This window comes from Macrotis lagotis, chromosome 1 (genome assembly GCF_037893015.1).
Source record: "Macrotis lagotis isolate mMagLag1 chromosome 1, bilby.v1.9.chrom.fasta, whole genome shotgun sequence".
In the NCBI taxonomy this organism is placed as follows: domain Eukaryota; kingdom Metazoa; phylum Chordata; class Mammalia; order Peramelemorphia; family Peramelidae; genus Macrotis; species Macrotis lagotis.
The window spans coordinates 557,499,906-557,621,990 of NC_133658.1; the positions used below are offsets into that span (position 1 = coordinate 557,499,906).

At 35.1% G+C, this 122,085-nt stretch overlaps 1 protein-coding gene, 1 long non-coding RNA gene and 1 pseudogene across 3 annotated transcripts; all 3 read left to right on the plus strand.

The window, feature by feature from the left end:
• Positions 1 to 39,146: 39,146 nt before the first annotated feature.
• HHLA2 (HHLA2 member of B7 family) lies at positions 39,147 to 121,161 on the plus strand. 2 transcript variants are annotated; one of them, XM_074233806.1, is made up of 8 exons: positions 39,147 to 39,179; positions 95,064 to 95,172; positions 100,282 to 100,641; positions 107,071 to 107,337; positions 113,272 to 113,556; positions 115,568 to 115,651; positions 119,855 to 119,925; positions 120,737 to 121,161. In XM_074233806.1, the coding sequence occupies exons 2-8, from the start codon at positions 95,103 to 95,105 to the stop codon at positions 120,776 to 120,778; spliced, it is 1,179 nt and encodes a 392-aa protein (XP_074089907.1). In that variant the 5' UTR covers positions 39,147 to 39,179; positions 95,064 to 95,102; the 3' UTR covers positions 120,779 to 121,161. The 2 variants fall into 2 exon arrangements, with proteins under 2 accessions (XP_074089907.1, XP_074089897.1); XM_074233796.1 differs by having other exon boundaries at positions 119,855 to 121,161.
• Positions 57,480 to 93,245, plus strand: LOC141521324 (uncharacterized). The gene is made up of 3 exons (XR_012477899.1): positions 57,480 to 57,683; positions 59,214 to 59,293; positions 92,843 to 93,245. It is a non-coding gene; the product is annotated as an uncharacterized LOC141521324 (long non-coding RNA).
• LOC141507689 (protein FAM32A-like) lies at positions 90,307 to 90,741 on the plus strand (annotated as a pseudogene).
• Positions 121,162 to 122,085: the final 924 nt, after the last annotated feature.

Genomic DNA, 122,085 nt, shown 5'->3' on the forward strand with positions numbered 1-122,085 from the left:
TGCAATTATTACAAGTGACACAAAATATCACTTATGATTTTCATTGTTTTGAAATTATCATAATTATTAGGTTTGCTACTAGAAACAGATTAAAAATACTTTGATAGCCATATTGAAATATAATTGGTCACTATTGTAATCTTATATGTTTTATTGCATACCTTAAAAACATTATTCTGGGAATGAGTTCATAGGTCTCACTAGACTGCCAGAGGGGCCCATGTTACAAAGAAAGGTTAAGGACCCCTAGGTTAGTATGGTTTTTCTATTTCCTCAGATCCTTTTTCTTTTGTAGTGTCTGGCACAGAATACGTGAATAATAAATGTCTTTTGAATGGACTTGAATTCCTAGCTTTCTCTTTGAAGCACTCCATGGGGAATAAGATACTCCCTGCTATCTTGGAAACTGAAGAGGCATTTTCTCAGCCCTTTCAGATTGCTTGGAAGGAGGGGAACTGCACTTTGGACATCCGTGGTTGTTCCTTGACTCTGGCAGAAACAAAAACGTGGGGCACTCTGCAGGTTGCTGCAGAATTCTCTTTGGCCTCCCTACTTGCTGTTAGCAAGATCCTAAATTCTCTGTTGTTGTTGTTGTTGTTTCTCCATGCCAATTCTTGTGGTGAACTGTCTGCTTGCTCCATCTGTTCTCTTTGCTTGGATCTCCTGAGGGAGGTTTTATTTATAGTGGGCCTCTTGACTTTTCTTATGATATGACATTAATTTGCTCAGCTGTCTTTGGTTGGCTCTTATCAGATTCCTGCCAAGTCCTTATGCAAATAGTTGCTACCCTCCCCTATCTTCCATTAGAGGTTTCAATAAATCCTTGCCAGTAGATGTATTTCCTGTAACACACATCTTTCACCCCTATAATCCATTATCCAAAACAACTGCCAAAGGCCAGGTTTGATCAGGTCACTCCCCTGCTCAAAAACCTCTAATGACTCCCTAAAATACAGATTTCTTTGGCTTTTAAAACCTTTCATCATGTGGCTTCATTATGTATCTCTCCCCTTCATATCCTCTGAGTTCCTGCCAAATGAGCCTATGATGCTTGCTGTCCCTCATACACATCATTACATTGCCATCTCCGTAGCTTTGTACAGCCTGTCTCCCATGACTAGAATGTACTCCCTTCTCACCTCCACCTCTCAGAATACCCAGATTCCTTCAAAGTTCAATTCAATGGGTCATCTTCTACCACTTTATGCAGAAAACTTTTGATATTCCTTCTAAATGGAGTGCTGCATTCTCAGAAATCATGTAGTATTTACTTTGAATAGAGTTTATGTTTACTTATATATATTTATATATATTTTATTTTTTCAATAAAATGTAAATGCTTTGAGACTTGCAACTACTTCTTATTTATCTTTGTATTCCAAGAGTCTAGCATAATTCTGGTCCTGGGACCTTGGTTTCATGTTTTCTAAATGACTCTGTAATATCCACTGAAGGAGGGCCCATGCTGTAGTTATTGAAGTCAGTGGGCCTCCACTCACCAAGAATTATATCCTTGATGGTAGGAATGTAAGGTATTGTAGAGCTCATTTTCCTCTAGGCAGCTAGGTTGTATAGTAGATAGAGCATTATATTGTAGTCAGTTAGAATAGAGTTCAAATCCTGCCACAGATTTTCATTAGCTATGTGACCTTTGGCAAGTCTCTTAATTTTTCTCAGTCTGTTTCCCTACTTGTAAAAAAACACCTATTCACAGAATTATTGGGAGAATCATATGAGCTGTGTTAAATGCTTTACAAACCTTGAAGTACTATGAAAATACTATTTATTATTATGTTATTACTTGTTTATTTTAATTACATTAAACATAATTACATATAATATACATAATAAGAGTGGTGAAGCAAGTCATTTAATTAGAGAGGAAAAAAGGTAGTAGTAGTTGCCTATTGAAGCCTTGAAACCTTCACTGGGTTCCCTTTTGATTGTTCAAAACTTTTCTCTTTCTTTATGGCTTCAAGGTAGTTCTTGAATACTGAACTTGGAACATGTTAAATCATCCCTGTAGAGGACCATATTCCCCTGAACAAACTTTCACGGTCTAGGAAATACAAGATGGCAAAATCCAAAATGTCTTGAATGAGGATGCAAGCTTCTGCTAGGGGGATTTCCACCTTGGATAGGGGAATTGGTTATCAAAGGTTGCCGTCAGAAGGTCTTGCATCCATCATTTCTATATACCTTGCCACTGAAAGGAGTCTCCCTATGGTAACCTCCTCTATTATTTAACTGGCAAATGGTCTAGAGTTGACGATATTCTCTTAACACTTTTGAGTATTAGGAATAAAGTGGGTCATGGTTTAAAGATTGTAGCAAATTATCTTTTTTTGTAGCTTTAGCCACTGGGATCAGCTGGGATCTGATGTGGACAAACCATATCTATTGTTGAAATAGAATTCCAAGATCTTTGGATTAAAATTAGAAAGCCCATTGGCTTCCAGTCCTCTCATTTTACAGATGAGAAAACAGAAATCCAGAAAACTTAAGTGACTTGCCTAGATATTTCATTAGAATCAGGATTTGAACTCAAGTGTCTGGCTCCAGAACAAGTGATCTTTCCCCTGAACTGTTCTAATGTTGAAATGAATTTTTAGCAACATATTAGCAATGAGTTGGATTTGTTAGAATCAGGTGACTGAAAATTTATCATGTTTCATGTCCCCTTTGCTGATGATTTGGGGATTTGGGACAGAGAGAGATTCTCCAAAAGCTGGCCAAGACATGAAACTATTTCTCAGCATAGAAGTTATTGGGTTAATGGGGCTGGACCCTTTGGGAGAGGAAATTTTTTTTGCTATCTATAATGCTGTTTTGGGTAGAATTGAACCTTTCTATATATGTACTTCATAGTGATGGTAATATTAGGAAAGGAAAGTATTAATTACAATGTGAACTCTTTATGGGTCAATTTTTATAGTGCTACATTGGGTCATCAGACCCACTGACCTTTTCCACCAGGACTCATGCTCACTTGAGACAGAGGATGCTAATGAAGTATATACACATCCTTGTAGGAAACTCTTCCACTACAGAGGGGCTAGATCAGTAACTAGGCAAGGAAAGCTGGGAAAAAGATGGAGGGAGACAAAGAAGAAAAGATAGTAATATATCAGGATGTTTTTCAAGTAAGCTGTCATATGAAGCTCCTCCCAGAAAAGGAACGAAGATAAAAATATCTATCTTGACTACTGGTTGCATAAAAATGATAAATAGCAATGACAAATAGCACTGACACCCTGCTTCGTGTTCCTTGGTGACACAGCAGATAGAGTGCTAGGACTTGGAGTCATGAAGCCCTGAAACAGTGGTTCAAACTCAGCCACAGACACCACATGTATGATCTTGGGCAAGTCATAACTCCAGTCTGCCTCAGTTTCCTTATCTGTAAAATAGGGATAATCATAGCACCCACCTCCCAGGGTTGTTGTGAGCATCAAATGATATAATATTTGTAAAATACTTTGTGAATCTTAAAGCCATATATAAGTGTTTGATATTATTATTAATAGGTTCACCCATGACGTTAACACTAATATTATGTTTATGAGAAGCAGCATGGAATAATGGATAAAGAGCTTCCAGTGAGATACTTAGATATTTTTGTCACATACTGACTGTAGGATTCTGGGTAAGTCATTTTTCCTTTTGGTATGTTAGGTAATACTCTAAGACTCTAAACCACAGAGAAGGTTTCTACCTGCATTGATAGGAATTTCATTGTCTGGCCATTCATTCCCTTTATTAATGAAATGACACATCTAGGCCTTTAGAAGAAATGTTCCTATATGTCATTTCATTCTCAAGTTTTTTGGACTCACAACCCTTTTATATTCCTAAAAATTATTGAGGACTCTCCCGTCCAAGTTCTTTTATTTATGTGGACACTATCTCAATATTTATTGTATTGGATATCAAAATGTTTTAACATGATTATGACTCCAAGATAGCATCTTGGGTGCCCTTAGGGAGTACTTGGACCACACTATAAGAATTGTTGCTGTATTTTAAGCAAGAAAATGCTTTAATTCAGTAGTTTCAGAGACCTTATCTATGGTTTCATTCTTGAATTTTCTACTTTATTTGTGAAGAAGGTGTATCTTGTGTCCCTTTTTCAGCTGGTAAATACTGATTCTGTAGCTAGCCTTATATGCCCTTGAGAATTAGCCAGTATATACCGTAATTCCAATATTAGACAGATATGTCTAAAATCTTTGAAAGTAGAAAGTAGTACATAGATACAATTATAATATATAGCAATATGTGACAAATTAATTTGAGTGTTATAGACCAGAGGTGTCACAGCTTTCATTATGGTTAATTGCTGCCTGAACCAGATTAAAATATAATTTGAAAAAACTTAAACAAAATAAAAACTATAAGAAGACACAGATAATGTTAATATGTGGTTTTCTAAGACAATATATACCTGTATAATTCATATGTGAAGTTCAATAACCCTTATTTGTAATTGACTTTGGCATCACTCTTATAGACAAAAGGGCCATGGAAATTCAGAGAAGGAGGAAAATACATTTCCAACTGGTATTGGAAAACTTCATGACGAAGTGGGCATTTGACTTATGACTAGATATGATGTGATAGAATTTTATCTGCAAGGACAGTTGACATTAGAGAACAAGTATATTCATATAGCGGTAATGACATGAGTCAAGTCATGCACATGGGAAATATGTGACTGATTGTTATAGGGCCTTGTAAGGCATGAGAGCCTTAAGGCATTTGATGGTTTCTGATTTGAGTCTGCTATGACCATTGTAACACTGTATAGTCAATCCTTAGCTTTTTTTTTTTAGGTTTCTTTTTTGCAAGGCAAACGGGGTTAAGTGGCTTGCCCAAGGCCACACGGCTAGGTAATTATTAAGTGTCTGCGACTGGATTTGAACCCAGGTACTCCTGACTTCAGGGCCGGTGCTTTATCCACTATGCCACCTAGCTTCCCCAAGCCTTAGCTTTTTTGCAAGCAGCTAAATAGTACAGTGGAAAGAGCACCAGACTTGGAGTTAGGAAGACCTGAATTCAATTTTGACCTCAGATACTAATTGTTCTGGGCAAATCACTTAACCCTGTTTGTCTCTGTTTCCTCATCTGTAAAATGAGCTGGAGAAGGAAATAGTAACCTGCTCCAATACCTTTGCCAAGAAAATCTTAAATGTTTTATAAAGAGTTGGACATAACTGAAATAACTTATTACCAACAACATTGAAACATTAGTTCCTTGAAAATGGCACAAAAATAAAAAAGTGCAAATATATGGGAAATAGGGGATTAGTTTCCCACGACCACCAAAAATTGTAATCTTTTACTAAAAATTGTTTTAAAATACACTTTTATATGTAATTCTTCATAACAAAATATTAATTCTTGAAATATATACTTTTCCTAACATACTAACCATGAAATAACCCATAAAATGCAGTATACAAAATAAAATTAGTGACATGCAAAGCATTTTTCTCATTAGTAATTCCCTAGAATTGTGTGAATATTCTCAGAAGATCTCAATTTTTAAAAAAAACACTGATTTTAGATAATTTTCATTTTTTATAGCACATGAAATCTGCAGTATCATAAATGTGGTAAAGAAAATAAAATTTTTAAAACTGAAACTTTTTTTTCAACCTCAATCTTATCTTCCACTGTGTCAGATGGCAGTATGAGGACATGATACTATATAATGAATTGTTGATTGATTAACACCAAGCTCACAGCCACGACATTCCAAGAGGCTGCAAATATTCCAGCACAAAATTTACCTAAAATCTTTATTTTCTTGTAAGCTGCATCACTGTTTTGGAACTTGGGCTTAGAACCCTAAGGACTTGCACTATGGTTTGGGGGCATAACTGCACCACAAAGCCTGAGTTTTAAGAGTAAACAATGAAAATATTCAATGAATACCCAGGGAGTTCCTTACTCTACAATGGTAGAATAATCTAGACTAGTGAAGCACTGAGTAAGATACTAGTCACTCCAAAAATGTGCACATTATTATGCCTCACATTTTTTTTCCTCTAATGACCAGAAATGTTTGTGGTTGCCAATACAAAAGAGAAGATGAGATTACTAATAAAATTATCTGAATGCTTGAAGTCATGAAATGTGAGTGTTGAGGATTGATTGTATATAAGAGTATGTTGCTTAGAATTTTTGTACCATTAGTGCTTACTAGAAAAAATATATGCACATAAATACATGATAAGAGCTGTATTAAAAATATAGTTTCATTTGAGTATCTTTGTGTATTGGAATTTTATTCCTCCTTTTCCCAAAACAGCTGTTTACTTTTAGAAACAAAATTAGAAGGGAAAGGCTGTACATACCCTTATCAAAGAGCATTTCATATCTTACTTGATAAAGGCAATCCAAGGCCATCCTCTGGGCAAAAAGCCAGACATCTGAGAGCCAACACTCCCTGAAAATACTCATCCCCAAAAGAACTGGTTTCTATCCTAGTTTTGTAGTTTTGATTATTTTTAAGCTCTTACCAAAAAGGGAATTGAGGGGAAGAGGAAGAAAGGGATTATGCAATATTTGCATTTTAAATATTAGGAAGAATTGGCACAGATAAGAAAAATTAGGCTCATATGGGATTTTTTCAGAGGGCAAGAGTATCTATTTTTGGTTTGATAGATTAAAACTATTTAAAATCAGAACTAGCTTTATGAAACAACTCATTTAGTTGTAGGATCAAAGGGCAGACACAATAATCTCACAACTGAAAACAAAAAAATAAAACCATTTTTTCCATGAGGCAAACTTTTCTGAGATGTTCATTTAGATGCATTTAAAATTATTCATTAAAAGCTTGGTTTATTTGGTTTTCAACCTGCAATTAGAAACTTTTCCATCCCCATTGCTTCAAATGCATTACTTACTATTTAGTTTCTCTACTGCTAATAGTAGTTGTCCTTCATAATTGAAGAGGAACATGTCATCATAAATATGATGGCCTAATTTGTACATTGTTATTATAGTGAAGGGTATGTTGTTCAAAGACATCCTTCTAACTGTTATTTCCAGAACTGATTTGCCTCAAGGTCTGATTTGATAGGAAATAGAATTTCTGGTTAAGGTCTGGATGTTGGCTTATGGATATGGTTTCCCTCTAGTATTAGTAGTTGCTGGCATCCCAGCAACACTGGGCAAAAGCAACAGTATGTGATTTTTTGACCACAAATTGGTGGCCACATGGCCTATCCAAACCTGTCTCTCTATGGTCTAATCGTCAGTCTAGCCTTTTCCTCTGAAGACTGTAATCATATTTCCCCATCCCCCAACCCAAAGACTTTGGTTTCCTAGAAGTTGCCCAGCAGGTTATGGTAATAATGGACCTCTGACTTCAATTCCTGATTAATGAAAACATTTTTGGCTAATGCTTTCACTCTGATCAGTCTTACACCAGTTCAAGAAATTCACCTGTAGCAGTGCAATAGCAGTGCAAGAGGCTATCCCTCTTAATCATGGTCCCAGTTCTGAAAAAAATCAACAAAATAAAACTGAGATCCTATTCTGTGATTCTTAACTGGAGTATTCAGGCAACTTGAGTCTGTTTTGAACACATCTCCAGAGGCAGGGGCTGGCACTGGTGGTGACTTGTCTTGTGGCAGACTGACAGCATGATTTTTAACAGCTTTTTAACTGCAATAACTTTAATATATACTGTTGGAACTGGAATTACTACAGCTGCTGGCACCAGACTTGCCCCCCAGTGGATCCTCAATAAAGGATTTAAAATGTACTCGTTCCAATTACAGGGTCTGGAAAGAGTCCTGTATTGTTATTTTTGTCACTACTAAAGGCTATTAAATGACCATTTTTTGAGTTAGACACACACCAGAAAAGTTGACCCAAGAACTCAAAGTATAATCATGTTTTGTGAATGCTTGCATCATGCTATTGTGAATATTATTTTTCAGTGCAATCAATGGCAGACAGTTCTACTCTCAGTTCTCCTCCGAGGGGAACACTGATTTATAGCATACTATAACAATTCATCATAAAAGTGTTCCTGGATCATCAGGATAATATTTAATTTCTTATTTTTATTGACACATTTTTGTTTTGACGTCCAGATAAACGTAAGCAGATCATCAAACCCCCATCAATTGAATATATTCCCTGAAAACATTTAAACAAGACCCATGAGCGAAAGTATAGAAATCCAAGCTTGCCCTTTTATAGTTTCTTGATGTGTACTTTATTCCTTTCTTTTTAAAATTAACTAATTTATTTTCCAATTATGTTCAAAGGTAGTTTTTCAAGATTCATCCTTTTATAAGCTTTACAAAGTTCCACATTTTTCTTCCACCTCCCTTCTGTCTCCCCCCTCCCCAATGGCAGCAAACAATCTAATATAGGTTGTATGTATACAATCATGTTTAACATATTTAACATGTTTTCTATATTAGTCATGTTGTGAAAGAATTAGAATTAAAGGGAAAAACATGAGAAAGAAAGAAAACAAAAGAAAATTTTAAAAAATCAACATATCTTTATTCTGCATTCAGAATCCACAGTTTTTTCTCTGGATGTGGATGGCATTTTCCTTGATACCTCTCAGAATTGACTTTGATCAGTGAACTGCTGAGAGGAGCTTCGTTCATCATAGTTGATCATAATTGATTTAGTTTTAGCATCACCTCTGGGTCCACTTCCTTAGTCTTTATTTATATTTGTTATTTGAAGTCTTATTCTTAGAGACTTACTTATTCTTAGGGTTTTAAGGGTAAACTTTGGAGAAGTACATTGTCTCCTGGTTCTGCTCACTTCACTCAGCATTAATTCAAACAAATCTTTCCATGCTTTTCTGAAGTTTGGCCTCATTATTTCTTACAGAACAATAACAATACTCCCAGACTTTCGCAATCCATAGCTAGCTCAGCATCCCCTCAATTTCCATTTCTTTGCCACTACAAAAAAGACCTGATATAAATATTTTTGTACATATGGGTCTTTTTCCTATTCCTTTCTTTAAACCTGACTTTGAGTGTTACTGCTGCTTATGATTGTCTTTGGGTTATAGCATAGCCTCAATTCCCTTCTGTTTTATTATCTTAAAATATAAACAAGTGATAAAATTTTGCCAAAGGTTTTTTCAGCAACTATTGATATCATATTGTTTTTATATGGTTGTTTTTAATATGATTTATTATGCTAATCCTATCTTAAAAGTTATTATTCTTCAATTTCTGGTATAATTCCAACTTAGACCTAATTAATTTTTTAAAATATATTTTTAATTGCCAGATTCTATCTAATATTGTAGCATTGATATTCATTTGCAATATGTTTGTTTATATTTCTCTGGTTTGGGAATTAGCACTATACTTATCTGAGAGAATTATTTTATTTATTTATTTATTTTTTGGTTTTTGCAAGGCAAACGGGGTTAAGTGGCTTGCCCAAGGCCACACAGCTAGGTAATTATTATGTGTCTGAGGCCAGATTTGAACTCAGGTACTCCTGACTCCAGGGCCAGTGCTCTATCCACTGCACCACCTAGTTGCCCCTGAGAGAATTATTTTTGACAATAATTTATTTAGTTTTAGCATCACCTCTGGGTCTACTTCTGTAGTCTCTATTTATATTAGTGATTTGGAGTCTTATTCTTAGAGACTTACTTATTCTTATTGAGGAACTAGATTTCAGTATTGTTGTTTATAAGTCTCCAGCTCTATAAACTGAACTGAGAAGGAAATGACAAACCACTCTAGTATCTTAGCCAAGAAAACCCCCAAAAGGGGTTGGACATGCCTGAAAAAGGAATGAACAAACTAGTATCCTTACTTCCTTACTGGCAATCATCTAGTAAACCCAATCACATTTTAGGAAAAGCATTTACTAAAGTGGAATAGTAAGAACAATAGAAACAGCATGTACCCCACTTCATATGCCTGGAGCATACTACCTCCATGGGAAAAGAAGGCTTTGATTTGGAATCCAGTGATAATGAGGCACATGAAATATATGCATGTGGCAATGAATTAACTTTCAATTCGTGGCCCTTTTTGACCATAAAGCACTTTCTAGAGCCCACCACTGTCATTCTTCTCCAGTAGAAGGCTTCCTGTTTCTGGAAGTTGCCTGCCTTCTCTGGTGATTGTCTTTCATTAGTTCACAGTGCATCTCTCACCTCTGTCTTTAAAGTATCATCTCCTGGTGGCCCAGATTCTTCAGTCTTATGCCCATGGAGAAGGGAAACAGGATCTCAGTGAATGCTTCTCTCATAAAGGTTGGACTCCATGTCTGGAATTATTCCTTTGCTCTCAATCTTGGAATGCTCCACCACTAGATTGGTTTGCTATTTCAGTGATTGCTAAAATTACTGTAGCTACTAAAAGACCCTCCAAACATACTGAACTTCTTTATTTATCAGTTGTTCTCTTTGTGTGGGGGATTTACATCATGTTTGATATGTCACTTTTCTACTTATTATTTCTCTTGACCCAATAACATCTTCCTAAAACAAAAATAAAACAAACCTGTTAAGCAAAGCCATCTAATGTAATGATTTCCTTGACCATATCTGTTCCTTTTGATTTTTGTATTTTGTGAATAAACAAAAAGGAAAGTTGCGTACTTCAACTTTACCAATTAGGATTTAAGGGTCCTTTGTACTTTATCTGAGTATTGTTGCCTTTTGGAAGCAGTGAATAGAATGCTTGGCATTTAGTTTGGAAGACCACTGTTCAAAACCTTGCCTCCCCTTCTCTTTTACTACTGTTTTTCATTTACGTAATTTTAGTAATGTAAACACTAAAATGAAATGGCAAACCACTCCAGTATCTTAGCCAAGAAAGTCCTGTAGACAGTAAGGTCCGAGGAGTCACAAAGAGTTGGACATGACTGAATGACTGAATGACAAGTCATATAAAAATTAGATAAAAAAATAGAGAAATTTTTTCTTATTGACTCCTGGTATTATCAACTCAATAGTGTTATTTTTAATAAAAATGACATGATAGTAACACTTCTGACATAGTTCCCAATTGTGTTCCAGAGTAGATTCACAACTCAGCTAGAAATGAAATATCCTATGTCTTCAATAGTCCTTTCAACAATGACTTTTTCCAATTTTTACCATCTTTGTCAGTTTCATGCATGTGAAATTGTACTTCAGAATTGTTTTAGTTTGTATTTATTTTCTCTTTCTTTTTTCCAATTATACATAAAAAAATTTTTAAGGTTCATTTAAAAAAATTTTAGTACCAAATTCCCTCCCTCATTCCCTTTCCTCCCCTCTCCTTGAGAAGACAAACAATTTGATAGATTATACATGTTCAGTCACGAAAAATATATGTAAAAGAAATGATATAAAAGAAAACAGACCAAGAAAAATAAAATTTAAAAAGTATGCTTTGATCTGCATTCAGACTCTTATCAGTTCTCTTTCCAGAGGTGGATAGCATTTTTCAACATAAGTTAGAATTGTCTTGGATGATTCTATTGCTGAAAATAGTTGTCTTTCAGAATTCATCATTAAATAATATTGCTTTTACTATATGTAATGTTGTTCAGCTACTGTTAACTTCATTCAACATCAATTCATATAAGTCTTTCCAGGTTTTTCTGAAAGCATCCTGCTCAGCATTTCTTAGAGTACAATAGTATTCCATCACAATCATAAACTACAACTTGTTTAGCCATTCCCCATTTGATGAACATCTTTCAATTTACAATTCTTTGCCATGACAAAAACAATGGTTATAAATATTTTTTTGCATATATAAGCCCTTTTCCTTTTTTAAAGAAAGATTTCATTTACTTTGAGTTTTACAATTATTCCCCCATTCTTCCTTCCCTCCCCCCACCCCCCACAGAAGTCAGTCTGTTAGTCTTTACGTTGTTTCCATGGTATGCATTGATCTCATTTGAATGTAAGGAGAGAGAAAAATCACATCCTTAAGGAAGAAACATAAAGTATAAGAGATAGAAAAATTACATAATAAAATAACTTTTTTTTTTAAATGGAAGGTAATAAACAGTCTTTGGTCTTTGTTCAAACTCCACAATTCTCTCTCTGGATACAGATGGTATTCTCCATTGCAGATAGCCCCCAATTTTTCCTGATTGTTGCACTGATGGAATGAGCAAGTCCTTCAAAGTTGAACATCACCTCTATGTTGCTGTTAGGGTATAGAATGTTTTTCTAGTTCTGCTCATCTCCTTCAGCATCAGTTCATGCAAATCCTTCCAGGCTTCCCTGAATTCCCATCCCTCCTGGTTTCTAATAGAACAATAGTGTTCCATCACATACATATACCACAGTTTGTTAAGCCATTCCCCAGTTGAAAGACATTCACTTAATTTCCAATTCTTTTCCACTACAAACAGGGCTGCTATGAATATTTTTGTACAAGTAATGTTTTTACCTTTTTTGTTAATCTTTTCACAGTATAGACCCAGTAGTGGTATTGCTGGATCAAAAAGTTTTCACATTTTTGTTGCCTTTTGAGCATAATTCCAAAAATGCTCTCCAGAAAGGTTGGATGAGTTCACAGCTACACCAACAATGTATTAGTATCCCAGATTTCCCATATCCCTTCCAACATTGATCATTGTTCTTTCTGGTCATATTGGCCATTCTGAGAGGTGTGAAGTGGTATACCAGAGCTGCTTTAATTTGCATTTCTCTGTCAGAACATTAGTTGTAAAGATTGTTTTCCAGTTTACTATGTTTCTTTTGATCTTGGTTACAGTGTTGTCTGTGCAAAAGTTTTTTAATTTAATGTAATCAAAATTATCTAGTTTGTTTTTAATGATATTCTCTGTCTCTTCCTTTGTCATAAACTGCTTCCCTTTCCATAGATCTGACAGGTAAACTACTCCTTGATCTTTTAGTTTGTTTATAATATTGTTTTTTATGTCTAAATCCTATATCCATTTTGATCTTATCTTGATATGGGGTATGAGGTGTTGGTCTAATCTAAGTTTATTCCACACCAACTTCCAATTTTCCCAACAGTTTTTATCCCAATAGCAGGACTCTTTGGGTTTATCAAACAGCAGATTACTATAATCATTTACTGCTATTGCACCTAGTCTATTCCACTGATCCACCACTCTATTTCTTAGCCAATACCAGACAGTTTTGATGACTAATGATTTATAATATAATTTTAGATCTGGTAAGGCTAAGCCACCTTCTTTTTGTACCTTTTTCCATCAAATCCCTGGAAATTCTTGACTTTTCATTACTCCATATAAATTTACTTACAACTTTTTCTAACTCATTAAAGTAATTTTTTGGAATTTTGATTGGTATGGTACTAAACTAGTAGTTTAGTTTTAGAAGAACTGTCATTTTTATTATATTAGCTTGACTTATCCATGAGCAATTGATATTGGCCAGTTATTTAAATCTGATTTTATTTGTGTGAGAAGTATTTTATAATTGTTTTTAAAAAGTTTTTGAGTCTGCCTTGGCAGGTAGACCCCCAGGTATTTTATATTGTCTGAGGTTACTCTGAATGGGATTCCTCTTTCTAGCTCTTTCTGCTGTATCTTGCTAGTCATATATAGAAATGTTGAGGATTTATGAGGGTTTATTTTATATCCTGCAACTTTGCTAAAGTTGCTAATTATTTCTAGTAGTCCTTTAGATGATTTTTTTGGAATTCTCTAGGTATACCATCATGTCATCTGCAAAGAGTGAAAATTTTGTCTCTTCCTATCCAATTATAATTCCTTCAATTTCTTTTTCTTCTGTTATTACTTGAAGCTAACATTTCTAATACAATATTGAATAATACTGGTGATAATGGGCACCCTTGTTTCACCCCTGATCTTACTGGGAATGCCTCTAACCTCTCCCCATTGAATATAATGCTTGTTGATGGTTTCAGATAGATACTGCTAATTATTCTAAGGAACAGTCCATTTATTCCATTTAGTGTTTTTAGTAGGAATGGGTGTCATATTTTGTCAAAAGCTTTTTCAGCATCTATTGATATGATCATATGATTTTTGATAGGTTTGTTATTGATATAATTAATTATACTAACAGTTTTCCTAATATTGAGCCAACCCTGCATTCCTGCAATAAATCCTATTTGATCATAATGTATTATCCTAGTGATCACTTTTTTTTTCTTTAACTGAACTTTTAAATATTAGTTGGTTTTTTGGATTTGTTAAGATAACATATAGAATGAATGGGAACATAATAAATGTGTATCCCTTAAGTGTTTTAAAAATGTAAGATTAAAACAATATATTTTCTGGACACCACAATACTCTGATATCAAAGTATGGTTGCTCAAGATTTTTCATTTATATAAGAAACTTTAGGATAGAGTCAGGAGATTATCAGTCATCAAACATTCATTGAGCATCAACTATTCAAGTGACAATTCTATTAAGAATTAAAATCCCATAATTTTGTTCATAATATACAATTACATGGAAAGGGACAAGAAAGGGGCCCCCTTTTTCTTTCACATTTATAACATTTTAATACTAGCATTTCACTAGATTCAAAGACAGTTAAGGGGCACAGTTGAGAGAACACTGGAAATGAAGTTAGGAAAAGCCTAAATTCAAATCCAAACTCAGCCACTTAATAGCTGTGTGTATCTAACCAAGGCATTTCCCCTCTGTCATAGTTTTGTCATCAACAAAATGTAACAACAATATACAATAATAGCACCCATCTCCCAGGATTGTGGTGAGCAACAAATCAGGTGAAATATGTAAAAGTACTTCACAAATCTTAAATCTCATTTTTATTTTTTCTTTAGAACTAATTCATGTTTCTTTTCTCCATAGTTTAATCCATTTCAAGAAGTGTTTATTAAACACCCACTGTCTCAGCACAGAGAAGAATTAACTGTTAATACAATCAATTCCTATCACTAGGAATTTATAATCTAATAAGAGTATTAAAGTATTCAAATAGCTATGATATAAAGCAGAATGTTTTAAATACTGTAGGAGTGTAACCTGAATTCCACCCAAGTTGGTCATAATTTTTGTTTATTTTGTTGTTGTTACTGTTGTTGTTTTGCTTCAGGGACAGTCAACTCTGAAAACTAAAGTAGTTAGTTGCCTATTTTCATTTGGAGAGAAGGAACTTTTTCAGAGATATTTGGAAAACTTTGAGACATATGTGTTAGAGAAAGCAAGGTACAAAATTCTGAATGGCTGCTGTGCTCTTGGAGCCATAGTCACATGGGGAAAGCTCACCTCCACCACTTTCTTTTTATTTTTTTAATTTTTAAAATTTTTATTAAAGATATTATTTGAGATTTACAATTTTCCCCCATCTTGCTTCCCTTCCCCCAACCCCACCCCGCAGATAGCACTCCATTAGTCTTTACTTTGTTTCCATGTTGTACCTTGATCCAAATTGTGTGTGATGAGAGAGAAATCATATCCTTAAAGAGAACAGAATTCTAAGAGGTAACCAGATCAGACAATAAGATATCCCGGGTTTTTTTTTTTTCGAATTAAAGGGAATAGTACTTGTACTTTGTTCAAACTCCACAGCTCCTTATCTGGATACAGATGGTACTCTCCTTTGCTTGCAGACAGCCGAAAATTGTTCCCAATTGTTGCGCTGATGGAATGAGCAAGTCCTTCAAGGTTGAACATCACTCCCATGTTGCTGTTAGGGTGTACAGTGTTTTTCTGGTTCTGCTCATCTCACTCAGCATCAGTTCATGCAAATCCCTCCAGGTTTCCCTGAAATCCCTTCCCTCCTGGTTTCTAATAGAACAATAGTATTCCATGACATACATATACCACAGTTTGCTAAACCATCCCCCAATTAAAGGACATTTACTGAATTTCCAATTCTTTGCCACCACAAACGGGGCTGCTATAAATATTTTTGTACAAGTAATGTTTTTACCCTTTTTCTTCATCTCTTCAGGGTATAGACCCAGTAGTGGTATTGCTGGGTCAAAGGGTATGCACATTTTTGTTGCCCTTTGGGCATAGTTCCAAATAGCTCTCCAGAAGGGTTGGATGAGTTCACAGCTCCACCAACAGTGTAATAGTGTCCCAGATTTCCCACATCCCTTCCAACAATGATCATTATCATTCCTGGTCATACTGGCCAATCTCAGAGGTGTGAGGTGGTACCTCAGAGAAGCTTTAATTTGCATTTCTCTAATAATTAATGATTTAGAACATTTTTTCATATGGCTATGGATTGCTTTGATCTCCTCATCTGTAAATTGCCTTTGCATATCCTTTGACCATTTGTCAATTGGGGAATGGCTTTTTCTTTTAAAAATATGACTCAGTTCTCTGTATATTTTAGAAATGAGTCCTTTGTCAGAATCATTAGTTGTAAAGATTGTTTCCCAATTTACTACTTTTCTTTTGATCTTGATTACATTGGTTTTTATCTGTGCAAAAGCTTTTTAATTTAATGTAATCGAAATCATCTAATTGGTTTTTAGTGATGTTCTCCAACTCTTCCCTAGTCATAAACTGTTCTCCTTTCCATAGATCTGACAGGTAGACTAGTCCTTGATCTTCTAATTTGGTTATAGTATTGTTTTTTATGTCTATGTCCTGTAACCATTTGGATCTTATCTCGGTAAAGGGTGTGAGGTGTTGGTCTAATCTAAGTTTCTTCCATACTAACTTCCAATTATCCCAGCAGTTTTTATCAAAGAGGGAGTTTTTATCCCAGTGGCCGGATGGACTCTTTGGGTTTATCAAACAGCAGATTACTATAATCCTCTCCTGCTTTTACACCTAGTCTATTCCACTGGTCCACCACTCTATTTCTTAGCCAATACCAAACAGTTTTGATGACTGATGCTTTATAATATAATTTTAGATCAGGTAGTGTTAAGCCACCTTCGTTTGCATTTTTTTTTTCATTAAGCTCCTGGCAATTCTTGACTTTTTATTTCTCCATATGAATTTACTTACAATTTTTTCTAACTCATTAAAGTAATTTTTTGGAATTTTGATTGGTAGGTCACTAAACAGATAGTTTAGTTTTGGTAGAATTGTCTTTTTTTTTTTTTATTATATTAGCTCTCCCTATCCATGAGCTGTTGATATTTGCCCAGTTATTTAAATCTGATTTAATTTGTGTGAGAAGTGTTTTATAATTGTTTTCATAAAGATTCTGAGTATGTCTTGGCATATAGACTCCCAAGTATTTTACACTGTCTGAGGTTACTTTGAATGGAATTTCTCTTTCTAGCTCTTCCTGCTGTTTCTTGCTAGACATATATAGGAAAGTTGAGGATTTATGGGGGTTTATTTTATAACCTGCAATTTTGCTAAAATTGCTAATTGTTTCCAGTAGTTTTTTAGATGATTTTTTGGGATTCTCTAGGTAGACCATCATGTCATCTTCGAATAGTGAGAGTTTTGTCTCTTCCTTCCCAATTCTAATTCTTTTAATTTCTTTTTCTTCTTTAATTGCTGATGCTAACAGTTCTAATACAATATTGAATAGTAGTGGTGATAATGGGCACCCTTGTTTGACCCCTGATCTTATTGGGAATGCCTCTAGCCTCTCCCCATTGAGTATAATGCTTGTTGATGGTTTCAGATAGATACTGCTAATTATTTTAAGGAACAGTCCATTTATTCCTACACTCTCTAGTGTTTTTAATAGGAATGCATGCTGTATTTTGTCAAAAGCTTTTTCAGCATCTATTGATATGATCATATGGTTTCTGATAGGTTTGTTATTGATATAATTGAGTATACTAACAGTTTTCCTAATATTGAACCAACCCTGCATTCCTGGAATAAATCCTACTTAATCATAATGCATTATCCTAGTGCTGACTTGTAGTTGTTTTGCTAAGATTTTATTTAGGATTTTTGCATCTATATTCATCAGGGAAATAGGTCTATAATTTTCTTTCTCTGTTTTAACTCTTCCTGGTTTAGGTAACAGTACCATATTGGTTTCATAGAAAGAGTTAGGCAGAGTTCCATCTTTCCCTATTTTTCCAAAGAGTTTATATAGGATTGGAACCAATTGTTCCTTAAATGTTTGGTAGAATTCACTTGTAAATCCATCAGGCCTTGAAGATTTTTTTTTAGGGAGTTCAATAATGGCTTGTTGAATTTCTTTTTCTGAGATAGGGTTGTTCAGGTATTTAATCTCTTCTTCATTTAACCTAGACAATTTATATTTTTGTAAATATTCATCCATTTCACTTAGATTATCAAATTTATTGGCATAGAGTTGGGTAAAATAATTTCAAATTATTACTTTAATTTCCTCCTCATTTGCGGTGAGTTCACCTTTTTCATTTATGATACTAGCAATTTGGTTTTCTTTTCTTTTTTTAACCAAATTGATCAGAGGTTTATCAATTTTATTGGTTTTTTCATAATGCCAACTTTTGGTTTTATTTATTAATTCAATAGTTTTTTTGCTTTTGCTTTTATTAATTTCTTCTTTAAATTTTAGAATTTCTAATTTTGTATTTGATTGGGGATTTTTGAATTGTTCTTTCTCTAATTTTTTTAGTTGCATGTTTAGTTCATTGATTTTCTCTTTCTCCAATTTATTTATGTAAGCATTTAAAGCTATAATATATCCCCTGAGAGTCACTTTGAATGAATCCTATAGGTTTTGGCATGTTGTTTCATTATTATTATTATCTAGGATAAAATGGTTAATTCTTTCTACAATTTGTTTTTTGTTCCACTCATCTTTTAAAATGAGGTTATTCAGTTTCCAATTTGTTCTGGGTCTATATCTCCTTGGCCCAATATTGCATATGACTTTTATTGCATTGTGATCTGAGAAAGACATACTTACCATTTCTGCCTTTCTGCAGTTGATCATTAGGTTTTTATGTCCTAGTACATGGTCAATTTTTGTAGAAGTTCCATGTACTGCAAAGAAAAAGGTATATTCCTTTCTATTCCCATTCAGCTTCCTCCATAAGTCAACCATATCTAATTTTTCTAACAATCTATTTACCTCCTTAACTTCTTTCTTGTTTATTTTATGATTTGATTTATCTAGATCTGATAGCAGGAGGTTGAGGTCTCCCACTCGTAGAGTTTTGCTGTCTATGTCTTCCTGTAGTTCTTTCAGCTTTTCCTCTAAGGATTTGGATGCTGTCCCACTGGGTGCATATATATTCAGTATTATAATAACTTTATTGTCTATGGTACCTTTTAGGAGGATAAAGTTACCTTCCTTATCTCTTTTGATGCTATCTATTTTTGCTGTTGCTTTGTCTGAGATGAGGATTGCTACCCCTGCTTTTTTTTACTTCAGCTGAAGCAAAATATATTTTGCTCCAACCTTTTACCTTTATTCTATATGTATCTCTCTGCTTCAAATGAATTTCTTGTAAGCAGCATATTGTAGGATTCTGGTTTTTAATCCACGCTGCTATTTGCTTACATTTTAAGGAAGAGTTCACCCCATTCACATTCAAAGTTATAATTACCAATTCTTTATTGCCCTCTGTGCTATCTTCTCTCTGTGTTTATTTTTCCCCCTTTCCCCCTTTATCCATATTCCCCAGTATTTTGTTTCTGAATACCACCCTTCAGTGTGTTTGCCCTCCTATATCACCCCCTCCCCTTTCTTTCCACTTTCCCTTTTTCCCTTTCCCCTTTTCCTTCCTTTTGTTAGTTCCCCCTTTTTTCCCCCCTCCCCTTCTTTTTCTCAGTCCCCCTCCCCTTTTAATACTTGAAAGGTTAGATGCTTTATAAGTTAACTGAGTATGTGTAGGTTGTCTTTAAGCCAAGTCTGATGAGAAGAAGATTCAGGTGTTTCTCATCTGCCCTTCTTCCCCTCTATTACCATAGGTATTTTGTACCTCTTAGTGTAATGAGATTTACCCCATTCAATCCCCTCTCTCCTCCCATCTCTTTCCTGTCCCACTTTTTAAGGAGGTCGTGTTTTTTTAGATCATTCTATCTGAGTCATAGAAAATTCTGAGTGTCTGTCCCTTCTACTTCAGTATATTCTATCTAATAGAGTTAAAATTCTTGAGAGTTATTAGAGTCTTTTTCCCAAGTGGGATTAAAGCCAGTTACATCCCATTAGAGAGCAGTCTCATGGATAGATCATGAATGTCCATCATTTCTGACTAGGTATATTGTTTCTGTTAGTGTTACAATTCTCAAGACTTATGAGAATCTTTTTTCCCCATGCTGGGATATAGCCAGTTTCAATTTACTGGATAGCAGTTTTTTCTCTTTTACTGTTCCCCCCCTTTTTTTAACCTTTTCATGTGTCTCTTGAACCTCCTGTTTGATGTCCAAATTTTCTATTTAGCTCTGGTCTTTTCATCAGGAATTTTTGGAATTCTTCCATTTTGTTAAATGTCCATCTTTTTCCCTGGAAGAGAAGGCTCAGCTTTTCATGATAGTAGACTCTTGGCTGCATTCCAAGGTCTCTTGGTCTTCGAAATATCTTGTTCCAGGCCCTTTGATCCCTTAATGCTGATGCAGGCAGGTCCTGCGTGATCCTTACTGTGGCTCCTTGATATTTAAATTGTTTCTTTCTGACTTCTTGCAGGATTTTCTCTTTTATCTGATAGTTCTGGAATTTGGCCACAACATTCCTTGGTGTTTTCGTTTTAGGATCTTTTTCTGGAGGGGATCGATGAATTTTTCAATAACTACTTTGCCCTCTGGTTCTATGATATCAGGGCAGTTTTCCATCACTAGATCCTATAATATTAAGTCCAGGCTTTTTTCCTCTTCAATGTTTCCAGGAAGTTCTATAATTCTCAGGTTGCCCCTTCTTGATCTATTCTTGAGGTCATTGATTTTGTTGATGAGGTATTTTACATTTTCTTCTATTTTTTCTATTTTTTGGTTTTGTTTAACTGGCTCTTGCTGTCTCATCGAGTCATTAGTTTCTGCAGACTCCATTCTCTTTTTTAGGGAAGAGTTTTCTTCATTAACCTTTGCAATTCCTTTTCCAATTGGTCAATTCTACTTTTGAAAGAGGTTTCCATTTGACAAATTGAGGTTTTGAGAGAATTATTTTTGTTTTGCATTTGCCCAATTGAGGAGCTGAAAGAATTATTCTCATTTTGTATTTGTTCAGTTGATGATGTGAGAGATTTATTCTCATTTTGTAATTGCCCAATTGATGATCTGAGAGAGATTTATTCTCCTTTTGTATTTGTCTAATTGTATTTTCTAAGGATTTGTTTTCTTGTTGCAAGGTATTAATTGTCTCTCCCAAATTTTCCAGTTGATTTTTAGCCTCCTTCCTTATTTCTTCAAGGAAGTCTTTCTGTGCTGAAGACCAGATTGTATTCTCCTCAGAGATTCTAGGTCTTTCTGAGTTAGGATCTTTCCCTTCCAAGAATTTTTCTATGGATCTACCTTTCCACTGACCCTTCTTCATTTTTGTTAAGACATTGAATTGGGGTGGGGCTTGGGATAGCTAAAGGCTTTGCTCACTGAATGCAATTTCTCTGGCTGGCCAGTAGGAGGTGCTGGTTGCTTTCTCTGGAATGTCTGTGACTTTGATTGAGGCCTTCTCCCTTTGCTTGAAGGGAGGAGTTGGAGCTATTGAATGCTTTTGGCTTCAATCAATGGTGGGCTTTACTCTGGCCTGAGGTCATTCCTCTCTCAATTGTCAGAGGGGCTGGTTCTTCTGCTCACCCATCTGGGCCTGAGGCAGAAGTAGTCTGCAGCTTTTTGTTCAGGGAAGAGGCCTCAGCTGTAATGGAGGCGTGGACTCTGAGTTCCTCAGACCAGAGGAGCCCAGGGATGGTGTCTGCAGCTCTCTTGCACTGGAACTCTCCCCAGAGCCCTGTTGGCAAGCTCCAGAGGGACAGCACTAACACCAGTGCCTCTGCTCCCTATTTGACTCAAGCCCCTGCTGTCTAGCCCCACTGCTGATCCAGCAGGTCCAGCTCTCAGACTCCGGGCTCCAACTCAGCTGCTAATTTGGCTGATCCAGAGCTGATCCTCCCTCTTAACCCAGACTCACTTGCCCAAATTTGTCCAGTGCTGCTGCTGGAGACAAATCCTGAGGTAGATGTTCTTTCTCCTGGCTTTTCTTTCTGAGTTTTGTGGGTCAGATTTCTGTTAATAGGTTTATTTCATATGATAGATGGGGAAAGATCAGGAGAGTTTAGAACTGTGCCTGTCTTCTCTCTGCCATCTTGGCCGGAAGCTCAACACTATTTATTTTTGAGCTGCTTTGTCTGAGATAAGGATTGCTACCCCTGCTTTTTGCACTTCAGCTGAAACAAAATGTATTTTGCTCCAACCTTTTACCTTTACTCTATTTGTATCTCTCTCTGCTTCAAATGAGTTTCTTGTAAGTGGCTCTGGTTTTTAATCCACTCTGCTATTCATTTATGTTTTAATGGAGAGTTCATCCCATTCACCTTCAAAGTTAAAATTACTAACTCTTTATTGCCCTCCATGCTATCTTCCTTCTGATTGTATTTCTCCCATTTTTCCCTTTATCCATATTCCCCATTGTTTTGTTTCTGAATTCCACCTCCTTCAGTGTGTGTTTTCCCTCCTATATCAATCCCCCTCCCCTTTCTTTGCTCTTTCCCTTTTCCCCTTCTTCCCTTCCTTCTGTTAGTTCCCTTTTTTCTCCCTCTCCCTGTCCCCCCTCCCCTTTTCCCCTCTTAATACTTGAAAGGTATGATAAGTTTCTTAACTTAACTGAATGTGTGTGAGTTAATTTTAAGTCAAGTCTGATGAGATGAAGATTCAGGTGGTTCTCGGCTCCTCCCTTCTTCTCTTCTATTATAATAGGTCTTTTGTACCTCATGATGTAACATGATTTACCCCATTCAATCTCTTCCATCCTCCCATCTCCTTACTGACCCCTTTTTAAGGAGGTATTGTTTTTAAATCATTCTATCTGAGTCACAGAAAAGTTTTGAGTGTCCATCATTTATGGCTAAGTATATTCTCTCTAATATAGTTACAGTTCTCTAGAGTTATTAGAGCCTTTCTCCCAAGTGGGTATATAGCCATTTTCATCTTATTGGATAGCAGTTTTTTTTTCCTTTACCCCCCTTTATTTTTTACCTTTTCATGTGTCTCTTGAGCCTCCTGTTTGATATCCAAATTTTCTATGTAGCTCTGATCTTTCCATCAGGAAATGTTGGAAGTCTCCCGTTTCAGCAAATGTCCATCTTTTCCCCTGGAAGAGAAGGCTCAGCTTTGTCAGATAGCGGATTCTTGGCTGTATTCCAAGCTCCCTTGCTCTTCAGAATATCTCATTCCAGGCCCTTTGATCTTTTAATGTTGATGCATCCAGGTCTTGTGTAATCCTTGGTACTTAAATTGTTTCTTTCTGGCTTCTTGCAGGATTTTCTCTTTTATCTGATAGTTCTGGCATTTATCCACAACATTTTTGGTGTTTTCATTTTAGGATCTCTTTCTGGAGGGGATCTATGTATTCTTTCAATAACTATTTTACCTTCTGGTTCCATGATATCAGGGCAATTTTCCATCACTAAATCCTTTAATAATAAGTCCAGGCTTTTTTTATTTTCAATGTTTTCATGAAGGCCTATAATTCTCAGGTTGTCTCTTCTTGATCTGTTCTCGAGAGCAGTGGTTTTGCTGATGAGGTATTTTACATTTTCTTCTATTTTTCGATCTTTTGGTTTTGTTTAACAGAATCTTGTTGCCTCATGAAGTCATTAGTTTCCACAGATTCCATTCTTTTTTTTAAGAGAAGAATTTTCTTCATTTACCTTTTGCAACTAGTTTTCCAGGTAGTCAGTTCTATTTTTGAAGTTTTCCATTTGCCCAAGTGTAGTTTTGAGAGAATCATTTTCTTTTTGCATTTGTCCAATTGAAGATTTGAGAGAGTTATTCTCATTTTGTATTTGTCCAATTATATTTTCCAAGATTTGTTTTTTTGTTGCAAGGTGTTAATTTTCTCTCGAGTTTCTTTTCCCAATTTTTCCAATTGATGTTTAAACTCCTTCCTGATTTCTTCAAGGAAGTCTTTCTGGGCTGGAGACCAATTCATATTCTCCTCAGAAGTGCTAGATCTCTCTGTGTTAGAATCTATTTCTTCTAAGTATTTCTCCATGGGCCCCCCCTTTTTTGCTGGCCTTTCTTCATCTTTCTAGGATCTTGTCTTGGGGGGGTACGGCTGGCTCTCAGAGTTTTGCTTTTGAAGATACTAGAGGCTTTGTTCACTTGGCTTAGAAATTCCAAGGGCCGGCCAATAGGGGGCATTGGTTGCTTTCTCTGGAGAGTTTGAGGCCCTCAACAGCAGGGTCTGAGTTGACTTTGAAGAATGTGCTGAGCCCTGGGGGGGAGGGATTTTAATTTCTCTTTCTGTTGAGTGAACTCTGTTGCCCACACCTGAGCCTGAGGGGGTGGGGAGTTCTTTATTGTTTGTTTTGGGAAAAGGGCTCTGTTGAAAGTATGGAGCTTAGGTCCCTGGCCAAACTGGTTGTTCTCCAGGTGTGCTCTGAAACTCTCTGTGCTGGAACTCACCCTCCTGTAGTTCTTCTCCCCTGACCAAAGATTCCTCTGTTAAAATTGGATCTCGCACCCACCACTCACCAAAGTCTCTGTGGCTGAGGCTAGTCCTCTGGCTTCCCCCAGTTGCTGTCCTTGTGCTGACCCTCTGCTCCCTTGAGATGGACCTTGTTGGTAGATGTTCTTCTCCTAGCTTCTCTTTCTGGGTTTTGTCAAACAAATTTCTGTTAAGAGGTTTCTTTCATGTTATTTTTGAGGGGAAAGAGGAGTACTTAACACAGTGCCTGTCTTCTCTCCACCATCTTGGCCAGAAATCCTATATGCCTTTTCCTTTTCAAAAAAATCTTTTTTTGTGATATAGATCTAATAGTGGTATTACTAGTTCAAAGAGTATGCACAATCATTTTGCTCTTTGGACATAGTTCCAAATTGCTCCCCAGAATGGGTGAATGAGTTCACAATTCCACCAAAGGTACATTATCATCCCACTTTCCCCACATTCTTTCCAATATTGACCATTTTCTTTTATTGTCATCTTAGTCAATCTGATAGATGTGAGGGGAGTACCTCAGAGTTTTAAAATTTGCATTTCTCTAATCATTAATGATTTGGAGCATTTTTTTCATTCTACTATAGTTATTTTTAATTTCTTCAACTTAATTTTGTATTCATATCCTTTGATCATTTATCAGTTTGAGAATGACGTAAATTCTTATACATTTCAATCAGTTCTCTACATATTTTAGAAATGAGTCCTTTATGAGAAACACTAATTGTGAAAATTGTTTCCCAGTTTTCTGCATTCTTTCTAATCTTGGCTATGTTGGTTTCATTTCTGCAAAAACTTTTTAATTTAATTTAGTCAAAACCATCCATTTTGCAATTTATAATATTCTCTATCTCTGGTCATAAACTTCTCCCCTCTCCATAGATCCAACAGAAAGACTATTTCCTGTCCTTTTAATTGGGGACCTATGGTATCACTCTTTAGGTTTAAATCCTGTACCCATTTCCACCTTATTTTGGTTTAAGGAGAGAGATGTGGGTCTCTATAGAAACTCTTTTTCTAAAGGTTTCTGATTTTTTTTTTATTTGGCTACTCATCTATTAGGCAATGGCATTTAGTCTTACAGATTTTTGTTACTTCTTTAAAGGTTTTGGATGTTTAGCTTGTATCAGAAAGTCTATTATTTGATCAGTCCACTGACCTTTTGTCTGTTCTCATCTTTTTTGACTTCTCTGCAGAATATAATTGTAGGTACTCCTTCCTTTGGGATATTCTTTTGTATTTTGATTTTATACTGCCATTCAATTACCTAGAGGTTCAAGACTTTGGTAAGCCAAGCTGAGGTATGGACTTATCCATTCAGTGATCATCTTTTCCTCTGAGAATCCTATATGCAGCTTCAGCTTCAGAATCCTGGAAGTCCCCATGTCATGAGGTGAAAGGGTCACTTCTAGAAAGTTCATTTGTAATGATTACTATTATGCTCAAGGGAAAAGCACAAATCAGAAGAGGGGGCCTAGGCTGAAGCTTAGGATTATGTTCAACTATGTAAGTAATTATCTAGTTCCCATGTATGAACACTACCTGAGGTATAAGGGAGGAGGAGGGGAGGAGACAAAATTCTTCCCCCTCACAGGAAGCTCAAGAGCAAAATTGGGAGGGAAAAGAGAACCCAGATTCAAGAGTCACAGCTCATATAGGGACCACAGAGTGAAGACCTCTTGTTTGCATTTAAAATTTTATTTTATGTGACTATATTCTGTGGTTCCAGTAGATGACTTGTGGGGAAAGACTCATAGTGCTCTCTCATGCCCACATATACTAGCATAAGATGATCTGTTTCTGAAGTTGAATTGACATATAAGTCATTTTAATCCTTAAATTAGTTTTAAGTTTTTGAAAGGAGTTATTTTAAGATTATTCAATATTTTTCCTAAGATTGGGTGCTTGGGGTTATCTATTTTCTGTTTTGTTATTTTATATATTTGTAGACATTGACTCATTTTTGAAGTTTTCAACTTTGGTGGAATGTAATTAGTAATGGTAGTTTTCTTTATTTCTGCTAATCTATTGTGCATTTCAAATTTTCATTTTTATTTTGATAATTGTTTTTATTTTAAGTTTTCATAAGTTAATTGTTTATCAACTTTCTTTTTCTAAAAAATAAGAACTATTAATTTGTTCACTTGTTTTAAAATGTTCAATTTTGTTATTATGCCTTTGATTTTCAAAATTTTGGGGGCTTTTTAAAGATAATTAATTTGTTGTTTTTTTCTCATTTTAACTAGATTCACTTTATTAATTTTGTTTGTTAATATGAGTGTTCAGAGACATATTCATCTCTAAGAAAGGCTTTATTTGCAACTATAAATTTTGGTACATAGCATTACCATTATTATTACTAATGTAACTTTCATTGTTTTTATTATGTTTTTTGACAATATGTAGGATATCATTTTTAGTTACTATTTAGGTACATATCTTTTGTTCACATTTCCCAAAGTACTATATATATATATATATATATATATATATATATATATATATATATATATATATATATATATATTTTTTTTTTTTTTTTTTTTTTTTTTTTTTTTAGGTTTGTTTGTTTGTTTTGCAAGGCAATGGGGTTAGGTTAAATGGCTTGCCCAAGGCCACATGGCTAGGTAAATCATTAAGTGTCTGAGGCCAGCTTTGAACTCAGGTATTCCTGCTCCAGGGCCAGTGCTCTATCCACTGCACCACCTAGCTGCCCACTACTTTATATTAATAATTGTAAAGGTTGTTTTTGAGATCTCTCTTCCTATATTTATTTATGTTTCCTTTGTATGCTAAAGTAGTGGTTGCCATCGATAAAAGTTTTTTGAGCAAATATCCCCAATATATGGATATCTATTGGTAAATAGTCTATATGAATATATGTAAGGGCACTGCTCCTGGAGCCAGGAGGACCTGAGTTCAAATCTGACCTTATACACTTGATACTACTAACTGTGTGACTGTGGGCAAAACACAACCCAGATTACCTCACATGCAGGGTCATGTCTAATCATCCTAATTCATATCTGGCCACTGGACCCAGATGACTCTGGAGGAGAAAGTGAAGCTGGTGACTTAGCATAGCACCCCCCTCATTTAAATTCAATTCACATGCATGTCATGAAATCACCTTCCTGATTTCTTGGTATTTTTCAAGAATGAAGGAGAAACAACAACAACAACAATAATACTGGAGTAAATATGGTGTATTTTATAAAAGATATATGAAATAGACATTATTAAATTAAGTTTAAATTTAAATCAAATCGGGCGGCTAAGTGGCGCAGTGGATGGAGCACCGGCCCTGGAGTCAGGAGTGCTTGGGTTTGGGTCCGGTCTCAGACACTTAGTGATTGCCTGGCTGTGTGGCCTTGGGTGGGCCACTTGGCCCCATTTGCCTTGCAAAAACCTAAAACAAACAAAAAAAATTAAATCAAATTTAAAAATGTAGTAAATTTTTGAAATTTCTAATGCAAAAAAACTTTTTTGATCTTAAGAGCAATTATGGAATGAGCCTTATTATTAAAAAATATAGCTGCATATGTATCCATACAATTGTTAATAGTTAATTATTGAGCTATTTTGATGAATTAAACCAATTGAGCAGATGATTTTTTTCAGTGCTCTTAAGATTTTGCTACCTTTGCCAATTAATGAAAGAGGGCACATATTTTAAAACATTGCATCAAGGATGTTGAGTACGTGATGTGCTTTGTTTCAAAGCCTATCTTTTAAAAGAAATACAAAAAAAAAGTACATATTCAAGAAGCACAACTGAACTTAAAGTAGTAGAAAGCTGTGAACATCGCTGAAGCTAAACTCCTTTAAAGATACCCATGGAACAGCTTCAAACGCTGCTTAGAACAGTTTTTAGGAAGCAGAGTAAAGCCCTGTGTAGCTTTCAGCAAGAGATAGGGAAGAGGTAGAGAGTCAAGGGATAGGGGAGGCCTACCCAGGGAAATAGGGGATTCCCAAATGGAAGGGGCTGTCGCTGATTTATCTGGTTTTGTATCAAACTTCATCATGCTCTGACTCATGGTCCTAAATACTTCTATGACGAAGTCTTTATAAAGGATGTTAATACCTTTGACCCCTGGTCCTTACACAACTCTTGTAGTTTTTTTCTTTTTGTCACTAATGAATCTGGAAATTATTTTATTGAGCAAAGATAAGAACTCATTCAAATTGAGGTCTCCAGATGCATCCAGGGTCACTTCCAAATGTGCTGATCCATATCCAGTCACTGGATACAGATGGCTCCTGAGGAGAAAGTGAGGCTGGTGACTTTGCACAGCCCTTCCTCCCTTAAATCCAGTGTCATGACAACACCTTTCTGATGTCATGGTCTTTTTTGAGAATGAAGTACAAACAACATTGGTGATTCTGGAAATGATTTCACTGAGCAGAGATAAAAGGTATTTTTCTGAGCCCTATCTTTTGGGTTTCTGATTCTAAATGAACTGTGACTTTTTTTGAAAGCTTAATCATTTTACTTGTCAAAGGAATGTCTGTAGGTGGTTTCTTATTTAAATATTTGACTTTTTAAATTCTCTCCAACACTGGTAACTAGCATTATTCCTCACTCTCCCCTTCTTTCTTTTCAAAGACTTAGGTAATAAATTTTTTCAAAATAAAATTTATTTATAAGTTTCACTTTTCTATCACCTTCTCTAGTCTCCTGATTTATGTCTTGCCATTGGACTTTGATGATTCTTGAGGAGTCATCTCTGCTTCATTTAAATATAAGTCACTCACAAGTCAAGACATTCCTATCATGATATCATTGGTTTTCAAAAAAGAAGGTCTAACACACCTTGTCCCAGGTCCTGTGTTAATTGGTAGAGACTTAAGATCCTTTCCCACAAGGAGCTTATAGCCTAATTGAGGAGATAACATGCAAACAGTTTTTTTCACTTTATTTTTTATTTTTATTAAAGATATTATTTGAGTTTTACAATTTTCCCCCAATCTTGCTTCCCTCCCCCACCCCACTCCACAGATAGCACTCTTTCAGTCTTTATTTTGTTTCCATGTTTTACCTTGATCCAATTTGGGTGTGATGAGAGAGAAATCATATCCTTAAAGAGAACAGAATTCTCAGAGGTTACAAGATCAGACAATAAGATATCTGTTTTTTTTTTTTTCAAAATTGAAGGGAATAGTCCTTGTACTTTGTTCAAACTCCACAGCTCCTTATCTGGATACAGATGGTACTCTCCTTTGCTTGCAGACAGCCAAAAATTGTTCCCAATTGTTGCGCTGATGGAATGAGCAAGTCCTTCAAGGTTGAACATCACTCCCATGTTGCTGTTAGGGTGTACAGTGTTTTTCTGGTTCTGCTCATCTCACTCAGCATCAGTTCATGCAAATCCTTCCAGGTTTCCCTGAAATCCCTTCCCTCCTGGTTTCTAATAGAACAATAGTATTCCATGACATACATATACCACAGTTTGCTAAACCATTCCCCAATTGAAGGACATTTACTGAATTTCCAATTCTTTGCCACCACAAACAGGGCTGCTATAAATATTTTTGTACAAGTAATGTTTTTACCCTTTTTCCTCATCTCTTCAGGGTATAGACCCAGTAGTGGTATTGCTGGGTCAAAGGGTATGCACATTTTTGTTGCCCTTTGGGCATAGTTCCAAATAGCTCTCCAGAAGGGTTGGATGAGTTCACAGCTCCACCAACAGTGTAATAGTGTCCCAGATTTCCCACATCCCTTCCAACAATGATCATTATCCTTCCTGGTCATACTGGCCAATCTCAGAGGTGTGAGGTGGTACCTCAGAGAAGCTTTAATATGCATTTCTCTAATAATTAATTATTTAGAGCATTTTTTCATATGGCTATGGATTACTTTGATCTCATCTGTAAATTGCCTTTGCATATCCTTTGACCATTTGTCAATTGGGGAATGGCTTTTTGTTTTAAAAATATGACTCAGTTCTCTATATATTTTAGAAATGAATCCTTTGTCAGAATCATTAGTTGTAAAGATTGTTTCCCAATTTACTACTTTTCTTTTGATCTTGATTACATTGGTTTTATCTGTGCAAAAGCTTTTTAATTTAATGTAATTGAAATCATCTAATTGGTTTTTAGTGATGTTCTCCAACACTTCCCTAGTCATAAACTGTTCTCCTTTCCATAGATCTGACAGGTAGACTAGTCCTTGAGCTTCTAATTTGCTTATAGTATTGTTTTTTTTATGTCTATGTCCTGTAACCATGGATCTTATCTTGGTAAAGGGTGTGAGGTGTTGGTCTAATCTAAGTTTCTTCCATACTAACTTCCAATTACCCCAGTAGTTTTTACCAAAGAAGGAGTTTTTATCCCAATGGCCAGACTCTTTGGGTTTATCAAACAGCAGATTACTATAATCCTCTCCTGCTTTTGCACCTAGTCTATTTCATTGGTCCACCACTCTATTTCTTAGCCAATACCAAGCAGTTTTGATGAGTGATACTTTATAATACAATTTTAGATCGGGTAGTGCTAAGCCACCTTTGTTTGCATTTTTTTTCATTAAGCTCCTGGCAATTCTTGACTTTTTATTTCTCCATATGAATTTACTTACAATTTTTTTTAACTCATTAAAGTAATTTTTTGGAATTTTGATTGGTAGGGTACTAAACAGATAGTTTAGTTTTGGTAGAATTGTCATTTTTATTATATTAGCTCTCCCTATCCATCAGCTGTTGATATTTGCCCAGTTATTTAAATCTGATTTAATTTGTGTGAGAAGTATTTTATAATTGTTTTCAAAAAGATTCTGAGTCTGTCTTGGCATATAGACTCCCAAATATTTTACACTGTCTGAGGTTACTTTGAATGGGATTTCTCTTTCTAGCTCTTCCTGCTGTTTCTTGCTAGACATATATAGAAAAGTTGAGGATTTATGAGGGTTTATTTTATAACCTGCAACTTTGCTAAAATTGCTAATTGTTTCCAGTAGTTTTTTAGATGATTTCTTGGGATTCTCTAGGTAGACCATCATGTCATCTGGGAAGAGTGAGAGTTTTGTCTCTTCCTTCCTAATTCTAATTCCTTCAATTTCTTTTTCTTCTCTAATTGCTGATGCTAACATTTCTAATACAATATTGAATAGTAGTGGTGATAATGGGCACCCTTGTTTGACCCCTGATCTTATTGGGAATGCCTCTAGCCTCTCCCCATTGAATATAATGCTTGCTGATGGTTTCAGATGGATACTGCTAATTATTTTAAGGAACAGTCCATTTGTTCCTACACTCTCTAGTGTTTTTAATAGGAATGGATGCTGTATTTTGTCAAAAGCTTTTCCAGCATCTATTGATATGATTATATGACTTCTGATAGGTTTGCTGTTGATATAATTGAGTATACTAACAGTTTTCCTAATATTGAACCATCCCTGCATTCCTGGAATAAATCCTACTTGTGATGACTTGTTGTAGTCGTTTTGCTAAAATTTTATTTAGGATTTTTGCATCTATATTCATCAGGGAAATAGGTCTATAATTTTCTTTCTCTGTTTTAACTCTTCCTGGTTTAGGTAACAGTACCATGTTGATCTCATAGAAAGAGTTAGGCAGAGTTCCATCTTTCCCTATTTTTCCAAAGAGTTTATATAGGATTGGAACCAATTGTTCCTTAAATGTTTGGTAGAATTCACTTGTGAATCCATCTGGCCCTGGAGATTTTTTTTTAGGGAGTTCAATAATGACTTATTGAATTTCTTTTTCTGAGATAGGGTTGTTTAGGTATTTAATCTCTTCTTCATTTAACCTGGGAAACTTGTATTTTTGTAAATATTCATCCATTTCACTTAGATTATCAAATTTATTGGCATAGAGTTCGACAAAATAATTTTGAATTATTACTTTAATTTCCTCCTCATTGGTGGTGAGTTCACCTTTTTCATTTATGATACTAGCAATTTGGTTTTCTTCTTTCTTTTTTTAAATCAAATTGCCTGGAGGTTTATCAATTTTATTGGTTTTTTCATAATACCAACTTTTGGTTTTATTTATTAATTCAACAGTTTTTTTGCTTTTGATTTTATTAATTTCTCCTTTAATTTTTAGAATTTCTAATTTGGTATTTGATTGGGGATTTTCGATTTGTTCTTTCTTTAATTTTTTTAGTTGCATGTTTAGTTCATTGATTTCCTCTTTCTCCAATTTATTCATATAAGCATTTAGAGCTATAATATATCCCCTGAGAGTTGCTTTGAATGAATCCCATAGGTTTTGGTATGTTGTTTCATCATTATCATCATCTAGGATAAAATGGTTAATTCTTTCTATAATTTGTTTTTTGGTCCACTCATTTTTTAAAATGAGGTTATTCAGTTTCCAATTTGTTCTGGGTCTATATCTCCTTGGCCCAGTATTGCATATGATTTTTATTGCATTGTGATCTGAGAAAGATGTATTCACTATTTCTGCCTTTCTGCAGTTGATCATTAGGTTTTTATGTCCTAGTACATGGTCAATTTTTGTATAAGTTCCATGTTCTGCTGAGAAAAAGGTATATTCCTTTCTATCCCAATTCAGTTTCCTCCATAAGTGTACCATATCTAATTTTTCTAACAATCTATTTACCTCCCTAATTTCTTTCTTGTTTGTTTTATGCTTTGATTTATCTAGATCTGATAGCAGGAGGTTGAGGTCTCCCACTAGTAGAGTTTTGCTGTCTATGTCTTCCTGTAATTCTTTCAGCTTCTCCTCTAAGAATTTGGGTGCTGTCCCACTGGGTGCATATATATTCAATATTGAAATGACTTTATTGTCTATGGTACCTTTTAGGAGGATAAAATTACCTTCCTTATCTCTTTTAATGCTATCTATTTTTGCTGTTGCTTTGTCTGAGATAAGGGTTGCTACCCCTGCTTTTTTTTACTTCAGCTGAAGCAAAATATATTTTGCTCCAACCTTTTACCTTTATTCTATATGTATCTCTCTGCTTCAAATGAATTTCTTGTAAGCAGCATATTGTAGGATTCTGTTTTTTAATCCACTCTGCTATTTGCTTACGTTTTAAGGGAGATTTCATCCCATTCACATTCAAGGTTATGATTACTTATTCTTTATTGCCCTCTGTGCTATCTTCCCTCTGTTTGTATTTTCCCCCTTCTCCCCCTTTTATCCATTTTCCCCAGTATTTTGTTTCTGAATACCACTCCCTTCTGTATGTTTGCCCTCCTATATCACCCCCTCCCCTTTCTTTCCCCTTTCCCTTTCTCCCTTTTCCTTTACCTTCCTTTTGTTAGTTCCTCCTTTTTTCCCCACTCCCCTTCTTTTTCTCAGTCCCCCTCCCCTTTTAATACTTGAAAGGTTAGATGTTTTATAAGTTAACTAAGTATGTGTAGGTTGACTTTTAGCCAAGTCTGATGAGAAGAAGATTCAGGTGTTTCTCCTCTGCTCCCTTCTTCCCCTCTATTACCATAGGTTTTTTTGTACCTCTTAGTGTAATGAGATTTGTCCCATTCAATCCCCTCCCTCCTCCCGTCTCTTTCCTGTACCCCTTTTTAGGGAGGTAGTATATTTTTTTAGATCATTCTATCTAGGTCATAGAAAATTCTGAGTGTTTGTCCCTTCTAGTTCAGTATATTCTATTGAATAGAGTCAAAATTCCTGAGAGTTATTAGAGTCTTTCTCCCAAGTGGGGTTAAAGCCAGTTACATCCCATTAGATAGATGTCTCATGGATAGGTCATGGATGTCCATCATTTCTGGCTAGGTATATTCTCTCTGTTAGAGTTACATTTCTCAGGATTTATGAGAGTCTGCTGGGTTATAGCCAGTTTCAACTTACTGGATTGCATTTTTTGCCTTTTACTGCCCCCCCCCCTTTTTTTAACCTTTTCATGTGTCTCTTGAACCTCCTGTTTGATGTCCAAATTTTCTGTTTAGCTCTGGTCTTTTCTTTAGAAATTTTTGGAATTCTTCCATTTCGTTAAATGTCCATCTTTTTCACTGGAAGAGAAGGCTCAGCTTTGCAGGGAAGTAGATTCTTGGCTGCATTGCAAGCTCCCCTGCTCTTCGAAATATCTCTTTCCAGGCCCTTCGATCCCTTAAAGTTGATGCAGCCAGGTCCTGCGTGATCCTTACTGTGGCTCCTTGATATTTAAATTGTTTCTTTCTGGCTGCTTGCAGGATTTTCTCTTTTATCTGACAATTCTGGAGTTTTGCCACAACATTCCTTGGTGTTTTCATTTTAGAATCTTTTTCTGGTGGAGATCGATATACTCTTTCTATAACTACTTTGCCCTCCGATTCCATGATATTAGGGCAGTTTTCCATCACTAGGTCCTGTAATATTAAATCCAGGTTTTTTTTCTCTTCAATGTTTTTCAGGAAGTCCTATAATTTTCAGGTTTCCCCTCCTAGATCTATTCTCGAGGTCAGTGGTTTTGTTGATGAGGTATTTTATATTTGCTTCAATTTTTTCTATTTTTTGATTTTGTTTAACTGACTCTTGCTGTCTCATGGAGTCATTAGTTTCTGTAGACTCCATTATTTTTTGGGGGGGAGGAGTTTTCTTCATTAACCTTTTGCAACTCCTTTTCCAATTGGTCAATTCTACTTTTGAAAGAGCTTTCCATTTGACCAATTGAGGTTTTGAGAGAATTAATTTTTTTTTTTTGCATTTGCTCATTTGAGTATCTGAGAGAATTATTCTCATTTTGTAATTGTCCAATTGATGATCAGAGAGATTTATTCTCCTTTTGTGTTTGTCCAATTGTACTTTCTAAGGTATTGTCTCTCCCAAATTTTTAAGCTCCTTCCTTATTTCTTCAAGGAAGTCTTTCTGTGATGGAGACCAGATTGTATTCTCCTCAGATGTTACAGGTCTCTCTGAGTTGGGGTCTTTCCCTTCCAGGAATTTTTCTATGGATCCACCTCTCTGCTGACCCTTCTTCATTTTGCTAAGACCTTGAGTTGGCAGGGGCTGGGTCACCTGGGCTGGAGATCGCTTAAGGCTTTACTGAGTGCAGTTTGTCTGGCTGGCCAGTAGGAGGTGCTGGTTGCCCTCTCTGGGGTGTCTGTGACCTTGGTTGGGAAGCCTTCTCCCTTTGCTTGAGGGAGGGAATTGGAGCTATTGAATTCTTTTGCCTTCAATCAATGGTGGGCTTTACCCTGGCCTGAGGTCATTCCTCAGCTGGGCTGGTTCTTCTGCTCACACACCTGGGCCTGAGGCAGAAGTAATTTGCAATTTGCTTTTGTTTGAGGAGAGGCCTCTGTGCAATGGAGGGGTGCCCACAGAGTTTCTCAGACTGTAGAAGCCTAGGGATGGTGTCTGCCATTCTCCTGCACCAGAACTCTTCCCTCAGCTTGGTCCCGAGCTCCAGGGGGACAGCACCAACATCAGCGCCTCTGCTTCCCCGTGGACCCAAGCCCCCTTAATCCAGCCCCACTGCTGATCCAGCAGGTCCTGCTCTCGTGCCCTCAGACTCCCGGTTCCGATTCAGCTGTTAATCTGGCTGAACCCAGGCTGCGTCTCCCTCGGAGCCCAGACTCACCCACCAGTACTCAGCCAAGGCTGCTGCGGGAGACAAATCCTGAGGTAGATTTTCCTCTCCTGGCTTTTCTTTCTGGGTTTCCTGGTTCGGATTTCTTTTAAGAGGTTTGTTTCATATGATAGATGGGGAAGAGATCAGGAGACTTTAGAACTGTGCCTGTCTTCTCTCTGCCATCTTGGCTGGAAGTCCCGCAAACAGTTTTTAGAAACAGAATAAATATAAGATAAATTGGATATAATTAATAGAGAGAAGACACTACCCCTAAAGGAGATTGGGAAATTCTTTTTGAAGGTGGAATTTTAACTAGAATTTGAGCCTGAAGAGAGGAGCATCTTGTTCAAAGAATGACAAGAAGGTTAGTATGTTGCTGGATTGCAGAGGTGTTTATATTTTTTGGGATTGTACAACCTTTGGATATATAGTGATTCTGTGTGTGTGTGTGTGCACCCGTGTGTGTGTGTGAAATATTTGTTGTCATTTTTCTCATAATCTTTCAATAAATACCATTGATTGTATTAATCAGATTATCTGATTGATTAGACAACACAATTGATAAGAGTTTATGAGTGTGACAATTTTAAGTGGTTATAAACACATAGAATGCCTTGAATTGGGGTTTCCCTTAGATGAAGTTTGATTTTCATTTGTCATATAATTTTATTGTGCTTTGTTTACTTTAAAATCAGTACAAAGGGCACTTTAATGATTTTCTTTGTCTACCTGCCCACCTCATCCCTCAATCATTTTTACAGATAAAATCTTTTTGATTAGTTCATGTAGGACTGTGGTATATAAAACATTTTCTCTTCCTCACATCCTACCTCTCAATTAGTTTGATCTTCATTTGTATTATCTGAATTAAAGTTATAATATAAAAATTTACTACTGTCTCCTCCTCTCTTCACTCCTTACTTTTTTCTTTTCTTTGGATTACTTACTTCAGCAAAGTAATGTAGAATTAGACAGCACTAGACCTAGAATCAAGAAGACCTGAATTCAAATGTGGTCTCAACCACTTATTGGCTGTATGACCCTGAGCAAGACACATAATCTCTGCCTTCCTCAGTTTCCTCAATTGTAGGATGGTGGTAATACCAGTAAATATCCACCAGAATTGTTTGTAAGCTCAAATGAGGTAATAATTGTAAAGTGCTTGGAACATTGCCAGTTACTTAACCATTCTATGGATTTACTAGTCTCTGTTTCTTCTTAAAACCCTTTTCTATTCCATATGAAGATGGGTGAATTGCTCAGAGGAGGGGGTTTACAAGGATTGGTGGGAGTTCATTTATCAGTGAAGGAATCACAAGGCTCTTTGACTCAGAAGGGTAAGAAAAAGCCATAAATTTTAATTCACAGGTTGCTGCAAAAAGTTACAAGTTAATTCATAGAGTTCTTTAGGGATGCAAAAAGGCAAAGAAAGCAAGTATTTAAGAAGATAGTAATGTTAAGAAAAGAAGGGGAAAAGGGGAAGGGGAAAGAAGAAAAGATTGGAACAATCACAAGATGGTAGCTGGGCTAAGATTAGTAGAAGTCCAGTTGAGGTTAGCTTAAAGGAGAGGGTGAGCAGAACTTTTAAAGGGACTCTAACCTACCTCCTGTGCAGGGAGGAGTCAGAGGGAGTGGTCTAAGAGTGACTCACCTGGATGTGGCTAGAGCCAGGCATATACCTAGACAGGTTATGTGCCAAAATGATGAAGGGGGGGGGGATGCTGAGGTTGCTCCTATTGTCTTAGTGAATTTTCATTTCAGAAGAGGGTTAGACTGAATAATGGGGAGAAACTCAGAGGCCCACAGAAAAATTCCAGACAAGTAAAGATAATATTTCCTTAACATTACAGGAAAGGCCAGACAATTATTTCTGTAATATTTCTCCTTCAACAATAATAGCATGTAAATATTGAGATATCATTCATTTCTTACTTTAAAGTCTTATTTACTTTCTTAAATTTCAGCTTCATATTTGATTTGCCTGTTAGACCCTATCTGTTTCTCATTTTTTTTCTTTTAAAGAAAGGAATGTATGACTCTGGATATGACTTTTCTTGAAAAAATGGGTCTTTAATACATTTTTTTTTCAGCAAAGGTAATCTGGGGGGACCACATGCAATTTCAGATTTTACTATTTATCTTTCCTGTCTTTTTAATGTTTCTATTCTTTATTGAATACCATACTGTACTACTTTGGTTGGTGTTTTATGTGATCTTTTTTTTCCTGGATACTTGTAAGTTTCTTTTTAATAATGATGCTCTGAACTTTTAGGTCTATATTTCTGGGCACATTAAATTTGGTGGTCATCACTAGCTTCCTGTGAATACAGTCATCTGCCATTTGACCATTATTAATTATTTGCAGGCAAATTCCTTGTATAATTTCTTGTTACATAGTATTTAAACCTATATCTTCATATTTTTTTAAGAGACCAATGGTATTCAAACTTATTTCTTCCTATTTTTTGGAAGACCAATAATTCTCACACCATCTCAATGAGCTGTGTTTTATAGTTTGATTGCTTTGTTTTGTGAGGAGCAAGCCTTCTTGAAATTAATTTATTTTTTAAATTTTATTTTGTCACTTGTTCTATCTCAGCATTTTTGCTCTCCTTCAGGTTGTTTATTATTATTATTATTATTATTATTATTATTATTATTTTCATCATCAATATCAGAGGGATGATGGATGAGATTTTCAGTATGAGATAGACATTTTCAGATATGAGCAATGCTTAGATTTGTTTTTCTTGGCTGTTCATTTGTTAGAAAAGAAACTGGAGAGAGGGACATTTGTGCCCATCCAGGATCCAAAAATGTTGCTGGAGAGCCTAGGGTAGGGAGATACAGTTCTGGTTTGTTTTGGGGGGAGAAGAACTCACCAATCTTGGATTTAGGAGATTAAGAAAGGTCAGAACTGGTCCTTTTGAGTCACCTTTCAAGTTAAAACTAGACCATTCCAAAAACATTTTTCAAAAACACTTTTAAACCTCATTTTAAAATTTCTTCAGTTGGTTCCCTCTTCATCTAAAGAAAACACACATTTTGTTTATTTCTTCAGAAAAGGTGCGGTTAGGAAAAAAAAACAACTGTCAGTAAAGGTGAGTGATTATGAATCAGAGAGCAAAGTCTCTTGAGTCATCCAGGTTGAAAACCTGGAAGTTTATTTCCTCGTAAGCCAGTTAGATACTTCTCTCCAGTCAAGGTAAGAAATATTTTGCTGAATTTCTATTATAATGATGCCTTAAAATCTGGGACTTGGAGCGAGTAGAACATATTTCATTTGTTTTGAATTTGGCATGCTTTTCTTATCACAAGAATAGTGGGGGAAAGTAGGTACCTTCTTAAGTACTGCTTTCATATACAATACTATATGTAAGGTAAATATAATTAAAGATTGGAAAATTCTGAGAGAGTTGTTTCTTTTATACAAGTAACAGGGGTTTTTTTTGCTAATAACTTTTAGAATTTGCAAAGATATATATGAAATATATATATATATATATATATATATTTTGTGAAATCTCATATCCAAGGTGACAAGTATTTTTGTGTTGAAAGATACATTTTTTTAGATTTTTTTTCAAGGCAATGGGTTTAAGTGGCTTGCCCAAGGCCACACGGCTAGGTAATTATTAAGTGTCTGAGGTCGGATTTGAACCCAGGTTCTCCTGACTCCAAGGCCAGTGCTTTATCCACTACACCACCTAGCTGCCCCTGATACATTGTTAAATAGTTAAAAATTATATTATAAAAATCCATTTAGTAAAGTAGTGTCACTTGCTAAGTTGTATTTGAATTGATACAGGGGAAATACACATAAAAATCTATATTATATATTTGCAAATATATATATATATATATATATATACAGACATATATTTAATATATGTGAATGAATGCATACCTCTTTTGGGTCACTGCTTTGTCATGGTAGAAAGGCAGAAATAGCTCAATGAAACAATGAGCTCTTTCATTCAGGGTTACCCAAAATGAGCAAGATTATAGTAGAGAGTTCTGATAAAACAGGATCCATTAGAGAAGGAAACAGTAAACCACTCCAATATTTTTTGCAGAGAAAAATCCCACAGACAGTATTAAAATGAGAAGAGTTGACATTAGAAGATAAGCCCCTATAGAATTCAGAAGATAGTGAAGGACAGAAGTGGTCTAGGGTACTATGATTCCTAGGGACACAAAAAGTCAGACATAACTGAACAGCAACAATAATGTCATGTACATACACATTATATGCAATACATGCACACACATGCATGTGTGTAGATATGCACACATGAACATATATATGATCAGATGATGTGTACTTACATGTGCATATATGTTTGTGTGAGTGTGTTTGTCCTAGTATCTTCTCTGGTCCCATTTTATCCCACCTTCATGGTTCTCTGATATCTTTAAGGATTTTGAGGGTAACTAGTCTTTACCATTGACTCATTTCTATTAATTATACACCCCTTATTTTAAGGGTTCCCCTCCACACTAGTTTCAATTAACCACTTAATCACTCTTGCTTTTATAAATGAATATTTACTTCAAAGGCATAGCAAGAACAAATATACAAACATGCTCCCCTCAATAGTTGGGGGAACATAATTTTTCCTTACACTCACTTCCTTAGATCCCAGGAAAGAGAGGAGAGAATGATGAGGTTCATAGATTAATTCAGTAATATTGTCTTACTCAATTTCAAGTCCAAAAACCTTCTGGACTCATATGTCATTACTTTAGTTTCTTGGAGTTTCCCTGCTAGACTGGCAGCAACACCTGACCTGGTGTATAATGCCAGATCGTGATTTTGTGGACTCCACTTTTTGCATCTAGAACTGCAAAATAAAAATGAAACAGACCAAAACCCTAATCCTGATTTTTCTAAGCCACAGTGCCTAAGAGGGAGAAGAGAAAGATGGCTGTTCCCCATTTCATTTCCATTAGCTGTATCTATATTATGGATGAATAGAATCTTTATCTTCCAGGTATGACGATCATTTGGATTTTAGGCTATTTTCCTTATGAGAGACCATTCCTCAATTAATGAGTGGATAGAGAGCTGTTCTAGATCAGTGTTTTCTGACACTGCCACAACTCTAGGACTGATCCTTATCACCTCACTTGGACTATCATCACAGCCTTCTGGGTGGGTCTGCCTGCTTCAAGACATTCAGATCACCAGAGTGATTTGCCTCAGATGAACTGAGACTTGGGAAAGACCTTAACTTAAAAAGACCAAGGTCTTCTACTACATCCAGGGCCATCTCTAGTTGCCCTAAGCCATATCAGGTCACTGGACCCAGATGGCTCTAGAGGAGATAGTGAAGTTGACGACTCTATGCAGCTCCTACCTCACTTAAATCCAATTCACTTGCAAGTCATGGCATCACCTTCTTAATATCATGATCCTCCTCAAGAAGGAAAGACAAGCAACAAGCCTCCTTTTGCATCCCTAATGCTAGCCTGGCACATAATAGACATTTAAGAAATGTTCGTTGGTTGATTGACAGACACCAGAAAGAGTGGTTTCAAGTCCTATTTCTTACACATATAGATTCTATGATCCTGGGCAAAATATTTAAAACTCCCTGGTTGTCTTGATAACTATCTGATTCAATTAATAGAAGTTTAAGAGTGTCACATAACTTGGAAATTACAAATCTTGTCCATGTGTGTGTATGCTATGCTAAGTGGATCAGATACAATTCATTAAGAATTTGGCACTCATTTTCAGTTTGAGAATTGACTTCCTTGCTGTTTCCAAGGTCATTTTCAAAGGCTTCAGTTTTGGTCTCCATAGTACAAAATTCATTCCTTGTGGGGAAGAGAAAGAAAAGTCTCCCTCTATTAAATTCCTTGAAGACAGGAATCAGATCTGTACCCAAATGCTGGAAAGGAAAATAAATATGCATAAGAGAGCACTTACCATTCAATATTATTACTTTTCTTCCATCTTTGTGTCTTTTCCTTTTTTTTCTGAAAAATCAGAGATTTAGAGCTACAGGTATTTTAGAGATCATTGACTCCAACATCCTTGATTTACAGATAGGGAAACTGAAACCCAGAGAGGTTTAAATGACTTGTCCAGGGTCATAGAGATAGTAAGTATCAGGTACAGGAATTGAACCCACATCTTCTGACAATAAATTCAACATGTTTTTTCCATGGGTTACTCTGTCATATTTGTTGTTTTCGTGTATCCTTTATGTATCTTAGGTACTCATTCCTTTTCTATTTTGTCCCCAAAATGGTGCAACTACATAAGCAATAACTTTATATTAGTTTCTTTTTTGTCCTCTTTTTTATTCTGCTTCTTTAATTTGAAAATGATATTTTTTTACAAGAAATTTTGCATAGTTGCAAGGGGTACACATAATTAAACAGCTTTGCCTCATTCCTCAACACTTTAATTTTTTCTACACTGGTTCAAAAAACATTTATTGAACATCTACCATGCATGCAATACTTGGCTAGGGCCTTTGGGTAGGGGAATACAAAAATGAATAAAAGACAATCCTTGCTGACAACTTAGAATCAAATAGGGAGTTTCTTCATATTTTAACAGTTCCTGGCACACTGTATCCTGGTAGTCTTAGCTTTGCCTTGAATATTTAATGATTTCCCTTTTTTTCTTTTTCTTTTTCTTTTTTGCAAGGCAATGGGGTTAAGTGGCTTGCCCAAGGCCACACAGCTAGGTAATTATTAAGTATCTGAGCTCAAATTTGAACTCAGGTCCTCCTGACTCCAGAGCTGGTGCTTTACCTACCAGGGTTGTTGTAAAGCTCAAATGAGAGAATCATTGTAAAATGTTTTGCATTATGACTGATACATAGAAGTCCGATAGAAATGTGAACTATTTTTGTTAATAATTAACATAAAACAAAAAATGGAAACATTCCATTCTCTTAAGGCTCTTCCTCTCTGATAGGTGAGACAGCTTTTATTGTGTGTGTGTGTGTGTGTGTGTGTGTGTGTGTGTGTGTGTGTAATAAATATAAAATAATTACAAAGGCATGTATATTAAATACAACATAAATAAAATAGGACAAAGGGCAATAGAAAGTAGAAGAATGAGGAAATACCTCATGCAATTTATATGATCTTCACAACAACCCTGTAATTTAAATGGTATAACTTTATGGATGAGGAAACTGAGGTAAACAGAAATTAAATGACTTGGCCAAAGTCATATGCACTTACCTTTAGTTAAGTTGCTCAAGTAGGATCTGAACTCAACAGTAAATTGAACACTCTATAATATTTATTATAGCTATTCTGGTCTTTATCATTCCAAACCCCATGCTCCTTCAGTTGAACCACTTAGCTCCTTTGTATTTGTCTTTGCTACAAGCAAAGCCTCACTGGGATTGTTTTTGCACCAGTGGGGAGTGGGGAGTAGGGGGGAAGTCAGCTAGACATTATCATGTAGGGGGAAAGCAGAGACACCATTCCACTCACCAGAAAATCACTGCTCTAGAGATTGCCCACTTAAACATTAGGTAATTTCTTATTGAAAGTGATAGAATTTTGCACCAAAATAACAACAATAATGAGTTGTTTCTTCATACTTGTTATCCAAGAAAAATGAATTACTGGGGGATAGGACAAAAGCAAAGACCTTGACTACCAATGAGTGCTTTAGGGAAGGGGAATGAAATAGGACTTAAATTGCCACATTCTCTCCTCCCCCTAGTTCTAAGGATGAGATAAATACTTTATAATTATTATCTCATTTAATCCTTTTAACAGCTATGGGAGATATATACTATCAGAACCCCATTTTATAGATAAAGAAGCAGATGCATATAGAGATTAAGTTAATTGTCCAGGATCACATAGTTATTATATGTCTGAGATATGATTTGGATTCAGATCTTAATGCTTCTGGGCCCTGTACTCTATATTGTCAAAAAAAAACCTCCTTCAAAAATATCATATTAGTACTAAAAGAGACCTGAGTCTTTATGTGATCTAACTCCTTGATTTTACTAATTTTTAAAAAAATTGGTTTTTACTTCCCAGAAAATGGAAATAACTTCCCCAAGGTCCTAGAGAAAGAATTCCTCTTTTACAAAGACTGAGGCTGAACAAAGATAGAGATAAAAATTGCACTGAAATGCCCACCCCATTCATTTTTACAGTGGAGAAAACTAAGGCCTTGAGTGTCACAGCAGGGATTAAAACCTAGTTATTCGATAAGCCAAAATTCTTCAGTCAAGCTGTAGAAACTGAATCTCTTTCTGGGTCATTAGCTGCATCTTATTTTCCTTCCATGGTATTTTCAAGCATTCCCACTATTTTCCCAGGAAATGAAACAAAAAAAATATAAAACTCTTGAAACAAATAAGCAAAATCCAATCAAATTCCCACACTGGGCCACATCCAAAAAATAAGCATCTCATCTTGCTTAGTAATCCATCACCTCTGACCTCTGGATTTATTGTTGATCATTGTGTTGGCCAAGAGGTCTTATGTCTTTTTTTTTACTTTTTTTAATTTAAGGCAATGGGTTAAGTGACTTGCCCAGGGTCACACAGCTAGGCAATTATTAAATGTCTGAGGCCGGATTTGAACTCAAGTACTCCTGACTCCAGGGCTGATGCTCTATCCACTGTGCCACCTAGTTGCCCCAAGAGTTCTTATGTCTTATAGAATTGTTCATTTATGAAAATACTGATGTTACAATATTAATTATCCTTCTGGTTCTGCTCATTTCATTCCATCAGTTGTTATAATTTTTCCCAATTTTCTCTAAAACTATCTTTCTTCTATTTTTTACAGTGCTATCATATTCCTTTTTAATTTTTTCTTTACTGATATTTTAATTTTATTTTTCCAATTACATGTTTTGAAAGTTTTTCAACATTCATTCACATGCAGATTTATAAATTACACAGTTTTCTTTCACCCTCCCTTCCCACCTCCCTCTAAGAGGAAACAGTCTAGTGAATGAACATTCTACATGTACATTTATGCTTAACATGCTTACTTATATATTAATCATTCAAAAATTATTTAAGGCAATGGGGTTAAGAGTGACTTGCCCAAGGCCACACAGCTAGGCAATTATTAAGTGTCTGAGGCCAGACCTCAACTCAGGTCTTCCTGATTCCAGGGCCAGTGCTCTATTCACTGCACCACCTGACTATTCCCATTAATCATTTTCTATATGAGGAATTAAGACTAAGGGAAAAGAAATAAGGCCAGGGGAATAGGAAAGAAAACAGAAGAGAAATTTAAAAAGGAAATCATTTAGATTCTGTAGTTGATTGGTTTTTTTTTCTTTGTTTTATTTTTTAATCTGAATTTGGATGATGTTGTCCATAACAGGTTTCCCAGGGTGGCCCTAGCTCTCTGACTAGCTGAGAGGAGCTGCATTGTCAAAGCTGATCAACTCACAATGTTGTTAATGTATACAATGTTCTCTTGGTTCTACTCCCTTAGCTCAGCATCAGTTCCTGTAATTCTTTCTATACTTCTCCAGAGTATGACCATTCATGAGGTTTTTTTTTTTAGTTTTAGTTTTTTGTAAGGCAATGGGGTTAAGTGGCTTGCCCAAGGCCACACAGCTAGGTAATTATTAAGTGTCTGAGACCAGATTTGAACTCAGGTACCCCTGACTCCAGGGCCAGTGCTCTATCCACTGTGCCACCTAGCCGCCCCCATTCATGAGTTCTTATAAAATGATAGTACTCTGAAATATTCATATACCAAAATTTGCTCAGTCAGTCCCCAATTGATGGGCATCCCCTCAATTTACAATGCTTTGCCACTACAAAAAAGAGCTACTATGAATATTGTGGTACATGTGGGACTTTTCCCATTTTTTATGATTTCTTCTGGTTATAGGCCTAGTATTGGTATTGCTGAGTCAAAGACTACGATCGGCTTTATTGGTGTTTGAACATAGTTTCATATTGTTCTCCAGAATAGTTGGATTAGTTGTCCCAATCCTCCCACAATCTTTGATCATTTTTTCCCTTTATATCATCTTAGATAATCTGATAGGTGGGAGATGGTGCCTCATAGTTGTTTTAATTTATATTTCTCTAATCAACAATTATTTGGAGCATTTTTTCATATGATTATATATAATTTAATTTCTTCATTTGAAAATTGCCTGTTCATATCCTTTGACCATTTATCAATTGGAGAATGACTTGTATCTATCATATTTCTTATCTAGTCTTAAATCACTGAATGAGTGCTGAGAAATGAAACCTGAGAAAGACCTTAGCTTAAAAAGGTTTCCCACTGTATCTGGGGGTCATTTCTAGACATCCTGACCTATGTTTTGTCATTGAACTACGATGACCTTGGAGGAGAGAGTAAAGCTGATGAATTTGCACAGCCCTGTTTCACTTAAATTTAGTTCACTTACAAGTGAAGATGTCACCCTCCTGATGTCATTGGTCTTCTTCCACAACAAAAGACTGAACAAATTATGGTATAGGAATAGTATTGGTATTGTTTCTCCTTTGTTCTGGAAGAGGACCAATGATGGAGGACTAATGAGGGGATTAAAATTGTCCATTCTACAAAAAAAGAGACTGAAGCTCACTTTATTAAAGGATTCATGCTCTCTTTTAATGAAAAGGACCTTAGATCTTTCTCATTATCTGAAATACCCCCTTTTTCTGGGATCTTATTTTTATTGCATACCCAAATATACAAAAGAGGTATGGTAAAATACAAAATCTTATTGGTTGATGGACCTTGCTCTTGGGAGCCAAGAATGACATATTAGTTGGGATGTCATAAGATGGGTCATAAGATGGTCACTTACTCATGTTGAACAATAGAGAGAGGTCTGGAGGTAAAACAGTAAATTCAGGGGCTTTACAAAGCATCAAGGCAACTCACATACTAGGTTTGGGCTGGATTATTAGCAAAACATAATGGAGATCTCTTTGTCAGCATTCTTGTGGTTGCCCAAGTGAGCCTCATAACTTGGTGAAAAAGGAGTGGACATTACAATAAAGTTTGTGGCCCATTATGAAACTATTTACCCCTATATGATTTATGTAGCATATCGAACTATAGAATACTGATTAGAAGAGAGTAGGGGTCCATATGAATTATTTCTTACACTAAGGATGTAGCTTAGCTGCTTTAGTGGAGGGAAGGGATTAGATTTAAGAAATATTCTATATGTAAAAAAAAAGTTGTGTCTCCTAATTTTTGGATTATTTTAATTTTAAGTTGTCTGACTCAGTATTTTGCTCAGTCTTTTGTTCCATTTTGGGGGTGTGGGAATAAAAGGGTTATTCAAGTTGAGGAAATAGTTCATGGTAATGAAGCTTCAAAAACTCTGCCTAAAGGAGATCAGAAAATATTGCCTTTTCTTTTCTTTCTTTCTTGGAGTACAACAAATAGTAGAACAGTTACTGATTGATGTCATTTGAAATAAAAGGTTGCTAGCCCAGGGTTCTGTCTTTTTAGACTGGTCTACTTCAGTAGTTAACATAGAAGCAGAGTATAATTAAAATATCAGTGGGATTTCACAAGGGAGAAAGAAAATCTGTTATATCTTCATGTTGGAGACTGAGAAGGAGGAGATTTAGTACTAATTTTTCCCTTCTAATCATTAAAAGGCAAATTTAGGAATGTAAGGTCCCAGAACATGTTGAATATAGAGTTAGTAAAGCCAAAGGATAGTTTTAGGAGGTCCGTGGGTAATGAATTTACAAGTGGTTTCTATCTCGTAATATGAATCCCTCAGAGTCTTGTGATTCCTCTAGTGTGGGGGAACTCTCTCTACTTGGAGGTAGGCTGGGATTCAACTGTAAGTTAGAGTCTTAGAGGTTAAAGATTTTTCTCATGGTCAGTAACTATCAGAAGCAGGGGAATTTCTAATTCAGAACAAACATGTAAATCCATTTTAAATGACTTTCATAGAATAAGAATGTAATTTTCCATCATTCCAAAGCTTTAGAAATAGCTGTTCCTTCAAAGACAGTACAATTAGATTATAAATCAGTATCTCTTCTAGGTTCCATTGGCCTTACTTAAAAATGAGATCATATAGTCAGCTTTGAGCCAAGAAGCAGCAAGAGATAGGTATAGACAGACATGGAGTCAGAATTCCAACTAGGTCTTTCTGATTCCAAAACTTAATAGCTATGTTACTCTGAGCAAATCATGTTATCTCTCTGGACCTCAGTTTCCACATTTTGTTGGATTCTAATATCCTTCTCATATCTAAATCTATGACCATTAAAGATTAGAATGAAAAGAAGTAGGATAGCATAGGAAAAAGAAATCACAGTTTGGGCCACTGATTTGAAAGAGTGAATAGGCATGGTATGGTATGAACAGTGACCAGACAGAAATAACAATTTTTATTCAGTTCTGTATGATTCGATGTGACCCCTATCAACCATCATAAGCTAATGTTGGCTGTGAGGTGTTCTCAGGAAAGTTTGTCATTTCCTTCTCCAGTGGAACACAGATTAAAGTGATTGCCCACTGTCATTCAGTAAGTGTCTGAGATTGGATTTGAATTTCAAAACTAGTATTCTATCCATGGAGCTAACCACCCGCCCTGGTTTTACCAGGAGCTAGAGAAAATGAAAACTATGGAACTGTTCCTTATCTAGCACACTTCTTCTGGTTTAGCAAGCTCAGCTCATCTTAAAGTCTAATAGGAATCATCAGAATTATCTAAAAAGTTCAGTACAAAGTTCCAACTTTTTCAGTAGCCTCAATAAACAAGATTTTATTAATCACCTAGGTTAGGTGGCACAGTGGATAGACCATTGGGCTTGGAGTCAGGAAAACATGAATTCAAATCTCACTTTAGACATTCATTAGTTGTGTGGTAATCACTTAAGTTTGCCTCAGTTCCCTCATCTATGAAATGAATGGAAGTAATAATTGAACCCACCTACCAGGGTTGTTGTATTCTTTTTTTTTAAAGTTTTTGCAAGGCAGTGGGGTTAAGTGACTTGCCCAAAGCCACATAGGTAATTATTATGTGTTTGAGACTGGTTTTGAACTCAGGTCCTCCTGACTCCAGAGCTGGTGCTTTACCTACCAGGGTTGTTGTAAAGCTCAAATGAGAGAATCATTGTAAAATGTTTTGCATAATGACTGATACATAGAAGTCCGATAGAAATGTGAACTATTTTTGTTAATAATTAACATAAAACAAAAAATGGAAACATTCCATTCTCTTAAGGCTCTTCCTCTCTGATAGGTGAGACAGCTTTTATTGTGTGTGTGTGTAATAAATATAAAATAATTACAAAGGCATGTATATTAAATACAACATAAATAAAATAGGACAAAGGGCAATAGAAAGTAGAAGAATGAGGAAATACCGCATGCAAAAGGTGGTGTTTGTCCTTCTTCCTGAAGGAAGAGAGGGATTTTCTGAGGGAGGAGGGAAGGAAGGAAAGCATTTCTGACTTGGGGGATAGGCAATGTAAAGGCATGAAGGCAGGAAATGAGACAGCTGGGTTACAGAGTTGGAGCAAGAGAAGAATATATGATAAACTTAAGAGGCTGGAGCCAAGTTCTGAAATGGCTTTAAAAGCTATAAAAATTTATGTTATCCTAGAGGCTATAGGGAGCTATTGGATTTTATTGAGTAGGAAAGTGATATGGTTGAATCTACACTTAAGGACAATCACTTCGGTAGCAGTGTGGAAGATAGAGTGGAATAGGGAAAGACTTGAGGCAGGGAAATCAATTAGATGATTATTGCAGTAGTTCAAGAAAAAGGAAAAAGGCCAGAATCAAGGTGGTAGCTAAGTGAGTAGAGAGTAATTGAATGCAAGGGATGTGGAAATAGAAAAAGCAAGATCTGGCAAACAATTAACCAGCAGGGATGAGGGACTAGGCAGAATGTAAAGAGTTGAGGATAAGCTTGAGGTTATGAACTTAGGTGATTTGCTAAATGACTGTTGTAGAAAGGTTAAAGAGTTCACACATGGGACATTGGAGTGTGTCTGAAACATCCCTTTCGAAATGTCCAAAAGGCAGTTAATAATTTGAGATTGATGCCCAGAAGATATTTTGAGTTGAAATCTATGACCCATGAGACCTCCATCTAAAAGTGATGATTAACATCCTGAGTGTTGATGATATCACTAAAAGAGCTTGTAGAGAGAGAGAAGAAAAGAGAGCCTAGGAGAGATTGAACAGATAGATAGGCAGGAGAGAATCTAGGAGGGAGTAAAATATGTTGTGAAACCTAGAAAGGAGAAAGCATACAAGAAAGAAAAGGAGTCAATGATTTCAAATGCAGCAGAGAGGTCAAGAATGATGAGAACAGAGGAAAAACTCACCAGATTTGGTGATTAAGAAATCTTTGATAATTTTGTAGAACACAATTTTGGTTGAGTGATAAGACTAGAGTGTTGACTACAGAGTTTTCAGGAGTGGCTTAGATGAAGTGAAGGCTATCTTCAGACAGTTTTTCCATCCCCAGGGGATTTGTCTAAGAAAGAGAGTGAAATATAGGATAATAGTTTGATGTGGGGTGGTATTGTCTACTGAAAGTTATTTTTAAGGATAGGTAGACTTGGCAATGTTTGAAGACAATAGTCAAGGAAGAAGTAGATAGGGAGAGGTTGAAGATGAGAGTGAAGGGTGGATTGAAGGGGCAATCTGTTGGAGAAAACGCAAGAAGAGCCACCTCATTATAGTGTTAGAGACATGTCTCTAACATGTAATCATGTTAGAAGATTCAGAAATAGACTGAAAGATGCTATCAGAAGGTATTTCTGTCAAATGGGAAATTTTTTTAAATAAAGAGCATCAGCCAAGTATATCTGAAAATCTGGGGATTTGCTGGTTCTTTCCTTGCTTCTTTTCCTCTTTCTTTCCTCCCCCACTTTTATTCATCCTTTATTCCCACCCTCCTTTCTTTTCTTCTTTCCTCCCTTCTTCCTTCTTTCTCAGTCACCTTCCTTCCCATCTTCTCTCACTCCTTTATTTCATTCATTTCTTTCTCTTATTTTCTTATTCCATTATTCTCTCTTTTGTTCATTTATTGTTTTGTTCTTTCTGACAGTTCAAGAACATACACAATAAATATAACAAAACACCTTACATTTGAATAGTTTCCCATTTTACATAAGTCAGCACTGTGAACTGATAAGTCTGAGAAAGAGTGAGCTCTTTTGATTACATACACACACAAAGCCAGTGATTTTCTACAGCAATTTAGGGCTAAAGACTGCTACTGAGTTTGACTTCTTATTCAATCCCCACAGTTCCATTTTGTTTTGTGTTTTAACTTTGTTTTGAAGACTCTCTTGCTTATAGTAAATCCAAATATTTCCCTCAGTGACTTGATTTGCAAGGTACAGGAATAAAACATGAGACACCTGTTGCTAGTACATCACAATTAGTTCATAATTACATTGATGGTAAATCCCTAGAGTAGCTGTAGCTTTTGTTTTCACAGTGGTCCCAAGCACCCTGTCAGGCTTCTGACAAATAATTCATTACATCCATAAATGTGCCAACTAAGTTGGGAAGAAGAAGAGTTAAGTGCCTAATTACCTTGTTTAGCACTGAAGAGTACAACTGGTGCTGAAAGGTTTTAAAATGGGAAACTAATTATTGTGGTAACAACCATTATACACCTTGATTTACCAAAGTAGAAAATGGAGATGTTGGGAAGAGAACCACCCTTCCCCAAAGTACTGAGTCTGTCCAAGAGTCAAGAGCAGAATGGAAAATCAACCTTGATACTACCTCCCAGTTATGAAGGCAAGAAAAGAATTTAGGTTCTTCCCTACTCAGTGATACTCTGAGAAGAGGAAGCTTCCAAACTGTTCTTCAGAAACAGTTTTGGTGTCTCAAAGAAGGGAACCAGAGAGCATCAGAATATAGGGCAATTTGATTTATGCATTGATTAGACCTAAATCCAATTTGGACACGTGAAAATTCAAGTGGTCATGAAAAAGAAGACTCTGAACCCTTCTTTTTATAAGCAGTACAACAAAAAGCTTCACTATAAGTTCATGCAATATTCTAAATATACTTGTGAGCAAAGGAATATTTGACCTATTAGAAGGTGAGATAAATGAGGTTGTACTCTAGTTTAGCACAGTGATTTCTCAGTTTTCCCCCCTCTTCTCTTAGATGGGCATTGAGATCTCTAACTTTTCCCATACTTATCTAGGGTGATTTATTTCCATGTTGAGAAGTCTGATGTTCTCCACTGAAATTCTACCAAGAATCCATATTCTGTTCTAGAACTAAACTTAGCGGGTTTTTATTTTTGGTCCATGAGTTTCTCACAGCATCATTTCAAGAGTGTTGAGCACTCAGAATTTTTTGAATTCAGCAAAATTACTTGATTGAAATGGACCCAATAAACTATACACTTAGAAGATTCCCCTTGAAAATGGCTATATATCTAATTTCTAACCTACTTTGATGTTTCATCTTGTCATGTTGGTAAAGTAAAGGCTAGAAATGAAGAAAGAATGGGTCCAGAGATTTATTATTTGTCCTTAACTGGAAATCAACTTGAGAAAGTTTAGAAGGGTTGATTAGAAGATTGGATAGAGGGTGCTTGTGTTTTGGGAGGTTACAGCAGCTTATCAAGACTGTCTACCAAAGAGTAAAAGTGAAACCTGTGCTGCAGAAAAATCACTAATTTTCTTTTTGAAGTTTTAAAATATTCATACATTAGTCAAATTGAAAATATACATAATTAAAACTTCTCCAGAGCAATCTAGAATGCCCATCTCCTAAAGAACCTGTATAGGTATAGATGGAGAAGTTTAACTCTAATTAAAATCCTATTAAAATATGCTCACAAAGAAAATGGTATCACATCTTTCTTGAGTTTTCCTCATTAATGTTTGAGAGTTTGCTAAATATTGAGAAGTTCCCAGCCTGAGGTGTCTCAGCCGATTCCAAAGATGACATTGGAAAGAGGTGACCCATAGTTTTTATATCCTTAAACTAGTGGAGTTCCATTAACTTTCATTAGAGTCTAAATATCTTCCCTTATGTACAGCTGTGTGGCTTGCCATTTTCCCATATTTTTGCTATCATCTACCAAACCCAATAAGTATAACCAACGCCTTTGTTTAATCAGGTGAGGTATTTGCCCTTCTCCAGAAAGTAGATTGGTTTATTCCACTTAGTTCACTTAATGGAATTCAAAAGGCAGACATTTATTAAGGATCTATGATACTTAACACAAAGGCAATATGGTATGGCACTGGATCTAAATTCTGCTTCTGATTCAAGATATCATGTACCACCAAGTCTAATTTATTAATGTACCTAAATAACTAAGACTACAAGTTAAGATGACTTGCAGATTTTGACTTGTAGGGCTAATATCCAATTGTTGAATCAAAATGCATTTTTTAAATGCTCCCTGGGCTTATCACAAAGTGAAAAATCAAATAATCCTTGATTTGAAGGAGTACACATTTTATTGGAGGAACAATATGTTTAAATATAATTAGGTATGAGGTGATTTTAGAGGAAAAATGGGTACTGACTAGCAAATGGGGAGATGAAGAAAGGCCTCATTTAGCAGGTCGCACTTGAGCTAATCTTAGTTTTTTCCAAGCTGTTGACTTTTTTTATGACTCCTTTGCATCACTCTCATTTAGCTTTCAATTTTTTTCTCCTAATTCTCTTATATGATTTTTTAAAAATCCTTTTTTAAGGTTTTTCCAGGAAGACTTTTTGGGCTTGAGGCTAATTCATTTTTCTCTTTGAGGCTTTGCATATGTATATGTATATGTGTATGTATATATATATATATATATATATATATATATATATATATATATACATACATATATATATATATATGTATAGACATTTTGACATTGTTGTCTTCCTCTGAGTTTGTGTTTTATCTTTCCTGTCATCAAAGCAGTTTTCTATGGTCAGGGATTTTTGTTTGTTTTTTACTCATTTCCAGTCTATTTTATGACTTTGAAGGTTGACCTCTGCTCCCAGGGCACAGGGCTCCCAAGCTTCTTGCCTCAGGGCACTGGCTTTCTGTGCCTTGAACTCCAGGACTGGCAGTTTACTTACTGAGATGGTTCTGGAGGCCTTGCATTTAACCTGTTGTGTTGTTGATCTGAAACCGGTTCATTGGAGCTTTAGCTATGTATCTGTGCTGGTTTGCCCAGACACTGCTTTTCCTGGGTTGTATTTTCTTTTTACTCAAGTGAGACAGGCTTCTTTTTGCAGTTCTACTAGTTATCTTGGGTTGGAAAATTGTTCCCAGCTCCCTTTTGTGAGTTATTTTGCTTCAGAAGTTGTTTTGAGGCTTGATTTTAAAGTTATTTTAGGGAAACTGGGGAGAATGCAGGCCACTTACTTCCTTATCTCTGTCATTTTGACTGTGCCTCCTTTGAACTAATTTTTAAAGGACTCTAATGATTTTAAGAGATATATAGGGGAAGAGACATTCTAGGCATATGACAGAGCCTATGCAAAGACCTGGAGGTGGGAGATGGAATATGATGGGTGAAACACCGCAAGTTCTTATGTAACATTAAATACTCTGAACCAGAAGCTTATGACTTTGAAATGAACCCCATCCTCACCAAAATGGTTCCAAATCCACTAGAGGGTAGATTTGGAAGGCACACTCCAGGCCCTCCCTGATTGAATATATGTTCTAATCTGGGGTGACATTACACATATTTCCTATTTTGTAGTAGAAATTTATATACTTATTGCCAAGTGCATAAGTGCATATGTGAAACTTGAGCAAGGAAATATAAATTCTGATAATGAAATCAGGGAAAATTACATAGAGGCAGTAACATTTTGACAGGTTCTTGGGGATGGATAAGATTTCAATGGGAGGAGAAAATGGTTGGAGGAAGGGAAAGAATCTCTAGGCAAAGGGACTGATGTGAGAAATATTGTTTTTCTAAACTCATTAATTGCTAGATACTTATTTAGGGCTTTATTTTGCTTTTGTTCTGAACCACATGTGTACCCTCCAAACATCTGTAGTACAATAATAATTGTCTACACTTGGTTCTTAGTGAGTAATCTATCAATAGTATTCTTTCCCTTTAAAGACTCAGAGAATTAGAGATGTGGTCTGGAGGATGGAGGAGGATCCCTAGAGACAGAGAAGGCAGAAACTTTAAAAGCTGGTGCTTATAAAGTATAGGAGAATACAGTATAGGAGAAAGATCATTGTACTTAATGGCAGAGCAATTCCCATGGGAATTGAGTAAGGCTTTCTGGGCTTACATTTCCTAATTTGTTGCCAAGACTACAGATTTTGGAGAATTGTTCTGAAGGTAAAAGTGATTGATATAAAATGTTTACATTTATATCAACCTCATTTTATCTTCAGATGTATATATTTATATGTGTGTGTGTGTATAAATGATATGTAAGTATGATATTATTTAGACATACACATAAATTTATGTTTAAATATATGATGTGATATATAAATATGTGTATAAATGATATATAGGTATGCAAATATATTTATATATAAACATATAAACATATAAATATATATTTGCATGTAAACATAAATGTTATATATACCTATAGGTATGTTTAAATAACATATAGGTATGTAAACATATTTATTCACAAACATATTTATATATGAATACATAAATACTGTATAAAATATGTGTGTAAATAAATTATTTGTGTGAATAAGTGTATGTATATATATATATATAATCATAATGAAATACTTACATAATAGTATAATGTAATAGAAAAATAGGCTGTCAGTAGAGACTTAAGTTCAAATGCTATCACCAATATTTGCTAGAAGTTTGACCTTGGTCAAGTCTTTGAACCCCTCTGAACTTAATTTTCTTATCCATAAAAAGGACAGAATACCTATAATATTTATCTGTAGGGGCTCTTAAGATGATCAAATAACATAATCTATGTAAGGTATTTAGCAAACATGAACTGCTATTAAAAATGTCAATTGTTGGGGCGGCTAGGTGGTGTAGTGGATAAAGCACTGGCCTTGGAGTCAGGAGTACCTGGGTTCAAATCCGGTCTCAGACACTTAATAATTACCTAGCTGTGTGGCCTCTGTCTCAGAAACTTAATAATTACCTAGCTGTGTGGCCTTGGGCAAGCCACTTAACCCCATTTGCCTTGCAAAAATCTAAAAAAACAAACAAAAACAAAAAAATGTCAATTATTATTACTATTAACTTTACTTCTATTTATAATGAAAAAAATATAAAATCCTGCACCACCCAAAGGAAAAGAGTGGAAGACTTTCCCCATACTTATATGCACCACTTAAGCATTTAGTTTTAGGAAGGACATTTATTATTCAAGACTGTCCTTCATATTAAAGTGTTTTGATAGCCTTTAAGATTCACCTCAATGCTATAGAAGACATTTCCTAGTCTCTAAACTACTAATCTAGACTTCTCTAAGATTACTTTCCATCTTCTCTATTTATATCTTTTATATACTTAATCATTTTACATTCTTTTCCATTAAAATTGGACTTGAGGGCAATGACTGGACTTTTGTCTTTATATCTCCACCATTTAGCATAGGCCTGATACATAGTGAATGTTTAATAAATTGTTTCAAGACTGATTTCAAAATTCCAGTGGGAAGGGTCATTCATTCATTGCTTTTTGTTCTTCCCTCATGTGACTTCCCTCATATGAATGCATCTATCTGTACCACTGATGTATCTTTTTTCTAGAAGAATAATGATAAAATGTTTGTGAAATACTTTGAATTAACTTGGAGGAGAAAAATGTCAGAGTATTTCATCTGTCTGTTGCTAAGCAGCTGTTATTCTTTTGCTGCTGACGTCAAGACTCAGTGTTTTTCTGCTGTTAAATAGAATCCATAGTTTCTGTTGAGGACAATAAGGAAATGTGATGATTCATTTTTTTTTGTTTGGTGGTGGTGTTGGATTTCTGATTTCCCTATCTTTCTGTGATACAAAGAATGATATGCTTTATAAGCAAGATGTTAGCCTTAGAGCCAAAGCCAGCTCTCATTTCTTTAAAGAATGAATTATGATTTCTCCTAGCATGATAAAAATAGTATTTGGTTATTCATGCTATGCCTTTTCCATCAGAGACTCTCATTCTGTGAAACTAAGTACTGGAAATACACACAAAAAAGGTACAGTCCTTACATTCACAGAATTTCCATTCTATTAGGAAAAGGAGGCAGCTAAGTGATATGGTAGATAGACTTCTGGGCCTGGAGTCAGGAAGACTCATCTTTATGAGTTGGAATATGACCTCAGATGCTTAATAGTTGATCCTAGGCAAATCTCTTGCCTCGTTTGTATTAGTTTCCTTAGATATAAAATGAGCTGGAGAAGAAAATGGCAAACCACTCCAGTATCTCTGGCAAGAAGCCCTAATGGGGTCATGGTGAGTCAGATATGACTGAAAAATGACTTCACAACAAGAATAATTAAGGAGGAGGAGGAAGCAGTATACTAATTATATACAACAGATAGATTATATATACACAGATATGAAACTCTCTCTCTATATATATATGTACACACACACAAGCTTGTATGTCTGTGTGTGAGTTTGTCTGTTTGTGTGTGTGTGTGTGTGTGTGTGTGTGTGTGTGTGTGTCTGTCTGTGTGTGTGTGTGAGTGTGTGTGTGTGTGTACAAAAACCTGGAAGGGATTAAGAAAGGTATCAAGTAAATGGTTAGATTTGATCTGAGCCTTGAACAGAGCTAAGGATGCTAAGAAACAAAGGTGAGAAGAGAGTACAATACAAAAGGACAACTTATAAAAAGACACAAAGGTGGTCATGTATGGGACAGCCAGCAGGACAGTTTAACTGGGGCATAGAGGGCATAATGGACTTTTAGTATTAAATAACATGGTTAAGGTAGATGAATGTCAAATTTTGACATCTGACAAAATGAAGGACTTTAAATGCTAAGATAAGGGATTTGCATTTCATTTTATACTCAATAGGGATGCACTAAAGTTGAAGGATGATATTGTCATATTTGTAATTTAGAAATATCAAAATTGCAGCTGAGTGGAAATTGGAAAGATGAGAAATTGGAGGCAGGGAAATCAATAGGTATCTATTATTGACTGTGATAAACTAAAACTATATGTATGTATGTATTATTTATATATATACATAAATATACTTGCAGAATAAATACACATACAGAAACACATAAATATATGTGAATATATATATATATATATATATATATATATATATATATATATATGTATATATGTATGAGTGTAGATATCCATATCAGAGGTGGTAAGTTCTGAACTGGGGTGAAGGCTGGATGGAGAAAAAGGAACAAATTTAAGGATGATATGGCAATAAAATCAAAATGACTTGGCAACTAATTAAGCAGAGAACCTGAGGGAAATAGAGAGAAGAGACAATGATAACTACAAGGTTAAGAATCCGATTTATTGGAAGGATTGGTGGCATAAACAATAAAGAGAGAGTATTACAGAGAAAGTTCTCTTTTTTTTTGCAAATGCTGAATTTGAGATGCAAATGGAATGTCTAGCAGACAGTGCTCTAGAGTTGGAACTCAGGAGAGAAATTAGTGCCATATAATATTCACATGCATAGCACTGATAATGAAGTAATGTGGAGCTGATGATATTATCAAGGAAGACAGTGTAAATAGAGAAGAGGACCTAGAATAATATATATATCCATTGGGACAGCTAGGTGGCACAGTGGATAGAACACTGGCCCTGGAGTCAGGCATATCTGAGTTCAAATCCAGCCTCAGACACTTAATAATTACCTAGCTGTGTGGCCTTGGGCAAGCCACTTAACCCTATTTCATTGCAAAAAACCCTAAAAAAATAAATAAAAATATAAATATCCATTGTTTTTTTATTTATGGTTAAGTTCAGATTTGTAGTCTAAACTACTTTGGAATTCATCTCAAGCTCCATTTCTCAATGTCTGCATGTTAAAGTGTAAAACATCATTCCATTCCCCTCTGCAGTTTCTTGTGGGTGCAGAATAATCTTGTGTTATTCAAATTTTCTTTCCTTTATGTTTGAAGGTCTTTCTCTTAGTCATTTGCAAAATTTGTTCATTGTCAGTGGAAATAAACTATTATTATCTTTCAGCATTTTGTTGTTGTTGATTTTTTTTCTCTCTGGAGGTGATCTTGGATTCTTTTCATTCATATTTTGACTTCTGTTTTCAGAAGTTCTAGGGTTTTCTTATATTTTTTCAAGCATTATGAAATTCTGTATTTTTTAACCTTTCTTGTTCTTCAGGGAGATTTATAATTCAATATTCAGCACAGTGCCTGACATACAACAAATTTGCAATGAATATTTATTGACTGACTTGATGGGTAAGTTGTTTCTTTAGATTCTGTCTTCAAAATCAATATATTTTGCTTGAACAGAAGTCATTCTTTTATGTGTCTCTTTTTATGTCTCTTCTTTCAGATTGCCCTTTCCTTCTGTGTATTTGTGTTTCCAAACAGTTATCCTCTCTTTTGTGTCTTTGACAAGACTTGCTGCTGTGGATTCAAATTTTTTTTTAAGTCTTCCATTTGCTTCTATTCTTCAGGTCATAAATTCTGTTTTTGCCATTCCTGTTTCTCTTTTAAGACATCCGAGAACATCTTACTGTGATTCTATGCTTTCTTTAAAATTCACAAGGTGCCATGCTTAATGACAAGGCTGTTCAACCTTACTTTTAAAAACAATAGACAATATATTTTGATTTCCCATTTTAGTGAGAGCTCTGTGGTAGCTTAGCTTTGTTTACTAAAGCATTTAGTAAACAGGGGGCTGCATAAAATTGCACTGTGGGGGTACATGAGGCTTGTGGGCCCCATTTTGGACAGCCCAGTTTTATGAGATGATTTATTTTCTTTGGTCTTGCAATGCTTGAATTCTTTCCCTGATGTATAAGTCATTTTTTCTTCTGCTATTATGATCTTCCTTGTTGCTTATACTTCCTTGGCTGCTTAAACTTGAGTTCTTTTGAGTTTTATTCATCCTGAGAATTTGGCCATTTCAGTTTTTTCCTTACTTTCCCCTATTAATCCCTTTTGACTCCTTCTTTTTGATGGTATTTTCTCTGCAGGCTGGATCTCAGAATGTCTCAGCCTTCCTTCATTCTGGAAAATGTATGGTTCATTACATAAAATCTCTGCCACAGGTGATTTATAGGGGGACAGAACTGACCCTATATTGATGCCAGGCTTTCTCAGGATAAGAGGATACTGCACAGTTCTTGACCTATTTGTCTTGCCTCCAGTACCCTCTGTTCCACAGTTCACTGACCAAGATTTGTATAGAGTTCTACCTCTTTTCTCTGCAGTCTCATCCTTGCTATCTCACCTTCTGCAAATTTCAACCATTTTAATCTCTACAATATTGGGGGCAAGGGAAGACTGTTGATTTCTGATGCATGCATGGAGTTGTGCAGATCTACTTCCAGAAAGATGGTAGATAGCAGGGAGAGCTTTTGAGTGACTTTTTTTAGGAGCTAAAGAGTAACCTTCTTGTTAATTCACTGAGTTTTTACCATGTACTTCATGTCTTGGGCCATGGGGCAGTTGAAATTGCTTTATTTCTGATGTATAATTCCTTTTGGAGAAGTTTAAATGTTCACAAAGACTGGAAAAAATCTCTTGCATTTTATTGGTTACATGATTTGAAAGTCTCCTTTATAATGGAAAGAGTATTGGCCCAGGAGTCAAAAGACCTGAATTCTATTCCTAATTTTCTTTTGTCCCTATAGCTTTTTCAAACTCGTATTTCTCATTTTTTAAATATGAAGATTTCTAGATGATATATAACATTTCATTTACCCCTAATATTTTATTAGTACAGTTCCTGGCACATAGTATAGACTTAATAAATACTGGTGATTTGATTTACTCTATGAACCTAGTGGACCAAAAAAATATGACCCTTTTCTGCTTAAAAGCAACACTTCCTTTGGAGTCTCAAAGATCTTCCTTTTGAGGTTAAGAACCTCCAAGAAGCATTTCATCAACTCCTCCATCAAGACTGTGAAATCATGCCTTAAGTTTTTTTACTAAATTAATTTGGGCTCATTAGTCCATGTGTATTTTGAGTTACACGTTCTTTTATTTGGAAATAATGGCAGAACTTGAGGTTTAATTGATATTTGGCCTCGTTTTAAATACTGTTTACCAAGTTGGAGATGTGTTGCTATCTAAGCCATTCATATGCACTTTGAAAGGGCAGGCCCGACACAAGCTTGCTTTGATAAAAAAAGATTCCAGGATTCTTCAAATTCTTTTAGAAAGTACCTCAGCTGACAGCTGGCTTTTCATGATATTTTAAAGAGGATATAATGAGCATGAATGACAGTGTGCACGATGCAGCTTTTCTTTCCCTAAGTTGACTGCTCTATCTTGCGTTTTTTTTTTTATTTTCAAATATCTAGTCATCTTAACCACTCTTATTCAAAAATCTGATCTTCTTGTATGGTTTGCGCATGTCGCTCATATTTATTTGAATAATATGTGAGTTAAAAGTAAAGTATATTTAATCATCTAACCCTCTGTTAGATGGAAACTTTTATCATCTGAAATGTGTCAGCATTTTATTTCAGGAACAGATGTCCTATTGTATCTTGTATTCACAACATTCTAAACAATCACTGGGTGTATTCTCTATGTGTAAAGATGGGGGTATAGAATTAGCCCCAGTGGGTTATAAAAAGGCAGACTGTTAGTTTAATGTCAGAAAGAACATTTTAACAATATTAAATGGAAAGGGTTGCTTTATGAATTTCTCAGTCATAGGAGTATTCAGGTAGAAACTGGGTGAGTGAGTACTGGTCCAGGGATATTGTAAAAAGATATAGGAGGTTAGAATAGATGATTTTCCAAATTTCCTTCCAAAGATTTTGTGATTATATGACTACTTAGGATATTTCATTTAGGTATAAAAATAGTTGTTTTAAATTAAGAAATTAGGTGGAAGGAAAGCACCATGAAAACAGTAGATCAGGATACCCAAATTTGATTAGCCTAGAGAATTGCTTATATTATGTTTAAAACCCATAAGTATTCTTGACTTCTTTCTGAGCCTTTAATCACAATCACATGAATGCTATGATTCTTCATTCAATTTACTATCAAATGAATCAATTAATTAATGAAAATGCAAATATTCAATACTTATCAAACTTTACAGTAAAAAGCCCTTATGGTATTGACAAGGTCATTGCTTCTAATTTCATATGGCTATTATATTTTGGGGTTTTGATATTTAAACATTTCCCTTCATTATGAGATGCCAGTTCCTGAAGGCCTTGTGCCAACAGAACACAAGTGGAAACTGTCAAGGTTTTAATTCTAGACCAATGCATCTGTCACAGGAATTACAGACTAAATAAATTTGCTCAGGTTCATAACCAGAAGGTTGGAAAAGAGATGATGAATTGAGTAGCCACAGTAACTTATGAAGATTACTGGTTATGGAGATGGTTTGTTCTGTGACACTTCAGGGAGATCCCATTTGCTAAAATTACTGATCTTTTGAAGAATTAAAAAAAATCTTATTTATCAAGATTAATAGAGATAAAACTAGAGATAAAATTTAATCAAAATATCTGTATAGTAACTAAGAAGCTCCTTAGGGGTAAAGAACCTTAAATGAGTTTATAGACATTCACTTGTATTTGGGGTATATTAGACAAAGATCAGGAAGTACTTAGGCCCAAACATTTTAGGATTCTATGAGCTTACAAAGAGGGTCAACAGAATAGGAAGTCTGTGATTTATTAGTTTTAACCTTTCATTTTTTGCAGAATTTCCAAAGCGGCTAATTATCTCTTTTAATTTTCTGTGTTTTATACTTTCTAGCTGGAAAGTAAGTGGTGAAAAGAGAGAATATGGCATATGGCTCACATTCCCCCCCATACATTTTAGGCTTCCTTCTGCCAACCCCAATAAGCTTAATGGTCAGGGTCATGTTCAAACAAGTTAGGAATTACTTATATCAAGAAAAAGTTGAGCAGAGGCTCAGAAAAGAGCTTTTCTAACTTTAATTGCTGAATTCCAATAAACAACTTGTGAGACCCTGGAAAACATTCCCTGAACCTTAGTTTCCCCATCTACAAAATAAGAAGGTAGATTAGAATTCAGGTGATCTTTAAGATCCCTCTTGGCACTAAACGTATGGTCTTTTTAATTTCCTATGACCCAATGTTCAAAGCCCTTATAACTACATGAGGAAGGGAAGAGAAATTCAAAGGTGACTTAAAATATATTTTCTTCTGTTGCTGTTTCCTCTAAAAACACTAAGTATTATGACACATATTTTTTAATCCCACATTAGAGGTAATTAGGTGGGCAATTAGAGGTAGAGTGGATAGAGCATTGGGTCTTGAGTTTGCTAATATCTGAGTTCAAACTCAGCCTGAAATACTTAATAGCTTTGTGACTTTGGGTAAATCACTTATATTCTATCTGCCCAAGTTTCCTCAACTGTAAAATGGGGATAACAATATCAACAACCATGGTTGTTTTGAGTATCAAATGAGATTAATATTTGTAAAGTAGTTAACACAGTGACTGGCAGAAAAGAACTTAATAAATGTTTTCCCCTCTTTTATCAAAGTTTATTTTGCATTATGGATATTTTGTAGACATAGTATGCCAGGTCTGAGGTCAGGAAGACTCATTTCCTGAGTTCAAATTCAGCCTCAGATACTTTGTAGTTGTCTGACCCAGGGCAAGTCACTTAATCCTGTTTGCCTTAGTTTCCTCATCTGTAAAATGAGCTGGAGAAGGAAATGACAAACTTCTTCAATATCTTTTCCAAGAACACCCAAATGGGGTTTTGAAGAGTCAGCAAGAAGAAGACATGTTTCTTACTAAGCTAGATTGCAAGCTATTTGAAAACAACCCATTTAGCATGGAATTTACAATTAGTAAACCCTTGTTAAATTGAGCAAGTTTTTACTGTCCAGGTTCAAATTGGAAACACATCTCAAATTCTCTATTGAAACATATGGAGAGAGAGGGGGCAACTAGGTAGCAAAGTGGATAGAGCACCAGGCCTGGAGTCAGGAGAACTTGAGTTCAAATCTCACCTCAGATACTAAATAATTGCCTAGCTGTGTGACCTTGGGCAAGTCACTTAATCCCATTGTCTAAAATAAAAAATAAAAATAAAAAAAGAGATGGAAACATATTGAATTGAAGAGATGAATATTGGACCTCTGATTTCATTGGTATTGAGAATTCTGGGTTGAAGAAACTCGCTCTGCCCATGTAGGTTAGAACCATTGCAGAAAGTTAGAAAATTGCTTTGCTCAGGGACACTCAGTATTAAAGGTGGGATCCAAACCAGTTGTTCTGAGGCTCAGATTCATTAATGATTGTACAAGTGACTGCACTGTCAATAACTAAGTAGAGATCTGACTTCAAATTTATCATTCTTCTGTTGTACTCAAACTTTCACATAAAAAGAAATATGCCCTTATTTGGCTTCCTGCAGAAGAATCTTAAAACAGCCCCACAAATGCATACTGTAGTGTTGAATCTGCTATAATTTGGAACACTAATTTACTGCGCATGTTCCAGAGTCTGAACAAATTAAAGTGAAACTGGCAAACACATTTCCAAACCTGTCTTTTTGTTCAGTTTTTCATTGTGTCCAATTCTTCCAAACTCCATTGGGTTTTTTTGGCAAAGATACTAGAATGGTTGCCATTTCCTTCTCCAGCTCATTTTACTGATGAGGAAATGAAGGCAAACTTAGATTAAGTGGCTTGCCCAGGATTATATAGCTAGTCCATATCTGAGGCCAGATTTGAACTCAGGAAGATGGTTCTTCCTGACTCCAGGCCCAGTGCTTTATCCACTGAACCATTTATGTGCTCCAGTTATCCCTCTAGTTGAGTGGAATATAGAAAGGTGACTATTTGAGGATACATTTAAAAAGAAACATCTTAATTCTATCAGGATTATTAGAACAGGATGAAGTTAAATCTGGTATACAAACTGATGTAAACAAATGTGAGCAAAAATTGAGTCTTTGATTGGAGGAAGTTACTGGGTTCAAACAGTAACCATGCTACGAGGGTGCTGAAGGAATGGGTTTTCAATGTGGGAATGACCCCTGATTCATACTGATACATTCCTCTCTTTACTGCTAAAAATTTAAAAGAAAACTGTTTTTCTCTAGCCCCCACTACTCAGCATCCTGTCTTTATTATTGGATGAATAAGCAATTAAGCTAGCAGTCATACATGTATGACCTTGAAGTCAGTGTAAAATTTACTATACTCCTAGCTTGGTGACTAGATTATTCTTCTACTTGTAAAGCATCTTTTTTACCTTCTATTCAGTTTCTGCCAATTTGAACATGGGTCCATGCTTCTTGAAACTGAAATATTCTTTAAAAAAAACTTGATAGACAAAGTGAATTACATTGTTGACTAGAGATGGTCAAATAAGAATAGTCCCTAACCCTCAATTTGTTCCTTGGGCAGAAATCCTAATGTTCTGTTTGTGGATATTGGTATATAGCCACAACCAATAACCATTTATACAATGTGGGATGTTCATCTTTTAGTGTTATCCCATTTAATGATAGTATTATATCCTTGTGGTTAGTTTTTGAATCAGTCTATTACGATAGAGACATCTTGGATGATCTCAGCAAATGGACAATGAACTGGTTCCAGGATTGAATACAGAGTGGCAAGATTACATTTGGAATGCTGCTAAATATTAAGTGCTCTCAAATTGCTTCCTGACAAGAGAAACCAATCTAAAATTTTTTTGATATTTTTCTTTTGAAACCACTTTCATTTTCACTATATATCTCTCTCCCACTTTCATCCCATCTCCAGAGAGCCATCTCTTATAATACAAAACTTTTAAAGAGGGGAGAAAAAGAGAATTAGCAAAACTTGCCAACATATATAGAGTTTAATATTGTATGAAATATTCCACATCCATGGTTCCTTACTCTTACAAAGAAGCAGGAGGTAATATCTTCTTATATTTAATAAAATAAATGATAATAATAATAAGTAGTATTTCTATAGCTCTTTAAAGTTTGGACAGTTTCTTGCAAATATTATCTCATTGGATCTTCACAGCAAATTTGAGAGGTAGACATTATTATTTTCTCCATTTTACAGATGAGAAAACTGAGATAGAGATAGGATCACACAGCTATTAATTATTTAAGGTCAGGTTTGAACTGAGATAGTCCTGACTCAAGGTATAGTGCTCTATTCACTGTGCAACTAGCTACTTCTATCTCTTCTTTGGGGTCAGCCTTAGTTATTATAAAGTCATTACTGTTCAGTTTCAATTAATTTGCTATTGGTCTTTCTATTTATATGATTTTCATTGTGCAAATCACTTTTCTAGTTCTGCTTATTTCACTTTGCATTAATTCATATAAGTCTTTTCATGGTTATGTAGATTTCTCATATTCATCCTTTCTTACAGTATAGTAATATTACATCATATTCAAGTATCACAATTTGTTTAGCCATTTCTCAGTGAAAATTCCTTCCTTTTAATGATACATTCTTGTGATATTATATGAATAAAAATCATGGAATATCTTCATATAAGGAACAAATTTACTAGCTTCCTAAAAGGCAAGTGAAATATGAGAGACAGGTATATTAGTATATCAGCACGTCATGGGTTATACTTTGCACTTTTGTTGCAAAATACATAAAACCAGGGCAGTTAGGTGGCTCAGTGGATAAGAGCACTAGCCTTGGAGTCAGAAGGACTCCAAGTTCAAATCTGACCTCAGACACTTAATAATGGCCTAGCTGTGTGACCTTGGGCAAAGACATTTAAACTGGTTGCCTTGCAAAAAAAAACCCCAAAATACATAAAACCATAGAAAGAGAGACCAGTAATGATCTGAGAGACTATCATTTTACTGCTGAGGAAACTGAAACTAAATGATTTGCTTAGAGTTCAATAGATGTTAAGAATTTAGAATATGTATGCCTGGAAAAGGAAGGAGGACAATTGTAGCAAAAATGAAAGAAAGCCAATGAACTAATTGAATATTGCAATGATTTTTCTAGAATACTAAAAGGGCTAACAGAAGACTTCCTGCATGTGGGGTATAACTTTCATGGAGGATTCAGAGAAACACATGGAGTAGGGTATGAAAAGGTGTGGATGAAAAAGTTGTGAGCTCTACTAGTGGAGAAAGTTCCCAGATCCATGAGATTATGGATTCATTGGACTAGGTCTTTTGGTAAAATATTAAGTTTTTTAATCCAGACAAATATTAATAAATTATAAAGATGATTGAAAAGTGAGTGGGCAAAGTGAAAGGTACTATGTATAGTTTTGCTTGGAAAAATAATAGCAAATCCAATAATTCATATTTACTTAGTTAGATAACAAAATTGAAACAAAGTTTAATTGTCCCAAGGAGAGAAAAAAAATTAGGTTCTTTTGGCAGAAGTATAATACTGATAATTTAAAAAATTCTCTAACCTGAATAAGATCATTGTTTATGAGCTACCTATTCTTTGCAGTATGCCATCTGTGTAAATGTCTTGTCAAATCAAAGTCCAAAGCTTTCTTGACATTTGAAATCTAAACATTCAGAATTGGAAAATTAGTCAATTGATTTTTAAAGCGAAAATATCTTGAAACAAAATGCCAAAGGAATACTTATTTTAAAGTATTTGTTAGTTGAAATATGACTTGTGAAGTTTTCATATTAATGACTTTTTGAATTGCCATCAGTAAGAAACCATACTAGAAATTCTAAACTCCCCCAAAATCAGTTTTTAGTCCCTACAATGCCTTGCAGTCATAACTTTAGTTACAAGAATATAAAAATAAATAAGTAAAAATATCATGTATATTGATGACTTTCAATTTCTGTTTGTTTGTTTTTTTAGATTTTTCAAGGCAGTGGGGTTAAGTGGCTTGCCCAAGGCCACACAGCTAGGTAATTGACTTTCAATTTCTATAATTCTTTTAATGTTATATATTTCCTGTAACATCATTATTTATTTATTTTTTTAGATTTTTCAAGGCAATGGGGTCAAGTGGCTTGCCCAAGGTCACACGGCTAGGCTAGGCAATTATTAAGTGTCTGAAGTTGGATTTGAACCCAGGTACTCCTGATTCCAAGGCCGGTGCTCTATTCACTGTGCCACCTAGCCGCCCCTTCATGTAACATTATTAACCTATGTTTAAATTTGATTTCTTATTGGGGATTTTTATTTTTCCACAATAAAAAAAGAATAAAAATTCAAAATTCAAGTTTTCAAAATTAATCTGCTTACTAAAATGATATATATATCATTTTAGTGATCTGTCATGGATATAATTTTTTTCTTTTAAAAATATATACTTTTATTTTTTCAGGTAGCAATTTTTTAAATTAATCTCTTCATTCTACTACCTTTTCCTCCCATTGGGCAAAATTTTTAGGACTCAAAAATCAAATCCCTCAATGCATATCTATTATAGACCAAAGGAAAAAAACAAATCCTCACATCAGCCATGATTGAAAATATGACTCTTTCTGCATTTTATGTTGTTCATTTCTCTATCAGGAGGGGAGTGACATGTTTTATTTTCATTCTTTTGGACTCCATTTATCTTTGCAATTGTTATAATTCTGAAGTCTTTCAAAGTTGTTTTAGGTATTTTATTGATCTCTAGTATAGCTTAAGAAGCCAATGAAGAACCTGAGGAGGTAGATGTAATTACTTGCCCAAGATCTCACTACTAGTCAGAAGAAAAACTGGGACCAGATCTTTTACACTTAAGCCAGTTTTCTGTCTGCTACAACATGGTGCATTCATTTTATTTTCAAAGATGACAGATAACAAATGTTTGATTTGTTTCCAGAAGTCTGTGGTAGGGGCAGTGAACTTGATTTCATCTAGGAGAAGCCTGGATACTACCCAGAGGAACTGGTTCTATTTACTACTTGAGTATGAACCCAAGAGAGAATGTTAGTCTAGGATCAGGACCTCCTGGACCACTCTCCAAAGTGTCAAAGATGACACTACCTGTGTGAGTTGTTCCCTTACATTATCAATCCCTTCCATTCTCTCTACTGTAGATTCTATAGTATTATAGAACTAAAATTTCTTGATAATAAGTTGCCTTCTTTTGGAAAAAAAATACAAAATAAATAATCTCTAGATTAGCCAGTCCAATTAGTTCTATTCTACCTACTTTATGTGTTGAGTGGTAATGGGAGTGAGGAGAAACTTTGCAAGAGAAACTCTCTTTACATGATGACAATACTTAAGGAATGTTTGATTTGCTGAGTTAGTAAGTGAGAAGGCAAGTCTTAGGTTAAAACAGGAAGTATTTTTATTCCTTGAAAAATGTAATCCTTATACCTAAATTGGTATGCCTTCAGTATGCTGATATTTCCCTTGGAGAAAATGCCATAGGCCCTTTTTAAGGAACATAAATTAGCAGAATTTTCATTTTCCCAGATGTGCTGAAAGGTTGCTTAAGGGATAGCATTAAGCACCTGACTCTGGAAACTGAACTAAGATTACCTCGGAGCAAAAAGAGCTAAAGAAGGAAGGAAAAAAAGTGATGCACAATGCTTCACAATGCTTCACAGAATGAGGGTTTTTTGGCAAGTGGAAACTTTGGTCACTTTGAGAGTAGACAAAATCATTTTCCCTAGATGGTATTTATTCAGGAAACAGGTGCTTGGCATATATTGATAGTAAGCATTGGGTTCTCTAAGAGGAAAAAAGAGGTTCACTACTTTGGCCACTCTAAAGAAGAGCTGCTATTATTCAGTTGCTACATACATGGCCTCAGTGGCAGGCACCATCTTTGTCTAGAGATAAAGTAAATTAAACTCAGATACTAGTTTAGAATAATAGGGGAGGTTACCTAGCCTCATTGAAAAGTACACAGTCAACCTTTACTGTTGTGGTTAGTCATACCTGACTCTTCATGATCCCATCTGTGGTTTTCTTGGTAAAGATATTTGAAGTGGCTTTCCATTTCCTTTTCCAACTCATTTTATACATGAGAAAATTAAGGCAAACAGAGTAAAGTAACTTGCCCAGAGTCATACAGCTAGTAAGTATCTGAGATCAGACTTGAATTCAGAAAGATTATTCTTCCTGACTCCAGGCCTGGCACCCTATCCACTGTACAACCTTTAGCAAGTTGGCTGGTGGATGTCTCAGACAAATTGATGAAGACAGATTCTTCTGAATTAGGGATGAGAGTAGGAATTCCATGTACCTAGTAACCTTCAGAATAGGTAGTAAAAGAATCTATAAAGAATAGTACTCTAAACAAGTAAGGCATTTCTACAGTAGTTCTCAAAAGATTCTTTCTCTTTAGGTCAGGGACTAGATAGGATTCACAGGAACCAGAAATAATAGCAGAGAGGAAATATAACCTGAGGCCAGAATGGATAATCTGGGGAGCCTAAAAGAAACTCTTCAGTTAGAGTTCAGGGAAATAACTACTGGAAAGGAATATGGCTCATGCCAGAGGTAAAGGCAATTTTTCTCATTCTATAGAATAGCACCAGGATCAGTCAACAATAAGGTAAAGGAAAGGAACCAAGGACTAGGCATCCTATAAACTATACCAATTTGGCAAGATGTTTGACAAAATTAGAATCAGAAACCTGTGTGTGTGTGTGTATAAACATATAGATGTATGTATGTATGAATGCACACTCACATAATATATGGAAGGGAGGAACAGACCGACCTTGCTTTTATTATTAAGGATTTTGTTGCAACTTTGTCATAATAGAGGAGAGATACTAAAATGAAGCTATCTCCCTCTGCATGGTGATCTCTAAAAAGTCTGTAGTAGTGGCAGTGAACTTGATTTCATCCAGGAGAAGTCTGGATACTCAGAGGAACTGGTTCTATTTACCACTTGAGTATGAACCCAAGAGAGAATGTAGGTCTAGGATTAGGACCTCCTGGACCACTCTCCAACCATTTTACCAAAACAAAACAAAAATATCCACTCAAAAACAATTCCCCTTTCAAAGAGTCAGTAGGCACTAAAGGGTTAAAAGGAAGTATAACTGACTGAAACCTAAAGACTAAAGGGCAGAACTTTGTGACTTTGGATAGGTAGTGCCCTGTTGTAACACCGATTGTTGGAACATTACCTGATCAAAGATGAATCTGAGTTAAAAAATAAATCACAAAAGGTTAATATTTAAAACTCACTTATAAGCCCATGAACAAACTTTGCATGCTATACAATAACCTAATACCTTGGACCACTGATATGTTAGAAATAATTTGTAAATATTCCTAGAGTAAAAGTCAGAATAAATGACTTCTAAGGTACCTCCAATTCAGATTCCATGATGTTGCAAAGTGGCAATGAAAAGCAATTTAAAAAAAGTTTAAAATAACTACACTCCATAATTATACCCAAGATCAAGAAATTAAGTTTTAAGTTACCACAGACTCTATTACATTGAGGAGAGATGGGAGGAATGGGGAATTCCAATCATATCTCTTGAGCTTATTTTTTCCATCTTAAGTTTCCCTTACCCAGCATTAAAGGCCCCTGAACTCAAATGCAAATTCAGCATTAGATATAGGAAAACTTTATTTAACCTGAAAATAAATGCAAAAGATTGGTACACAAACTGACAAAAAGTGAAGATCACTCTTCATTTTCCTGTGAGTACTATCCATACAAGAAATTTACATAGCGTTCTAGATTTGTAGTCCCACTTACTATAGGTATAGATTCCATTCTCAAAACCTAAGGGGTAAAAAACCTTAAGGTTTACTTAGTCAACCAAATCACCCCTCTAATGATCCCTACCTCCCAAGGATCTTTGCAGTGACTTAGAATTAAAGATAAATAAATTCTCAGGGTAACTAGGAGTCACCTTCCTTCTCAGAACCTCCACATAACTCATTACTCATTCTTATCATTCAGGCTTTATCTTCCAAATTATGACAATGCCCCTTGATATTCCTCTGCTCTGGCTGTTGCTTTATCCAGTTACTCCTTTGATTGGTCCAAGAATTTCTTCACTGAGTCTTCTCCATCTGCTGCTGATTCCTTGGAACACATTATTCTTTTAAATAATATTTAATTTCTCCCCTCAGTTACATATAAAGACAATTTTTAACATTCATTTAAAAAATTGAATTCTAATTTTTTTCTTTCTCCTTTAACTCCCCATTTCCTGAGAAAGCAATTTGATATAGGTTATACATGTATAATCATGCAAAACATTTCCATATTATTCATGCTGGAACACATTATTCTTGAAGGGGAATTTTTCCCAGCTAGTAATCCCTCTCAGCAAAAAAAGTCCATTTGTGTCCAACTTTCTCTCTCTCTCTCTCTCTCTCTCTGATTCTCTGAATGTTTCAATCTCCTACTGTCTCTGACTCTGTTTCTATTTCTTTCTCCCTCAATTTTTAAGGAAACCATAAAGCAGAGATTAGGAAGATGAACATTCTAAGAATGGGGGACAACCAGTAAAAATTCCAGGAGTCAAGAGATAGTTACTTGTTTGAGAAATAGCAAGGAGGACAATGGAGGGTGTAAAAAGATAGGAAAGGGTTATGTATAAGAATGAGGCAGGGTGAAGATTATTAAAGACTTTGAATGACAAAGAGAGGAGCTACTGTAGTTGACTGAGTTTGGGGGTGTGTGTTGGGGTTGGTAGAAGGGGAGGGTGTCTTGAATCAGACCTTTGCTTTGGTAAGATCCCTTTGACATCTGAGTAGAGGATGAATCAGAGTGGGGAGAGAAGCATGGAAGGGAGACCAGCTATCAAACCACTGTCAGTGTCCAGGCATGAGGGGATGAGGGTGATGGCAGTGTCAGAGAAGAGAAGGGGAGAGATGTTATAAGAGACATGTTACAAAGGTAAAATCAATAGACCTTGGAAATGAGAATAACTAGGTAACATGAGTCTGGGTCGCTAGGGGAACAGTGTTGCTCTCTTTTTAATTTCTCTTTTACTATTGAGGCACCACCATTCAATCCTTCACTTGCAGCTGCCAAATTTTGAGGTATAAATTCTCACAATGAAAATTTAATAATACCTCTACTGAGCAAGCAAGAACTGATCCTAACCATCTTGGACTGTGGGTAAATAACTCCAAATCTCATTCTCCTCTGTACCATAAAAGGTTTGAACTAGATGGTCTCTGAGGTCCTAAAATTCCATAAAACCATAAGCTCCTTGAGGGTAGGGATTGTCTTTTGCCTCATTTTGTAGCCCTAGAGCTTAGTACTAGGTCTGGTAAATAGTAGGCATTTGATAAATGTTTATTGACTGATGAATATTGCTTGGGAGCTGGAGGGGGGATTGATAAGTGAATGTGAGATCTTTCACATTTCTTACTTTCCTAAGACCACCCTCCCTCTCAGTTACAGCCTATCACTATCCAATGGAAATCTGTGTAAGTGTGATATACCAAATTTCAGACCACTTCTTTTCTTAAGCCTAGAAAGTTCTTTAGGTCTTACACAAGTATTGCTGATTTATTATAGTCATTTAGTGACTTGAAACACTCACAATAATTCAGTATTTATTCAGGGATCAGAGATATCAAATACACAGTTGGCTGCAAGTGTTCAGGGATCAGACCAAAATGTAGTTGGAAAAAATTTTAACAAAATGATATAATAAAATATATAAAATAATATAGTAAATATAAATGATATACATAATAAATAAAACAAGATATAGATAATGTTAATACATGGTTTTGTAAGTCAAAATGCAGGTTGTAGGAATTCTTTTGTATGGTTTAGAGGTAGAGCTCCACATTACTGGCCTAGAGAATAATATAATAAAATTCTTATCATTATAACAAGTCCAGATCTAAGAAAGGCAGCCTTTATTTAGCACACAGGCTAAAGAAGTTACCTGAAACCTATATAGGGATCTCCTATCCTTTTTCTTCTATTGTTCTTTCTCTTCCTTTCCCCGTGGTCTCCCCTACTAGATCTGTGTGTATCTTCTATGACTTCCATTGACTAATTTAGTTACTGGCACTCAGGACTAGAGTAAAACTGAGTCTGGTGAATTAATGATTGTGGTTTCTGTTGTTGTTCAGGAATTTCAATTATATCTGACTCTTTTTTCCCTCATTTAGGGAATTGAAGCAGCTCAAAGGAAACATGACATTCATAAGTTTAGAGCACCCACCTCAGGTGTTCACACGGACTATTTGTGCCCAACCTGTGGTAGAGCATTCTGAGCTCGTATTATTCTGATCAGCCACAGTTGGACACACTGTAGTTGGTCTCTAACAGTGATGTCATTTTGGACTTCTTCAAGAACAAACTAACTATATTCAAGGCAGTATCCAAGGCAGTTGGGATATAATACAAGAAATAAAAGAATTCCTGCCCTCAAGGAGCTTTTAATTTATTTGGAGGACCTAGAATTTATACTGATAAATAAATACAACACACGTACCAAGCACATAAACCAAGGCACAGATTTAGTATCTGGATCAGGATGTGCTAATATTTGAGCCACTTGAAGGTAGGTAACACTTTGATTCCAATTTGAGTAGCATTTTAATCCCAGGTGGAATTTGTTTTATATTTCCTTATGGCTTCTTTTCTGACAGAAAATAATTTCTAAAAATATGGTTGAGAACATAAAAATAGTGCCAGATTCTCATTAACCGCCTTACTTGGCTGAACACTGAAATTTCAATAGGGCTATTTCTAAATCAGGTCTTTGTACAAAAGGGATTGAGTATATTTTTATGCACCATCCTTTATCTTGAAGCAGAGAAATGTGTTACTGTAATTTGCTGTTTCTTTCAATACACATGAATCAAGTAGGTTCAAAGGGTCTAATTTTCAGCTGGTCTGCAAACTGATCTCTGGATTTCTCTCCCTTCAAATGTTCATGAAACATCTTGTGGATGACAAGAACAGACTCTTACTGACTAATAAGGCATATCTTCTCATAATGATCCCCTTTATAAACTTTTATCCATCTCTATCTGTATGGAACAGTGAAAGGTCTCTAGGATCTTCCTATAAAGAGACAAAAGAGAAGCTACTTTAATTTTCAGTTTTGATGCCAACCTGTATTACACCAAAGCAACAACTTTTTAAAGTATTTGAAGTTTCAGAAATTAATATTGGGGAATATAATCCAGGTATATGGGTGCAGACCTGAGAATGGTAGATCTCTTGAGTTTAGTTAGGACTTTCAAGCTGTAGAAGGACCAGTCTGCCAGGCACAAGGATGTTAAAATTCTAGGGGTAATGGGTCCCCTGGCTGCATATGAAGGGGCAAATAAGCCTTGATCAAAAACAGAGTAGGTCAAAGGTCCTGTGATGATCAGTAATTGGACTTGACCATGAGTATCCTCTATACTTGCACTCTGAACAAGATAGTATGGTTAGAGAGGAGAGAATGTTATTTAATGGTGATGGGCTATGAATTAATGGCCACACTATTTCACTTGTTCTACAATGCTCCTATGTCAGAAAGTTTCTTTTAAAAAAAGTGCCATCTACTAGCTTTTACTAAACCTTTCCTATCTTTCCTATTTAAGTCCAAAAAGAAATTCTTTCCTGTAAATTTCCCATCTACAAAGTAGGTAAAGTAATTCTTGGACTCTTTCCAGAGATGTGTATAAATAAATTGATTTATTTTTTTCTCTAAATGGGAAAGAAGACACGGAATATGAAATCCAATAGACCAAGATCTTTCAGGAGGAAAGGAACTATTAGGCATACTTATTATAAAGGTTAGCTAATTGAATAGGGATAGTAAAAAAAAAGAATACTCTTATTCAAGGTCTATCCAAATGTAATAATCTCTTGGACCTGAAGATTCTTAGCTCTGTGTTAAAGAGAAAGCTTGTCTAAGGAACCTGATCTAATATTTTTTGAGACCAAAATCAGGATTAAGATAACCTAATCCCTTTGCTTTAGATGTCTCACTAGATCGGGGATTCTTGACTTAGAATTCATGAACTTGGTTTCTGTTTCTTTTTTTGGATTTTTTAAAAAATATTTTGATAACTGTATTTTTTTTGGGGGGGGGATTAGGCTTTACCATACAGCCAAAGGAGTCCATCACACACCAAAATGCTAAAGGTCCATGACACACACACACACACACCTCGCTAAAAGAAAAAGTATTATAACAGCAACAATACCAAGTCCAAATCAATTATTTAAGTGAACTATTAGACAGTCTCCTATCGAGCCCCACCCCTATCTCTAATCCTAAGTTTCATTCTCTTGTACAAATTCCATATTGGGTCTGTAAATATTTTCATGTAAAGTTATCTAAGTATCAGTCATTAAACTCTAACAGATAGCAAGATGTAATGAGAGATGAATCATAAACATTCATTTCATAGATCATATTTCATAATCATAAAAGTAAACATATACATGACTACATAAAGTAGTTAGTACTACGATATGAGATGCAAAAGAAAGAGCAAATATTCAATCAACTAATATAGCAAAACAGTAACATTACTCTTTGAACAAACATGGGCACCATAAACTCTATGACTAACCTTAATATATTGCTTAGCTATTCTTAGACAATCTACATGCTATAAAGCAGTAAGCTAGAAGGATTCTTTTATTTAAATTTCTGAATGCCATTATATACCTTTTGAAATTTAGGAGAATTCCTAGATGAAATGATGTATTTAGGCTTAATGGACTTTTCAGTTTTTTGAAAATAAAAAAAGGATTGAGACTGTAGGGATCATTCTAGAGAGACTTTAAAATTTCTACCTTTTCAAACTTCACTTAGGTACCACATCTTCACTTTATCAGTTGATCCTTATTAACGTGGCATTGACAGAGTTGTTAGGCTTATTTCAGGCAGGCAACTATTAAATTTGTCTCCAAAAACACCTAGGATAGAGTCTGTCCATAATTTTGTGGCTTGAATGCTTTTAATTCATAAAAGTGATTATTGAAAATAGTATACTAATTCTCTCTATGTTCTGTTTTAAACCATAAAATATTTCATGCTTTTTTATTTATCAAGTATTATTTCTTTCATTCTAACTTGTAATAGTAAATATTCATCCCCAAATGACTATTAACCAATCTTACTCATAGACTATCATTCTATTCTAATATAAGCTTTCACTTATATGATTTTAGCATTTTAATCATAAAGGTATTTCTTCCAAATATTGTACAATGAAACATATACATACCTTCTCCAGTTGTTCAATTCTTGTTCATCTTTTCTCAGGACTCCTCCATAGTTATTTTTTTTAAACCAGTACTCCAGCATTTAAATTTTTTATGCACTTTTGTTTTATTATTTTATTAAACATTTCCCAATTAATTTTTTTAGTTTTAATTTTTTTCAAATTACATGAAGAGGTAGTTTTTAACATTTATCCATTTGCAAATTTATGAGTTCCACATTTTTCTACCATCCTTCCTTCCTTCCCCTTTCCCCATGGCAGCAATCTGGTAAAAGTTATACATGTGCAATTGTGTTTAACATATTTCTATATTAGTCATGTTTGTCTAGAGTTATTTCAAGTGGAATTTCCTCTATCTCTTGCTGCTAGACTTTGTTGGTTTTATATATATATATATATATATATATATATATATATATGTATGTATCATACACACATATATATATATATATATACTGATGATTTATGTGAGTTTATTTTATATCCTGCCATTCTGCCAAAGTTGTTCATTATTTCAAGTAGTTTTTTAAGTTGATTCTCTAATTATGCCATCATTTGCAAAGAATGAGTTTTGTTTTTTCATTGCCTTTTATAATCCCTTCAATTTCTTTTGTCTTCTCTTATTGTTAAAACTAACATTTCTAGTACAATAATGAATAACAGTTTTGACAATGGGTATTCTTGTTTCACCCCTTATCTTATAGAGAAAGTTTCTAGTTTACCCCCATTATATAATAATATTTAATGGTTTTAGTTAGATACTGCTTATCATTTTAAGAAATATTCTCTTTATTCCTATGTTTTCTAGTATTTTTAATAGGAATGAGTGATGTATTTTGTCAAAAAACTTTTTCTGCACCTATTGAGATAATCAGACAATTTGTGTTAGTTTTGACATGGTCAATTATGCTTCTAGTTTTACATAATACTGAATCAACTCTGAATCCTTGGTATCAATCCCACCTAGTCATAGTATATGATCTTTGGCATAAATTGCTATAATCTCTTTGTTAATATTTTATTAAAAAATTTTGCATCTATATTCTTTAGGGAAAATGTACTATCAGCTTTTTCATTTTGACTCTTCCTGGTTTAGGTATCAGCATCTTATTTGCATCATAAAATTTTTTTGATAGGGCTCCTTCCTTATCCATTTTACCAAATAATTTATATAGTATCAAAATTAATTGTTCTTTAAACTTTTGGTAGAATTAATTTGTAACTCCATCTAAGCCTGGAGATTTTTTTGCTCTCTCTCTCTTTTTTTTTTTTTTGCAAGGCAAATGGGGTTAAGTGGCTTGCCCAAGACCATACAGCTAGGTAATTATTGTTTGAGGCCGGATTTGAACTCAGGTACTCCTGACTCCAGGGCCAGTGCTCTGTCCACTGAGCCACCTAGCCACCCCAACCTGGAGATTTTTTTAAGGAGGTTATTTATAGCTTCATTTAATTTCTTTTTTTTTTTCTAAAATGGGGTTATAAATATCTCATTTCTTCTTCTGTTAATCTAGGCAATTTACATTGTTGTAATTATTTATCCATTTCACTTACATTGTTAGGTTTATTGGCAAACATTTAGGTAAAATAGCTCCAAATTATTGCTTTAATTTTCTCTTCTTTGGTGGTAAATTCACTCTTATTTTTCTTCTCTCTTTTAACCCAAGGTTTATCTATTTTATTATTTTTTCAGAAAACCAGGTATATTTATTAGTTCAATAGTTTTCTTACTTTTGAGTTGATTAATCTTTCATCTGATTTTAAGAATTTCTAATTTAATATTTATTTGAGGATTTTTTATTTATTCTTTTTCTAGATTTTTTTAGTTGTATGCTCAATTCATGAATCTCTTCTTTCTCTATTTTATCCATGTAGTATTTAGAGATATAAAATTTCCCTAAAAACTGCTTTGCCTGCATTTCAAAAATATTGGTATGTTGTCTCATTATTGTCATTCTCTTTGATTAAATCATTGATTGTAATTTTTTGAGTGAATTGTGTGATTCACTCATTCTTTAGCATTAGGTTATTTAATTTCAAATTAATTTTTAATTTATCTTTCCATGGCTTTTTATTACATATAATTTTATTGCATCATGATCTGAAAAAAAATGCATTTAATATATCTGCCTTTCTAGATTTGATTCTGAGAATTTTATGCCCTAATGCATGGTCACCTTTTTTATGGGTGCCTGTACTGCTGAAAAAGAGGTATATTCCTTTTTATCCTCATTCAATTTTTTCCAGAGTCTATCAAATTTAACTTTTCTAAAATTCTATTCATCTCCTTATTTTCTTTCTTATTTATTTTGTGGTTAATCCAGTTCTGAGAGGAGGCAATTGAGGTCCCTCAAAAGTATAGTTTTTACTGTTTATTTTTTCCTGTTACTCATTTAACTTCTATGAGAATCTAGATACTGTATGAATTGATCCATATATGTGTAGTTTTGATATTCCTTCATTTTTTAATAGTACCTTATAGCAACTTGTAGTTTCCTTCCTTATCTCTTTTCATTAGATCTATTTTTGATTTCCCTTTGACTGAAATCAGAATTGATGCCCCAACCATTTGTTTCTTTTACTTTGTCTGAAGCATATTCTGTTCCCTCTTTTAACCTTTACTCTATGTGTATCTCTACTTTAAATATGTTTCTTGTAAAAAATATATTTCAGGGGCAGCTAGGTGGTGCAGTGGATAAAGCCCCGGCCCTGGAGTCAGGAGTACCTGGGTTCAAATCCGGTCTCAGACCCTTAATAATTACCTAGCTGTGTGGCCTTGGGCAAGCCACTTAACCCCATTGCCTTGCAAAAATCTAAAATAAAAAAATTATATTGCAGTATTTTGGTTTTAAATCTACCCTGCCATTTGCTTCCATTTTATGGGGGAGTTCATTCCATTTGCATTCACAGCTATGATTACATCCTATTTTTCTCAATTTATGCTTTTTACTTTCATTTCACATTTTCCTTCTCATCAGTGTTTTGCTTTTGGCCATCATCACCTCACTCAATCAGTCCTCCCTTCTATTTGTTCCTCATTCTTTTCCCCTCTCCCTCCTATTTCCCTATGGGGTAAGAAAATTTCTATATCCAACTGAGTGTGTCTGTTATTCCCTCTTTAAATCAAATCTGTTGAGAGCAAAATTCAACCAGTGCTCCCTCCCTCCCTTCTTTTTCTACACTTTTAGACCTCTACATGTGATACAATTTACCCTATTCTGCCTCCCCCTTTCCTCTTCTCTCAGAGCAATCTTTTTTATCACCCCTTTTTATGTCACCAAATCAAAATCAACTTATATCCACACCCTCTGACTAGTGTACTCCTTCTAATGATCCTAATAGAAATACAGTAATTAAGGGTTACTAATTCATCTTTTTGCATATGGATGTAAACTGTTTAATCTTTTTTAAAATTTATTTTATTCTCATTTTGTACAAATGTATTTTTTTACATTAATAAAATATTCTTGTTTACAAGTAAACAAAATACCCCTCCTCCCCCATGAATATAGATAGACTTGCTTGGGTGAAAAAAAGTAAAGGGGAGATAAAAAAATTAAAATAAAAAAAAAATAGTAATAATTGTAGGTATGGCCAGGTGGTGCAATGGACAAAGCACCAGCCCTGGAGCTACGAGCACCCGAGTCCATATCCAACCTGGTAAACCCAACAATCACCCAGCCATGTGACATGCAAGCCACCTGATCCCCACCGCCCTGCAAAAACCAAAAAGAAAAAAAGAAAAAAAGACCCAAAATAAAATAAAATAGTAATAATAATAGTAGGGGTGGCTGGGTGGCAGACAGAGCATTGGCCCTTGAGCCAGGAGCACCTGGGTCCAAATCCGGCCCCAGACACCCAAAGATCACCACCCAGGCAGGCCATCCAGCCCCATTTGCCCTGCACCCTCCCCCAAATAATAATAATAACAAAAAATGTGCTTGAGTCTTTGTTCCAACACCAACAACTCTGTCATGGGTGGATCACATTCTTTATGATAAGTCCATCACAAAAGTTACTTCCATATTTTTCCACCATCGCCATTGCTGATCGCAACTCCCTCCTTTCTTATTTCTCCACTACCATGTACTCTATTTTCTCTCTCCTTTCACTCTGACTCTGCCGTAGGGTCTTTGACTGGCTCAGCAGACAGATCCCTAGTCCTGAGGCCAAGACAAGAAGCCCTGAGCCTCCATACCACCCCGTAAACCCAGCATCCGCCTGGCCCCATGGTCCTGGGCACGCCTTCCAATCTCAGCCCCTTGCAAGAAGTAAGAAAGAAAATGTGTTATATCTGACCAGTCTTCCCCCATGGTCCATCCTCTCCTCCTTTATTCTTAAATTGTCTTTTTCAAGATCTATTTTTCAGGTCAGTTGTTTTTCCAATGAGGTATTTTTACATTTTCTTCTTATTTTGTTTAATTCTTTTGATTTTGTTTGACTAATTCCTGATGTCTCCATTTAAGGAATTATTTTCTTCAGTTACTTCTTCTACATCCTTTTTCATTTGGTCAATTCTATTTTTTAGTCAATTTTTCTCCTTACTTTTCCAGTCTGTTGACCTTTCTTTCACAACTCACATTTCCTTTCCCAATTTTTCTTCTGCTTCTCTTATTTGAATTTTTAAAAATCCTTTTTGAGTTCTTCTGAGGTTTTTCCCTTTTGAAGCTTTCTATATAGGCATTTTAATATGTTTGTATTTTGATCTTCCCTGTCATCATAGTAACTTTCTATGATCAGTATCTTTCTATGATTCCATCTTTTGCTCATTCTCCCTATTTTTCTATTTTGTCTATTTCATGGCTTTGTTTTGTTTTGTTTTTGTTTTTTTTTAGGTTTTTTTTTTTTTTGCAAGGCAAATGGGGTTAAGTGGCTTGCCCAAGGCCACACAGCTAGGTAATTATTAAGTGTCTGAGACCGGATTTGAACCCAGGTACTCCTGACTCCAAGGCTGGTGCTTTATCCACTACGCCACCTAGCTGCCCCTGCCCCTTTTAAGGTTGAACTTTGCTCCTGGGTCTCAGAGGATACTGTTCCAAGTTTCTTATGCAGGGGGCGGGGTCTAGTCCCTGTTACAGCATCAGGTACTGACAGCTTGCCCACTGAGCTAGAGTGGCCAGGCCTAGTTATGCCTGTCATGCCCTCAGTTCCAGGACTGGCAGCTTGCCTTCTGCACTGGAGCTGGAGGCCTCACAACTGGCTAGCTATGCTACTGGTCTGTTGAGTCAGGACCTAGGGGTCTCAGTTGATGATCTGTGCTGTGGCTAAGAGTTCTTGCTAACTTGTCAGGACACCACTTGTGCTGAGCTGTGCCCTCTTTCACCCAAGTGAGATAGACCTTTCCAGAAATCCTTTTAAGTTATCTAAAACTGGAAATTGTTTCACTCCACCTTTTTGTAGGTTCTGTCCCTCCGGAATTCATTTAGAATCTTGATTTGCATTGTTTCAGAGGAAAACTAGAGAAAGGACAGGCAACTTTCTGACTTTTCTCTATCACCTCAACTCCACTCTCAGTATTTATAATCTAAGGTCTTTCTCAGGTCTCAGTTTGTCTGAGGCAACATCCATTCAGTTGATTAAGGCTTGGTAAGAAATGAAAGTAGTCAACAGCTAAACTATCGCTGGAATGCTATATTTTGATCAGTATAAAACATTAATGTTTTACTGCATAAAATTTTGGAGTCTAGATATGACCATTTCATTGCTACTGATGGTCATAATAGATAATCATAGCCAAGTTGGCAAATCTCTTCACTTTTCCATTAAGTTGTTATCATCTTTCCAATCTCATCTATGAGTGATCTTGGGATTATCAGGTTTAGGGCTCACAACAAATTTTTTATGGTTTAGTTTTCCCCTTCAGTAGTTTTCACTATTTTAGGGGTATACTGAATTTAATTTTATGCCATTCCTCTTCCTAATACTCTACAAGTAAATTTGTATTCTAAATGGGTGCTGCGCTTAGTTGTCATATCTCTCTGCTTAGCATGAGATCAGGTGTTTTCTGGCTGAGGTTTAGAATATGAGAACTAATTTTTTGCCATTTCTTTACTACTTGCATGGGGTGGCTAGGAGGTGTAGTAAATAGAGCACCGATCCTCGAGTCAGGAGGACCTGAGTTCAAATCCAGCCTCAGACACTTAATAATTATCTAGGTTGTGTGACCTTGGGCAAGTCACTTAACCCCACTGCCTTGCAAAAAGAAAAAACAAAAAAACCCACTTCTTTTTTACTTACTCTGGAGACTGAATTGCCCAATTTTTCCCTGAGATTTTCCAAAGATCCTAATTCTCTTTATATCTTTTTCCTTTCCTGAGTTTTTTCACTGAACTGCTTTTTTAAAAGATGAATATAATCTTATTATGTTTACCCCTCAAAATGATTCCTCATTTACTCTAGATAGCATAGTGCCTAGCACTCTATTCATTATTCTATTTAGTTGTCTCACTCCTTGAAAAATTAAATTGAAAACCATTAATTAATTAGTTTTTAAAAATAAATTTAAAGCCATAAATATCCTAGACTAGATAGAGAAGAACCCAGGAATGTAATAGGAGATGGTAGAGGATACAGCTTTTGAATGATACCCTTTGCCCAGGGTCCTGATTGCTAGAAAGAACCATCACAGCATTTACTTTGTACTAGCTAAAAGTGACTTTGAAAGATTTGTCAATCTTAAATGAGAAGAGAGATTAAATTATTAGTTTTAGCCATCAGATGTCAATTAAGAATTGCAGGAGAAAAGGCAAAGTTGGAGTGTGTGAGGTAAGGAGAATAACATGCAAGCTAAACATATAGTTTTGGTGTTTCTGTTAACAAAGGAACACTGACTGATGTTATGGTATTTCCTTCCTTGTGGCACATTCACTTCCCTGAACACCACACATACACACACACACACACACACACACACACATCGTACACCACACCACATATTCACACCCAATAGCCAAGTTTTAGAGCTAAAAAAGATCTTAGATTTATCTAGCCAAAATTCCTCATGCCACAGGTATAAGGAAGGAGGAAGAGGAAGGAAATAAGCATGAGTATGATGTTTGCATTATTACAGGCATTACAAAAATCATCCCATTTTATCTTCACAATAACCTTACAAAGTGGGTGTTTTGTTGTCCCCTTCTTATAGTTGAGGAAACAGGTAAGCAGAGATTGGGCAACTTGCCCAAGATCACACAGCTAGTGTCTGATTTGAGGTCTAGTCTTTTGACTCCAGCTGCTGGTCCACTAGCTACCTTAAAGTAGAGTGTCAGTTCTCTTTTCTGTCTTTATTTCACTAATTGCCTCTTACAACTTTTGCAGAGCCTAGGTACTTAGTAAATGATGAATCAAATTGAATTGGGTTAAATGAGCTACTTCCACTCAGTTTACAAGGAAGGCACAACACAGCTAAGTTGGCATATCTCATAGACACAACCTAGAAAAGTTGGCATATCTCTTCAGTTTTCCATTAAGTTTTTATCATCTTTCCAATCTCATCTATGAATGATCTTGGGTAGTTCCTAGGCTGTGATTTAACCCACTGTGCTGAACTTGCAAATTTAGGTCATAGGAGGATAAACAGGGTTTTAGGACACCCATTTATTTTTCTATCATCTATCTATGTACATTCTACCTATTCATTAATTTATCTATCAGTATATCTATGTATTAATTTTTTATTTGCTTATTTATACTGATCTGGGTTAGTTTGGGGGCAGCTAGGAGGCACAGTGGATAGCTATGTGACCATAGGTAAATCATTTCACTCTATCAGTCTCAGGTTCTTCATCTATAAAATGATCTAGAGAAAGAATTGCAGAGAAAGAATAGCAAACCATGCTAGTAACTTTGACAAACAAAACAAAACAAAACAAAAAACTCCAAATGGGGTTACTAAGAGTTGGACACAACTGAAATGAATGAATAGCAGTAAGGGTTGGTTTACGTTTCTTAGTCAGCTTGGCACAGACCCTCCCCACCCCTCTTAGGACTTTACAATACAGGAGCTGAAAGGAATTCATATACTGGATAGTCTTTAGCCTGGTTCCAGGTTAAAACTCCCAGGCTCAAGAAATACCAAGCCTCAGACTCCCTCAATATCAGGGGATTATGGATATGCACAGTTATTTTGACTTTGGCATTCAAGGAGCTTGCAATCCAATGGGGGAGATAACAAGTAAGCAAATATATACAAAACAAACTAGATTTAGGAAAAAATGGAAAATAATTAGTTGAAGAAAAGTGCTGGAACTAAGAGATGTTAAAGAAGATTTCCTGGAGAAGGTAAAATTTTAGCTGAGATTTCCAGAAAGGAAGCAGAGAAGGGGGAGCATTCTATTAACACATGCCTGGAACACAGTCGGAGAAAATGCCCGAAGTCAAGGGGTACAATGTCTTGGTCAGAGAACTGGCAAGAAGACAGTGATCACTGGAGCAGAGAGTAAATGTTGGGGAATATAAGAAGACTGGAAAGTTAGGAGGCAACCAGGTAGTGAAGGACTTTAAATGCCAAACAGAGAATTTTGTATTTGCTCCTGGAGGCAATATGGAGGTAAAACATGACCATTATCTACACACACACACACACACACACACACACACGTGTGTGTGTGTGTGTGTGTGTGTGTGTGTGTATGTATACATTTAGATATATAGAGAGAATGGATAGGAGTGGGTAGAGACCCGAGACTGGCAGACCCACCAGTGGACTAGTGTAGTAATCAAAAGACGAGTTGGTGATAAGACCTTACAGACACATTTAATTGCTGAAAACTTCAGCACTATACTTTGGAACCATCTAGAGATTCATGGTTTCTAGATCATGATCCAAAGGTCAGGGTGTGCTGCTTAGTATTTGAACAATTCTTTGGTGGTGGTTGGGGCAATGTATATAGAACACATTTTTAGGTTAGTATGCATTATTAAAGAAAGCAGATAAACTATATTATAAGGTAAGGGTATTGGCTAGATAATTGACTGGAATTTTGGCTATATAATATGCATATTTTTTTCATTTTTAAATAAAAATTTCTTGTATAAATAAAATTTATTTAGCCAAGAATAGAAGGAATGAAGAAAATTGGGAGGGGGAATTTTAATAAACAATCTCTCAGATAGATTGGGTTGGAATATTGCTGTAAGTGTAGGAAATGATGAACTGGTTGACTTAGAAAAACATGGAAAGATTTGGATTATGAAGGAAAATGCTGTCCACTTTCAAAGAAACAGATGACAAGTTTGACCCCCTAGTCACAGGTTCCACAAAGCCTCTCAGAGCCAGGAACCCTTCCTCCTTACCCAAGAGGCAGAGGTTGAGCTATGGAGGACTGGGTATTCTGGGAGTTGAGCCCCAACCTCGTCCCCCATTCCCCCATCCCCCATCTCCCACTCTTTCTTGAGCCTTTCCAGAGAGGCAGAATAATATAATTGAAAAGAAGTGGGGAAAAGTCTGGACTTGAAGGATCCTAATAAGCAGACACTTTCTTGTGGTGTGTATGTTTATAAATATAGAAACATACATGTCTATATATAAATATCTGTGCTTAATTATAGCCTTATTTTGAGCAGGGGAGAGCATTTGGGGAAAGAGGAGAAAAGTAAAGTAAAAAATGCACAGCAGAAAATGAAAGAAAATTTACAAGGAAGTAAAGAAAAATTGAGCAGCTTTGAAAACAATGTGTAGTATTTTTGGTATAAGTTTTCTTGAAATGTAAATTTATTGTTTTAAATTGAATTCCTCATGTTCTTCTGTATACATGAGAATTTTTTCTTCTCTCAATTTGTATTTATGTTTAAATTGGAAAGGTATTTACCAAAAAAATGCATTATTAACACTTTTTCTATCACTTTTTAAAATCTAGAGACAACCAACAAACCAATTAGTTTAGTATAATATGCACATTTTTTCATTTTTAAATAAAAATTTCTTGTATAAATAAAAACTATTTAGCTAAGAATAGAAGGAATGAAGAAAATTAGGAGGGGGAATTTTAATAAACAATCTCTCAGATAGATTGTGTTGGAATATTGCTGATTGCTAAATTGCTGATTTCCCTTTTCGTGAAAGTGGTACAAGCTGAATCCAGACCACCGTTACAAAAAACATATGAATATCATTTGAAGTTTGAGCCACTGAAAAGCAGACTCATAGCATCTTCACACACTTCAAATGTTGTTTTAAATGTCACTGGTTAGGTGAGGGTAACTACATTGTGCAATATGGCACCAGGCCTGTAGTCAAAAAGGCCTGAGTTTAAATGTGACTTCAGACACTTACTAGCTGTGTGACCCCGGGAAAGTCACCTAACCCTGATTGCCCTGAATTCAGGGCCATCTACAGTCCTCCTGATTCTTATCTGGCCACTGGACCCAGATGGCTCAGGAGAAAAAAGTGACTTTGGTGACTTAGTACAGCATCCCTCTCATTTAAAATCCACTTCATGTGCTTCTCATGGCATCATGATGTCATGGTCTTCTTTGAGAATGAAGGACAAACAATCATCATCATTAATTGTGTGAATTTGGACAAGTCACTTTACCTTATTTGACTCAGTTTCCTCATCTGTGAAATGAGCTGGAGGAGAAAATGGCAAACCCCTCCAGTATCTTTATCAAGAAAGTTCTAGGGGGCATCTAGGTGGCACAATGAATACAGCACTGGCCCTGGAGTCAGGAGGACCTGAGTTCAAATGTGATCTTTTTTTTTTTTTTGGTAAGGCAAGTGGGATTAAATGGCTTGCCCAAGGCCACACAGCTAGGTAATTATTAAGTGTCTGAGACTGGATTTGAACCCAGGTCCTCCTGACTCCAGGGCTGGTGCTTTGTCCACTATGCCACCTAGACACCCCTCAAATCTGATCTTAAGCACTAAATAATTACCTTGGGCAAGTCACTTAACCCAATTGCCTTGCAAAAAAAAAGAAAATTCTAAATGGGGTTATGAAGTCAGACAGGTCTAAATAACAAAAAATAAAACTAAAGGTACAGAGTTTTGCTGCTGACAGATATAATAAAGACAGGAGTGCAGGCTGGGTGAAACAACTTTGATTTCTTTGTTTACCTTTTGTTCTTGTGGTAAACCATAGATGATTATGGCAATTGCTAGCCCTAAATCAAATAGTTGTTGGGACATAGACAAAAAAGGGAGAGCGAGGGAGGGAGGGAGGGAGAGAGAGAGAGAGAGAGAGAGAGAGAGAGAGAGAGAGAGAGAGAGAGAGAGAGAGAGAGAGAAGAGAGAGATAAAGGAAGGAAGAAAGGAAGAAAAAAAGGAAGAAAGAATATATGATCTTACTATAACTAAAAAGTTGTGATTCCAACTTTATTTGGGAAATAAAAGTTGAATTTTAGTGACCACCTGAAAGCCCAGAAGTGTCAAACTCACAGCACCCTTGACCGCATGCTGCTCACAAAACTCTTGAGTGTAGCCTGAACCAGATAAAAATGTTATTGGGGAATGATTAATAAATAAATAAAAATAAAAGCAGATGTTAATTTGTGGGTTTTCTAAGTCAGTATGGATGGGGGAAGGGCAGCATCAAGATGTGGGGTTGAAAGTTTATAACTGACAAATCTCCCCCAAAGCCTCTTTTCAATTGACCACAGAAAATATCAAATTGAATTCTGAGCAGGAAAAAGTAAACATAAGGTGAAATAAGTCATGTTTTTCTTTTTTTTTTTTTAACAAGGGCAGCTTAGGAAGACAGAAAAAGGTCTATGGGCTTTAAAGTGGGTACAATAGGATGGAGACTAGCCAAGAACACATTATGGTAGAAATGGCACCGACTGTGGACCTTAGGGCAACAGAAATACCTGGTCAAGAAGAATTGCTGGGGATTCCTGTACTGGAACTGAATTCAGGACTTGAGGCCATTTAACAATTCTATCACCCAGTTCTGAGTCACAATTCCATGGTAGAGAGTAGAGTTTGCTCAAAGGAGCAGGAATCCTAACTGTAAGGACCAGCATGAAGGTCAGGAGGGTAATGAGTGACCACACTTTTACCTGGATTACACCATACTGAAAGCACTAAGAACTAACCAGACTCCAGATCTAGCTGAGAAAGTAGAATGAGGACATAACAGACAGAAATTCAGGCCAGTCATCCCCTATGCCACCTCACTGCCCACCTCAAGGTAGAGCCCAATTCTAATACAAAGTCCCAAGTCAAGAAGTAGACTAGAAAAATGAGTAAACAATAGCAGTAGTAACAACAACAAAGAACCTGATCATAAATAGATATTATGGTGACAAGAAACCTCAAAACTTAAACTCAGAAAAAGACAATGACTTGAAAATCTCTACAAAGAAAACTGAGAAAAATGCAGATAGAATACAAACCCAACAAGAATTCTCAGAAAAGTTAAAGAAAAGTTTTTTTAAAGAGCAAAAAAATTTTTTTAAATCAGATAGAAGTAAAGGGAAAATTTGAAAAAGAAATGGGAGCTATGCAAGAAAATTATTAAAATAGAATTAAATTCAGGGCGGCTAGGTGGTATAGTGGATAAAGCACCGGCCTTGGAGTCAGGAGTACCTGGGTTCAAATCCGGTCTCAGACACTTAATAATTACCTAGCTGTGTGGCCTTGGGCAAGCCACTTAATTCTGTTTGCCTTGCAAAAACATAAAAAAAAACAGAATTAAATTCTTGGTAAAAGTTGCACAAAAACTCCAATTTCTTGGTAAAAGTTGCACAAAACTCCTTAAAAATCAGAATTGCTAAATTTAAAAAGAGGTGCAAAAAGCTCACTGAAGAAAATAACTCCTAAAAAATTAAAATTGAACAAATGGAAGCTTATGATTCCATAAGATACCAAGAAACAATAAAACAAAGTCAAGAACTGAAAGCATTGAAGAAAATATGATATATCTCATAGGAAAAAAATGCCTGCCTGGAAAATAGATTAAGGGGAGATCATTTAAAACTTATTGGTCTACCTTAAACCATGAACAGAAACAAAACAGAGCCTTGAAATTATATTTCAAGAAATTATAAAGGAAAATTGCCCAGATATCTTAGAACCAGAAGACAAAGTGGAAAATGAAATAATCAATTGGTCGTCTCCTTAAAGAAAACCCAAAATAAAAACCTCAAGAAATATTATAATTCCAAATGTAAAATTCCAAACTCCCAAGACAAGGAGGAAATACTTCAAGTAATAATAAAGAAGAAGAATCTTAACTGGCCATATCACCAGTATGAGAGTATGATCAGGTACAGAGCAATTCCCTAAAGCTTAAAGGAGTGTTGGAACTGGGTGAAATGAAGCAGAAGAAGAAGAAGGACAAGGACAAGAGCAACATCCTAGAACAAATCATGATGAGCAAGAAGAACAAGGAAAAGAAGAGGAGTCTGGACAAGTGGACACCAGTGTAGATCTCCTACAAAAAAGAGGCAGAAGAGGAAAATGGAAAGAATCTTACAGAAAGCATCCAAAACGCATATGAAGAGGTACAGGAGGATTTCAACAGACATTTAGACACTCTCCCCAAACATAATGCTATCCCCAAAGTCAACTGGACAAATCAGATGCTGACTGTGACCCTGAGGAAGAGGACTCAGTTGTTTGTTCTAGATAATTATGGTATGTTCTGTAAATACTGCCTCCCTCTTATTCTTTTGGATGTTTCCTGCTAAAACTTTTTAAAGACTTTGTAATCAAGTTGGCTATTATTAAACTATAACTCATGTTATTTAAATTCTTTGTGACATATTTCTGACTTTCAGGTTAAAAAATGTGATTAATTATACAAAATCATTGAAACTTATTTACTAATAAAGGATGTTTTATCTAGAAAAGTGTATGATTTAGCCTGTGAGCTAAAAATGACCTTTACTACACCGATTTAAAACAAATAAACAAGAACAAAATAAGCCTTGCTACGCAGTTACCAACAGACTTTAAGGTACTAATTATAGCCAATTATTGTTTCATTACTCTCCTACTTGAAAATAATAAAGCTGTTTCAATGTTTAAAGGATGACTTCATGAGTACAGGATCTCCCTTCACTCAGTCTTTTCTATGATGCTCAGATGGTGGGTGACTAACCTTCTAGTGAGGAAGCTGACTGAATTGAAGGGGAAGTATGGAGATAAAGATGGAGAGAATGGTAGGGTGAGGCTCCATGCACTTCTAAAGAGAGAAGGTCTGGGTTGATCTGCTGCTGCTCTCCTGTTTGGTTCCAGGATCTCAGGGGCGCTTGTAAGCCTTCCATGCTACCAGAGGGGTCTCATACAGTATAATGTTGGATTGTTGTTCCCTGGGCTCACTGGACTCAGTCAATGTTAGTTATCCAGGAAGCTCTGTAGGTTCCAAATGACAGAATTGTAGGCTCCCTTTTGGCCGGGGATTTCTGCTCTAGTTTTTCCTCTGCAGACTTCAGACTGGGTTAAAAGCTTCTGCTCTGCCCCTGGGATCTGAGGCACACTGAAGCTGCTGCTTCTAAACTTTCTCCTTGAAACAACTCAGGACTCAACTATTCCCTACTCCAAACACAATTCCCCTCTTCATTCTGACTTGGCTCTATAACATGGAAGTAGGAAGTAGGTGGCAAAGCTGTCATTTGGTACCAGTTCTTGCAACTCTGCCCTTGGTACCCACTATGAATTCATAGTCCTTTTCTGGGCTAAAACTCCTACTCCACCCCCACCTGACCTTACCCTATCCCAATGTCTCATTCACTATGATTTTTGTATTTCCCTTATTGGGATTCAATCTGGTGCATTTTCTTCATCTGTTTGGAACCTCACTATATTGGTTCTTGTTATCCTGCCTTTTTGTCCCCTCCTTTTACACAATCATTTAACTTCACAAGAAAGATATATGTGCTCCCTTGGTTCCCTTCTCCGCAAATGTCATAGTATCTCCACCCCCTCCCAAGCCAAACTTCCTCTTACAGTGACTGACTAACAGAACTAGTCCATATAGGTTGTTTGTTTCTTGAAAAAGAATATGGACCTGTGTTTTTAACATCAGTAGTCACTATATTTGTTTTGAATTCTTCTGTCTTCTTTTGATGTCTTCATTTACATTATTGCCTTTATGTATATTCTACATGTATTATTCTAAATCAGTTAATACAGGTTTTTCAAACATTCCAAATGAAAGGCCACCTTTGAAAAGAAAATCTGACATTCAAGCACAAGAATTATGAAAGATATAAAAAAGATAAATACATAAGGGAGTAAACAAGGTTAAACTATGCACATTATAAATATATAATATATATATATGTAATATATATATATATATATATTTATAAAAAGATGGTATCTACAATTTTAGAGACTTATATTACTATTATAGCAATTTAAAGTAGTCTCCAAATTGGGAGAATCTCAAAAGGAAATTGAAAGGGTAAGAAACAGGGATGCACTGGGAGAAGGGGTAAGGGAGAGGAAGAATGGGGAAAATTATCTCACATAAAAGAGGCATGCAAATAACTTAAGCAACAGAGAGGACATGGGGTTGGGGAAATAGGTAGCAGTTGGATCTTATTCTCATCTGAATTGGTTTAAGAAAGGAAGAAATAACACATTAGGAAATAGAATTTCATCTTACCATCAGGGAAATAGGAGGGGAAGGGATTAAGAGAAAGGAAATAGATAAGAGATAGAGTGAGACAGGCAATGGTTATAAGCAAAACAGTTTTGAGGAGAAGATAGGGTAAAAAAGAGAAGGATAAATATAAGAGAATATGAAGAAGGAAAATACATAACTGATTCTTTTTTGTACAGACTTTTCCCATCCCTCATGGAACTCTTGCCCCCTCCATGGCTTTGTGTCTCCCTAAAGATGGATTAGCTTCAGTTCCTGGAAATAGAATAATACCCTTGGTACAAGACTGCTACCCTACTGCTGCCTACCAGAAGCAAGAGCCAGAGAGAGAGGACCTGTCAAGAGTCCTGCTATCTGCCTGCCAGGGAACTGAATTTGCATAAAGTGAAAATTGTCTTGAGTTAGTGATTATAACTGTAAATGTAAATGGAATGAACTCACCCATCAAATGGAGGAAGAGAGCAGAATGAATCAGAAACCAGAATCCAATAAAAGGTTGTTTATGAAACATATTTGAAACAGAAACACATAAAACTTAATAAGGGAATAGAGAATAATCTATTATAGTTCAAGCAAAGTTATAAAAAGGTGGGTATAGCAATTATGATTTCAGCCAAATCAAAAAGTAAAAATTCACCTAACTGAAAGAAATATTCAAGGGAATGATGTTTTGCTAAAAGACAGTAATATAATATTGATACTGAATTCATGCACTAAATGGCATAACTTCCAAATTCTTGAAGGAAAAGTGTAAATGAGTTATAGGAGAAAAGAGAAAATTGAAACTATGCTAATGAAGGATTTCAATTTATCTCTCTCTCAGATCTAGATAAATCTAACCATAAAATAAGTAGGAAATTAAGGTGATAAATAAAATTTTAGAAAAGTTAGATATGATTGACCTCCTTGAGAATACTGAATGGGAATAGAAGGAGTATACATTCTGTGCTTATACACTCACAAAAATTGATCATGTATTAGCACATAAAAATCTCACAAGACAAATTCAGAAAAGCAAAAATGCTAGATGCACATTTTTTATCATAATACAGGTAAAATTACATTCAATAAAAAACATTTGAAGCATAGAATAAAAATTAATTGGAAAATAAATAATTTAATTGGGTCAAAGACTAAATCATAGAAGCAATCCATAATGACAACAACGAGAAAATGCAACAAAATTTGTGGGTTTGCAGCCAGTGGAATACTTAGGAGAAATTTTATAGCTCTGAACATTTTCATTAATAAACAAGATAAAGATTAGGTAAGTTAATTGTTCATGAATCTAAAAAATTGGGAAAAGAGCAAATTAAAAATTTCCAATTAATTATCAAAAATAGAAATCCTAAAAGTCAAAGAAGAGATTAATAATTAAAGTAATATAACTAGGAGCTGTTCTTTTGCAGAAAAAATTAAATAGAAAAATTGGTGATTAATTTACTTTTTGAAAAAGCAGAAAATAAATTACCAACACCAAAAATGAAGATAATATACACACACAACAGATGAAAATGACATTAAAGCAATTATGAGAATCTATTTTGCCCAACTATATACCATTAAAACTGACAATCTTAATAAAAAGGGATGGATATTAACAAGAAAACATGAATGAAATATAAATGAGCTCCCTAAAAGAAAATAAAATTAGAACCAGATGGATTTACAAGAGAATTCTATCAAACATTTAAAGAATGATTAATTCTAATACTATATAAATGTTTTTAAAAATAGGTAAAAGAGTCCTACCAAATTCATTCTATCACACAAATATAGTTATGTTGTCTAAATCAGGGACATAAAAAGAGAGAAAGAAAACTATAGACCAATTTCCCTAATGAATATTCAGTTTAAAATGTTAAGTAAAAAACTCTGACCAGATATGGCCCACAGGAATTCATTTCTATATGAGTTTGATATTTCTACCTTAGCAGACTGGAATTAGGTGTCAGCAAAAGTGAAGGTCAGAAGATGGTTGTACAGATCATTGCTCATAAAAGATCATATTATATAATGATGTGCACTCATTCTTTCCCTGATGTATTTCTGGCAAATTGGACCCTGAGTTAAATAAGAGAAACATTCTATTACTAACTTTTCTTATTATAATATTTCAATAAATATATTGATTTTGATCTAATCGTACCATCTGGTTGGCAAGAAAGTAAATCATTTAATTGATGGTGACTTGAGAACTTCTTGAGGAGAAGAATATTTAAAATCTGGGAAAACTCTTTTGGATTTCTCAAATCAAAGATGGGATCACACAAGCTACTGCTAGCATAGTCCCTGGTATAGAATAGATTTTTAATAAATGCTGGTTAGGTGATTGCAGTAGATTGTAATCAAGTAATTGATTCCTTTCTAAAAGATATTTGCTTTGCTTTGCTTCTTTAGGAACTTAACAAATGATTTCTGTCGAAGTCTGTAGAAGTCATGAAGAGAAAACCACTACTTTATCTTTATCTTCTGACTGTTCTTGTACAACCACTGACTGGATTTGATAGTAAGTTTTATTACTATCTATGGAGACAGAATCATATAGTGAAGGGGGGATAGTTCTTAAATAGTTCTGAAAATATTTTATAACTTGAATTTTTTGTAAGCTTATGTATTTTATTTTATATAACTAAAAATATTTCTTTGAGAAGTTGTGGGAACATGAAAAAACTTTTTAGTAAACTTGAAAATATTACAAAATCATATTTTTTGGTCTAAAAATCCTTTGAAATTGCCTTCTTTGAAGGTTTGTTAAGTTAGATTAATGACAAAATACCTTTCTTGGGAAAAATGAATTAAGAATGATTACCAAAACCTGGAACAAAGAATATCTCTTAATCAGAGATATAGAACATGTGCCTCCACAATTTTGGACAACTACTCTGGAAGGAAGTAGCTAAAAGAGATTAAAATGAATTGGGAAATATTCAACAAAATAAATAAAAATACTGTCAAACATAAATCATGTTAATATGTGATTCTCTCCGTTAACATGTGACTACATGCACAGTTAATTGAAACCCTCTCAACCCTTTCTATTTGAGTTTGAAGTTATTGCTCTAAATCATTTCTTGCCCCACCCCTTGAAGTGACTGAGCTATTGACCCATCTCAGCAGTCTCCATTTTATCCATCTGCTGAAGCTATTGCTGCTATGACCTACCCTTCTCCATTCTGAAAGTATGGTACTGATGATTGAAACTCAGGGAAGAGACCCTTTGCAATAGCTGAGATGAATGGTCTAGGTGATTATTCTGGAAGTTAATCCTAAACTATATTTTGACATTTTATTATCATTTTTTTGTTCAGCATTCCTGTGTTTTCTCATATTATCTTGGGATAGACACATATTGCAGCACATGGGAAAACTATTTTAATTTGAGCATCTTTTTCTAGGATAGAAATAGTTCAGATATTAGAATCATATTAAATAAAATTGTTTCTGGAAGATTTATTTCTAAATGCAAAATACAGAAGAGTCATTAAGCATATCAAGTAGTCCACATGCATATATTAAGTAACTAAATACTAAGTACTAAAATTGTGCTAAGCTATGGGGATAGGCAGAAAGATTTTAAAAAACTGTCAAATTTAGGAAAGAAAATATAATTATATACAAATATGACACAATATATACAGGATATTCATAGGATAAACTGGAAATAATTAACAGGGGGAAGGCATTAGCATTAAGGGAGGTTGGTAAAGGTTATTTAAGATGAGATATTAGCTGGGACTTGAAGGAAGCCAGGAGGCAGAAATAAAGGAGAGAACTCTAGGCATGGGGGATTGCCAGTGAAAATGCAAGGAGAATTTTGCAAAGAAGGGGTCCTACCAAATTTCTTTATGCTGCTAAAATCTAAACCAGGAAGATCAAAAATAGAGAAAGAAAACTATATACCAATTTCTCTAACAAACACTAATGGAAAATACATATATTGATGGAAAAATATTAGATAAAATACAAGGTAATTACAACAATTTATCATAAAAAAATCATTCACTATGACTAAGAATACAGGACTGGTTCAGTATTAGGAAAACTACTAGAATAATTGAGCAAATTAATAACAAACCCAACAAAACTCACATGATTTTTTCAATAGAAGCAGAAAAAGTTTTGACAAATACATTTATTCCTATTAAAGACTCTAAAGAGCATAGGAATAAATGGAAACATTCCTTAAAATGCTAAGTAGTATCTGTATAAAACCATAAGCAAGCATTATCTGTTAATGGGCATAAATTTGAAGTCTTTCCAATAAGATCATGGGTGAAGCAAGGATACCCATTATCACCACTATTATTCAATATTATTCTAGAAATGCTAACTATAACAATAAGACAAGAAAAAATAAATTAAAGGAATTAGAATAGTCAATGAAAAAAACTGTCACTCTTTGCAGATGATATTATATGGAGAATTCTAGAGAATCAACTAAAAACTAGTTGAAATAATTGACAACTTCAGCCAAATTGCAAGATATAAAAATAAACACATATATCATCATCATTTCTATACACTACTAACAAAACTCAGCAGGAGGAGATAGAGAGAAATTCCATTTAAAATAATTACAGATACAATAAAATACTTGTGAGTCTGCCTGTCAAGACAAACTCAGTAACTATATGAACACAATTAGAAAATATTTTTCTGACAAGTCAGATGTAAACAACTGAAGAAATATTAATTGCTTATTGGTAGGATAAGCCAATATAATAAAATAATAATTAAATTATACTTATTCAGTGCTAAACAAATCAAACTACCAAAATGATTCTATAGCGCTAGAAAAAATTATAACAAAATTCATCTGGAAGACCAAAAGGTCAAGAACATCAAAGGAATGAATGAAAATAAAATGTGGAGAAAGATGGTTAGCAGTATTAGATCTCGAACTATTATAAAGAGGTAAACATCAGAAAAATCTGAAACTGTCTTAGAAATAGAGTGGTGGATCAGTGGAAATAGTTTAGGTATAAAATTCACAGTAGTAAATGACCATAGTGATTGAGTGTTTGACAAATCCAAAGATACAAGATTATGGGACAAGAAATCAATATTTGACAAATTTTTCTGGGAAAACTAGAAAATACATTGGCTGAAACTAGACACAGGACAATATCTTAAACCATATATTGAGATAAGATCAAAATGGGTACATGATTTAGACATAATTGGTGATATCATAAGCAAATTAAGGAAACATGGGATACATAATGAATTTTTATGATTTATGAATTTTATGAATTTAAATTTATAATCAAACAAGAGTAAGAGAGCATTAGGATGTAAAATGGATAATTTTGATAATATCAAACTAAAAAGTTATTGTACAAACAAACCGATTTGGTCAAGATGAGAAGGAAAGCAGGGATCCAGGGGGAAAAATTAACAGCAAATTTCTCTGATAAAGCCCTCATTTCTCAAACATACAAAGAACTGAGTTAAATTTATAAGAATATGAGTCATTCCCAATTGATAAATGATCAAGGGATATAAAGTCAGTTTTCAGAAGAAGAAACCAAAGCTCAAATGAAAATGGTCAAATAAAAGAATCACTATTAATTAGGAAAAATGTGAATCAAAGCAATTCTATGGTACCACCCTATACCTATCAAATTAGCTAATATGACTGAAAAAGAGACTGACAAACATTAGGAGATATTCAGAAGATAAAGATAAAGATGGGGATGCCTCTCAATTGGGGAATGGCTGAATAAGTTGTAGTTTATGAATGTGATGGAATACTATTGTGCTACAAACAAGCAGGATGGTTTTAGGAAAACCTGGGAAGGCTTACATGAACCAATAAGTGAAATGAACAAAATCAGGAGAACACTGTACACAGTAACAACAATACTGAAGTAGGTGTTATTATTATTTTTATTTTACAAAGGAGGAAACTGAGACATAAGTTAAGCCACACAGCTAGTATGTACTGAGGTAGGATCTGAACCTAGATCTTCCTGACTTCAGACTTAGTACAGCAGTATTTGTTTCTAGAGTTATGCTTGTAACTGTTTAAGAATCAATTTTCTCCAAAAAAGAAAAAGTAATCATAATACACTATTAAATTTAATCTGCATTATTAATCTTTCTCCATTACCTTAAGTCTAGAAATCATCAAAGCAATACATTAAGCTCTGATTTGCAGTGTTTTCTGATTTCCAAGGGATAGATGTTAATACTGAAAATTTAATGACTGGCTCTCTAAGTCCATCTCACCCCTGTTTGTATTCCACAAAAAATCCTAGCTCTTTTGTCTGGTCCATTGAAGGTACTTGGTGACAAGTGGAACGAACAGTTTTCTTCAGATCTCACCACCTAGGCAACTATCTCTTTTACCTAGACTTGTCTGGTTCTAATTGTCAAAGTTGCCTCAACTCAATTGAAGAAATATTTAATGAGAATCTATAATTTACCAACGATACTAATATTCAATTGCTGATTGTAGGACAACAATACAGAAAAAGAAGAATTGGAGGTGGAAAAAATAAGAGACCATTAGTCAAGAGAACTGGGTTCTAATCCTAGATCTGCTATTAACTAAATGTATGACAGGGTAAATCATTTAATCTCTATTGACTGCAAGTTTCTTCATATGCAAGATGAGAAGACATTTAAAACTAGAAGGGCTCTAAAAATCACTTAGTCAAATTTATGTATGTCAGCTATATAAGATACAATTTAGAATCACACTCTATAACATATGTCTGATATGATTGAGTTCAAATTAGCAATTTTGGTGCTTGGAGCAAGAGGAAAACAGACTACACAGTTAAAGCAGAGGAAAAAGTAATTTCTGATATGAAAATAATATAAGATGTAAGACAACTTCAATGGTGGCAGTGAGGGGTAAGGATTGTTGTTGATGTAAGAGTTTCTCAGTCTGGGTTCTAATGAGAGCCCAAGGACAAACTCACTCACCTTGAGATTTGCAAGACTAAGGAATCAAAAAATAAGTAGATAAATGTAAGGGCAAAACATATATCTTAGTGTACTAGTGAGCATGGCTTGGGCTGTTCCTAGCTTTAACTTCTTAGGTACAGATTGGGTTTTTATAGCTTTCAAAGTTCACTTAAAGGGTTAGAGGGAAGTAGAATGTAGCCTGGGAGTTCCTATTTATATAACCTAAATGCTCTGGGTTTTTTTTTTTTCTGAGTAAATGTCTCTTCTACTCACAGTATTCATGAGCACATCTTCCTCTACCTCAATGACCCTAGAGACTGCTATTCGAATTGATTATTCTTGATTAAATAAGTGCTAAGCTCACTTGTTAATTTTTATCACTTTAAAATTCAGTAACTTGGGACAAAATCCATTTGAACCGCTTTTGTTATGGTTCAATTACTCTTGCTAAGTTACTCAGGAATGACATAGTGCTTGATATTTTTGGTGTTTTCCATTCATTAATTTCTCCTTCCTTCTGGCAAGGCAATGAAGTTAAGTGGCTTGTCCAAAGTCACACAGCTAGGTAATCATTAAGTGGCTGAGGACAGATTTAAACTGAGGTTCTCCTGATTCTAGGCTAGTACTCTATCCACTGCACCATCTGGCTGCCTCGGATTCATTATTTCTTATTGCAATTATCTTGTCTATTTTCTTTTAGGTGAATTAGCCTTTTTTCGCTCATACAAACATTTTTCTAGCCCTGAGACTACTGTTACTGGAAGGCTTTATGAAGATGTGATCTTGCCTTGCTCATTTCAACCAGAGTCAGGCATAGTGATTCACTGGCTCAAAGACCAAAGGACGATCCACAGCTACTACAGAGATAGAGACCAACTGCTAAGACAAGACCCCAGTTATGCCAACAGAACATCCCTTTTTCTTAGTGAAATCAACAATGGAAATGCCTCTTTGAAGCTTACGGGGTTAAACCTCCAAGATGAAGGCATTTATAAATGCTACACATCAACAGACCATCAGAAGGTAAAAGAGCTTGTAGAAGTAGAGCTGAAATTGGGAGGTGAGTAAAATGTTCCAAGCACTTTTTGACCTGTGGACGGTCCTCTTTCCAGGAATGCCTTGGAAACCCACAAAGTATCTGAGCCTCTGGTACTTTAAATGAGTTTAGGTTTATGAATCTAGAGAGGCTTTAAAAAACAAAATTAACAACCCCAAAACAGTTCTCAAAATCCTTCTAACTCTAAATCCAATGAAAAATTGGATTTATTTGTGGATCTGACAACAAGAAGAACAGAAAATTTCTTGGGGATGGGTGGGGGAAGTAGAATTGTGCCTTTCAGAGCCTTTTTTATTACTGTGATAGTTAAGGGATTACTGTCAGCACTCTCAGGAATTAAGCTATTTCATATGCTGACTTTTCTGCATCACTTGTTTGTTCCTTTAAGCACAAGTACATTAAAATATCTTTCTAAAACATATTAAATTAACTTGTTCAAGAGGGCAGAAATATATATATATATATAACTTTTCCTTGGTAACTCATGATTAATATGAATGACAATTATTGTGATATTATCACAACTGTATCAGTGTGGTATAATTGCCTAAAATGGGTACCTCGATGGACATAGGTGATAAATACAATGATCAACTCTAGTAAATGATTTTATCTACTCCAGAACTGCATAAAATACTATCCAAAAGCCTCTGGGCAAATAGGAAAGTGTAAACACAATGAAAACTTTTTAATGTGTGAGCAGTCACCAAAAGCCTTCACAGTTCTCTCTGCATGTAAAGGCAATAATATAGAATGGTTAGAATATAGGCCTGGAGTCAGGAAGACTCATCTTACTGAGTTCAAATGTCACCTCAGACACGTAGTAGCTGTGTGACCCTGATCAAGTCATTTGCCCTGTTTGCCTCAGTTTCCTACAAAATGAACTGGATAACGAAATGGTAAATCATTCCAGTATCTTTGCCATGAAACCCCCAAATGGGGTCACAAAGAGTTAGAGACAACTAAAAATGAGTGGACAACCAAAACAAATTCCCAGGAGAAAACTCTGGGAAATCCATTACATGGACCTTGGAAGTCAACATAGTATGAGCAATCAAGCACAGAGTAGAGATACTTAGATTGAGAGAGTTTAATAGTCTGCAACTCTGACCTGAAAAGTCAAAAAGAGCTCTGAATATGTTATGAACCTCAAAGTTTAAAGGGGACCTGAAATTTATTGTTGCTTTTAGATTAGACCTACCTGGGGAGAAGGATGAAAGCCCAGGAAGCCAGGTGACCCAGAGCAAGACCAAGCAAGGCTGACTGCCAACTTTCATCAGGAGATGGACACTGTCTCTAGAACAAAACCTGAATTTAGATTCTAGCACTGGAGATAGGATTAAACAAATAAAACCTTTCACCATGAAGAATTACTATAGATCCAGAAAAGCACAAAACAAGAAGAGAAAAAAATTCACAATAACTTTAATTAGAGAATGAAGAAAAATGAATTTTCCACAAATATTAATATCTGGAGGTGATGAAGAAAGAAAGGAGAACAAAATTTAAAACTCTTAGAGGAAAAGACTGGAAGGAGAAGAAATAGCTTAGAAGATAAAATGGCAAATATAATCCAAGTAATGAACTTCCTGAAAATTAGAATAGATGGGATATAAATCAATTTCTCCATCAGACAACAATACATATTAGAACAAAATCAAAAGATTGAAAAAATAAAATAGACAAAGGTATCTGAAATTTTAAACAACTGACTTGGAAAATAGGTCACAAAGAAATAATGTAAGATTCATCTGATTATTTGAAAACATAGTCCCATAACAACTACACAAAAAAACAGTTTATTTCAAGAAATCATAAGTGAAAACTTTTAGATTTATTAGAACCAGAGGGCAAAATAAAAATAGAAAAAATTCAATATCTCCTGAAAGAAATCCCCAAAAGAAAAGTACCAGGAATATCATGACCAAAATTCAGTCCATACACATCAAAGAATATACTCCACAAACAATCAGAAAGAATTTAGGTGCTACACATTAGAAGTCAAAATCACCTGCTATCTAGAAACACAATATTCCGCAAGACAAAAAAAAATAGTCTCAGAAAAACTTAGAAAGAGCCAAGAACATTTTTCTCTATAAAGTTGAATATACTCCTACAGGAGGAAAAATGGATCTTTAATAGACTGGAGCAGAGAGAGGTATTAAATACTTGGGAACATACAGCTCAGCACTCCCCCTGCACACTTGATTCAAATGCAACTGGGAAATGTTCAACAAAATAAATAAAAATATAATAAAACATAGATAATGTTAATTTATGGTTTTCTAAGTTAATATGCTGCTGACAAGGATCTGTTTCTATTTGAGTCTGACCTTACTAGAATAGAGGATTTTCAAAACATTCCTGATGAAAAGACCAGAGTTGAATGGAAACTAGAATCTTAGCACATAGGTCAAGGGAAACTTGAGAAAATAAATTGATATAAACAATTGGAAGGAATTGTATGATAATAAAATGCTAATATCTTAATACAAGAGAAGTAAAAGGTTTTTCAGAATAGATACTGAGTGAATTAAATGAGGTTAAACAGAGGGCATAATGTTGGATTGATTTTATTCCAGTGGTTTTAAAAAAGCAAAGAGAAGTGGGGTGAGGGTGGTTGTAAAAGGTCTACACTGGAGTAGAAAAGAGAAAGAAAGGGTGGAACTTGTAATTTTTTTATAATTGGATTCAGTGATGGGATTCAGCTGGTTCGAGATGGGCTCAGCAGAACAGATATCTAATTTTAAGTTGAGTTCGGTGAACTGGTTGTTAAAATGGCACTTGTAATCAGGGGATGGGCACCTAGGCAGTTACTTAATGTGGAAATAACAAATTTACATTCCTTACTCTTTTTTTAATGTTCATCTGCACAATATTGTTTTCTAAGCACCAGCAGTAATGTGCATTCCATCATAGGTGAAAAAAATAAACAAAACTCTGCTTGTAATATTTATTAATTTCTCAAAACTCATTATACTTTTGATGAAATACTTCATTTTAATTCCCTCAATTTTGTTACTTCAGGAAACAAATATATAAGGTAAAGAGAAAAAGTGCCAAACAGCCAGGGGTGACAAGCTGTCATTTGTTTCCACTTTGTTATGCCCCAAAGTCCTCCTAGATAATAAAAGTACTATGGTGTTCCTTGAACAGTGAAACCAATAAGAAGCAGGGACACAATGAACCAATAGAAATATAGATTTCAAGGGTTATTTTATCACCCATTTCAGAAGCCATGGATGTAGAAGAAAAGAAAAGAATTAGAATAAGTAGAATGAGTTTTGAATCTGATCCAACATTGGCTGTTCTGGTCATGTGGCTGCTTTTGCTCCTTAAGGATACATTTTCTTTCTTGTGAGTAATATAACATGATCTAGTTTTGTGTACCTCTTTTATTGTTTTTATTTAAATATTAAATACACAAAATATTAAACTTTCAGTATATCTTTTTGTATACATAAAATGACCATCAGGACAGAGAACCAATTGTTAATTTATCCTTTTAAAGATTATACAAATGTGAAAGAAGGCATTGAGGAAGAAGCATCCAATGAACTCCATTTTTATCAAAACTAGTCAAAAGAGGGTTTAACACATAACTATCATTACATATACATACAGAATTTGTTGTGGAAAGATGTCAGACTCAATAAGGAAAGTGGTGAAGATAAAGCGGAGGATGGAGTTAAGAGCATAATAGTAGAATGGAATAAGCACAGGTAAAACAAATTTCAACTCTGAAGAGTCATTTCTCAAGGAAGATTCAATTTTAAAAGAAAAGATAATCATTTTTTTTTTTTTTTTTTTAAGAATGATCTTGGGCCTGGGGAAGAAAAATAAAGGAAGGCACAGGAAAAGAAACAGATTGCTTCAGTTAGAACCAGTGATGTTGATGTCCTTTATATTTCACACTTTAAATTTGTAAAGGGGCTGCTAGGAAGGATACCAAGAGGAAATAGTATGGGGGGGGAGAAATTTTTGTGGCAGGTTTCTCTGTTAAAGGCCTAATTTCCAAGATACATAAGAAATTGTTTCAGTTATGTAAGAACAAGAATCATACATACCCCCAGTAGATAAATGTTTGAAGGATATGAACAGTCACTTCTTAAAGGTAGAAATTCATGAATAATAATAATACGGGGTGGGGAGAAGAAAGAGGCCGGAGTGGGGAGGGAGGGGAAAGGTGCAGGGGTACTTAGGCGGCTCAGTGGATAGAACACTGGGTCTAGAGCCAGGAAGACTCATCTTCCTGAGTTCAAATCTGACCTCTACTCTTAGTAGCTATGACCCTAAGCAATTCACTTAACCCTATTGCCTCAGTTTCTTCACCTGTAAACTGAGCTAGAAAAGGAAATGGAAAACCATTCTAATATCTTTGCCAAGAAAACTTTAAAAAGAGTCCCCAAGAGTTAGATGTAATTGTAAAACACCTGAAGTGAACTGATGGAAATGCTTGAAATCATTAATAATGAGGAATTCTAATTAAAGTAATTCTGAGATGCAACCTCACACTCATCAGATTGGTGCAAATATAGCAGATATAAAAAATTAATAATTGTTGGAAGGACTTGAGAAAATCTGGTTCAGTAATCTACTGTTAATGGAGCTGTGAATTAGTCCAGCCATTATGAAAAGCAGTTCGGAATTGTATCCCAAAAGTCACTGAACTGTATGGCTAATCTCTCAAAGAGATCAAAAGAAAAGGAAATATAACTGTAAGAAATTTCAAGGCAGTGAGGCAGCTAATTGACTCAGTGGATAGAGCAACAGGCCTGGAATCAGGAAAACTCATCTTCCTGGATTAAATCTGGCCTCAGACACTTACTAGCTGTGTGATCCTAGGTAAGTCACTTAATTCTGTTTGCCTCTTTTTCTTCATCTGTATAATGAGTTAGAAAAGGAAATGACAAACCACTTCAGTATCTTTGCTAAGAAAGCCCTAAATGTAATGATGAAGAGTCAGGATTAAAAATAACTGAATGCTATAATAAAATTCATTGTTTTATCAAAAGAAATGGAAAATAAGGGGAGGCTCATCATTTGGGGAATGACTGAAAAAGTTATGGTATATTGAATTGAAAGAAAAGAGACCATTTTAGAGAATCATTGATTTATATGAATTTAGTTCAGTGGAGTGAACAGAACCAGAAGAATAATTCAATTAGAAATATTATAAAGGAAAATAACTTCAAAAGACTTATGAACTCTGACCAAAACAATGACTAATCGGGATTCCTGCCTCTCTGTGAGTAGGATTTATGAAGAATGTTACCTCCATTCTGATAGTGAGGTTATAGACTGCAAGGTACAGAAAGAGATGAATATGTTTGGACGTGTCACTGTGTGAATTTCTATTATTTGATTTATTATTTGTTAAAAAGGTGTTTGTTTTTTTAATTGGAAGACAAATATGAACTAGCAATAATAATGCAAAAAAAGAGGGGGCAATAGAGTTATGAAAACTTGTTTTTAATGAATGTAAGATAACAGAAGAAAGCATAAGGAGGTAAGCTTTGAAAATATTTTGTATTTATGATACACTGAAGAAACAACTAGCTATGTGAAATAGATATTCATGATTTTATATACTATTCTCTTTTTATTTTCTAATCTATGTATAAAAACGCTCCTTTTGGTATATTAGTTAAATTTATAATTTTTAAAAATAGAATCTTAAAACTTTAAAATTTGATACAGTGAGGTCCTCGGAGTCTTTTTTATTTATTTATTTATTTTTGCAAGGCAGTGGGGTTAAGTGGCTTGCCCGAGGCCACATGGCTAGGTAATTATTAAGTGTCTGAGGTCAGATTTGAACTCAGGTACTGCTGACTCCAAGGCCAGTGCTCTATCCACTGCGCCACCTAGCTGCTTCTTCTTGGAGTCTTTTGAAAATTGTAGAGGTCATCTATTCTGACACTACCTCTAGCCTATTATTCTTTTTTCTTGGGTCACTGAAAGTTTTTCAGTTTTATTCACTCTTAGGTTTTTAGAGTTTGCTTCTTACTACTACAGCATGTGTGCCTCCAACTCTCTCATAACTCATTTCTGATATATTGTAAGCTAGAGGCTAAATACCAAGCCTGTTGAAATTGTGGGTAATGTGAAAATAGGCTCTGAGAGGAAGGGGTGTCTGTCTAAACAAAGTGCTGAATCTTTAGTACATTCCTCTGAGATATCTATTTTGACTATTTGGTTGCCCTTTGCTCACTTTTGTGTTCTCATCTATATTCCAGATTAGAGTACAGAAACAGTATTGTTTCATTTATTATCCCAGCAAAGGGAATACTTGCCTAAAGATTTTTTGTAGAGTGCTTTTCTTTTAAGAGATGTTTGGTTTTGCTCTTATAATTTAACTTGTATATTATGTGATTTTTAAGACCTAAAGAGTATGTAGTTACAAGTTCACACATTCTTCGTTCTCTCCCCCAGCTTTCATCACACCTGTAATGGAATACCAAGAACAGGCCAAAGTTGACTATTTAACATGTTATTTGCTGGGGGCTTATCCATATTCACATATAACATGGACAGAAAATAATTCAGAAAATCTAGAAAGCAACATAGAAGAAATTCAACATGATTCTCTCTTCTCATTAAAAAGTCGACTCAATATCACAGGTTCAACTTCCTCTTACCAATGCATTATTGAAAATCCATTACTGAATCAAAGATGGATTGGGAAATGGAATATAGAAGGTAAGTTTCCTACTGCTCCTACTCACAGAAATTGAGAGTCCAGAAGGGATTTTTGGAGATTTTTTTTTTTTGGACTGTAAAAATGTGGGCTGCTATACAGAAGATAATTCCTAGGTCTTCATGGAGATAAGAAATGAACATATGAGAACTAATATGAACCAAGTGAAATAGTGTAGAGGTCCAGACAACCATGTGTGCATATATGTATGTGTGTGTATTCATATATACACATAAGATATTGGTACTGAAGTGCTTGTATGTATTTTGGGATACATGGGTATACACAGTTACAAAAAGGAGAGTTTGGATAGAAAAGAAAATGATTTTTGCTTTGAATATGTTGAATTTGAGATGCTATCAAGAGGACATCCAATTCTAAATGTTTAAGAGGCAGCTGGTGATTCAAAACCAGAAATCAGAGGAGAAACTAGAGCTCTAGGAATAATTTTCATAGAAATAATTAATATGTGGGAGCTGATGTGAACCAAGTGAAATAATGTAGAGATCCAAGCAAAGAGGTATATATGCATGTATTATATATGCACATCCACACACGCACACACATCGACATGCATGTATACACATGCATGTGTGATATATGTCTACATATCTATAGCTATGTCTAAATACATATATGCAATATGTTTATATATACCTAGTTCTCACTTAATCTAAGTAGACCATTCTGCAGACTTTCCCTTCCCCTCAAGGGGCTGTGCTTGGCTCTACCTGCTCTGTGAATGGAGAACCCAAGTACTGTTACCCCTATACTCCCGTTGTAACCTGCCAGAGCTTGCCAGAACTTGCCAGATCAGATCCAGGTTCCTTCTGCTGCCTGCTAGAAGCAAGAATTGTCTGTATAGACATATTTCTATGTATAAATCATTATCTTTTGTACTCAAACTCTTCCCACTTTTCAACTTTCTTATTATTACATTTGAATATTGTTCTTCTAGTCACCTAGTCTCACAACCTCAGTCTCATCTTTAATGTCATTCTGGACTCTTTACAGACTCCTTATACTTACCACATAAAGTCAATCTGTTGGCCAGTTCTTGGACCTTTTAACATCTCTTATCTAGATATATTCTCCTCCCTCCACTCACATAACCATCATGTTGATGCTGGCTCTCATCACGTCATATTTGGGCTTTTGATACAGTTATCAGGTTAGTCTCCTTGCCCTGGCTCTCCCCTCTCTCAATTTCTGAAAGAATGTTTCTAAGGGAAGGTCTGACCATGTGGTGCCATCACTCCTCCCTTACTCGGTAGACTCCAAAGATTTCCTATTGTTCTCAAGAATCATTTATAAAATCCCTTGGAGACATATCCATTCCATCTGCTAATTTTGCACCTTTCTATGGTCTGTTTCTGGAATGTTCTCTATTCTTATGTTTCTATTCCAGAGGCTCCCCTGGTCTTCTTCAAGGATCAATTAAAATCTCACCTTCTCCTGGAGGATGTTTCCCCATCCTCCCACCCCCAGTTAGTACTTTCTCTCTGATATTAACTTCTATTTACATTGTAAATATTTCATATGTAAACATTTTTGAGTGCTGTCTTCCTTTTTGGAATATTAATTCCTTGAGGGCAAAGTGATTTGATCCATAATAAGCACTTAATAAAGGCAAGTTGACTAGACTTTTGACCTGGGGTTTCATTGTAGGATGGAGCTCCAGGGAAGAGAACAACCTTCACCAATGCAGATTGATAACCTGCTATATAATTTATTGTTTTAGAGAGAGAGTCATTGAAAGATTATGGGACTCTCTCAGGATCACAGAGTCAATCTTTTAGAGGCTGGAAGTGAATCCAGGATTTTTTACACCAAGACAAAAATCTATCAATTTAGATACAAGTGCCTCATTTTTGTTTCTGCTGCTAATTATTTTATTTTCATCCTTTATGATATTTACTACATAGTTCTAAGCTCCTTGGAGCTATTTCATAGAATTCCAGAAATAGAAGGGGGCTCAGAACTACATACCTTACCCAAAATATGAACCTCTCTGTTCATATTTGAAAATCAAGGTGATCAGCTAGTCTGTGAAATTTGCTTTGAAAAGATCTAAAAGGTAATTGTACACAAACTTCTTCCCCATCACTTATCAATCTCCTACTCTTTCAATTCTCTTAAGAAAGTTTTTAAAAAGAACTATTATGCTTCCATTAACTTAGAAACAGTTCTCATATACCCATGGCACAGTGAATAGAGCTTTAGGCTTGGAATCAGGAAGACTTATCTGTATGAGTACAAATCCAGCCTCTGATATTAGACCTTTGACTCTGGGCAAATCACTTAACCCCATTTGCCTCAGTTTCCTCCTCAGTTAAATGAGTTGAAGAAGGAATGGCAAACCATTGCAGTATCTTTGCCAAAAAACCCCAAATGGGGTCACAAAGAGTCAGACATGACTGAGCAAAATAGAACACCCTCTCCTAGCCATTCATTAACTTTTGCTCTGGTTCCTTTCTCCATATAATTTTAAGCCAGATAAAGTCATTCCAATTTCTATTTGAACATATTTACACTTTCACGGTAATATAGAACTTCAGAATTAGGAATGACTGAAATGTTCATTTTTAAAAATCATACCTGGCAAGGGTTCCTCTAGTCTCTACTTGAAGACCTCCAAACAAGGGGAACCTGCCACCTCTTGAGAAAGTCTTTTCCATTTTTGTGAGTTCTCTTTGTTAGGAATGGGTAACTAGATGGCACTGTAAATAGAGCACTGTCCCTGGAGTTAGGTGGCCCTGAGTCCAAATTTGATCTTAAATTTAGTACTTATGGGACACTGAGTAAGTCATGTAACTCTGTTTGTCTCATTTTCCTCATCTATAAAATGATCTGGAGAAGGAAATGGCAACTCACTTTAGTATCATTGCCAAGAAAACTCCAAATGGGATCACAGAGAGTTGGATATGACTGACCAGCTAAACAACAATAAACTTGTTAGGAAGTTTGCTTTTTTGTTTATGTTTTTCTTAACATTGTCTCAATTTTCTCCTTTGCAGTTTCATCCCTTTGTAACTGGCTCTGTCCCATAGGGCAAACAGCATAAATCTGATATCTTTTTCATATGGAAACCCTTCAAATTTATTCAAGAGAACTATCATGATTCTCCAGCCCCTCCCCCATCCCATGCCAGGTTAAGTACTCCCAGTTCCTCCAACCTATCCCATTATAACACAGACTCATGTCCTTTCAGCATCCTGGTTGGCCACCTCTGGATACTTTTCATCTTATCAATGTCTCTCTTAAATAGTGGCATCCCAAACTGAACATGGTCCTTTAAATGAGACTAGATATAGTCCAAAAACATTGGGAATAACACTTCTTTATTCTGAGAAGGTATACCTCTAGATCAGCCCAAAATCTTTAATAAAGGTATTAGCTTTTTTTAACCATCAAAGTACATTGTTGACTCCTATTATAGTCAGTCATCCAACACTATGATCTTTTTCAGATTTTCAGTTGTATAACTATGACTCTCATCTTTTACTCATGAAGTTGATTTTTAATATGGAAGCATAAGACTCTGCAATTATCTTCCTTGTTTTTCTCATTAAGTATAGGCCAATGCTCTTTTTGAATAATGACTGCCCTCCAGTGTTTGCTATACCTCGAAGTTTTGTGTCTTCCTTTCTTCATATCTCCAGCACATAGCATAGTATCTGACATATTGTAGTTGCTTAATAAGTGTTCATTGACTATGTCATTCACAAATGTGAAGAAAATGTCATTTTTGCAGTTTCCAAGTTATTGGTAAAACTAAAAAAAATAGCACAGGGCCAAGAATAGATTGTGGGGATACTCTATTGGAGACCAATTACCAAACTAAATTTTATATTGAGTAAAACAACCAATTCCAAATGAATTTAAATAATTTATCATGTAGTCCACAACTCTTCTTCTCCACAAAATTAGGATGAGAACAAAAGCTTTGTTAAAATCTAGGTAAAGTATATTTAACAGAATTCCCCTCATCTACCAATCTAGTAACCCTATCAAAAAAAGAAATGAGGTTTGCCTGGCATGACTTATTCCTGATGAAGCATGGTTGGCTCTTTGTAATCATTGCTTTTCTTTTTTAGTTCTTCACAAACCATCTTTAATAATTCATTCTAGAATTTTTCCAGGAATCGAAGTCAAGCTCATTGGCACATAACTTGCAGACTGTTCTTTTCTGATTTTTGAAAATTGAGACAATTTCCTTCCCTAATCTTGTGGTGCCCCTTATTTTTTTTCACAATCAAATATTACTGACAGCTCAGTCATCACATATTCCTACTTTGTCTCTGCCTTTAAATCTACAATTAAGATTGCTAACATTCCACCTGTACCTCAACACCCTCATCTTTTGACTCATTATTCTCAAATCTCATTCTGGCTTTCATCCAAATAGAAGCAGTATTCTCAAAGTTTACCTAAATATCTCATGGGGATTCAAACATTTTTATCTTCTCTTAAACTCCATCACCTTGATAATTGTAATATCAGAAATTTTCACAGAAAAAGCATTTAATTCAAATGTTCCTGATGAAGATATTAAAGGAACTGAAAAATCATCTTTTTTCACTAACCAGGTTTCCACAGATAGATGGCAATGGAGAAATGGAAAATGTTTGAACATTTAAAATTTTTTTTAAAATTCCTTTTATTTGTGGCAGTGGGAAGAACACCTTGAGAAAATTAACCTTTCTCCCTTAGTGTATTCTACCCAAATAAAACTAAATAGTTCCTAAGAGTTTCTTGACTTAAGAGTACTTAAGAGTACTCTTTATATAATTATCTTATTTCAAAGCATCATCTTAAATAATAAATACCATTGAGAAATGCCAGTTCTCATTATTTTTATCATTTTCCTCACACAGAGACAGCCATGGTGTGGTGGATAGAGAACTACTAGACACACTTGCCTCACTGTGTGACCATAGGCAAATCACTTAACTTTTCAGTATTCTGGGTAACTCTCTAAGGCTCTAAGGGGTATCTTGCACTCACAAAAGTTTCTTCATTTGGGACTTCCAAATGGAATCACAGATCTAGTCTTTAATCCCCTCTCATTCATAGAAGCATCACAGAAAACAAGGTTGTTAAAAAATGCCATAATATTAGATGACTTAACAATAAAAGCTATATTTTCCTTTTTTTAAAAGGTTTTTGCAAGACAATGGGGTTAAGTTGCTTGCCCAAGGCCACACAGTTAGGTAGTCATTAAGTGTATGAAGCTGAATTTGAATTCAGGTACTCCTGACTCCAGGGCCAATGCTCTATCCACTGCACCACCTAGCTACCCCCAAAAGCTATATTTTCCAAGCAAATTTAAGCTCTTGGTTATCTTTTTGCTTTATAATGTATTTATATTTTCAATGATTACACTCATGACACTTTGTTTCTAGGTTTTTTGAATATATTAAATTACTTTTTTTTTTGTTTTTTTCTTTCTATCAGAATCTGTAATTTTGTCAATATAGGGAGCACCTAATGGAACAATTCCCTCAACAAATGCAGCAACTTTCTTCAATATAGAATCTTTTTTTTTTTTGTTTTTTGCAAGGCAATTGGATTAAGTGACTTGTTCAAGGTCACACATTTGGACAATTATTAAGTGTCTGAGGTTAGACTTGAACTTAGGTCCTCTTGACTCCAGGGTTGGTGCTGTATCCACTGTGCCACCTAGTTGCCCCCTCAGTATAGAATCTTAAACAGAATTGCTTAGGAGACTTAGAAATTAAATAATCTGCTCATCACCCCACAACCAGCCAAAGGTAGGGCTTGAACCAGGTTCTCCTGACTTCCAAGATCCAAGAATGAGTCTTCCTCATTCTATAGACTACCTCTCAAATTTTTATTAAATTTTTGAAATATGGGACTATGATATGGAAAGTGATCAATTTAATACATGTATGATATGAATCTCTCTCTTTTAGGTACTCTTTTAACAAAAGAAGGTGAAAAAACTTTTTTCCCATGTAAACTTGAAAATGAGGATTTTTTACAAGAAAAAAATATAACTGTCAATTGGTACAGAGTAGAAAATGCAAACTTCAGTAACTTGGCATCCTTTCCAATGATCTTTGATAATCGATTCAGTTGGACAAGAGAAAATTTCTCTTTGTCTTTAAGATCTCCTACTCCATCAGATAGTGGAAAGTACCTCTGCAACATTTCATCTGTAGACTATACTCAGCTCACTGTACAACTTTTGACAGTTGGTAAGTTACAGTAATTGGTAATGGAATGTAACTATAAAAATAAAAAATATGTCAATAGAACTAGAAATATATGAGTCATCAAGCAAGAAAATCAAAAGTTTATTTTGATCATGAAATTAATCTTAACCTGATCCAAAAATCCTCATGTCCATCAAATGTTTATTCTTGCAATAGGCACAAGGAAGATTAATTGCCCTTCTTTTACAAAGCAAATTGGACACATTTTCATCAAAAGTATACCTTGGAGATGTCGTGGGTTCAGTGCCATTCCACTGTAATAAAGTGACTCAAATTAATGTTTTGTTTTATTACAGTTTACACTATACTATAGTCTGTTACATGTGCAATAGAATTATATCAAAAAGATGTACATACTTTAAAATACTTTGAAGCATTTCTCAAAAATGCTAAGTATTATCTGAGTTTCTGCAAATCATAATCTTTTTGATGGTAATGGATCTTACCTTTATTTTAATGACTGCTAACTGATAAGAATGGTGATTGCCAAAAGTTGGGGGCTGTGACAATTTCTTAATTTAAGACAATGAAGTTTGCTGCATTGACTAATCTTCCTTTCGTAAAAGATTTCTCTGTAGTATGTGATGCTGTTTAATAGTATTTTTCCCAATGTAGAACTTCTTTCAAAATTGGAGAAAATCCTCTCAAATATTGCCACTATTTTATCAACTGAGTGTAATGAATATTTTCAATATCATTGTGGCTCAGAGAAAAGGGAAGTCAGGGACAGGAAGAGAGATGGTCAGTCAGTGAAGCAGTTAGCACATACACTGCATTTATTTATTAAGCACACACACATATATGGGCACAGTTCATCACTCTCCAAAACAATTACACTTGTAACATCTAATCATAGATCACCATAACAGATGTAATAATAATAATAAAAAGTTTAAAATATTGTGAGAATTACCAAAATGCGACATAGAGATATGTTGTGAGTGCATAGTGCTTGAAAAATGACTCCTATAGATTTATTTAACACAGATTTGCCACAAATCTTCAATTTGTAAAAAAATACATCATCTGCAAAGTGCAAATAAAGAAACACAATAAAATGAGGTATGTCTCTATACTGACCATTATATAGAATTTTAGATTCAGGGAGATGAGGTAGGCCACTGCTGCCTCGGCCATATTCCTTTAAAAGTGCACAAAGGGCAGGTATTCAAGATACCTAACATATACATATATATATATATATATATATATATATATATATATATATATATATATATATATATATATATATACACACTCTGACAAACACTGTAAAGAAAGAAATTCCATATAACCAAATCTGTAAAGAGACTACCCAACATACAACCTAGTCTGATTTGCTCAGAAACATACAAATCATAAATACAATGCCCAGAATTCAAAATTGGGTACCAAGATTCCAAATTTAGTGTTTTTCTCCCTGTACCATTATCTGAAGTTAATAATCAAAAAGTTTCAGATGATTTTTCCCCCAACCATAATTCTTCAAAGCCATTGGCCAATTAAATATATTTTAAACACCTGAGAAGCAAAAGTATATTTTTAAGGCATTAAATTTGCTAATTTTAGAGTAAATTAACCTCTTACTTCATAGCAATTCAGAAATCATGTAGACAGTTGCCGTAGAGAGCATTGTTGTGGTCATAATGTGTAGTTTTCTGTCTTCTGATTGTTTTGTATCAGTTCACATAAATATTCCCATACTTCTCTTGATTATTCATTTACTTTAATTAATGTTCACTTTGCTCTTTTCAAAGTGTGCTAAGGATTCAGAAAAAATAATTTTCCCAAGATTTTTCATTGTTTCTTTTCAATTTTATCAATATTGAAATCATGATAGATTTAGTTTTCAGGATTAAACCTGGTTGAATATTAGTGTTTTCTTTTTAGAACTGTTTTAATACTGTTGAGATATGAACTGTAGTATCTAATACTTTTGGTAATATTTTTTACTTGCACAACTATTTAACAATCTGTCTCTCTTTGCCTATAGTGTCATATCAAAGAAGCTCTTTCTATAGGGCACATAGTGCTATTGCAGCTGGGATTTGCACTGTAATAATATGTATTGTTATTGGTATGTATGTACATTTATTTGCATATTTTACTTTTAGTCAAAACTTTTTTAGGACAAGGTTATATTTTATGTAGAGTTTGGGAATCTCTCTTATGGCATCCATGTAAAAAACAGTTTATAGTGACAAAAACACAAAAGATTTGTCCAAGAGTTTCCTTTGAATCAGAGCAATACCCTTATCCTGATAGTCCTGAGGCTCTAAGATGTTAAAAGATATTTTGTCTATAATTATGAAGTTATGTGTTAGAGATATTTGTTTTTTGCAAGACAGTGGGGTTAAGCGACTTGCCCAAGTCACATAACCAAGTATTACATATCTGAAGTCGGAGGTTCTCCTGATTCCAGGGTTGGTGTTCTATCCACTGCACCATTCTCAGAGATAATATTAGGATCCAGGTCTTCAGGACCTTATATACTACTCTCCAAATGATTCAGTGTCCAAAAAGCTAAAAGTCATTGAAATGTGAAGTCCAGTTCAATGTTTCTTTATTGTATGGATGTGATACTGTATTCTTTTTTAAAAAATTATTTTCTCTTTTATTAAGGATTTTATTTGAGTTTCACAATTTTCCCCCAATTTTACTCCCCCCCCCCCCAAGAAAGTAATCTGTCAGTCTTTACTTTGTTTCCATGTTGATACTCTTTTCTTGTCTGTCAGAGATATGAAGTTTACCAAGAGAGTTCCCTCAGTTTAGAAAGACAATTAAGATAGGGCCATTGAAAAACTATGTCTATTATTTGTGGACCAACCTAGCCAAATTTGGAGAGATTTATCATCACATTGTTCTTCAAAATGATGCATATTTGGACCACAACAATAAAGAATTTGTGATATACATCATGGATGAATTTCCCCTCCACTCCACTTCACAGATCACAGATCTCCAGAGCATTGAAATAATTAATGGTAGAACTAGAGCTGGAAGACACTTTAGAGACCAGAATCTAGACCAAAGATTCTTAAAAATATTTTGATAACTGTATTTCAATATAATTGTTTTTATTTATAATGATATGCATTTATTTTATGTATTCAAAAGCATTATGATAGTCCACAAAAAGGTTAAGAACTTTTAAAAAAATCTAATCCAAGTCTCTCAACTTAAAAATGATAAAATTGAGAGTAGAGAAGTTAAATATTTTCTATGGTGATCTCCTTATTTCACTAGAGCATTTTCCAACTTAATGTGCTTCATAAATAGTATCAGAGGAAACCATGGGCCTTTAACAGCCCAATGGTAGATCATAAACATATCCTAGGGTACTCCAACAGACATTCCACTACTGCTGCCACTTGTAACTACAGGGAGGTATTTCAATTGAACCTACAATTATTATTTTTCTTTTGCAAATAGTATTTTATTTTTCCAATTACATGTAAATATAGTTTACAACATCCATTTTTTATAAGATTTTGAGTTTCATATTTTTGTCTTCCTTGTCTCCCCTTTCACAAGGCAGCAAGTGATCTGATATAGTTTCTACATTTGCAATCATGTTAAACATATTTTCACATTCATCATGTTGTGAAAGAAGAAACAGAACAAAAGGAACATAAGAGAAAAAGTGGAAATTGAATTCAGACTTCATAGTCCTTTCTGAATGAAGATAGCATTTTCCATCATGAGTTTTTTGGAATTGTCTTGGATCATTGTATTACTGAGGAGAGCTAAATTTATCATAGTTGATTATCAAGCAATGTTGCTGTTACTATGTACAACTGAACCCACATTTATTAAGAGCCTATTGTATGCAGAGTACTGTGCTAGTTTCTAGAGCAGTTTAAACAAGGCATTGTTCTTGTCCTCATGGAGCTTACAATCTCTTACTTTAATATACAGTAAGGCAAGATAGGTACATTTAAAGTGAATGGATCATAGTATTTTAGAGCTTGAATGGCCCTTAAAGATTCCCTAGTATCTAGTTTATGCCCTAGATATAACAGATGAGAACAAAGAATTATAAAGGTGAAGTAATTTGCCTGAGGTCATGAGTAAAGAAAGTGGGAGAACCAGAATTTGAACCCAGGTCCTATGATTTTACTGTTTTTCTTTCTTCTGTACTGTGCTCTGTGAGGTTTGAAGAAGAAAACAATTACCAATTTGTGATTGAGGGTTTACTCTGGGAGGGTTTACTATTTTTTTTTTAGATTTTTTTTCAAGGCAATGAGGTTAAATGGCTTGCCCAAGGCCACACAGCTAGGTAATTATTAAGTGTCTGAGGTCAAAGGCCCTGACTCCAGGGTCAGTGCTCTATCCACTGTGCCACCTAGCGGCCCCTGAGGGTTTACTATTTGAGGTAGAATTTGACTTGTAAAAATTTAGTGGATAAACAAGGAGAAGGGAAATCTTACTAAGTACAGGAAAAGGTAGGGATAAAAGGTATGAAGACAGATAGTAAAAGGTACTTTAACTTTTATTATTTACTTACTTTTACTCAGAAGGCAAGGGGAGCTATGGAAGAGGCAAGGGGAGCTATGGAAGAGGCAAGGGGAGTTATGGAAGAGTGATCTATTCAAGTCTTACTCAGAAAATAGATATTTTTCAGCACTTATTATGAGCCTAGTAACATACTAAGTAGTGGGGATACAAAGAAAATAAAAGATAGACTTTGCTCTCAAGGAATCTAGAATCAAAGAGGGGAAACAACATACAAAAGGAAGCAGAAAAGAAAGGTTGAATGAGGGGAAGAAGGCATCCAGCATGGTGTCATCATGATGGAGAGGTCCAATGTAATATAGCCAGGTTGGAATAAAGATATGACTGACTTGAGTATTCTCATTAAATGGAAGTTTTGGGGGATAAGAACAGAAGGAAGGTGGATCCAGGGGCAGAGGAAAAAGATGTTTGAGTTCCAGGACCGATGTGATCTTTCAGGATGAAAAGGTTTAAAGGGAAGAGCAACAACCTATTAGGAAGCTGTAATTGTAGTTATTTGATGGTTTGTAGTTTGTAGTTTGATAACAACAGGAAAGAAAAGAGCAAAAGATATAGAAATATTGCAATGAAAGATTGTTATTGTTTAGTCATGTCTGATCCTTTGTGACCCTGTAGACCATACTGTCCATGGGGTTTTCTTGGAAAAGATCCTGAGGTGGCTTGTCATTTTCTTCTCCAGTAGATTAAAGGAAACAGAGAAAGGGTGGAAGGAAGGAAGGAAGGAAGGAAGGAAGGAAGGAAGGAAGGAAGGAAGGAAGGAAGGAAGGAAGGAAGGAAGGAAAGAAGGAAGGAAGGAAAGAAGGAAGGAGGAGAGGGAGACAGAAATATTGCAGAGGTAGAAAAGTTGCTATGTGACAGGAAATGGGAACGGAAGGCAAGGAAAAATGTCATGCTAACAATAAAGTTTCTGTATGGAAGACTGAATGAATGATGGTGCCATTGGTTCTTATATCTGGTTTCTGCTTTCTCAAAAGTGACTGATGGGAGCGGCTAGGTGACTCAGTGGATACCGCACTGGCCCTGGAGTCAGAGTACCTGAGTTCAAATCCAGTCTCAGACACTTAATTTACCTAGCTGTGTGGCCTTGGGCAAGCCACTTAACCCCATTTGCCTTGCAAAAACCTAAAAAAAAAGTGACTGATATCCACTTATGGAAAAAAGAACATTGTATTTGATGATATTAGAGAATTTGTTACTGCTGACCTCTTTTATCTCTCATATTCTTTCTCCTTTCTTGGCTTCAGTGATATACTGTTTAGATTTTCCATTTCTCTAAATAATAATCACTAGCTTGGTCAGGATTTTAGGACGATGGTCTATATTTGCCCTGTTGATTCAAGTTTTGTGAATAGCCAGGATGTTAAACAAGGTAATCTAGATTCCTTTGTCTATTCCCTTTCCTTGACCAACAAGATTTAAGCTGGGGATTTGGTTCAAGGCATTTTCAACTTCATTTTCCTTGAGTATCTCTCTCCTGAGAAGTGTTTAAACAGTGATATTCAAAATTTTTCCAGAAATGGGTTCTAATTATCAGATTTATTTCAGTTGTCCTTCATAGATTCTTGTGGCCACTCTTCGAATTTCTTACCTATTTTTGATACTCTCAATATTGAAGTCTTTTTCTTTGTCCTTCTTAGGAACTAGTTATTAATTTTCTTTTATTATGCCCGTTTATATGCCCTTTCAAGAATAATCAAGTCCCTTCATCCTACAATTTTATTGTGCTTAAAGAATCCTCTTGATTTTGGCTTTTATTTTTTTACAGGAGTAATAATGCACAAGAAAGGTATTAATTTAAACCACAGGTATTCAGGGGCTCCACAAAATGAAGTACAGGTCAGTCATTTTCCTTTGATCAAAATTTTAAATTTCAAGTCATCTTTTCTCCAGTGGCATTCAGGGTATTCAAATAAATAAAGTTGCAGGCAAAGGAAAAATATAAAAGTCTGAATAATTTTCTTTCTTTGATAATCATGATTCATGTCTTTCATAGAAAATAGGAAAGGGGAGATAGATATCCCACATTTTATCAAACACGTTGCTATTGCTTTTTCACCAAAATGACAATTTTCTTACTCTCTTTCCTTCATTTTCAGCAAGAATACTACTCTTGATTTAATTGTGAAAATCAATATGATGCTCATGAAGGCACTTAAAACATTGATTCTTCTGATTTGGAAAATCCACAAAAACAACAACAATAACAGCAACACCACCTTATAAGACCCAGGGGAGATATCTCAGACAGAGAAAAGAAAATCACTAGATTTAACCAGGCAATGTCTTCCTACCCTTTGAAATTTCTCCATTACAGACTTGATTCTCCAGAATCTGTAGCAATCATTCAGTTAGTAAACTGTACACTGGCAAAATGGTCAAAAGGCTGACAGGGCAAAAGGCAAGGCTATAGTGAATCAGAAAATAAGTAGAAGTAGATAGAGAAGGTGAGATTCAAATCAGTTAGTTTATCTATTTGTTTAGAAACCCTACTGAAACATTTGGGGAACTTGAAGTTAGTAGTCATAATGAAGTTTATTCTGTTTTCTCTTTTCCTACAGATCATTGATTAGAAAAATATGTGATAGTGTTTTCAATAACCCTAACCCTAACCCTAACCCTAACCCTAATAATTATTTTTATATCCTAGGAACCCAACTCTCAAAACAATGGAACAGAGGAGAACACATAACCTGTTTTCTTTGATGGTTATTAAACTTGGGTGCTGTTTAAGACTCCAGAAATAAATACTAGTTCTGTATCCCAAAGTTATCATAAGAAAGAGAAAAGAACTGATACAAAAGTATTTATAGCAGGTCTTCTTGTGATAGCAAAAATTGGAAATTAAATGGATGCTCACAATAAGGGAATGACTGAACAAGTTGTATTATATGAATGTAATGGAATACTATTGTACTATGAGATGATGAGCAGACAGATTTCAGAAAAACCTAGGAATTAATATAAATTGAAGTTAGCATATGAGTTGCTTCTTTTATTTGTTGCTTCATCTTTTTCATCTATTTCTTCTTTCACGATATGACTAATAATACGTTTTACATTATTGCACATATATAACCCATATAAAATTGTTACCATTTTAAGATGAGGGAAGGGGAAGGATGGAAAAAAGCTGTAATTCAAAATTTTGCAAAAGTTAATGGTAACATTTTATATGCAATTGAAAAAAATAAAATACTATTAAAAACACCCCAGAACTCAAATTAAATTACTTATTCAGTGCCATACCAATCAATCTACCAAATAACTATTTTACTGAGCTAGAAAAAAAATAGTAACAAAATTCATTTGGATCAACAAAAGGTCAAGAATATCAAAGAAACTGCTGAAAAAAAATGTAAAGGATGGTGACCTAGTTCTACCAGATCTAAAACTATATTATAAAGTGGCAGTCATCAAAACTGTCTGGTACTTGTTAAGAAATAGAGCAATGGGGGCAGCTAGGTGGCACGGTGAATAGAGCACCAGCCCTGGAGTCAGGAGGACCTGAGTTCAAAGCTAGCCTCAGACACTTGAGAATTACCTAGTTGTGTGACCTAGGGCAAATCACTTAATTCCATTACCTTGCAAAAACCTAAAAAATAGAAAAGAAAAAAGAAAAAGAGTAATGGATCAGTGGATTAGGATAGGTTCAAAAGAAATAGTAGTAACTGACTACAATAATCTACAATTTGACAAACACAAAGACATTAACTTCTAGGATAAGGACTCACTATTTGACAAAAATTATTGGGAAAACTAGAAAATACTATGGCAAAACCTAGGCATAGATTCATACTTCACATCCTATACCAAAATAAGGTCAAAATAGGTACAGGATTTAGACATAAAGTGTGACACCATAAACAATTAACAGACCAAGAAATACTCTATCTTGTCAGATCTATGGAAAGAGAAGAAATTTATGACAAAAAAAGAAATAGAGTATAAATTGCAAAATGTATGATTTTGACTATATTAAATTAAAAAGGTTTTGTA

Bases quoted from the DNA above. Each gene is read 5' to 3' on its own strand.
- HHLA2 (XM_074233796.1), top strand. From the start codon at position 95,103: ATGAAGAGAAAACCACTACTTTATCTTTATCTTCTGACTGTTCTTGTA. The intron at 95,173-100,281 runs GTAAGTTTTATT...ATTTTCTTTTAG, and splicing joins ACCACTGACTGGATTTGATA to GTGAATTAGCCTTTTTTCGC. The intron at 115,652-119,854 runs GTATGTATGTAC...ATTTTTTTACAG, and splicing joins AATAATATGTATTGTTATTG to GAGTAATAATGCACAAGAAA.